This window comes from Mauremys mutica, chromosome 9 (genome assembly GCF_020497125.1).
Source record: "Mauremys mutica isolate MM-2020 ecotype Southern chromosome 9, ASM2049712v1, whole genome shotgun sequence".
In the NCBI taxonomy this organism is placed as follows: Eukaryota; Metazoa; Chordata; order Testudines; family Geoemydidae; genus Mauremys; species Mauremys mutica.
Window position 1 is genome coordinate 5,638,629 of NC_059080.1, and position 144,179 is coordinate 5,782,807.

Here is a 144,179-nt window from a genome sequence, read left to right on the forward strand (position 1 = left end):
TAAAATCTGTTTTACAAAACCGGTTTATGCAAATTCGGAATAGTCCCGTAGTGTAGACGTACCCTTAGAGACTAACAAATTTATTTGAGCATAAGCTTACTAACACAGCTGCTACTCTGAAACCTTAAAATTGACTATCTGCAGTTTGCTGTCTTAAGCTTTACTTTAAATTGCCTTTTGACTATATCTATTTTTTAAAAAGTAATAAACCAGTAAAGCCAGTAGTAGGTGTTTATGGATCCAGGACACTTTTAAAAGGCAAGCTAAGCCCATTTCTTAAACAGTAATGAGCTTTGATCTGTTATCGCTGCTGCATTGTTTTAGTTTGGCCACTGTTTTGTTAGTTTGATCTTGTAGCCAGCACACTGAGGAGACAGAAAGCTGCTCTCTGTTCTACAGTAGCTGACTTTTGATCGTGAGGCCATGATGGACTGACATATTGGGCCATTTAGAAGTGCTAGGCTTTCACACCTGTGCATGTGCAAAAATATGAACATTCGTGCCCTCGCTGTTTGCATACAGCACATACAAAAGTTCAGTTGGAGGCAAAAATAACGAATTATGCAGTTTTCTGAAAATCTAATCCAGTGAATCATGATCTATTTAACAAATTGTGGGATGGTAACTTCACAGAGTAGCTTGATGAACTCACATGAAGAAGTGACTTCAATCTTGTGTTGTACAATTTTACTCTGAAGAACACTTATTAATATAAACTGTGCCCAAAAACATTACACATAAATCAAAAAGTTACAGAGAAGGACAAAGTCATAAAATAAAGGTTTCAGAGTGGTAGCCTTGTTAGTCTGTATCAGCAAATAGAACGAGGAATCCTTGTGGCACTTTAGAGACTAACAAATTTATTTGGGCATAAGCTTTCGTGGGCTAAAACCCACTTCATCAGATGAATAAAATAAAGCAGTCAGAAGGAGAGACTGAAGAGTATAAGGCGGGGAAAAGACCCGTATCTAAGGTAAAGATTGGAGTCAAGTAGATTATGCATACTCACTGACTTTAGGAAGTGGCATCAAAACCTTTACTCCTCCAAAGCCATTTTTTTAATTGTTTTGTTTATAGGAAAATGATATCAAGTGGGCTTCCAGATGGGACTACATTTTGGAGTCTATGCCACATACCAGCATTCAGTGGTTTAGGTAAAATTTTTAATTTATGGAATGAATAAATAATCTTGCTGTGAAGCACAAAGATCTTGTCTTGCAGTTTTCAGGATATGTAACTCTTACATGTACAATGAAGTCTGTTAGTTTCCAAGCAAATGAACTTCCTTGTTTCAATATGTGAAGCAACTTTTATCAGTCTTGGATCTCTTGGGAGCAACTAAAGTATTGCATGTCACCAAAGGAATGTGCCATTAGTATCCAAAAGCAAAGTAAAAACATAGAGGTTGCTTTATCATCTTGTTCCATAGAACTTCTGGGAGGTTACTGCTTATCAGTTTTCTTACCATTACCATCTGGTTTGCTCTGATAACCTTTATTTGACAATCTATATGAATAGGTTGGCTTTTGTTTTTAATATTAGCTGCTGCTTTTAAATACAAAATATATGGTCAGTGAAGCTTTTATGCTATATATATACACTGTACATGAAATAATCTGATATTTTATATGAAACGAATTTGTTTAATGGAATTACATGGATTTTATACATATGAAATACAATGAAATCTATTTGACAGAAACAGGTGGGCTTGAGATTCTCTAGCATTCTTTGCCCTTAGGCAGAATGGCTTCACAGGAGTTTTACTATTTGTTTATTGTATGGTATTACGTTATATTGTAATTTCTTTTATATGTAGGAAAACATTAAAATTAAAACATCTGACAGAACAATTTAAACAAAAACTTGGTATTTAAACATATGCTACAGACTTCAGATGTGCACATATGTATGTATTGTATGTGTATGTATTGTAGTCTCTCTAAAAAGAGTGGATGGGCATTAATGGCTATTAGCCAGGATGGGTAAGGAATGGTGTCCCTAGCCTCTGTTTGTCAGAGGGTGGAGATGGGTGGCAGGAGAGAGATCACTTGATCATTACCTGTTAGGTTGACTCCCTCTGGGACACCTGGCATTGGCCACTGTCGGCAGACAGAATACTGGGCTGGATGGACCTTTGGTCTGACCCAGTATGGCCCTTCTTATGTTCTTATGTGATTGTCAGTTTGAATTTTCCTCTATGTACAGTAGAATGAATTCTCCCATAATTGTTCTCTTCTTGTCTGGCTTGGTGGCTATGATGATATTGAGGACTCTTTGTAAAGATATTGCAGAAGATACAACCAGATTGATTCTCCTGTGAGTAGAACTCTTATGGCTTTTAGATGAGCTTATTTTCTAGGAAGAATAATCTATTCACTACAGTTTTGAAGCCATCTAGGGATTAGTATAAGTAATGAAGCAAAAGTCTGGAGTATGTAGACATATCTGCTCTTTGAGAGTAATAAGAGGCCTTACTAAAATTTTCAGTTTCTCCAAATAAGGGAGTACTTGGTATAAATATGATTAAGAGGTTCAGTTTCCCACCTCCATTTGACAAACTTTTAATGTGGAAGGACAAACCTTAGGGGTAAGCAAAGGTGAGGTGTGGGTGCTACTCAGATATTTCAAAGAACTTAATGTTGAGTGCCTGTGCACATACTTGGATGCCTTGTGAGGGACACTAACAAGTAAATTCGTCAAGTGATGGCTACAAAGGCAAGCTGAACATTTCTATACTGCAGTAGTTAGGTTTCTGTGAATCCAATGCAATGGCAAAAATCAAAATCATTATATTGCTCTTATTGGTTAAATGTATCAACTTGAAGTGAATTTGGTACAATTTTGTAACTAGAAGACTTTTCTCCTGGAGGAGAATTTATTATGATACTGACTTTGGCAGCATCTCGTCCACGTTACACCTTAATAATCATGTTCTCTGTTACCTAACTGTGGATCTATGGTTTCTGATTCTCTGCTGACATAACATTTGCTGTAAAATTGTCTTCTGTATGCATTAAAAGAAAAATCCCACTTCTAGCATACCCCCAGCTCTTGAGAGTAATTTATTAATAACAAGGCGGACACAAAGCTCCTCACACTAGGGAGATGATAAAATGATCCAGAGGAAATGAAGAGATGTCATTGTCAGTCATGCAGTTCTGTTTCCCTTCCTTCCCACCTCTTTTCTGTGAATGTTTGATTTTGGGACCAAACACCCCAGGGAAATATTTACTGATTACAGTTAGGCTGGGTAGGGATGGGTAGGGAACCCAGCACTCTTTGACTGAATGGGGCACAGGTATTTGGGAAGTGCCATGTTTGTTGAAAACCACCAGTTTTTCAGAGTTGGCTGCTGCTTAGTTCCTCCAGACTGATATTCCCTAAAACTCAGAGACTACATTAGTTTATTTAGCAACACGATTGCAACATAATGAAGAACACTATGGTCTCATCTCAGAAATTAACAGGCAAGATATTTGGAGCAGAGGGAGACCAAATTTGCACTTATGAAGTAAAGCAAAATAAACCGCCCCATCACTCCTTACCGTTATCGTTATTGAGACTGATATTCTTTGAGATAAATATTTAAACCAACGTGAACTGCTGTATTTCAAGTGGAATTAAATGGAATGCTTTGTTTTGCTTTACATTTACATTTGTCTTATGAGGATCTTTGTTAATTACAGTGTTTGTTTCTCTGTCATTCTCAAAGGCAAGTATTTTCATGATCAATCTTGCCTTTTTTCCCCCATTAAACCATGAGGGGATTGTAAAATCAATGAGTGATTAATCAATACAATTAGTCTGTCTTTGGAGCCAAACTGAAATTTAATCAAACTTTGAAAGCATGTTTCACATCTTGCTTATATTAATTCACTGCTGAATTATGTATATTTAATAAAGATGTTGCTATTATGCAGGAAGATGCCCAAGAGGAATTTGATTGGAAGTTGGTTCATGAAGATGTATTTAGACCTCCAAGGAAGGGAATGCTGTTATTCATCTTCTTGGGTCAAGGAACACACATTTTCATTGACATTTATTACTCTATGTAAGTAGCATTAGATGTATGAAAATTACTTACTTCAGTAACATAGCTCCTTCTGAAACTGAATCTCTTAAAATAGTACAAAGCTATGATGTTTGGGGGGGTATTTTGTTTTTTATGTATTGTGTCCCATGGCTGAAGAGAGATTAGCTTGTAACAATAAGTTCGTCCTAAGATTAGCCCATGGTAGCCCTCCTACCGCATTCACTCTGATATGGTTCGTGGTATCTTGAACGGTGAGTTTTGCCAGCACTGAATGAATTTGGTAGAAGGAACAAGTTCATTAGAAAAGAGCTATTTAAAAGCATTACCAGACAATAAGCAGTGATGGGAAAGGAAGGGCTGGCAAAGTACAGTACAGTCAAGAGAGTGTTTGCTAAAACACACCATGTACCGTTTTCTGTGATAGTCGCTCTTCATGTTCCCTGGGTTTGTTTATAGCAATTAAAGGTCTTCCAAATAAGTGGCCTTATTGCTAAAAAAACTCCTAAAGATTAGAGACAATTATCTGTCACGAGGGCCCTAAAATAATTACCACTATTTATGAAGTAGTGGGGAAACAATATTGAATGGACAGAGAATGAAATAGACGACACGTGAATATTCATAAACTTTTAGTTTTATGAACTACCTAAAAATATTTAATTCTTTTCTGATTTTACACTGCCAGTGAGAAAATCCTGCCCACCCCTCCGAATTGTCTTTGCTGATTTCTTCATTATGAATCTGATCCTGTGGGTGAAGGGATCATCAGCTGCCATCCCCTTTGGTTGCTATCCTGGCAATGTGGTTTGGAATTTCTGTCCCATTAACCTTCATTGGGGCATACTTTGGTTTCAAAGAAAAGGTAGTTTTTGAGTACATTGTTTAAGGGTGTCTTATCTGCCACTCAGCAGAATACTTTTCTGTTCTAATATCTAGTATTTATCCATGCGGCGTTAGTGTGTTAGCTGTCAACATCAAAACAACAAAATTCGGCTAAGATGCATATGGCTGTCCATTCTGAAATGAACTGTTTTCCAACTTCTGATCTTTTTGTATGGTAGACAAGAATATAAACTGATTTTCAAAATATTTTTCTGGCCATTTGGAGTCTCTCTTTTAAGAACACAAACTTATTGATGTTCCTCTTGTCTATGCAGTTTGTGAGCTACAGTCCTCTGAATTGTTAACACATCTAGAAAAAAATCAGTGATTCCATCAAAAACTAAATAAAGACCTTTGCCTCCTGCATATTGAAATTTGCTAGGTCACCACTGAAATGAGTGTCTAAAAATAACTGTTTGTTGGTTTGTGCATTAGTTTGTAATCTTTAGAGATGTGGTGTAGCTCAGTGGCATGTGGCACAGTTTATGGATGAATATAATGAGAGAGTTAAACATGTCAAGTTCCTAGGAGCTGATATTAGGAAAAAATCATCTAAAATGTCTTTGATTCCTTTGACACTTTCATATCTTAACTGTCAATAACATAGTAACAAGGTATTTGTCTTTTTTTAATTGTATTAATTTCTCTCAAAGCCTATTGAACACCCAGTTCGTACAAACCAGATTCCTCGTCAGATCCTGGAGCAGTCATTTTTCATAAAGTCATTGCCGGGTATCATCATGGACGGCATCTTGCCATTTGGTTGTATTTTTATTCAGCTTTTTTTCATTCTAAACAGTATTTGGTTAGTATTGTATGTTTACTTGATAGGCAGGCTGGGCTGTCAGTTCAAGCTTGGTATAACAAACCAAAAAATTTACATGTACATGGAGAACCCCCAACTGTGGAGTCAGAAAAATTCACAAACTCCTAGGATTGATGATCTTGCTGAAGACTTTTCAGAATTCTCCAGAATCTAAGCATATAATATGTACAATTAAAATAAAAACTTCTTGCCCTTATTGAGAACTTTAAGACAATACATTTATTTTGCATTTTGTCTAGAACCAGAAAGATCAAAAGAGAAGCACTAATGTGAAAGCATTATCATAATTGGCCTTATACATTAGCTTGTCATGGTATAATGGGACTTAATGTGTTGCAGGACTCCATTAAAATTTGATAGACCCTTGACACAGTTAAAGCACTGTGGTGGTCTTGCATGGTCAGGAGGACAAAACTGTTTTCAACTGTGTTTCTGAACGAGGCCAAGACCTTGGATGTCACAGGGCTGCAACAAAATTCAGGAACATGGTTAAAATGCAGTTTGTTTTAGTCTTGCATATAAGTATTTGACCAATGTAGCTATTCATAGTGCAGACATAACCAAAATGTTAAACTTAGCATTTGATTGTCATATGAAAAATATCTAATGTGCTAGATTATTTTGGTCCAATGTACACTCCATATCCTGATATTACATCCACTCAGAAGGATGTTCTACAGGAATAAGATTGCAAGGTTTAAATGTATAGAAAGTAAAATATACTGTTGGGCATTTATTCACCTTTCACCAGTAGTCCTCAACTGGGGTCTTGATTGTGGTAAGATGAGACACGTTTGCAAAATGTAGACAGCTTCCAAACAGACACCTTTTATATTGGCCTGTCTAGTTATATAGTTAAAAATACTAAACACCATTACAGGCAGAATGAGGGAAAATTCAGGAGGGAGACATTAGGAGATTGCCAGTATTCCCTTTTTCTCAAATCCCTTAAATTGTAGTAGTTGCATCCTTCTAATTATTACATATGAGTTAATGCTTCTTCCCTCATCTCATGAACAAGATGATATTTATGCACTTGGTAGGAAAGGGTGCATTTTTGTATGGTAAAGCATTTAGATGACCCTTGGACTGGAGTAAGATTGATTTGTCTATGGGCAGGAGTCTGGGAGTGGAGGAGAGACTGTTAGAAGGTGTACCATGGTGAAATAAGACAGCTGGAGGACTAAGTGCAGCAATGTGAAGGAGGTAGATGTTAAGCTGAAGAGCAGCACAAGAGAGAGCCTGTGGAGCATTAGGGCTCAGAAGGCCCTGAGATTTGAAATCATGATAGTACCTTACTAGTGAGAACAGTCCTTGACAGAAAGGTGAGGGAAAGGAATGATTTCCCTGGCCTATGTAGTCAGGGTCTAATTGTTTTACAAAACTATGCTATAGCTTTGAGGTGCCCTTCCCCTTTAACAATGCAATTGTGTAAGCAGCATATTTACTCATGAAGGTAGAGGGATAGCAGGTACAGGCTGAACATTTATAGGAGTATGTCAACAATGCAGACAAAGCCTGTTCTGTTTTCTGATTACTTATTTCTTAGGTATGTAACACAAAAAAGAGTGAACACTAATTTGACACAGATTTCTTTTGTGTGTTTTAGGTCCCATCAAATGTACTACATGTTTGGTTTCCTGTTCTTAGTGTTTATAATTCTTCTTATTACGTGTTCTGAGGCTACAGTCTTGCTGTGCTATTTCCATCTATGTGCAGAGGTAAATGAACATATTATTTTGATGCATATATCATGACAGCACAATGCATAGCTAGCTGGGACTTGTCAGAGTGAAGTTTGCAAGGATGCCTATGCAGGGCCACCTCTGCAAAGTGCTGGACACTGTGGACACTGTGGGTGTATTGCCAGGATTCTGTATAGCGATTGTATGTACCTTTGGCCTGGTTATGTTGTTGGCCTATGTTTTGTAATATATACAAGTTAAATTTTCAAAAAAGGCAATTTTTGCCTTGTCACTGCAGCTAGCAGAGCAAGCTCTTGTTTTATGCCCCGGAATGGTCCTGTAATAGTAGAGGAGCCACAAAACAAGAAATGACACTCCAGCTGGTCTGGCAGAGGTATACTTTTTAATATTATGAACAGCTTGATTTAAGTCAACTGTTGGGCATAACATGTCAGTGCTCAGCTTTGGAGGCTTTATAAAGGGGGAGAGATGTTGTTTTCAAATTGACTGCGAATGAGATATTTTGTAGTGCTTGGATTCAGTAATTTTGTCCCTTCTGAAAAGGGGTATTTAAAAAATTTTCTAGCCATCTCCAACAAAATAATTCTTGTGGTTTAAAGAAATTAAAATCAGATTCAAAGCTAACACTTTCGCAAAAAAATTGACACTTGCAAATTCTCAACTATACGTAGTTAAAATAACAGTAAAAGAATGAAGTCCCATTTGTGAATATTCCCTGTAAATCATGAGTTGAGGTTTCAGATACACTGGCCACAGCATAAGTTAGTTATATTGCAGCTTCAGTACCAGATTTGGTTAACTTTGCTTGCCACCTAACATAGGTATGCACCTATCCCTTCCCTAACCAAGGGGTGTGTACGTTGGCAGTCTTTTGAAGATTTGGTCCTCAGCCATACTGTGTTCATTTCCATTTTTTAGTACTTTAGTTGTGCTGTGCTGTTAAACTACTACCATGTTGCCTCTTGTGGCTGCATCTCTGTGGTGAATATTGGTACCCTATATATGTAAACTTGCAAGGTGCTTTGGGATCCTTGTGAATGAGAGCTGCTACATGCCTGTAAAATTATTGTTTTAATGGATTAATAGTTACTTGCTAACACATTACTCTATGTAAATACAAGCTTAGTTTTCTTGTGAAAATGTATACTTCTGCAACTTCTTAAAATCTAAAAAACAAAACAAAAAAATTACAATTTAGTCCCCAGCACATTCTGCTGAGACTTTGTAGACTGAAGAGACATTTGCTGTAGTTCCCCAGTTTCTACAGTTACCAGAAAAACCCTAAATACCGTCTTGATCGTGGATAACAGAATTTCACGTTCATAGTTGAAACATCCTGACAGAATTGAGTTTGAGAAAGAAATAGCAACTGGAAAAGCATAATTTTAATGAAAAGGAGTTTAAGCAACAGTATGAATGTAAAAATATGCCAAGAATTAATTTAATATTTCATAGACTTGTAAATGATTATTTGCTTTGAAATAATAAAAGTGCAGTTTTAGTCTGAATTTTTTCCTGAAATGGTTTATTATTTCTTTCAGGATTATCATTGGTGGTGGAGATCGTTCTTAACGAGCAGCTTTACAGCCGTTTATCTTTTCATCTATGCGGTTCATTACTTCTTCTCTAAACTCCAAATAACGGGAACTGCTAGTACCATTTTATACTTTGGGTATACTATGATCATGGTTTTGATATTTTTCCTTTGTACAGGTAAGTGCAGCATTATCGGTGAAATTCAGAGCAATGGGTCCAGGACTTCCGGTTTACTGTTTTCTGATCATGATAGCCAGAGTCAAGTTAACTTGTTTGGAAAAAAACAGCAATTTTGATATTAAACATGGTTTGAGTCTGCTGCTACCATTATACACTCACCCAACAATATGCACACTAGGGACATAGTACAGATAACTTATTGTTCCTGATTTGAAGATCTACAATCTAATTTGCAATGATACTTTTCTAACTTAAGGTTCCTTGATTATTGCATTGTAGTGTAACAGGGACCTAAGAACATTATAGATTTACATTTTCAAAGTGCCCTTGACAGAAAAGCTTTTATATTGGAAATTCCTTAGGAAGTCACAAAATGAAAGGAATGATGATTGCTGATCATATATAATGAACGTAAATGAAAAGTAAGAAACAGAGACTAAAAATGAGAATGGCCTTTGCTAGAAGAATGAATGTGAGACTGGAAGATTTAATCCTGACACGCTGACACTAACTGTTACAAGTCGCTCAACATCTTGATGTGTGTTCACAGTGTGTAAAATGGGGCTAACATGTACCTAATTAATCCTTACAACAGATAATATTTGTAAAGGTTTTGAAAATGTAAAGTTATCTGAATGCTAAATATAACTATTACTAAATGTAAAGGTTTTAAACTGCAAATATTACACGGAGTGTATAGGGACTGGAAATTTTTATTTTCAACTTCTTTAACTTGATAATGAATGCAAGATGTCCAAATATTCACATGGTAGTGAACTGGTATTGAGTATGTGATAGAAACAGAATACCCAGAGCCATCAGATACTTGAAATGCCAGATGGTAAAGCAGATGCGATGTTGCATAACTTGCATATGCAAAGAAGAAAAGAGGGGTTAGGAATCTGTTGAACAAAACTTGCCCTACCCCTCCCCCCCAAAAAAAAGTTTGGGGAGGAGTTGCACATCTTGGGAGTTCTGAACCTAGTGAAATGAGGCAAATGGGGACTGCCACACGTTGTTAGACAGTGTGGGGACACTTCCAGCACTGTGCTGTTGAAATGCAGGCAGAACTGCGGTCTACTAGAATGTACTTTTCTCATATCTTCTGATGTAATTAAACTTGGAGAATAATGTGAGGAACAGAATTTTTTCCAGAACTAGATGTTAGCTTTCTGGTAGAGTATGAAGAATGTGTGAATTTTATTGATCACATCATCAGCTCTTTTCCCCAGCCCCACAGAAAAGGCCAGGGGTTGTGAGGTCCAGGTTCAGCAGAAAGGTCTTTAGTACTGCAGTGAGTCAGCAAGCACTTGGCTAATCCAAGAAACCTCCTTCTCCACTGATGTTCAATGGGTGCATGCTATGGAGACTTCTAGGTGGTTATTCACTTCAGGCTTCCTCATTTGTTCAAGAGAAGGATCTAAATCTGGCCTCTTGTGACTGTGGCTGTAACTTTCAGCACTTAGAAAGGCAGGATGGCTCAGTGATTAGGGTGCAAGTCTGGGCTTTCAGAGATCTGGCTTCTATTCCGTGCTGTGCCACAGACTTCCTTTGTAACCTTGGACAATTTACTAAGGGCCGATCTACTCTAAAGCTGTAAGTTGACCTAAGTTATGCTACTTCAGTTATGTATGTTTCATAGCTGAAGTCGATGTAACTTAGGTCGACTTACAGAAGTTTCTACACTGCGCTGTGTTGACAGGAGACAATCTCCCACTGATTTTGCAGGTCTTCACCAGACCCACTATATCGACACTGCTGCATCGATCGCAGCCATGCCGAGTTTATCCATAAGTGTAGACAAGCCTGAAGTCTCTGTGCCTCAGTTCTCCCTCTGTAAAATGGAGAGAATGCTTTTCTACCTCACAAGTGTGTGTGTGTGTGTGAGGATAAACACATTAAAGATCATGAGGTGTTCAGGTACTGCAGTGATGGCGTCTTATAATAACACAGCATGCATATATAAATCTACAGAGAAGAGTTGGCAACTCATTTGGCATGCGTCACCATTTCGAGACACACACAATTATTTTTTTTAAAAAGCCACAATTTTCAAACATCTGGGGAGATTCTTGGGAGCAAGTGATAGGCTAATAAAAGTCCTTTCTCAGATTCCCCCATCTCTTCTTGGCAGATCCTCATTTACATTCAGTTAATAAGTAAAAAAATTAAATAAAAATAAATATTTTGGCCGCTTAGGGTTGCTTACAGCACCAGTCTCTTCTCTGCTGCTGCTCTGTCCCCACTTCTCTAGTGTCATTATGTTTGCTGAGATTAGTTCATTTGAGCTCGTTATTTGTTGCTTGTCATATGCTAATTGTGGAGAGAAGTGGATTTGGAGCCTGGCTACTTACTAGTGTGACTTCAGTGCTGTTGGAGAGAAGCAATTTTTGCTTGCTCAGTTTGGATTTGCTGCCATCCTTGAATCTATGATTAAGACCTCAGTAATGTACCTTTATTCTGAGGAAACCTGAAGAAAAGTGGTGAAAAGGCAAATGGTGATGAATGGAGAATGAGATGCCAGGTAAGAGTTGCCACAATTTTAACAAGATGAACATTCAGGGGGATAAAACTTCATACACCGTAGACTTCCAAATAGAGAGCCATATTTTGAAATGTGGCCTCTGAAATTACTCATGCAAACCAGGCATCTCCTATAGAATTACCCTAACATTCATAAGCAAGTGGCTCCAAGAGTAATTTTGGGGCTTGACCTGAAAATTTGGCCCAGAAAGTTTCATACTGAAGAGGAAAATATCTTTTTTTGAACCTGTTTTGTTTGCAGAAAATTGCATCTTGTTCATGCTCAGGCTCACATCTTTATAATAATCTTTCATTATCTTGGTGCTGCAAGATGTAGAGTTCACACAGTCCTACCTTACATGTGGTATTTCACTTTGAATCCCAAAGCACAAGTGGTAGAATTATAAAGAAAATGCCTTGTGTATATAGAGGGTTATTTTAAACTGTGACTACTGATGTTAATTTGTAGTATCCTATTACTGACGAGCTACAAGACACTGACAGATAACTCATTGCTACCTCTAAAAGACATCTACCTGCTTATTGAAAACAAATATTTATATTCACTTAACATAGATCTAGAATTATAGAAATGTAGGAGTGGAAGGGAGCTTGATAAATCATTTAGTCCAGTCTTTTGCACTGAGGCAGGGCTAGGTATATATGACCAAATCACACACAACTGTCTCTAGGCAGTTTTTCTTCTGTATTTTCCTGGGCACTGTAAAAGCTGGTGGTTTTTTTCTTACTATTTAAGACCTGCAGCTGAGAGGGGAAGAGAGCCTGATCTTTTTTATGTCTGAAACTGGTTGAATGACCATCTGAGGTAACAAAACAGCACTGTGCATGCATTTCTGAGCAAAGTGAGCCAAATACCCTGTGTAAATTATGTTTAATGATGTTAGCTACCATGTATTTGCTATATTTCTTCTTTCTCATTATTTACACCCTACTGAAGTCTGTCTCTTCTTCCCTTTTCATTGGTGGGTGAGGGGGGAAGGCTGTGGATTGTATCTGCAATTTGGAGTCTCTTAAAATTGCAAATGAGAAGGATTTAATTCTTCCGATTTTAAATTATTAGAAAGCAAACATGAAATGTGGCATGTTGCCAGTTAAACCCCTGCTTAAATCCTGGCAAAACAGAGAAGCTCCAGATGTCTGTTGTAATTTACAAAAAAGAAATCTATAGTTAAAACCGTTTTAATTATTTTTAAACTAAAGCAATATGTTAATGTGTGTCTAGGTTAGCTGCTACTCTGCCAATTTCAAGTTAGAAGACATAAATTGGTAGAATTAAAAATATTCTTTTCACCTATAAAATGATTATTTAAATTGCCATTGCAGCTGCTGAAATGGTACTAAGAACTTCAGATGTGTTGATCCTGGAGTCCGTGATGGGGAGACCTAAAAAACTACAATAATGTGTAATTCTGTTGTTTTCACGTGTTAACTTTTATAAACCACATTAATAGTAGCACTACTTTCTATAACCATTTCATGAAGAAATCACTGTGGAATCATATTATTTTAGGAAGTGACTGTTTTCTAAATTCTGTACATGGTAATTTCCCATCAATTAGCAATTCAGAGTTGAGTCGTTGATAACATTCAAAACAGAATGTTAGTTTATCCTTTCTAATTAGTTTAACAATCTGTGCTTTGGGTGGATAGTAAACTACTATACCGAGACAATCCAACCAAGGTTAGAGGAGTTTTGTTTGGTTTATCATGACTTTTCCTTAGTAACACCCACTTTGTAAATTAAACTGTAATAAGGGCCCAATCCTGCTAACACTTCTGAATGTGAGTAAAGTTACTGACATGAGTTAACGAATTGCTCACGTGAGTACATATCCTCACGTGCATAACTATTTGCAGGAGTGGGACCTTGACCTATTCCAGTTATGTTAGCAATAGGTATCTTGTTTTACTATATTTGAAAATGTTTTTACATCACAGTAGCTGAAATCCAATATAAAAGTCATCATTAACAGTTCATATATCATATGGCAACATGGTGTGATATTTTGGTCTCCACAAAAGAGATCATAGTGAATAGCCAAGTAGGAGCTGAATGCTGAGGATAAACAAATACTTGGGAATATTTAAAATAATGACTGTTACCAGTATATAATCAAGCTGGCCAAATCTAACAATTATCATGTACATCAAAACAGACACTATTTTAACTGGTGATAGTTATGATTACATGGATTTTATACTTGGGGACAAAAAATAGTTGAGTTTAGTCAAAACATGTTGCTTTATAGTGACCTCTATTTTTGAACATCACTTTCACTTGTGAGTTAATGCCATGTTCAAAATTGAGTTTTGATCTTCCAGGTAGATTGTGTTTAGAATCTGACATTCTGAAGCATCCACCACTGGGCAGTGATTGAAACCAGTATGATACAAAGAGCTTTTAAGATACATAAGAAGTATCAGCCAAGTGCAGAGTGCTCTTCTATTTGCTTTCTTACATTCTGTTCGTGCTCTGAATGTTTTTTCTTCATTAAACAATAAAGCTAGAAATGCCGAGGTAGAATAGGACAGTCTGCTTTGAAGTGTTTTGGAATTATTTGGTGCAGTAATTCTGTTTTTAATATTGAAGTAAAATTAAAGAAATAGTTTACTAATAACTTGATGTTACCCAGTTAAATGTTAGCTCATGATATTCTTTCCAAATACACCGAAAGAAAACTGTTGCTAAGTGCTATTACGTATTACTGCCTAAAGTATTCAGAAGCCGAGGACAAAAAATCAAGCAAGCTGAATTGTCAGCTCTTTCTGGTATATTGGTCATATTTTGCCTCTTGGGGTAGGGATGTTACTTGAGACTATCAGTTTCATGAATTCTAAATAACTATCATAAAAAAACAAGCTTACATTTACACTTCTGTAGAATCAGAGAGAAGATACATAATGGTTTGCAGTGAGCTGATGCTTTCATTTCTATGGATGAGCTCTAAGGGCTTATTAGGGAAAGTTAGAATCTTAAAGTAATTGTGAAGGACATCCCTTTGAAGATAGCTCTACCAAAAAAAAGTAATTTCTTAAATGCATGTCCACCTAAATCCATATTCATATATCTTTGTAAGTTTGCAGGCAGCTTGGGATCACTTAAACTAAAATAAAAAACATAAAAAGCTGCAGTGGTAATGCTTGATTCTAGAACAAATCAAGGCCTTACAAGGATGTCAGGGGAGTGTATGTAGGGATTTGGATTTTTCACAATATTATGGGGCAAAGAGAAGTGTCTATCAAAGCTGAATTCCTATCCCTATTGTGGAATAACAGTAGAGTGCTAACAGAAAATTTTTCATAGAGTAAGTTATATTTCCAATCTGAATCAGTGATGTTTACTAATTAACATCCACAGTGAGTAGAATCCACAATGAGAAGAGTTTGTGGGTTTTCCTGTTCTGTGTTCCATCTGATATTTCACTTGAGACTGAAAGCCTTCTTGCAGTCTGATAACTAAATAGCCAGTCATATGAATGTGTAACTTGAATCAGTAGACACTGTACAGATTCTTTCAGAAAATTCTGATTTGCTTTTGACCATGCTTTGTGAAAGAAACTGAAGTAGCTTTGAATGGTAACAGATTAGACCACTTATAAACAAATAACCTTGTTGGTTTTTTTGGTAAACATAGATGTGTTTTTGAATTGGGCAACATGTTATAAGTATACATGCCTGGTATCAATTTTAGTAATAGTGTCCTCTCTGCAGGAAAGGGTGTCCTGTTTAACAAGCTGGTTCAGATATTTACTGGAATGATATTTTAAATAAAGCAACAAAGGATAGCAATCTAGGCAAGATTTCAGGTGAGAGAAACTATCAGCTGTGTGCTTGTATTTCAAGACTGGCTTTCATGAGAGAGGTGCTCAGAGGAAAGAGAATCTGAAAATGCCAGTGCTGACTTGTCTAACTGGCATCAGTGTCTCACCAGTGTGCCACGCTAGCTGATAACATTTCAAACAATGGCAGTCGGGCACCTAACTCCTTTGGGAGCCTCTGAAAATCCCAACCTTCTTGTCCATCATATTGAAGTAAATGATATAGCTAAAGCTGCAGCCTTTAAAATAACTGTTTCCTTCACTTGTATTCACCTCAGCCAGGTGTTACTTGGTTTGTATTTTAATCTTAACTGGTTGGTCAGTGCCAATATCATAGAATTGCTTACGTGGGACACCATCCTAATCTAACATTTTATACCCATTTATCACTTCTGTATGTTACTACACCAGGTGCTGGACAGGGAAGAATTGGGCCCACTCTGCTCAGTCAGTCATTCATACACCGCAAATTAGTGCAGTGGCCTTCACAATACAGGGCTCTGGGGTGGGGGTGCAGGCTCTGGACTGGGGCCAGGGATGAGGGGCTTGGGGTGCAGGAAAGGGCCCCAGGTTTGGGGGGGCTCAGGGCTGGGGCAGGGGATTGGGGCACAGCGTTGGGGTGCGGGCTTACCTCTGGCGGCTCCCACTCAGCGACGCAGTTGCGGTGCTAAGGCAGGCTTCCTGCCTGCCCTGGTATCGCAGACCGCGTTTCGCCCTGGAAATGGCCAGCAGCAGGTCTGGCTCCTAGGTGGAGGCACGCAAGGAGCTCCACGCAGCTCTCGTCTGCAGGCACCGCTCCCCCCGGTTCCCGGCCAATTGGAGTGCAGAGATGGTGCTCGGGGCAGGGCAGCATGTGGAGCCCCATAGCCCCCTCACGTATGAGCCATATCTACTGCTGGCCGCTTCTGGGGCATAGCACGGTGTTGGAACAGGTAGGGACTAGTCTGCCTTAGCTGGGCAGCACCGCCGACAGGACTTTTAATGCCCCGGTTGGTGGTGCTGTCCAGAGTCGCCACGACCCAGTCCCTTCCATTTCACGACCCAGTTCTGGGTCGTGAATGACGGTTTGAAAACCACTGCACTAGACCACATGGCATTGCAGTAGTGTATGACCTAAAGACAGTGTATAATTTTAGCTGGACATGGCCTTTGCATATGTATACATTGTACGTGTAGTATACAGTTGAGGAAATTAACTACTAGTTGATTTAGACTCAGAGTATCCATGTGGCTGCTAATGACAGATTTATGTAATTTTATAACTGTTCAGTTTTTTAGGGGCACATCATGCAAGCAATCCTAAAAAATCTTTTAGCTTTGAAATTGATAATTAGTCCAGGGTAAATGTGCATTGTTAAAAGTTAAAAAGTGCACTTTTATTTCTACATAGGTAACTGGAGGATAATGGGATATTTTGCCCTGCTGGATTTGCCTGCTACTAGACTTGCTCCAGAAGCATGTATGGAAGGTAAACTAACTATTTTAACAATATTCTTGTTTTAGGGACGATTGGATTTTTTCCCTGCTTCTGGTTTGTTAGTAAGATTTACAGTGTTGTGAAAGTGGACTGAAGAATTTCAAAGTGTCTTTGGATCTTATCTCCCTTGCTGTGATATATTTTTACCATGTATTGAGAAACCTATTGCTCAGTTATTTTAAAAGGTAAAAGCTGAACCGCAGCCTGTATGGCACAAAATACAGGCTATATGGATGGAAATAGCAGCATGGGAAAATGTTTACACCAGTCATACTGTTCCTGAAAATGTTCATCCATTCTAATCACTTTTTAAAAATACTGTATCCCAGAGAAACTAATTAATGATGCAATGAAACCACTTTTTAAAATAGTGTATTATATAATTTCCAGCTGAGATTTCTTGTGATTTTTGTTATTTTCTTTTTACTCTTACCAATTGTACCATCAAAGCATAGGTCCGTCCAGTAAATACTATGTAAATATGTGAAACTTTTTTTTAACTTAAAACTGACTGTACCTAGTATTGTGCACCTTCTTTACAGCTTGTTTATCATCTTACAAAGGAACATGCATTTAGGGTAGTGTAGAATTTTGTTAAGGATATCAACACTGTTTTTCTTTATAAATAAAAAAAGGGCAAAACTCTGGCTGACTTGTCCAGTTTCTTGTCAAGTATGTCTTAAGCATAAGTTTAATTTATTTACTTTGTCAAATGGGCTGCCAAAGAGATGATTCCCTTAGTTATGGGCTGTACTGCTAGTTATGGAGTGTTCCAATGTAGGGAACAATTGCAAGTGGAGCCTAACTGCTGCTTTGGATTATAGGATGAGAGGCATTCCCTCTCCTAACCAGATCCACTCCGGTGCTTTAAAGGGGATTACCAACACCTCCGATTGTATCTGGAAGTGAACAGGAAATCATTGCAGAGACGGCTCGGTTGTTATGTTCATGCTGGTCACACTTGAAGAACAAGAGGATGTTGAGTGAAATTAAAGGAAATCTTTTTTTCAGTATGATCAAACTGGAACTCGTTGCCAGAGGAAGCTGTTGAAGCCAAGAATTTAACAAGACTCAAAATGTCATAATCAGAGTTTAAGGCCAGAAGGGATCACCAGATCATCCAGTGTGACCTCCCCTACAATGTGATTGGATTTTTACATGGTTATGCATGTGAACGCTATACAGAGGGAGCTGTTTAAAAGATTGTCTGTGCTGCTGTGTGTGAAAGAGCAGATGATGTTGTTTATACAAATCTTTTTAAAGCTGGGATTTGCAGCATTGTCATCTGAGCCCTTTTTCTCTAGAAATTTAACTCCACTTACTATGCTTTTTTCTTTTGTTGTTCTTTGCGCATATCGCATACCAGCGTCTCTGTGATCAGAGATATCCTGCCTCTGTACTAATGGGGGGCCCAATCCTGTAGTTATACAGGTCAAAAGCCTAATGGGGAGAAATTGTCTTGAGTAAATTGTACTCCATTTTGCTTATTTTGTTAGCCTTGAATTAGTAAGAAGAAATTGTTTTGGTTTTATTCTTTGCTTTACATGTTATTGATTGTTTTTAGAAGGATAGAAGTGTTATGGCTGCAATTCTTGCTTTTGAAATTATTTACTGCTTTGTGTGTGAGTGAAGAATGTATTGCATGCTAACAGAGACCAGTACTGATGGGCCAGCAGAGAAATCGAGAGGAATCACCCAGATGGCAGATTGACGACCCTAAAGGAAAGGCATACGCCCCAAGGACAAGATAAAGAGTGGAGCCAGAGGAACAAGATAAGAAACAGCTGCGGATACTCCCCCAGTAACAACCTGATTGGGAGCAACTTTGACTAACAGCTCTGGTGTGCCATAGACTTGTATGGGAACTTATTATTATAAAAGAAGGGTGTATTGACATGGTACTTTGGGTTCGTTCTGCATCAACATCGGAGTTTCGAACGCATTTGACAGAGGCCAGCTCCCTTCCCTCGTGTGCAGTTTCAGCTGGCCACTGGAACTGACTGAGCAACACTAAGGACTGGTAACTATAAAATCCAGCTGAAGAACCTTGTGGGATGTGTGTGTGTGAATGGAAGCATATGCTGATTTTAATGCTTAAATTGTACTCTTAATAAACGTGGCGTATTGCCTTATCCCCTTTAAAAAGATTCCATGTGTAACAGTTATTGCATAGACAAAATACCTTTTGAAGCTGGCAGGTGTTTGATATGAGAAAGGACTGACTGCAGTATTAAGCCGAAGGATGGAAAGGAGGAATTCAGGGGATACTGCACTGTACAGAAGCTCTGGAGACAGAGGTAGAAGGTCTCATAGCTTCCAAATCTTCACTTCTTAGGCCGGCTGTTAACTCCTGGGAATGGGGTTGCGCACACTGTGCTCTCCTGAGGGACTGATGAGGCCACTCTTCTGCGTTCTGCAACCAGCCTAAGCTCCTTTGACAATCAGGCCAAATCTGCCTTTCCCCACTTCAACAGGCAGTTGTGGCAACTTTTGCTGTGTGCCAGGAAGCAACTGAGAAGAGCAGAGCCTTGTTTATCCAAACTCCTCTTATGTGAACCTCCTGTTTGAAACTGGGTTACGATGCCTGACATATATTGTCTGTCCCCCATTTATCTGGATAAATTCCATGACCCCTGTTCTGCTCAGGCAAATGGGGTTTAGTATACACCAGAAACAGGCAAGGAAGGTTCAGACGTACTCGGCAATGGGGTTGAAACAGGCAAGGGAGGGTCAGATGTACTCGGCAATGGGGTTGAAACAGGCAAGGGAGGGCCAGATGTACTCGGCGATGGGGTTGAAGGGGTTCAGTGTTGGTTCAGCCTCCTCTTACAGAGAGGACTAGTACAGAGATATATCTCCAATTCCATGGAATATTTTGGAGTTGCCTGAGCTCCTGTGTCTTTGACACCTGGGGAGTCATTCCTGTAACCCATCCTTCTAGGGCCTGATCCTAAACCCACTGCAATGGAGAGAGAGACTCCCATTGGCTTTGATTCTGATCCTTACTGTGTTTTTATCCCAAATAAGAAAAATTCTTCTCGCTAACAACAATACTATTTCCGTTAACTTGGCCTGGTCCCTACTGAGACCCAGCTCAGAAATGTAACAACCAACTGCACCAGAAGCGCCAAGGCTAGAGCCCAACTGCACTATATATCACTTACAAGATGGGGGTGGGGGGTGGGGACAGACTGCATCGTGGATTACAGTGACACTGACCAAGACTTAGGAGGGTCAGTTGAATATAAGCTCCCAGTGCGATGCTAGCCAAGATGACTACTGCCATTCTTGGATGCACAAGGAGGTGAATATCCAGCAGGCATAGAGAGGCGGCATTCTGCATATGATATCTGTGAGACCATTACTGGATACTGTCCAGGTCTGGTGTCCACATTTGAAAAAGGATGTTGAAAAATTGGAAGGGGTTCAGAAGAGGGCTACAAGAATGATTCAAGTTCTGAAAAACCTGCTTTACAGTAAGAGACTTAAGAAGCTCAATGTCTTTAGTTTATCCAAGAGAAGGCAGACAAAGTATTCTGTGTATTCTGTGCCCAACCTGCTCATAGGGGGCACTCCACATAAGCCAGGAAGCAGTTTGAGTCAGTCACCAAGGGTTTCTTTGAGGCTTAGGGGAAACAGGGTTCAAATTCCTGCTCTGCCACAGGCTTCCTCTGTGTCCTTGGGCAAGTCTGTGCCTTGGTTTCCCATCTATAAAATGGGACTAATAAGACTTCCCTTCCCCCTAGGGTGTATGAGGATAAATACATTGACAACTGGGAGGTGCTCAGATCCTACAGTCCTGGGGCCTATATAAGTACCTAGGCTAGATGGATGGACATCATACATAATATCAATCCTCAACAAACCTGGTGGCCAGCAGCAAGAGGCTCATTACTTTTAACTCTCTTCCTGTCCTGCAATTATTAACCGTGTATATAGTGCAAGAGAAATTACTTGCTGTGTGCTTTTCCAAGCATCTTCGTTTGCTAAAACGGGTGCAGCCTTCTTGAACATGGAAACGCTTTGTGCAGTTTATCTCTCTCTTTTTTTAAGAGGTCTTAGCAGGGGAGGGGAGAAAAAGGTCTTCAACAGCACTGGATTTCAAATCAAATCAAAATTCATGACTTCCAAATACAGCAGTCAAACTGTCAGCTGTCCTTAGGTGGTGGAGTGAGGGTTTCCTAGGATTGCACACTATAGTGCAAGTGAATCTGACATCATGTAATCCCTGTACACCCAGGGGCGGCTCTAGCTTTTTTGCCACCCCAAGCACGGCAGTCAGGCAGCCTTTGGCGTCTTGCCAGTGGGAGGTCCGCTGGTCCCGCGGCTTCGGCGTACCCGCCGCTGAATTGATGCTGAATCCTTGGGACCGGCAGACCTCCCGCAGGCACGCCGCCGAAGGCTGCCTGACTGCCGCCCTCACAGCAATCAGCAGGGCGCCCCCCGCGGCTTGCCACCCCAGGCACGCACTTGGAGTGCTGGTGCCTGGAGCCGCTGCTGTGTACACCACTGATCAGAGCTAAGGACACTGCTGAGGTATTTTTCATACATTTAAGATCTTTGTAGAATCTCTTAGAAACCTGTAATTGAAATAATTAAAAGTTGGCAGTAAGAGTCCATTTACATCATAGACATAGTAGCCATTGCCGTAGAGTCTAGTGCCATCTGCTGGATTCCCTCGGTCTCCCTCTTGTCTCACAAACACTGTGGTTTGTCTTCTATCAAAACACTTAATCTCTTCATTAGTAACTCATACTATATTCTGCACTATCACTGTATTGTGACATATATGGGCACTGTAGATCTTTAGCAACAGGAAGATTGGCAGTGTATAGCAGTGATGCCACGATGTTAGTAACCTGGCTTGTGGATTACGATCAGATTACTGGTGGATTCTCTGTAATTTGAAGACTTTAAATCATAATTTGAGGACTTCAGGAACTCAGCCAGAGGTTACGGGTTCAGGAGTGGGTGGGTGAGGTTCTATGGCCTGCAATGTGCAGAGGTCAGACTAGATGGTCATGATAGTCTCATCTGGCCTTAAAGTATATAAGATTAGTTTATATCTGATCACCTGAATTTAAGAAGGTAGGGACCTGAATGCATCCAACCTGAATGTCAATACATGGTTTGATTCCAGTTCCTACAGTAAAGTGGATTTTTACAAAGGGAGAGAGAATAGAATAGTTCTACAGAGTGTTGCACAACCTGCAGTGCAAATGAGACAACTGCTCTCTATAGCACAGCATATGCATTAACATATTAGCAGGCAGGATAACTTCCAGCACTCCACATCATTAAGAACTTAAAATGATCATTTTCGAATATTGTATATAATTCTCTTTATTTGCTGATTAGAAATGTCCAGTTTAGAAAATAGCAAGCTGGTAGTTATCTAATTAGAACCTGCTTCAGAATCTTGCCACGGGGCTTGTAGAGCTGGCCTTTTTATTTTCCTCTACTTTGTGCTCTGAATGACTCTGAAGTTCCCTCTGCTTTTTCCCTTCATGAGTTGTGCTTCGGTGGGCTAAACGAGAAACTGCTAGCATCAGGGGTGGCTCTATGTATTTTGACAGGTTTCAGAGTAGCAGCCGTGTTAGTCTGTATCCGCAAAAAAAACAGGAGTACTTGTGGCACCTTAAAGACTAACAAATTTATTGTAGCATGAGCTTTCGTGAGCTAAAGCTCACTTCTTCGGATGCATAGAATGGAACACACAGACAGGAGATATTTATACATGCAGAGAACATGAAAAGGTGGAAGTATGCATACCAACAGGCAGAGTCTAATCAATTGAGATGAGCTATCATTAGCAGGAGGAAAAAAAACTTTTTGAAGTGATAATTAAGATGGCCCATAGAAGGTGTGAGGAGAACTTAACATAGGGAAATAGATTCAATTGGTGTAATGACCCAACCATTCCCAGTCTTTATTTAGACCACAGTTAATGGTATCTAGTTTGCATATTAATTCAAGTTCAGCAGTCTCTCTTTGGAGTCTGTTTTTGAAGTTTTTTTGTTGCAAAATTGCCACCTTCAAGTCTGTCACTGAGTGGTTAGGAAGGTTGAAGTGTTCTCCCACTGGTTTTTGAATGTTATGATTCCTGATGTCAGATTTGTGTCCATTTATTCTTTTGCGTAGAGACTGTCCGGTTTGGCCAATGTACATGGCAGAGGGGCATTGCTGGCACATGATGGCATATATCACGTTGGTAGATGTGCAGGTGTACGAGCCCCTGATGGTCTGTCTGATGTGATTAGGTCCTGTGATGGTGTCACTTGAATGGATATGTGGACAGAGCTGGCATCGGGCTTTATTGCAAGGATAGGTTCCTGGGTTAGTGTTTATGTTGTATGGTGTGCGGTTGCTGGTGAGTATTTGCTTCAGGTTGGGAGGCTGTCTATAAGCAAGGACTGGCCTGTCTCCCAAGATCTGTGAGAGTGAGGGATCATCTTTAAGGATAGGTTGTAAATCTTTGATGATGCGCTGGAGAGGTTTTAGTTGGGGGCTGTAGGTGATGGCTAGTGGTGTTCTGTTATTTTCTTTTTTAGGCCTGTCCTGTAGTATATATATATATATATGCCATCATGTGCCAGCAATGCCCCTCTGCCATGTACATGTACATGCCTCCGTCTTCTAGTTCCTTTCCAAGAAAACATGCCATTTTGCTGGCCTTCATGCTGGCACTGCTGATTGTGTTGGGATCCTCTAGTTTTTCTCTTGTGTTTTCCACATGCTTGGTCCTCAGAAGAGCTCAAGTGAAAATGAAAACAGCATTAATCTAGACACACCAAACAAAAGCTTGACCAGAACCTTTCAGTGTCTGCTCAAAGGTAGATACTGAATTGGAATGTCTGGAAAGAGAGTGTGACATTTCCCCAGATGCAACCTGGACTGTGGAACCACTGTGCCCCCTTTAAACTCTCCTGCCCAGGCTGTCTCTTACACTGCTATGCCAGTGAACAGCAAACTCCTGTTCAGCATGCAGAGACACACCCAGCAAAGTTACATGAAGGCTCTCACAACCACTCATGAACTGCATACAAGAGACCTCAATAAATTCCCCCAGCCCCAGCCTTGCACCCCAGAAATGTGCATCTTGCACTGCTCAAGACCTTCTTGATCAATGCAAGATCATTAATTAGTTTGCTACTCTATCAAAGAGTATTGCACATGCACCAGCCTCCGTAATCTGAGCAGATCCCCCAAGCACTTTAGATAAACTCACTAGTCAACTGTCTGAAATGGACCACTCTCATTACCACTTCAAAAGTTATCTTACCACCCTTGGTATCCTACTGTTAAGTGAATTGTCCGTTAGACTGACCTCACACTTAGTAAGGCAACTCCCATCCTTTCATGTATTTATACTTGCTCCTGTATTTTCCACTTCATGCATCTGATGAAGTGGGTTCTAGCCCATGAAAGCTTATGCCCAAATAAATTTGTTAGTCTCTAAGGTGTCACAAGGACTCCTTGTTGTTTTTGCTGATACAGACTAACACGGCTACCACTCTGAAACCTGTCACTGGTTAATAGGGATTCTGCACTGTAAAACAATTCAGGCACTTTAACCTTTTAGCTTATTGGAAAGCCAGGAGTTAAGGAATGATGGTTTTGGTGCTGGAAAGGGGTAAATAAGGTGCCCTATTAACCCAGCTTCACTCTTACCAAGGGCTTAGTGATGGAAGAGTCAGGGGCAGAATGGGATTAAGGCATTTTGGGGACCTATGAACAGCACAGTGTGGGGCACTCTGGGGTTTAGTCCTCATGGTGTGATCACACCTGTTTGGTGTGGCGATGGCAGAAGGCCCTCCCCCCTGCCCAGAGAGGCAGAGGAAGGAGCATGGTGCCTATTCCTCCCCAGGAGTAGCAGCAAGAGTTTCTCAGTTTGGGAGAGAAGGGAGGTGTTGGTGGGACTCCCCATCCAGATGGGGGCCGTTTGCCCTTTTTGGAGCTAGTATTCCAGGCTATCTGGAGACCCAGGCAGTTTTCACTGTGACAGTCATACTCAGGTCAGGTTTCAAACTTTTTTTGGTGAGAACTGGAAACTTACTTTTGTTGATGAAAACTGAGATTCTGACATTATCACATGACTCCAGAAACTGGGTGGGGCCCGGCCCAGAGCACAGACCAGTAGAGCTTATTCATACCCAGCAAGGGGCTCTGACACCCAAGACTGTGCTGTTGTACATACTCGTGGAATGGGAAAAGTTATCATGGCTCCATCACTGAGGCCCTGATCCTGCAACTTGAGCTGCATGGGGAAACCCTCCCATATAGCACTTCAACGGGGCTCTGTATGGGTGTACGGTGGGGGGTCCATCTAGATGGAACAGATTTCAGGATAGGGGGGCTTAAAAATCTTAGGAAAGGGAGGCTTGGATATATCAGAGCTATGATTTCTTGCCTCATTTTTGCCACATGACCAGTCCCAATTCAGAATGTGCCATTCCAAAGTAGGATGACCAGATGTCCCAATTTTATAGGGACAGTCCCGATTTTTGGGTCTTTTTCTTATATAGGCTCCTATTACCCCCCACCCCGTCCTGACTTTTCACACTTGCTGTTTGGTCACCCTATTCCAAAGTGATCTGGATGTTTTCACCCACATTGAGACAGTGCACATGTGCCAGTGTTTGCATGCGCACACAGATAGACACAGAAGCATCTACAAAATTTATCCAAGTTGGCCCAAAGTTATATTAAACATATGCTTGTTTCCCTGGAACTGATGAACTCAAGCACTGGACTACTAATCAATGTTTTTTATTTCTTTTTGAAAGATTTTCTCAGCTTTAACTGTGAGAGAGAGCGCTCTTTTGTCTAACGTGGATTATTTTCAATAATTAAGAAGGATAACAATAAACTTACTAGCAGAGTTCTTTCCTTATAGCATAAATATTATTTGTTTTAAGGTTTTCCCCATTGTAAAAATATTTTAAAGGTTCTCATTAGAAATATAACACCAATCATTCTTTGAAAAGTAGGAGAAACAGGCTTTTAGCCTACTGGAAAATTCTAAAATATTTTAAGTATAAATTATTTACCTTAAAGTTCACTCTGTGAATTTTTCTTGCCACGGTAGCTAACTACTTATCAGGTTATCACAGCAATGTGCAGGACAATGTACCCATCCCTTTCAGCAGTTTGACCGATGAGCCTTCCTAACTGGAATATGTTGTCTGTAACTTCACAATTGCAATACTGTTTCTGTGTTTGGGACTTTGAATCACTTTTTTTTTTAAGCTAATGGTCTGTTTTTATGGAAACCTTTCAGAGATAAGGAGCTGATTTTGAAAATCATCCTCCATAAGGTCTCTTGCTCATATTTTATGGCGTCTGCAATTTATAGAGGTAATCTTGTATCCCTCTGATACTTATGACATGTAGGAATAATTTCCAATGATGGTTAATCTCAGTTCTATATCTTTTCAAAATATTAAAATATCTTTATACCAGAGCTTGTAAAAAGGTAACTCTTACAGCTGATCTTCAGCTCCAATTGCTCCTGCAGGGGAAGTCATAATGATGAATTTGTGACATAATTTCTATGGCAACGTTCTGTGATTTCATAAATTCAGGATGATGATTATAGTACAGATTCAAGGTGAAGCTGAATTATGATGGAAAAAAGTCCCTATTCAAATGCAAATGTTTCAGTAATAGTAGATGGGATATCAGAAATTACTGGCAATTTATTATATTTGTGATTAAGCTTCTCATTCAGTTTTCTCCAGTGTGAAAGTAACTCTTTACACGAGGAGAAGCAAAGAAATGGCAGAAAAGAGAGCTTAAAACAAAATAAAACAAAACAACCCTCTTTTGAGTCATGAGAATAAAATTGGTTTAGTAATAATAATACATTAATTGACTAATATAATTAATAACAATGCTCTGTACTTCTACAGCTTCTCCATCCACGAATATTTATTGCATCACAGACCCTAATTCATGAAGCTGCATAACAGCTCTCTGAGGTAAATCATATTGTTAGCCTCATTTTACATTTGGGGAAGGTGTGGAAATAAGGTATAGAGGTTAAGTGATTTGCTCCAAGTCACACAGTGTTAGTGCTGTACAGTGAGGGGACACAGGGTGGTGGTGAGGGGATCATGCTGTATGGTTGCAGGGACACAAGGGCAGAGCTGAGGAGATGGTGCTGTGAGGACAGTTATGAGGAGATGGTGCTTTAAGGCCATGGGGATGCGAGGGCAGAGCTGAGGAGATGGTGCTGTAGGACTGTGGGGATGTGAGGGCAGAGCTGAGAGGATGGTGCTGTAGGACTGTGGGGATGCGAGGGCAGAGCTCAGGGGATGGTGCTGTACGACTGTGGGGATGTGAGGGCAGAGGTGAGGAGATGGTGCTGTAGCACTGTGGGGATGCGAGGGCAGAGCTGAGGGGATAGTGCTGTAGGACTGTGGGGATGCGAGGGCAGAGCTGAGGGGATGGTGCTGTAGGACTGTGGGGATGCGAGGGCAGAGGTGAGGAGATGGTGCTGTAGGACTGTGGGGGTGCGAGGGCAGAGGTGAGGGGATGGTGCTGTAACACTGTGGGGATGTGAGGGCAGAGGTGAGGGGATGGTGCTGTAGCACTGTGGGGGTGTGAGGGCAGAGGTGAGGAGATGGTGCTGTGGGGGTGCGAGGGCAGAGGTGAGGGGATGGTGCTGTAGCACTGTGGGGATGCGAGGGCGGAGGTGAGGGAATGGTGCTGTAGCACTGTGGGGGTGTGAGGGCAGAGGTGAGGGGATGGTGCTGTAGGACTGTGGGGATGCGAGGCTAGAGGTGAGAGAGGATGGTGCTGTAGCACCAGGGGCGGCTCTACGAATTTGGCTGCCCCAAGCAGGTCGGCATGCCGCAGGGGGCGCGCTGCCGGTCCCGCGGCTCCGGGGGACCTGTTGCAGAGGCGCCTGCGGAGGGTGCGCTGGGAGGGCGGGAGGCGGCTCCGGCAGACCTTCCGCAGTCATGCCTGGGGAAGGTCCACCCGAGCCGCGGGACCAGCGAACCTTCCGCAGTCATGCCTGCGGGAGGTCTGCTGGTCCGCGGCTCCGGTGGACCTCCCGCAGGCATGACTGCGGAAGGTCCGCCGGAGCCGCCTGCCGCCCTGCCGGCAAAATGCCGCCCCAAGCGCGCGCTTGGCGCGCTGGGGTCTGGAGCCGGCCCTGTGTAGCACTGTGGGGATGTGAGGGCAGAGGTGAGGGGATGGTGCTGTAGGGCTGTGGGGGTGCGAGGGCAGAGGTGAGGGGATGCTGCTGTAGCACTGTGGGGATGTGAGGGCAGAGGTGAGGGGATGGTGCTGTAGGACTGTGGGGATGCGAGGGCAGAGATGAGGGAATGGTGCTGTAGGACTGTGGGGATGCGAGGCCAGAGGTGAGGGGATGGTGCTGTAGCACTGTGGGGATGCGAGGGCAGAGGTGAGGGGATGGTGCTGTAGCACTGTAGGGATGTGAGGGGATGGTGCTGTAGTACTGTGAGGATGCGAGGGCAGAGGTGAGGGGATGGTGCTGTAGCACTGTGGGGATGCGAGGGCAGAGGTGAGGGGATGGTGCTGTAGCACTGTGGGGATGCGAGGGCAGAGGTGAGGGGATGGTGCTGTAGCACTGTGGGGATGCGAGGGCAGAGGTGAGGGGATGGTGCTGTAGCACTGTGGGGATGCGAGGGCAGAGGTGAGGGGATGGTGCTGTAGGACTGTGGGGATGCGAGGGCAGAGGTGAGGGGATGGTGCTGTAGCACTGTGGGGATGCGAGGGCAGAGGTGAGGGGATGGTGCTGTAGCACTGTGGGGATGCGAGGGCAGAGGTGAGGGGATGGTGCTGTAGGACTGTGGGGATGCGAGGGCAGAGGTGAGGGGATGGTGCTGTAGCACTGTGGGGATGCGAGGGCAGAGGTGAGGGGATGGTGCTGTAGGACTGTGGGAATGCGAGGGCAGAGGTGAGGGGATGGTGCTGTAGGGCTGTGGGGGTGCGAGGGCAGAGGTGAGGGGATGGTGCTGTAGCACTGTGGGGGTGCGAGGGCAGAGCTGAGGGGATGGTGCTGTAGCACTGTGGGGATGTGAGGGCAGAGGTGAGGGGATGGTGCTGTAGGACTGTGGGGATGCGAGGGCAGAGGTGAGGGAATGGTGCTGTAGCACTGTGGGGATGTGAGGGGATGGTGCTGTAGCTCTGTGAGGATGCGAGGGCAGAGGTGAGGGGATGGTGCTGTAGCACTGTGGGGATGCGAGGGGAGAGGTGAGGGGATGGTGCTGTAGCACTGTGGGGATGCGAGGGCAGAGGTGAGGGGATGGTGCTGTAGCACTGTGGGGGTGCGAGGGCAGAGGTGAGGGGATGGTGCTGTAGGACTGTGGGGATGCGAGGGCAGAGGTGAGGGGATGGTGCTGTAGCACTGTGGGGATGCGAGGGCAGAGGTGAGGGGATGGTGCTGTAGGACTGTGGGGATGCGAGGGCAGAGGTGAGGGGATGGTGCTGTAGCACTGTGGGGATGCGAGGGCAGAGGTGAGGGGATGGTGCTGTAGCACTGTGGGGATGCGAGGGCAGAGGTGAGGGGATGGTGCTGTAGGACTGTGGGGATGCGAGGGCAGAGGTGAGGGGATGGTGCTGTAGGGCTGTGGGGGTGCGAGGGCAGAGGTGAGGGGATGGTGCTGTAGCGCTGTGGGGATGCGAGGGCAGAGGTGAGTGGATGGTGCTGTAGCGCTGTGGGGGTGCGAGGGCAGAGGTGAGGGGATGGTGCTGTAGCGCTGTGGGGGTGCGAGGGCAGAGGTGAGGGGATGGTGCTGTAGCACTGTGGGGGTGCGAGGGCAGAGGTGAGGGGATGGTGCTGTAGCACTGTGGGGATGCGAGGGCAGAGGTGAGGGGATGGTGCTGTAGCACTGTGGGGATGCGAGGGCAGAGGTGAGGGGATGGTGCTGTAGCACTGTGGGGGTGCGAGGGCAGAGGTGAGGAGATGGTGCTGTAGGACTGTGGGGGTGTGAGGGCAGAGGTGAGGGGATGGTGCTGTAGCACTGTGGGGGTGCGAGGGCAGAGGTGAGGGGATGGTGCTGTAGCACTGTGGGGGTGCGAGGGCAGAGGTGAGGAGATGGTGCTGTAGCACTGTGGGGATGCGAGGGCAGAGGTGAGAGAGGATGGTGCCCTGGGGATGCCAGGACTGTGTTGAGGCCATTCTTTGGGCTGGATGGTGGAAGGTCAGCGTGGGGGACACAGACAGAGCCTGCTGCCACTGCCTTTGGAATCCAGGCCCTAGATTGGAGGAAGGTGTCAGGCAAGCACCTGAGGAGGCGTTTGGCGTCATAACGTGGGGGCGGGGCCATAGTTCCGTCTTCTCACCTCAGGCACAAGGTCAGGTTGCCCTGCCCGCACTCAAGATGGCGCTCGGGGCCTCATCATCTGGTGCCGAGGCGCGCAGGCGCCGGGTAGCGCGATTATGACGCCGCCGCGCCAGGCACTGAGCACGGCCCCTGCACTAGAGCCGCCTGCAGCTCCGTCGGGTCCCGGCTCGGGATTTCCTCCCTTCCCAGCAGGCGGGACGATGAGGCTGCTGGCTGCCGGGATCCTGCTGCTGGGCTGCTCGGCTCCCCTCTGCGCCGCCTTCTACCTGCCCGGCTTGGCCCCCGTCAGCTTCTGCGAGCCCGACGACGAGACCGTGGGCTGCCAGGTGAGAGCGGCCCGCGGCTCCCTGGCTGGGCCGGGGCCTGGCCTCGGCGCTCCCGGGGGCGGGCATCGCTTGTCGGGCGGCGCTGGGGAGCCCTGGGTGGGTGGGGGCTCCTGGTTTGATGCACCCTGCGAGGGGCTGGGGGAAGGGAGCGTGTAGGGCGGCCCTTGGCTGGGTGCGGAGTAGGACCCATAGGGGTATGGGCGGGGGGTTGTACGGGGAGCCTAGTTGGGTACGGAGCACGGTCCTGTGTGGATGGGATGGGAGGATTTGTAGGGGGCCTCCTAGTAACTATAGAGTAGGGCCCTGTGCCTGGGGTATGTGTGGGTGGGAGGGTTGTAGGGGATGCCCCGCTGGGTATGGAGCAGGGCCCATATGGGTGTGTGTATGGGGAGGTGATGACCCTTTCTCAGTGGTCAAATTTAGGGATCCTTGGGGCACTCCCTTCATGGGGCAGCAAGTGGCTCTGGTGGGAGCCTCTTTCACATCCAGTTCTCTCTTTCCTGCGGTGGGGTTTAGGACAGGGATACATCCCATGGCTTTTAGCATCTCTGGAGTGGATGAGATGTTGAACCTGCCTGTTAACCCTGGCCAGGTACTAGGTGAGAGCAAGCTGCTTCTCAGAGGAACAGTGGATCTGTCAAACCATGAGGGCTAAATTAGTTGTTATGTAGGAAAAAGATCTTGAAGTTAGTGTGGATAGTTCTCTGAAAACATCTAATCATTGTGCAGCAGCAGTCAAAAAACAGATAAGAATGTTAGGAACCAGTAGGGAAGGGCTAGCTAATAAGACAGAAAATATTATAAGGACACTTTATAAATCCATTATATGCCCACACTTTCAACACTGCATGTTCTGGTTACCCCATCTAAAAAAAAAAAGATGTATTAAAATTGGAAAAGGTACAGAGAAAGGCAACAAAAAAGATTGAGCATGTAACAGCTTCCATATGAGGAGAGATTGGAAAGACTGGGACTGTTCATCTTAGATGACTAAGAGGGAATATGATAAAAGTCTATACAATCATGAATTATGTAGAGAAAGTGAATAAGGAAGTGTTATTTACCACTTCACGGAACAGAACCACCAAGGGTCACCCACTGAAATGTATAGGCAGCAGGTTTAAAACAAAAGAAAGGAAGTACTTGTTTACACAACAAACAGTCAACCCGAGGAACTCATTGCCAAGGTATGTTGTGAAGGCCAAAAGTATAACTGGGTTCAAAATGAATTAGATAAGTTCATGGCTATTATCCCAGATGATCAGGGATGCACACCATGCTCTAAGCCTCAAACTGCCAGAAGCTGGGACTTGGCCACCGAGGATGGATCACTTGATAATTGTCCTGTTCTGTTCACTCCCTTTTAAGGCTCTGGCATTGGCCACTGTGGAAGACAGGATAGTGGCTAGATGGACCATTGGTCTGACTCACTATCGCTGTTCTTATGTTCTTAGTGTATGTTTCTGGGAACATTTTAAAACCAGGTGTTATCCACACATTTGTGTGCATGATAAACTTTTTTTTTTAATGTTTCTAACCATTTGTTAGGTGCCCAGAAATCCTCTTGCTTCAAACTTGGCAAACTATGGAAACTTGGCAGAGGGGCAAGACTTGCATTATGATGTTGTGTCTTATTGCCATTGAGCCCTTCAAACAGTATGCTGGTTTCTGCTGTCATCAGAGACCATTGGTGCTGAAAAATTATCAGTTTCTTTTGTGATGTGGTGCCATAAAAATGTGAGAACTTCCTGCTCAGTTCTGCAAAGTGGGCAGTCTATCTGTGTAGGTGTGTATCTACTAGGAAACCTGATACCTGTCTTTCAGTCAGTGGTGTGGCTGTGCTAGCACCCTGTTAAGTGCTAATGTAGTTAGAGCTAGAGAGCTTTTAACTAATGTTTAAAAACCTGAGTTTTGGCTGCACTGGTGTTTACACAAGTGACTAGTGCTAGCTACTATTGTGCTACTGCTGGAAAACAGGTGCAAAGATTTTTAGTCTAGTCAAGGTCTTTAATCTGAGTCTTCCTAGCACTGCACAGCAGAATGTAAAGGATAAAAAATGAGCCTTTCTAAACATGGAATGGGTTTAACTAGTTTAAGATGCTTCTCACATGGGTGAAAGCCCTCTTGCCTTTTCTTGTATTACAGTTTATGTTACTTTTATACTTTTTCATTCTTTTAGTCAAAAATTGAGCTCTTTGTGAATAGACTGGACTCAGTAGAATCAGTTCTACCTTATGAATATGATGCGTAAGTACACTATAGTACAATTCTAGAGTGTTTGAAAGCATGTTTTCTATCCTCACCTTTATTTTTTATATAAACTAAAGTAATAAGATTTGTAACTTGATAAATATGTATACAATTTGAAAAAACTTTCAGACACTTGCTAGCTGGAGGAGTAAGCCTACTACTCAGCTATGAAAGATGACAATTGGTGGAGTTATCGGGGTTCACTAGCTATGTCCTGCTAAGTAATTCAACCCCTACACTATTGGGAAAGAGGGGAAATTGCAGGGTTTTCTATTGGGGTTTTGTCCCTGGGTCCTGCTTTGGAGTTCTATGTAGACATCTATTAGATAAAGTGGGGGTGAATTTCAAATGTATCAGCTATCTGCTGTAAGACTACAGCTTTCTGTCTCTTTTCTCCCAGTGCCTCCTGGTTGCTGTGAAGAGGAAGGAGGTCTTCATTACTCTGTTACGCCCCCAACCTCTGCTTTTTCGTTTTTTGGGGGGGGGGGGGGATTTTTTTGGTCTTTTTCTGTGAAGAATGTTACTGCCTGCCTTTGCTATTGCTTGTAGCTTTGCCAAGTAGAAGTGTGAAATTTGTGTGATTCTTAAATTTTACTGCTGAACACACTGGGGAATAACAAGTGATATTCTCGTAAACTTTACTCTGCTCTTCCTTGGAAAAGCAATAAATAGCTGCAGAGATGCTGGAGGCTGGCTCAGTAAAACAACACTACTGCCTGGTCTACGCTGGTGGTGGGGGCGGGTGGATCTAAGATACGTCGACTTCAGCTACGCTATTCCCGTACCTGAAGTTGTGTATCTTATTTCGACTTACCTCCCGTCCTCACGATGCGGGATCGACAGCCGCGGCTCCCCCGTCGACTCCGCTACTGCCACTCGCCCTGGTGGAGTTCCGGAGTCGACGGGAGAGCATTTGGGGATCGATACATCGCGTCTAGATGAGACGCAATAGATCGATCGCTACCCGCCGATCCGGCGGGTAGTCTGGCCGTACTCTACACAAGTATTGCATTAAATTCTGCAGAAATTGGTGGCTTAGGCCCACACATTGGTTAGGGAAAGCTTCTTATTAACTAGTTTCAAGTGTGTTTTTTTAATAATGTAGATGTAACCACAGAGATCATGAATAGTTATATTTCCCTGCCTTTAACTGTTTCAAGTAAAGGGGGATTTCTGGACAGGTGAATGGATCTTTTTTGCATACTGGTATAAAAGCCATCAGATTTGTCCCTCAGAATATACACTTTCCATGTTAATTATTTTCCATCTTTAAGGGATTTTTTTTTTTAAATCTTCATTTGGCATTATGTCATGCCAATAGCGCTTTGTATGATTTTCTTACTTCTTTTAACCTGGAACTTATATTACTTCAATTGCTGTCTGAAAACGGCACTTTGACTACAATCTTACAGTATATATTTTAAACAATATTGCTGGAACTATGGAGTGCGTTGGTGACTGATTAAAAAAGTTACTTTTGTGCAGTGAATTGTACCTCATCTGTCTGCATTTGAAGTCAGATTTTCAATGGTATATTAAGCATTGTTGGTTTAAAAAAAACCTCATGAAAACTCCTGTATCAAAGATATCGCTTAAAAAATTGATTTATTTTGTAACTGTAAATTTCAGCCTAAAATGTATTAACATTAAAGACTCTATATTTTTTTTTCCAGTTTTGACTTCTGTCAAGATGAGAAAGAAAAAAGGCCTTCAGAAAATCTTGGACAAATCCTGTTTGGAGAAAGAATAGCATCATCACCATATAAGGTTATTCAAGCCATCCAAAGTGATTGTGGTTACACTTGGTAGTTGCAGTCTTAACCCACTTTAAAAAAAACAAACTCTCCTTCCATAATATTCAGATCATAGAAAGCAAGGAGATAATAACTATGGATTTTGTACTGTCACTATAAAGCAGTATCTTGGTCATTGTTAACTTAGTGCATGGGAATTGAGAATTCCATCCTAACCTGCTAACACTTTTTCCAAGAGTATTTAATTGTATATTTTACAGAGATTATTCAAGTACGCATATGTGCAAAATTTTGGGCAACATACAGTGGAAGTTAGTTTGGTCCTCAGTATAGTTACCTTTGCACACACAATTTGGTAGAGCTATTGGTGTGATGTGGCAATATAAAAATGGCCCACAAGCCATTCAGAATACCGGTACTTGTGAGCAATAACTTTCACTCACTTTTAGGGCTTGTATATCCTAAGATTTTTAATTGTGTTGTAACGTGTTAACTAACAACTATAAATTCTAACCACACTGTAAAACCAGATTAGAAATATAAATGTGTGAAAACACTTCCTTAATGGAAAAGTGCGCTTCAGCAGGAAATGTCCACTGTGCTGCTGCAATTTGCCAGCATTGCATCATAGTTTGTCATGCTCTATAGCAGCTGAAATTAAAACATAGTATACAAAAGGGGCATTGTTGGTAACATGGGTAATTTCATGATACATTGTGCTAAGTAAAGCTAATGTGATTGCTCTCTTTACTGATGCAATACTTCATCAATTTGCAAGCGGATTATTTTTAAAAACCTTATGGTTGACATTTCAAATAGTTGTTTACTTGGATTATTCTAATTGTAGAGATTTATGTGCTTTTAGGAATGTACAGATGAATATTTTGCAGAAGTTGTACATAAGCGTTGGTTCTCAAACTGAGTTGAAACTGCTGATATGAAACCAACTTCAGCTTCAAGAATTCTTTTTAGTGGGATAGGATAAGATCTAGATGAAAAATAAACTTTGCTTGAAAAATAATGGCTTTTTAAAAAGGTACTCTGGGAACAAAATTTTAAAATGTCTCTTTTTGTGTGTTTTGGTAACAGTTTACGTTTAACAGACCAGAAACATGCAAGATAGCTTGTACAAAATCATATGACCCAGAAAAAAGTGATGACAAAAATAAACTGGCTTTCTTGAAGAAAGGAATGCAATTGAATTATCAACATCACTGGTGAGTTCAGACATCCTGTTTTGAACTATGAACAGAGAAATGAAAATTAACATAATGTAATGAGTTGTTCTGAAAGGTGACACTTTTATCTTTCTTCTATCCAGTAATTGTCCTGTAATATATTATTCTTTGAGCAGGGCCGCCCAGAGGGGGGGGCAAAGGGGGCAATTTGCCCCGGGCTCCGCAGGGGCCCCCAAGAGAACAGCGGAGGCTCCCGCCTCCGCCCCTCTCCTGGAGCCTCAGCGCATCAAGCGCCGAGTCTCCGCCGGGGCCCCTGAGCCCCGCCCCGCTCAGAGCCGCGTGGTGAGGGGGCGGGGCTGGGAGCTCCGGGCTGAGCTCAGCTCCCTCCGCTCGGCGTGGAGCTCCCAGCCCCGCCCCCTCACCACGCGGCTCTGAGCGGGACGGGGCTCAGGCCCCACCGGCCACACGCTGCGGCTGTTCCGGCGAGGCGCTGAGACTCCGGGTGAGGAGGGAGCCAGGGGTAAGAGGCTGGGGCTGGGGCGGGGGGGAAGCGGGACCCGCCGCCGAAGCGCAGCCCGGTCTTCGGCGGCGGGGGGCCCCTTCCGCTCCGGGACCCGCCGCTGAAGTGCCCTGAAGACCCGCGGCGGGGACCCTCCCCGCCGAATTACCGCCGAAGACCGTGCTGCACTTCAGCGGCGGGTCCCGCTTCAGCGGTAATTCGGCGGCAGGGGGCTCCCGCCGCGGGTCTTCGGGGCACTTCGGCGGCGGGTCCCGGAACGGAAGGGCCCCCCGCCGCCGAAGACCCCGGGCCCCCGGAATCCTCTGGGCGGCCCTGTCTTTGAGACCAAACCAAAACCTTGTTGCTTTTATTTGCATATGAAATGTAACTTAAAAATAACGGAATAATTAGATAACATTTCTTACTAAGGAGTTGCCTGTTTAAAATTTCTTTGTCTAGGATTATTGATAATATGCCTGTAACATGGTGTTACCAAGTGGAAGATGAACACAAATACTGTAATCCGGGATTTCCAATAGGATGTTTTATTACTACAGATGGCAGAGTTAAAGATGCTTGCATTATTGATGTAAGTGGTGAGAGCTTATTTCTTTAATATGGCCAGATATGGGGCTAGCTACAAAGCTGTGGTGTTGGGGTCATGTCCTCGTTAGTCTTTGTCATGTTTTTTTGTTTTTAATAACTGTGTGCTTACAGAGTGTACAACAGGCTTGATATACAAAACACAAATATAGTTAAATAAGCTCTACAGTATGTGCATTTTCAAAGGTAAGCACACCTATATGTAATCAAACGTTCCTCCATTTATATACATTATGTGGTTGTGCTGCAGTTTGTAGTAAACACTATAGTTAAGTATCAGGGGGTAGCCGTGTTAGTCTGTATCTACAAAAACAACAAGGAGTCCGGTGGCACCTTAAAGACTAACTGATTTATTTGGGCATAAGGTTTTGTGGGTTTTTAGAAGTGAGGTTTTTTACCCACGAAAGCTTATGCCCAAATAAATCAGTTAGTCTTTAAGGTGCCACCGGACTCGTTGTTGTTGTTACTATAGTTAAAAGTGCAAAATAGCTTCATACATCACTTCCTGGTATAGCCTGGGTTTAAACGTTCTGAAATACATTTTGGGACGAAACTTCATGTTTAGGCTCTGGCTGAGGGGAATTTTTAATAGTTTGGGCAAAATCTGTTGTCATTTATCACTATTGCAGCTCCAGGAGCAATAGCAGTAGTGGAAGCTATAGAATAGAGAGGATTCAGTATGTGTTTTTTAAAAAGTAGCTGCATTGTTATTACCAGTGGCTAACGATGGTTACAAAATTAGGTGTTCCGATATGCACTGCTGCTTCCATCATTGCTATTGCCAGTGGAAATGCACCAATAGTGATTGATGGTCAGAAAGCTTGCTAGTGTAAATTTAACATCACCTCTGGATTGGTCATCTGCGGGAATTGAATAATAGATCTAAAATATTTTGGTAATTTAAACTACAATACAATGGATGGAGAATGGGAGTGGGGAGCACTGGAGGAAATCACCAACCCCCCTTTGTCTAATAGTAATGTAGCTAATATTGACCCTTTACTTCTAGTTATTAGTCAACAAATATAAGCAGCCATATGCTCAGTGTTACATCATAGGCAACTGAAGAGCAAGTGAGGGCTGGGGATTGAAACTCACAATTTATACTGGCTACTGACCATCTCCAGAAATGTCAGTAGTAAACAGTTCATGGAGCACATTTTTTTCAGTCCAAAAATTTAGACCAGTTCTAATCACTATAAAGCATTTAGTGACTAAGCATTTATAAGGCCATACTGTCCTTTATAATAAGGCTCCCTTACATTACTCTAGCAGAGTAAAGGGGCCTAACATTTTTACAACTGTTTTATACTCCTGGGGGTATTCACTAAGAACAAATAACTAAGCAGGCAGGCTACTACATTTTTGCTCTGTCTGAGGGAACAGAGCCTCCCCTCCACGTCGAGCGTGCCACAATAGCGAACAAGAGTGTCTCTGTCTGTCTCTGTCTCTCTCTCTCACATGCACGACTACCTGCCCCCACCCCCATGGTGATTTATGTCTTTATTGGCTGCGCTGGGTGCCCAAACCAACGTGCCTGCACTGCTGGGGACGGGGGGCATGACCGTTTTTGTGGCTTCCCTGTCAGAAGTCATTTTTCTGCAGGGAAGCAAAATCTGCAGGGGCCATGAATTCCGCACAAGCGCAGTGATGCAGAATTCCCCCAGGAGTAATAGACTATTCAGCTGAAGAACCACATGAGTTAGGTTAGAGATGGTACTCACATGTCTATGCTCTAGCCCAGTGATCCCCAAACTTTTGAGGGTCACGGCCCCTGCCCTCTCTGCATCCCACCGTGGCTGAGAGCAGGGCTGTGGCTTGTGGGTGGAAGATGATGTGGACAGGGGTAAAGGGGCTGAGGCTAGGGTCACAGCTAGGGGTAGGTCTGGGGCCAGCTGCGGGGCTAGGGACGGAGCCGTGGCCAGGGGCTGAACCGGCGGGTGAGAGTGGAGTTGCAACCTGGCTATGGTGATGGCCGACAGCCAGGCCTGGGGCTATGTGCGGAGCTGCACCAAGGCTGGAGATGGGACAGGAGTAGGGCCGGGAGCCAGGGACTGGAGCAGAGCTGGGGGTGAGGGAAGGGGCTGGGTGGTGGTCCCTCCCCACCCTGTGTGAGGGCTGGCCTGGGCCCCACCATGCACCCACCTCCCCCCAGGTTCCTCTGTGCCCTCTGGGAATCTCTGCTCTAGCAACTAGAGGGGGGACAAAGAGCTACAGTTAGTGTGGGTTACATGGAGATAATAAAGAGTGGAGTAGACTTTTAAATCTGGACTGGAGTGTGATGACCTTGCAAGGCTGATGTAGACTGCTTTAAACCTTGTGGAATACAAAGTTTATTCATTACCTTTATTTTCTTTGGTTTTTGTAGATTTGTTACCTTTCTAATGTCTATTTTGAGAATATATAGAAAATACTCCTCATTCCTCCACTCCTTCTGTGTCTCCCCCCCACTCGCCCCCAGTATTCTTTTATTTTGGAGTACTTGGATCTTTGACCACAGTGTTTTTCAAACCTCTAATATTTTGCAGTCTCAGTTTCACAAGTGGGACACTTTCTATCTCTTCAACCATGTTGACATTACAATCATGTACCATAGCGGGAAAGATGAAAGCTGGCCTGGAGCAAGACTGGTAATGGCAAGACTGGATCCAAAAAGGTAATTACTAGTACATGCCATTTTAATGTGCTTCAGTGTCTTCAACCATGCGTAGGGAAGCTAGAAATTACAGTTGAAATAAACCAATTTCAGTCTTTCTGAAGAAATGTCTGTGATCTGTTGACTATTGTAAATCTTTGAATACGTTGATGCATCTTCCTTACTTTACTTTTTAAAAGTAAAAATGAATGGTGTGGAGAAAATGAATAGAACACAAGAACCAGGGGTCATCCAATTAAATTAATAGTCAACGGGCTTAAAACAAAAGGACGTACTTCTTCATACAACACAGTCACCCTGTGGAACTCATTGCCATAGGATGTTGTGAAGGCTAAAACTATAACTGGGTCCAGAAAAGAAATTAGATAAGTTCCTGGAGGATAAGTCCATCATTGGCTATTATCCAAGATGGTCATGGGTGCAACCCTATGCCTTGGGTGTCCCTAGGCCTCTGACTGCCAGATGCTGGGACTGGATGATTTCCCTATTCTGTTCATTTCCTTTGGAGCCTCTGGCATTGGCCGTTATTGGAAGACAGGATAGTGGGCTAGATGGACCATTGGTCTGATCCTTTATGGCCATTCTTATGTTTAGTGGTAATAAAACTGACTCATTAGAACATTCAAAGAGCACTATTAAATGAAGGCAATTTCTCTGGCGTACTTCTTCAGCTTTCTCTTCACATCAGATTTGGCTACAGGGCTGTGGCAAGAATATTGAATAATAGGGAGATGTGTTTTCCTATTATCCTTATAATCAGAAATGGCTGAACCATGTTTGCTCTAACTTTCTAAAGCAGGGTGGGCAAACTACGGTCTGCGGGCCACATCTGGCCCGTTAGACCTTTTGATCCGTCCCTCAGCTCCCCTCCTCATACCCTCTGAACCCCTTGATCCCAACCCAGAGCCCCCTCTTGTACCCCAAACCCCTCATCCACAGCCCCACCCCAGCGCCTGCACCCACAACTGGAGCCCCCCCCATCCTCTGAACTCCTCGGTCCCAGTCCCACCTCAGAGCCTGCACCCCCGCCTGGACCCCCCTCCCACACTCTGAACTTCTCATTTCTGGCCTCACCCACTCCCGCATCCGTACCCCCAATTTCGTGAACATTCATGGCCCGCCATATAATTTCCATACCCTGATGTGGCCTTCAGACCAATTAGTTTGCCCACCCTGTTCTAAACCCTCAAACCAAACCCTTCACATGTTCAGAGGTGAAGTCCATTTTGATGGTGGGAACAGGAAGGCCTGTTCTCAATAAAGAAATTATAAAACTGGTGGGAAAAGATTAAAAAAAAAGTTAGATGGCCAAATGTTTCACATATTAGTCTTAATTACTATTAAATAACTGTGAAGTTCTCTACCCAATCCAGCTGGTATGAATCTTATTTAAAATTTCTGTCTTACTAGCTACAAACATACAGATAAAAACAATTTAAATTGTGGAGGTCCCCCTATGGAGATTCCTGGTAAATTCACGAACAAACTGGATTTGATCTACACTTACTCTGTGAAATTTGAAGTAAGTATATTAATGTTTTGGAACAAATCTCCTAAATTGTTTGGATCCAGGTTCTTTCTGGTAGTTATGTATTTATTCAGTATAAATGTTTCCCCTGTTTTAATACAGTTTTATGAATATTAAAGTGTCTGAGGAACAACTTGGGAATGTAAGCAGTTCTGTAGCTAAGAAATATTAAACATCCAGCCCCAAAGTTCAGAATGCAGTAGGAGAGCACTGTGAAAAATTACTTCCAGAAGCAAATTTCTCTGTTTGCAAGTAAAAAGATGGCTTTAACTACCAACTCTGAGTTTGAAAGCCACTCAGGGCTTTTCTTTGATCATGTGTCATCAATATTGAAAATATTACAGGTTAAATTATGTCTTCAGTTACAACAGAGCAATCCACCTGTCCTCAAATTTTAATCTGCAACTGGAACTTTAACTGTCTTTCTGATGGTTAAGAAGGAAATGGAATCCAGGTCACTCTTCTGGAGCTTCATTGGCTCTTCAGTGTTAATAGGAGTAAAATTAAGTAAAACTTAGATTTGGCATTAAAGTTGGCAAATTCAGCTCTAAACACAGGGAACAGAGCTATTGGTTCATGTAACTCTTCTACATAGTCACTGTTCATAGTGGATTGCTAACTTAAGCAACCCTCATATTGGAGAAAGTTTATATATAAATATATTTTCTTGGAGACATTTTTGATTTTATAATTTACCTGCTTTAATGAATCAGTTTATAGTGAGCATATTTTCTTAGTTCTTGTCCACTGAGTTGCTGTCCATCTGATTTGAAAGTGCCTTTGTTATAATATTACCCAGACACTTGCAAGCACTAAATTAACTACTTGATAAGTGGCTTTGAAAACAGAGTCCTTATTTCACCTAATACATCACAGGCAGTAAGTAGCAAATTGTACTTGTGAATGTGCTTTTACCCTAATCTGAAAAGTAAACTCTTATGGGTGTGAGGATAGTTCAGTTTCCCTGTTGCTTCAAAAATTGGTACCTTAGGGTTCAGCCTACCCTAAGAAGTGGCAATTATGGTTTGTTTTTGTGATGTAAGACACCTGTCTACTAGGAATTGGACTGAGAGCACTAGTTCATTTTGCAAAGGCAGCCATACAGCTGTCATATGATAGTAGCTTTCATTATCCACCCATCTGAAGTTGACTCGAACCTATGACCTTGAGGTAATAAAATATAGAGCCTTGGATTTTTCCCTTGAGCTATCCTTAGACTTGCTGATTTTACTACATGGATGAGCCTCCTGTCTATTAACATGTTTAAATCTTGAGGATAAATTGCAAATTGTAATTGTAATGTCAATGTTCAGTAATTTGCAAAATGCGTTATGCATTTGGGACATCGGTTCTTTCAGCAAGAGTCGATAATTCCTGCTAGTTCAGATATTTCCAGCAGATGTCACTATTTACATCTTAAATATCAGGTACACTTAAAATTGGCTATCTGCAGTTTGCTGTCATTAAGCTTTACTTTAGATATAGACAGAATGTATTTTTCTAAGGAAAAAAGGCTGCTATTTATTTAAAATTTAAATTAATAAACCAGTCAAGTCAATAGTGACTGTTATGGATCCAGGACACTTACTTTTCAAAAGTAAACTAAGCCCATTTCTTAAATAGTAATGGCTTCATGATTTGTTATGCACCTGCATTGTTTTAGGTTGGCCACTGTTTTGTCAGTCTGATCTTGCAGCCTGCACACTGAGGAGACAGAAGTCTGCACTCTGTTCTACAGCAGTTGACTTTTGGTAATGACGCCATGATAGACTGACATCTTAACCCATTTTGAAGGGTTGGGCTTTCAGACCTGTGCAAAAATACACATTTGTGCACTTGCTGTTTGCATACAGCACATACAAAAGTTCAGTTGGATGCTAAAATAGTAAATTGCGCACAGTTTTCTGAAAATATGATCCAGCGAATCATGACCTATTTACTAAATTGTGAGATGGTAACTTCACGGAGTAGTTTGATGAACTCACATGAAGAGGTGAGTTCAATCTTATGTTGTATAATTTTACTCTGAAGAACACTGATCAATATAAACTGTGCCCAAAAACATTGCACATAATTCAAAAATTACAGGCAGTGAATAGTATAAAATAAGTTACAGAGAAGGACAAAGTCATAAAATAAAGCAGTCAGAAGAAGAGATTGAAGAGTATAAGGCGGGGAAAAGACCTGTATCTAAGGTGAAGACTGGAGTCAAGTAGATTATGCATACTCACTAATTTTAGGAAGTGGCATCAAAACCTTTACTCCTCCAAAGCCATTTTTTTGTTTAATCGTTTTGTTTCAACTTGTTTATAGGAAAATGATATAAAGTGGGCTTCCAGATGGGACTACATCTTGGAGTCTATGCCACATACCAACATTCAGTGGTTTAGGTAAAAATTTTAATTTATGGAGTGACTAAATCTTGCAGTGAAGCACAAAGATCTTGTCCTGCAGTTTTCAGGATATGTAACTCTTACATGTAAAATGAAGTCTGTTAGTTTCCAAGCAAATGAACTTCCTTGTTTCAATATATGAAGTAACTTTTATCAGTCTTGGATCTCTTGAGAGCAGCTAAAGTATTGTATGTCACCAAAGCAATGTGCCATTAGTATCCAAAAGTAAAGTAAAAACATGGAGGTTACTTTATCATCCTGTTCTGCAGAGCTTTGGGAAGGTGACTGCCCATCAGTTTTCTTACCATTACTATCTGGCTTACTCTGATGTACAGATCTTTATTTGGTAAAGTTTTGTTTTTAATATTAGCTGCTGCTGTTAAATACAAAAAATACAATCAGTGAGCTTTTTTGGTACATTCTTTAGCATAAAAAAAACTGTTTCTGAATTAATGTATAATTTGTACAATAAAGAGGAAAATGCTGTGCTGTACATAAATGCTAAAAAAGCAATATATATTATATATGAAATAATTCATCTGATAGTTAATATGTAACTAATTTGTTTAATGGAATTACATAGATTTGATTATTTCATATATATAAAATCCATTTGGTAAAAACCAGTTGGCTTGAGATTATCTAGAATTCTCTGCTCTTCGGCAGAATGGCTTTGCAGAGGTTTTCCTATTTGTTATATAGAAGTATGGCATATTATTATAATTTATTTTTTCTGTGGAGGAAAACAGTACAATTAAAATACCTGACATAATGACTTACCCAAAAACTTGATATCCAAAAATGTGCTTCAGACTTTAGATGTGCACATATTATGGCTATTGTAGTGCATATGCTGAAGTCTGAAAAAGCGGATAGAAACATTGAATTTTTCTTTATCTACAGCATAATGAATTCCCTCGTAATTGTTCTCTTCTTATCTGGCATGGTGGCTATGATCATACTGAGGACTCTTCATAAAGATATTGCAAGATACAACCAAATTGACTCTTCTGTGAGTAGAACTCTTACGGTTTTTAGATGATCTCATTTTCTATGAAGAAAAATAATCTATTAACTACAGTTTTGAATGCAGTCTGGGGGTCAGTATAAGTAATACGTAGACATATCAGCTCTTTGGGAGTAATAAATAGCCTTACTAAAATTTCAGATTGTCTAAAGAAGGGAGTATTTGGTGTAGATATGGTTAAGAGGCTCGATTTTTTTTACCTCGATTTGACAAACTTTTAATGTGGAAGGACAAACTTTAGGGGTAAGCAAAGGTGAGGTGTGGGTGCTACTCAGATATTTCAGAGAACTTAATGTTGAGTGCCTGTGCACATACTTGGATGCCTAGTGAGGGACACTAACAAGTAAATCTCTAATGCATCAAGTGATGGCTACAAAGGCAAGCTGAGAATTTCTGTACTGCTATATGTAGGTTTCTGAGAGTCCATTGTAATGGTAAAAACCAAAATCATTCTGCTTCTCTTACTGGTTAAATTTATCAACCTGAAGTGAATTTGGTACAACTTTGTTCCTTTTTAAAAAATGCAAATGTGCTCTCTGAAGTCCTATCATAATCTTAATGAAATATTTTATTAACAGGTTTATTTGATTTGTGCACTTGATGGGGAAAGGACTACTTCTACATTTTAAATCCTAAAGCATGAGGTTCATGGACATAAAACATCGTTTAGAGAGTTGTTTTCTAGTAATCGTCAGTTGTAGATGTACACCTCTTCATTTTAAGGCCTAAACATTGCATATTTCAAACCTACTTGTTTTACAGGTTTGAAATACCAAGCTTGCAGTAGGACATTGAATTTTTATCAATAGTGGTCTAACTGCAATTTCATCTAGATGGTGGGACCAGGTTCAGCTCTGGCATAAGCAGATGGAACTCCCATTTTAGTGGAGTTGTATTGAAAACAACAGTTGAACTTTCTCATAGGCAGTGTGGCTCTAAGTCCAATGCAGTATTTCTTTTAGGGTACATCTACACTGCAATAAAAAAACCTGTGATAGCAAGTCTGAGCTTGGGTCAATTGACTTGGGCTTGTGGGGCTCAAAATATCAGTGCAGACACTTTGGCTTGGGCTGGAGCCTGGGCTCTTTAAAACCACCCCTTTGCTTCTTAGTAGGCTTACTAAAAATCCAACTCCATTGAGTGAGGAGTGCTCTGGTTCACATAAGACAAATCAGGGGCTCAGGTTGCCCAGCTTGATTTGATTTTTTCAGACATACAGCACAGATAATGAATCAACTTTCAGAGCAAAGTTGGTGATGGTACCAGAATCTGCTGTTTTCCAAGGAAAGTATTTTTGCTGACTAATTTCTCATGGGAAATCTAACTCATGTACTTTCACTGGTTAAACCTTTCCAAATGTGCCAATAGAAAGTGTTTGCCTCGTCCCCTGTTGGATTGGAATAGAAGGCATGCATTTAGGAAGTCCATCCTGGAAAAAGGGATATTTATTTATTCAGTTGAACTAAATTAAAAATAAGCATTTGTTTCCGGCAACAACCTTTAAACCAATGCTTTGTTTACTTACTGGTTTATGAAAAAAGGCTTAGTAAGGATAACAGAAACTTCTTGCTTTTGGAAATGAGAACCAGATTTATGTGGACTCCCATAGCAAAGTGCACTGTACTTTTGGGAAAAGAGCAACTAGAAGACTTCTGTCCTGGAGAAGAATGTATTATTATACTGAGTTTGGAAGCGTTTCATCCATGTTGTACCTTTATAATCATGTTCCCTGTTCCCTGACTCTGGATCTATGGTTTCTGTTTCCCTGCCAACATAACACTTGCTGTAAAACTGTTTTCTAAACACATTTTAAAAAAGAAAAATCCCACTTCTAGCATACCCTCAGCTCTTGAGAGTAATTTATCAACAAGGTGAACACAAAGCTCCTCACACTGGGAAGATGATAAAACGTTTCAGGGGAAATGAAGAGATGTCTTTGTCACTAACTAAGCTGCTGTGTGTTGTCATGCAGTTCTGTTTCCCTTCCTTCCCACCTCTTTTCTGTGAATGTTTGTTTGACTTTTGGTACGAAACACCCCAGGGAAATATTTACTGATTACATTTAGGCTGGATGACGTGTAAGGAACCCAGCATTCTTTGTCTGAATGAGGCACAGGTATTTTAGCATGGGCCAAATTTGTTGGAAACCACCAGTTTTTCAGAGTTGGCTGCTGCTTAGTTCCTCCAGATTGATAGTTTATTTAGCAACATGACAGCAACATGGTGAAGAACACTATGGTCTCAACTCAAGAATTAACAGGCAAGATATTTGGAGCAGAGAGAGCCCAAATTTGCACTTACGAAGTAAAGCAAAAAACCTGTCATTCCTTACTGTTATAGTTACTGAGACTGAGATACTTTGAGACAAGCGAAAGAGATAAGTTTTTTTTAAATCAACGTGAACTGCTGTATTCCAAGTTAAATTAAATGGAATGTTTTGTTTTGCTTTATGTTCACATTGACCTTCTGAGGATCTTTGCTAATTACATTGTTTCTCTGCCACTCTCAAAGGCAAGTAGTTTCATCATAAATCTTGCCTATTTCTTTCAGTAAACCATGAGGGGACAGTAAAATCAGTGAGTGATGAATCAATGCAATTAGTCTGTCTTTGGAACCAAACTGAAAGTTAATCAAACTTTGAAAGCATGTTTCACATCTTGCATGTATTCACTGCTGAATTATGTATATTTAATAAAGATGTTTCTATTATGCAGGAAGATGCTCAAGAGGAATTTGGTTGGAAGTTGGTTCATGGAGATGTATTTAGACCTCCAAGGAAGGGAATGCTGTTATCTGTCTTCTTGGGTCAAGGAACGCAAATTTTCATTATGACATTTATTACTCTATGTAAGTATCATTAGGTTTATTAAAATTACGTCCTTACACTCTGTTAGTGTAATTGTAAGAAACAAGAAATGATTTCTGGCATCGCTGTCTATCCTTTTTACTGGTAGCAAAGTCCTTTATTTAAGAAAAGAAAAATACACTTGCTTATAGTAACGACCCAGATCACTGTAATAACACTATTGCAAATAGTGTTTTGAGCATTTTCGCAGCATCTCTCTATTAGGGCTAATTCACATGCTCTAGATCTATAGAAGTGACGTAGCCCCAGTCCAAATCCCCTTTTAAGAGTTGTTAAAAATATACTAGAAGTCCACACTTACTCCTCATGGTCCAATAATACCTGGACCCAGTAAGGTAAGTTCAAACACGTTTAATCAAAGCTCTAACACTTTCCGGAACACATTTTTTTCTGATAAATTTGATGCAACAGCCTTTCCGAAATAAGAACTTGAGTATGTGCCAGTAAAATGGCACTGAGACAGTGCTCATGTAACTTGAGCTTGGTACAAACACCTAGATACAACCATAACATTGTAATCTCCTACAAATTAGTATATTTCATTGTTTCATATAAATCTTTTACAACTCCCTTTGTTACTGCACAGTAAAATACTGGAACATACTGAGGTTTATATGTTTTTATAGCACTTTGTATTAAATCATTTGTTCTAAATTGTATGTACCAGCAAAACATTATCTTCCATATATCTTGATGCCAAGCAAAAAAAAAATTCTTTGATTAAATGTTTCAGACCAGAGAACTGGTCTACAGTAAATACAGATAGAAGTCCAGATAAAATGGTAGCAAATTCAGACTGACCTTCAGTACTCACTGTTATCAATAAACATCTTATGCAGGAAAAAAGGGTAGCCTGTTTTCCTTTTTAGCATAGGTCGTTAAGCAGAAGAGTTAGTATACACTTGTCCTTGATCCTCCTCTAAAATATATTCTTGCCATATTTAACAGCATACTGTAAGATGTTGGCTTTCCCTTCTGGCTTGTTTTTAAGCTTTAATTTTAATAAAGATTCCTGTGTGGTGCTGAGCATGAACAAGGAACCATCAGTTCTGTAGCTTTTGACTCCCATAGAGCATAGACTTGCCAGTGGCCTGAAGGCTGATTATGTAGCTGTTCTGCCAAGACCATTATCAATAAACAACAAGGAAAACTTCATAAAGTCTAGACGATGGTGACGATTTTTCTGCCTTGTTGATTGTTCATTAAAAGTAGAAATGAATATCTTATGGGGAGAGGAATAACTTTTGTATTCAAGTTTTTAAATTTAAAAAAAAAATCACATCAACAAAATCCCAATAGTCTTTGACTAGCCCGAGTTAGGGTACCCATGTACAGGTTGGCGAAACAAATCAATAATGTAAGGTGTATGATTATAATTCTGGGTTTCTAACATTCTGTTGGCCTTCTTCTGTTTTTAGAGTTTAAAAAGTTGGTCAATTATTTTTAACAGTGAAAATAGCAACTTTGTCTTTCCACTTCATCAGTTCTTTTTTTTGTTAGAAGATCAGAATATGAAAATGTTCACCCCAACTCACTTCATTCCTAGCTGACTAACATTTCACACCGAGCATTACTTTTCTGAGTTCTAGTTCAGCATCCTTTTCTCTCTTCCTAATGTGTTTAAATGTAAGTATAATAACTTACCTTTTTATGTCTTCATAAATTGGTCCTTCCAAATCCATGACAGCTCTTGGAGTCTATTTCCAAATACAAAAATTTCACATACCACCAGTTGCAGGAGTCTGTAACTGAATAACTGCCGTTCAACTTGGGGGTTGCCCTTGCAGTTTGTTCAAGAACTCCAACTCCCCCTCCCCCTTTTTTTTCCTTTTTAAATACGGGGACCTTATTTTCCAGATGGTCCACCTTGTTCCTGAGGAGCTGTGATAGCCTTTGTCTGGAGTTTAAAGTTTCTAAATCAGTTACTTGAAGATCCAGTCCTGTTATCTTCATGCTTCTTATAACTACCTTTTTAAAACTTAAATCACTGCCTTTTACTACTCTGGGCCTATTTTTCTGGGCAACTCTTGTGGCATGTATTAAACTATTATGGTTGCCTATGCAGTAAATGTACTCTTACAGAAGCATCATTCTTTAAGCTTTTGAAAGCTGATTTCCAAGCTGAAATCTCATGGTATAGTTGTTGGAGAAGCAGAGACTTCAACCATATGCCTCTCTTGAAGCCTTTTAGCCACAAGAATCTTTGCCTTTTGAGAATGAGGTGAAAATGTCCACGCATTTGGTTCAGAGTTATGCCCAGACTGGTGTGCAGTTATGACTAGTTGGTATGTGTGTGTATGTTAACATACACACATACTGTCTCAGTGAACTGGATAAACCTGTGGGCTATGGTGTACGTTCTACAATTTGCTAATAAAATGTGTTGACAAATGGCTTATTCTTTCTTTTCACATCTTTAGTTCTAGCTTGCCTTGGCTTTCTTTCTCCTGCCAACCGAGGAGCTTTGATGACCTGTGCAGTTGTACTGTGGGTCTTGCTGGGTACTCCTGCTGGTTATGTATCTGCTAGAATGTATAAAAGTAAGTACCATTGCTTATTTCGTATGATACAGCATGTTAAATTCAGAATTGCCAGGCATTATATGTAATTCTAGTTGGAGCTGATGTCTCAGATATCAGATCTGCTCCTTGCTGTCATACTGCAAAATATTTATAAAAGGTGTTACGTTTGAAACTATAGTAATGATTTTTACGTATTCCTCAGCATTTCGAGGCGAAAAGTGGAAGACAAATGTTTTGCTGACAGCTCTGTTGTGCCCTGGGTTAGTACTTTTTGTTCCTTACTCTTTTGAAACTGTTCTTTTCTGTATTCTTGTATATAACTCAATTACCACAAATAAAGAAAAATACTGATTTCTTAGCACAGAACTCTTTTTCAAGGGCTGTGCCATTGCCTTTATTGCTTCCCTACTTGATTTTCCTTTCTACACAGAACATCTTAGAGTGGGAAGAAAAGCTTGTAAATCACAGCCTGCATTTGGAGAATTTGTGAATTGCATAATGTTCTAGAGCATGGCTTCTCAACCTAGGGGTCACGACCACCCTCCCTTTCTTCATAAGTAGTCCCAACACTATGGAGGTGGGGCCTGAAACATGGGTTTTTGTTGTTGTAAGATGAGGTCGTGGCATGGAAAAACTTGTGAACCATTGACTTAGTTGTATTGTTGCTGATTTAGTTAATCCCGATGCAATACAACTGCTCTTATGTTACAGCATTGAGTATTTTCTAGATAATCATGTTAACATAGTAGGGACTATATTTCATTGTGAATGCATGGCTTATTATGGTGGCTTTTTGGAAAGGCTATTCTGTCTAGGGCACCTTTGTAAATCAGGGCTAGATCCTATCCCCATTGAAGTCAGTCACACACTATTCATACTTAATATACGGAAAGTAGGGTTAGATCTGAGATTGTACCACATTAGTAAGGAACTAAATTTACAAATACTTTATCTTGTTCTTTGTATCTTGAATATATTGGAATGTTCTTCTGGTGAAACTATTTAATAGGGACATTAATGTTCTATACAAAATTATTTTTATGACTAAAATAGCAGCTATGTTCTACTGCAGTGAATAATCTTGCTAAAGACGGGACAAGAGAATAGTTCATGAAGAACAATATGATGCTCTGCATGTATAGCTTTTAAAATTGGGTTTCGGAACATTTCATTTGGAAACTAGGGTTTCGGCTATGTTTTTATGTCTATGTACCTAAAAATATCATCATTTAAAATTAATGTTGTATAGACAATTGTACTGGAAACCTTAGAGGTAATTTGAAGTGGTCCTTTAAGACAGAAGGTTGCCTATTAGAGGTAGTCCTTGGCACAGCTTTCTGGGTGGGTGGGTGTGTGGTAGAGTGGAAAATAAATGTATATAGGAGATTATTAGTGAATAGCTAAATTAATTTTTCTGATGTGTTCAATAAATATCTTGAATTTGGCTTCAGATTTTTATTCTAGATAACCTATTTCAGAATGGAGTTTAACAAGATCTGTTTTCAGTAGAAGTCTCTATCTTTGAATGAAGACAGATGAAAAATAGAATTAATAAAACATGGCTTGGTTTGAATAAACTAGAATTGGATCGAATGAAACCTGATGTATTGGGTAACAACTGAATCTGTAGTATTTCTGTGTGGAAATCTTATTCCTAAACAAAATGTGCTTCAGTCTCCCTGCTGTCATTTAGATATCTTCACAGTGCAGAGGGTATTTATCTGTAGAAAAAACATCATGCTGATAATTTAAACTCCAGAATATATTCAGTTTCATAGAGGAAGCAGAATGATTGGGATTGGTAAAACAAGAACAGATGTCTTGATTATGCTGTGCTTGTTCAGTGAAACTGCATAATGTCATAAACAGCCCAAGGCAGTTATATACTCAGTAGACTGAGTTTATATACAGAGTATTTTTCCTTTATCTTTGGAAGGGAAGAAGCAGAGATTGGATTACTGACATGGACAAGATCTAAAATATACCATGCAGGGTTTGCTTTAACTGCATTTGATTGCACGTTTATAGGATGCTACTCACAGAAGTATTTGGGAACCATTTGTGCAATGGCTTTCCCACTGCTTTTGTTTTGCATGATGTTGTTCAATACAGTGGAATGTGTAGCTTCCTCTGAGACTAGTGTAAATTCTGTTTCAAGAATTCTTCCATATGAGTCCCAGTGAATGGTTCGTTTGGCAATGCCCTTTCCTGGGACTGATGCTTCTCCTGTACCCTGGATGGTGAGAATCGATGCAGGTTCCCAGATGAGGTTCTCTGTCAATGTATTTTATTGCTTTATTACTCGATGAGACGTGTTTGAAATCTTAATCACTCCTCTCAAATAATTTAAACTGGATTTCAGTTTCATTTGTTGAAAGGATTTTCAGAAAGCAGGTGGAGAGGGTGCAGGAGAGCATGACGTAAATCTTGTTAATTTCCAAAATCGAAGTCTTTAAAACTTTTTTTTTTTTTTTTTTTGAATGAAGGAAAGGTTTCGAGGAATAAAATGGGGTGAGGAAGTTGTTTGCTTTGTGACATAATTCTACACTAAAAGTGCAAGAAGACTGTCAAGGGGGGAAGGATAGCTCAGTGGTTTGAGCATTGGCCTGCTAAACCCAGGGCTGTGAGTTCAATCCTTGAGGAGGCCACTTAGGGATCTGGGGCAAAAATTGGTCCTGCTAGTGAAGGCAGGGGGCTGGACTCAATGACCTTTCAAGGTCCCTTCCAGTTCTAGGAGATTGGTATATCTCCAATTATAAATAAATAAATAAATAAAGAGGACTTCTTCAGGCTTAGAAAACCAGCCTTTAGGGGTTAGCAAACTCTGAATAGTCTTTGTTTTTATAGATTTTGAAAAAATGAAGGTATCGTGCTGATTAAATCAAAGAAATAACACACTCTTGCTTCAGTAGCTTAGCTCCTTTTGAAACTGCGAATCTCTTAAAATAGTATAAAGATGTAATGTTGTTGAACTAGCACACTTTTTTTTTTTGTTCACTTTTTGTGTATTGTGTCCCACTGCTGAAGAGAGATTTGGCTGTAACAATAAGCTTTTTCTAAGATTAGCCTGTGGTAGCCCTGATGTAGTTCGTGGTATCTTGAACAGTGGGTTTTGCCAGCAATGACTGAATTTGGCAGAAGGAATAACAGGCTCATTAGAAAAGAGCTATTTAAAAGCATTACCAGACAATTAGCAGTGATGGGAAAGGAAGGGCTGGCAAAATACAATACAGTCAAGAGAGTATTTGCTAAAACACACCATGTACCGTTTTTTGTGATAGTCTCTTCATGTTCCCTTGGTTTATTTATAGCCAATTAAAGGTCTTCGAAATAAGTGGCCTTGTTGCTAAAAGACCCTAAAGATTAAAAACAACTAGCTGTTAAAAGTGATAATTACCACTTTTTATGTATTAGCGGTGAAACAATATAGCATGACTAGAGAATGAAATAGATTACAAGTGAATATTCATAATCCTTTAGTTTTATGAACCGCCTTAAAATATTTAATTCTCTTCTGATTTTATGCTGCTAATGAGAATTGTGGCTTTTTTTTTTTCAGAATTGTCTTTGCTGATTTCTTCATTATGAATCTGATCCTGTGGGTGAAGGGATCATCAGCTGCCATCCCCTTTGGTACACTGGTTGCTATCCTGGCAATGTGGTTTGGAATTTCCGTCCCATTAACCTTCATTGGTGCATATTTTGGATTCAAAGAAAAGGTAGTTTTTGAGTACATTGTTTAAGGGTGTCTTATCTGCCACTCAGCAGAATACCACTACTGTTCTAACATTAAGTGTTTATCCATGCGGTGTTAGTGTGTTAGCTGTCAACATCAAAACAACAAAATTTGGCTAAGATGCATATGGCTGTCCATTCCGAAATGAACTGTTTTCCAACTTCTGATCTTTTTGTATGGTGGACAAGAATACAAACTGATTTTCAAAATATTTTTCTGGCCATTCAGGATCTCTCTTCTAAGAACACATCTTTATTGACATTCCTCTTGTCTACACAGTATGTGTGCTATAGTCCTCTGAATTGTTAACACATCTAGAAGAAAATCAGTAATTCCATCAAAAACTAAAGACCTCTCCCTTCTACATGTTGAAATTTACTAGGTCACCACTGAAGTGGAATTTCCAAAAAAATCACTGTTTGTTGGTTTGTGTATTAGTTTGTAATCTTCAGAGATGTGGCTTATGGCTAAGGCTGCAAGTTTGTCACGGAAGTCACAGATTCTGTGACTTTCTGTGACTTCTGCAGTGGCCAGCAACAGCAGTTTGGGTGTGTGGAAGGGGGCTCAGGGCTAGGGGTTGAGGGTGGGGGGCTCCCCGGCTCCCACTGGCATGACTCTGCAGCTACTAGGCGGTGGAGGCGCCAGGGGGCTCTGCATGCTGCCAGTGCCTGCATGTCCTGCCCCCCGCAGCTGCCATTGGCTGCGGTTCCCAGTTAATGGGAGCTGCGCAGCCAGCGCTTATGGTGGGAGCAGCGCGCGGAGACCCCTGAACTCTCCACCACTTAGGAGCTGCAGGGACACGGAGTCAGGTAGGGAGCTCCTGCCAACCCCCGCTCCCAGCGGCAGTCCCGTGCCGCTGTTGCCCTCCCCCAGCACCAGCAAGCATGGCCTGGCTCTCCTCCCCTAGCACCAGTGGGGTCCTGGGCCACCTCCTGCAGTGCCCCCGGACCACCCCACCCCGTGCACTTGCAGCCCCCCGCCCAAGTTTTAGTTAGGGGTTTATAGGAAAAGTCATGGACAGCTCACTGGCCATGAATTTTTGTTTACTGCCTGTGACCTGTCCAGAACTTTTACTAAAAATATCTGAGAGTAGAACGTAGCCTTACTTATGGCACAGTTTATGGATAAATATAATGGGAGAGTTAAGCATGTCAAGTTCCAACGAGCTGATATTAGGAAAAAATCATCTTAAGTGTCTTTTAATGCTATGCATCCGAAGAAGTGAGCTGCAGCTCACGAAAGCTCATGCTAAAATAAATTTGTTAGTCTTTAAGGTGCCACAAGTACTCCTGTTCTTTTTGTAGATACAGACTAACACGGCTGCTACTCTGAAACCTTTAATTCTTTTAACACTTTCCTATCTTACCTTGTTACTATGTTATTTCCAGTTTTGTCTTTTTTTTAATTTGTATTAATTTCTCTCAAAGCCTATTGAACACCCAGTTCGTACAAACCAGATTCCTCGTCAGATCCCGGAGCAGTCGTTTTTCACAAAGCCGTTGCCTGGTATCATCATGGGCGGCATCTTGCCATTTGGTTGTATTTTTATTCAGCTTTTTTTCATTCTAAATAGTATTTGGTGAGTATTGTATCTTTGCTTGATAGGTAGGCTGGGCTGTCAGCTCAAAAATGCAGGGCCGCTCGGGGGGGGGGGGGGGGGCGGCAAGTGGGGCAATTTGCCCCAGGCCCTGGGCCCCGCAGGGGCCTTATGAGCCACTCTGGGTTTTCGGTGGCGGGCCCTTCACTCACACCCGGTCTTCGTCGGCGGGTCCTTCAGTGCAGCGGAAGACACGGAGCAAGTTAAGGACCCGCCGCTGAAGTGCTGCCGAAGCCTCGGAGCACCGCCCGGTGAGTACAAACGCCGCTAGTGGCGGGGTGGGGGGAAAAAAAAGCCACGATCGGCGGCACTTAGGCTGCTCTACCTCTGCGGCTTCGTTCTTCGGCAGCGGGTCCTTCCCTCCGAGAGGGACCCTCCGCTGAATTGTCGCCGAAGACCCGGCCCTGCCCCAGGCCCCCTGAATCCTCTGGGCGGCCCTGCAAAAATGAAAATGTAAAGTAAGCATGGAGAACCCAAACCAATGGATTCAGAAAAATCAGGAGGGAGACATGAAGGAATTTGCCAGTATTCTTTTTGTGAAACATCTTTAAATTATAGTAATTGCATCCTTCTAATTATTACATAGATTTAATGCTTCTTCCCACATCTCATAAAAAAGATACTTATGCACTTGGTAGGAAAGGGTGCATTTTTGTATGGTCAAGTGTTTAGATGACCCTTTAACTGGAGTAAGAATGATTTGTCTAGGGATAGGAGTCTGGGAGTGGAGGAGCAACTGTTAGAAGGTGTAACATGGTGAAATTGGACAGCTGGAGGACTAATTGCAGCAATGTGAAGGAGGCAGATGTTAAGCTGAAGAGCAGCACAAGAGAGAGGCCCTGAGAATTGAAATCATGATAGTACCTTACTAGTGAGAACAGTCCTTGACAGAAAGGTGAGGGGAAAAGAATGATTTCCCTGGCCTATGTAATCAGGGTCTAATTGTTTTTTACAAAACTATGCTATAGCTTTGAGGTGCCCTTCCCCTGACTTTAACAATGAAACTGTGTAAGCAGTATATTTACTCATGAAGGTAGAGGGATAGCAGGTACAGGCTGAAGATTTGTAGGATGATGTCAACAGTGCAGACAAAGCCTGTTCTGTTTTCTGATTACTTATTTCTTAGGTATGTAACACAAAAAAGAGTGAACACTAATTTGACAGATTTCTTTTGTGTGTTTTAGGTCCCATCAAATGTACTACATGTTTGGTTTCCTGTTCTTAGTGTTTATAATTCTTCTTATTACGTGTTCTGAGGCTACAGTCTTGCTGTGCTATTTCCATCTATGTGCAGAGGTAAATGAACATATTATTTTGATGCATATATCATGACAGCACAATGCATAGCTAGCTGGGACGTGTCAGAGTGAAGTTTGTAAGGATGCCTATGGAGGGCCACCTCTGCAAAATGCTGGACACTGTGGACTATGTGGGTATATTGTCAGGATTCTGTATAGCGATTGTATGTACCTTTGGCCTGGTTATGTTGTTGGCCTATGTTTTGTAATATATACAAGTTAAATTTTCAAAAAAGGCAATTTTTGCCTTGTCACTGCAGCTAGCAGTGCAAGCTCTCGTTTTATGCCCCGGAATGGTCCTGTAGTAGTAGAGGAGCCACAAAATAAGAAATGACACTCCAGCTGGTCTGGCAGAGGTATACTTTTTAATGTTATGAACAGCTTGATTTAAGTCAACTGTTGGGCGTGACATATCAGTGCTCAGCTTTGGAGGCTTTATGACGCTAATATCCAGCATGGCATGACAAAGTCATCAGTATAAAGGGGGAGAGATGTTGCTTTCAAACTGACCTCTAATGAGGTATTTTACACTGTGTGGTTTTAGTAATTTTGTCCTTACTGAAAAGGGCTACCTAAATATTTTCTAGCCATCTCCAACAAAATGATTCTTGTGGTATAAAGAAAGTGAAATCAGATTCAAAGCTAACACTTTTGCAAAAAGTTTGACACATTCTCAACTATGTGTATTTAAAATAACAGTGCAAGAATGAAGTCCCATTTGTGATTGTTCCTTGTAAATCATGAGTTAAGGTTTCCAATATGCTGTGGCCAGTGTAACTTATAATTGCTCTGCAGTTTCAGTACCAAATTTGCTTAACTTCGCATGCCATCCAACATAGTGTATACACTTATCCCTTCTTGAGGGTACACTCATCAAGGGGTGTGAATGTTGGCAATTTTTGCAGACTTTTGAAGAGTTGGTCCTTAACCACAGTGTTCATTTCCAGTCTCGAATGCTATAGTTGTGCTGTGCAGTTAAACTACTATTGTGTTGCCCCTTGTGGATGCGTTTCTGTGGTGGCTACTTGTACCATATATATGTAAACTTGCAAGGTGCTTTGGGATCCTGGAGGGTGAGAGCTGCTACACATCAGTGAAATTGTTTAAATGAATTAATAGTTACTTGTTAACACATTACCCTGTGTAAATATATAATTCTGCAACTTTTTTTAAAATCTACAAAACAAAACAAAAATTAGTTAAGTCCCCAGCATGTTCTCCTGAGACTTTGTAGACTGAACAGACATTTGCTGTAGTTCCCCTGGATAACAGAATTTCATGTTCATAGTTGAAACATCCTGACATAATTGACTTTGAGAAAGAAATAGCAATTGGAAAAGCATAATTTTAATGAAAAGGAGTTTAAGCAACAGTATGAGTATAGAAATATGCCAAGAATTAATTTAATATTTCATAAAATTGTAAATAGTGCTTTGCTTTGAAATAAAAGTGCAGTTTTAGTTTTGTACTTGGATTTTTTCCTGAGATGGCTTATTATTTCTTTCAGGATTATCATTGGTGGTGGAGATCGTTCTTAACGAGCAGCTTTACAGCCGTTTATCTTTTCATCTATGCGGTTCATTACTTCTTCTCTAAACTCCAAATAACGGGAACAGCTAGTACCATTTTATACTTTGGGTATACTATGATCATGGTTTTGATATTTTTCCTTTTTACAGGTAAGTGCAGCATTATCGGTGAAATTCAGTGCAATGGTTTCAGGACTTCTGGGTTGCTGTTTTCTGATCATTATAGCCAGAGTCAAGTTAACACTTGTTTGGCAGAAACCAGCAATTTTTATATTAAATATGGTTTGTCTGCTGCTACCATTATTCACTCACCCAACAATATGCACACTAGGGACATAACAGTATAGATAATGTATTGTTCCTGACCTGAAGATCTATAATCTAATTTGCAGTGATTCTTTTCTAACTTGTTAAGTTTCCTTGATTATTGCATTGTAGTGTAACAGGGATCTAAAAACATTATAGATTTACATTTTCAAAATGCCCTTGATAGAAAAGCTTTTATATTGGAAATTCCTTAGGAAGTCACAACATGAAAGGAATTTTTTTTTTATATATATATATATATATATATATATATAACGTAAATGAAAGGTAAGAAACAGAGACTAAAAATGAGAATGGCCTTTGCTAGAAGGATGAATGTGGGACTGGAAGATTTAATCCTGACATGCTGACACTAACTGTTGCAAGTCGCTCAACATCTTGATGTGTGTTCACAGTGTGTAAAATGGGGCTAACATGTACCTAATTAATCCTTACAACGGATAATATTTGTAGAGGTTTTGAAAATGTAAAGTTATCTGAATGCTAAATATAACTATTACTAAATGTAAAGGTTTTAAACTGCAAATATTACACGCAGTGTATAAGGACTGGACATTTTTATTTTCAACTTCTTTAACTTGATAATGAATGCAAGATGTCCAAATATTCACATGGTAGTGAACTGGTATTGAGTATGTGATAGAAACCGAATACCTAGAGCCGTCAGATACTTGAAATGCCAGATGGTAAAGCAGATGCGATGTTGCATAACTTGCATTTGCAAAGAAGAAAAGAGGGGTTAGGAATCTGTTGAACAAAACTTGCCCAACCCCCCTCTCCCTTCTCCCCTGCCCCCCCCCCCCAAAAAGTTTGGGGAGGAGTTGCACATCTTGGGAGTTCTGAATCTATTAAAATGAGGCAAATGGGGTACTGAAGCACATTGTTAGACAGTGTGGGGACACTTCCAGTGTTGTGCTGTTGAGATGCAGGCAGGACCTCACCTACTGCGGTCTACTACAGTGGTTCTCAAACATTTGTACTGGTGACTGCTTTCACATAGCAAGCCTCTGAGTGTGATTCCCCTCTTATAAATTAAAAACACGGTGTTAAATATATAAAAACATTATAAATGCTGGAGGCAAAGCAGGGTTTGGGATGGAGGCTGACAGCTCGTGACCCTCCCCCATGTAGCCTGGTGAGCCCCTGAGGGGTCCTGACCCCCAGTTTGAGAATCCCTGGTCTATTAGAATGTACTTTTCTCATATCTTCTGATGTAATTAAACTTGGAGCATAATGTGACTAGACGTTAGTTTTCTCATAGAGGATGAAGAATGTGTGAATTTTATTGATTGCATCATCAGCTTTTTTCCTCAGCCCCAGAAAAGGCCAGGGGTTGTGAGGTCCAGGTTCAGCAGAAAGGTCTTTAGTGCTGCAGTGAGTCAGCAAGCACTTGGCTAATCCAAGAAATCACCTCCTGCACTGATGTTCGATGGGTGCATGCTATGGAGACTTCTAGGTGGTTATTCGCATCTGGCTTCCCCCATTTGTTCAAGAGAAGGGTCTAAATCTGGCCTCTTGTGACTGTGGCTGTAACTTTTAGAACTTAGAAAGGCAGGATGGCTCAGTGGTTGGGGTACAAGTCTGGGATTTCAGAGACATGGGTTCTATTCCCTGCTGTGCTACAGACTTCCTTTGTAACCTTGGACAATTTACTAAGGGCTGGTCTACGCTAAGTTGACCTAAATCTTGGGAGCAAAGTGATAGGACTTTCTTAGATCCCCATCTCTTCTTGGAAGATCCTCATTTCTATGATTTTTTTTTTTAATTGTTCTGAATGTAATCATAGAATCTCAGGGTTGGAAGGGACCTCAGGAGGTCATCTAGTCCAACCCCCTGCTCAAAGCAGGACCAAACCCACCTAAATCATCCCAGCCAAATCATCCCAGCCAATATTTTGGATGCACTCAGGGTTGCTTACACCACCAACCTAAGTTGCTTCTCTGTTGCTGCCCTGCACCACGTTCTCTGCCGTCACTAGACTTGCTGAGATTAAGTTCATCGGAGTCCGTTCCAATTTGTTGCTTGCCATACACTAGTTGTGGAGAGAAGTGGATTTGGTGCCTGGCTACTTAGTGGGATAACTTCAAATCCTGTTGGAGAGAAGGAACTTTTGCTTGCTAAATTTGGATCTGCTGCCGCACTTCGATCTATGATTAAGACCTCTGTAATTTTATTCTGTGGAAACCTGAAGAAAAGTGGTAAAAAGGCAAATGTCTATGAATGAAGAATGAGATGCCAGGTAGAATTTGCCACCATTTTAAAAAGAGGAGTATTTAGGGTAATAAAACTTCACACACCATAGACTTCCAAACAGAGAGCCATACTTTGAAATGTGGCCTCTGAAATTACTCATGCGAACTGGGCATCTGCTACAGAATTTTCCTAATATTCATAAGCAAGTGGTGTCAAGTGTAATTTTGGGGCCTGACCTGAAAATTTGGCCCAGAAAGCTTCATACCAAAGAGGAAAGGCTCTTGTGCAAACAAACAGGTTCAAAAACAAGGTGCAATGCTCTTCATGCTCAGGCTCACATCTTTCTAATAATCTTTCATTATCATGGTGCTGCAAGATGTAGAGTTCACACAGTCCGACCTTACATGTGGCATTTCACTTTGAATCCCAAAGCACAAATGGTAGAATTATAGAGAAAATGCCTTGTGTATATAGAGGGTTATTTTGAACTGTGACTACTGATGTTAATTTGTAGTATCCTGTTACTGACGAGCTACAAGACACTGACAGATAACTCATTGCTAGCTCTAAAAGACATCTTCCTGCTTATTGAAAACCACTGCAAATATTTATATTCACTTAACTTAGATCTAGAATTATAGAAATGTAGGAGTGGAAGGGAGCTTGATAGATCATTTAGTCCAGTCTTTTGCACTGAGGCAGGGCTAGGTATATATGGCCACATCGCACACAACTGTCTCTAGGCAGTTTTTCTCCTGTATTTTCCTGGGCACTGTAAAAGTTGGTGGGGTTTTTTTCTTACTATTTAAGCCCTGCAACTGGTTGAATGACCATCTGAGGTAACAAAACAGCACTGTGCATGCTAGAATTAGCAAGGAGTATTAGTGCATGTGTTTCTGAGCAAAGGGAGCAAATATCCTGTGTAAGTTATGTTTTAATGAAGTTAGCTGCCATGTATTTGCTATGGTTTTTTTCCTTCTCATTATTTACACCCTGCTGAAGTCGGTCTCTCCTCCTGTTTTCATGGTGGGAGAGGAGGGGAAGGCTGTGGATTGTATCTTTTTTGTGGTATTGAGTCTCTTAAAAGTGAAAACTGAGAAGGATTTAATTCTTCCAATTTTAAATTATTAGAAAGCAAACATGGAATGTGGCATGTTGCCAGTTAAACCCTGCTTAAATCCTGGCAAAACAGAGAAGCTCCAGATGTCTGCTGTAATTTACAAAAAAAGAAATCTATAGTTAAAAATGTTTTAATTATTTTTAAACTAAAGCAATATGTTAATGTGTCTGGGTTTTAGCATAGGTTAGCTGCTACTCTGCCAATTTCAATTTCAACTTACAAGATGTAAATTGGTAGAATTAAAAATATCCTTTTCACATATAAAATGATAATTGAAATTGTCATGGCAGCAGCTGAAATGGTATTAAGAGCTTCAGATGTGTTGATCCTGGAGTCCTTAATGGGAAGGCCAATGAGGCTTGAAAAACTACAATAATGTCTAATTCTGTTATTTTCATGTGTTAACTTTTATAGAACCACATTAATAGTAGTATTGCTTTCTATAACCATTTCATGACAAAAGTCACTATGGAATCACATTACTTTAGGTAGTGACTGTTTTTCCAAATTCTATACTTTGTAAGTTAAAAATGGCTTGTATATTTAAATTTGTGAGCAATTTTGAGTTTGAGTTCTTGATAAACTAAAAATCTGTTTTTTGAGTTTTATCCTCTCTAATAATTTAACAATCTGTACTTTGGGTGGATAGTAAACTACTGTACCTAGACAATCACACCAAGGTTAGAGGAGTTTTGTTTGGTTTATCATGACTTTTCCTCAGTATCACTCACTTATTTAAGTTTAATTTACAAAGGGCCCAATCCTGTCACTACTTCTGAATGTGAGTAGATGTATTCATGTGCATAACTATTCCAGTTACGTTAGCAGTAGGGTTTTTTCTGTATTTTTAAAACATTTCTCCATCACAGTCCTTGAAATCCAGTATAAAAGTCATCATTAACAGCTCATGCATGGCAACACGGTTGCGGCCTCCACAAAAGAGACTATAGTGAATAGCCAAGTAGGAGCTGAATGCTGAAGCTGAGCAAATACTTGTGAATATTTAAAACAATGACTGTCACCAATATAATCAAGCTGGCCAAAGCTTACAATTATTGTATACATCCAAACAGATGCTATTTTAACGTACAAATTGTAGTAAAATAAATAAATATGTAGTAAGTATATTTGAATGGTGATAGTTATGATTACATGGATTTTATGCTTGGGGACAAAAAATGGTTGAGTTTAGTCAAAGCATGTTGCTTTATAGTGACCTCTATTTTTGAACATCACTTTCACTTGTGAGTTAATGCCATGTTCAAAATTGAGTTTTGATCTTCTGGGTAGATTGTGTTTAGAATCTGAGATTCTGAAGCATCCACCACTGTGCAGTGATTGAAACCAGTATGATACAAAGAGCTTTTAAGGTACATAAGAAGTATCAGCCAAGTGCAGAGTGCTCTTCTATTTGCTTTCTTACATTCTGTTCGTGCTCTGAATGTTTTTTTCTTCATTAAACAATAAAGCTAGAAGAGCTGAGCAGAACAGGGCAGTCTGCTTTGAAGTGTTTTGGCATTACTTGGTGCAGTAATTGTGTTTTTAATATTGAAGTGAAATTTAAAAAGAAATAGTTTACTAATAAATCTGTTAGCCAGTTAAAAGAATACCATTAGCTAACATTCTGTATACACAGAAAGAAAACTGTTGCTAAGTGCTATTATGCATTACTGAGTAGAGAATTCAACAATATAGAAAGCTGAGGACAAAAGATAAAAAGAGCTGAATTGTCAGCTGTTTTCAGATGTATTGGTCATATTTTGCCTCTTGGGGTAGGAAAGTTACTTCAGACAGTAACATCTTGACTATCAGTTTCATGAATTTTAAATAACTTACATAAAAAAAAACAAGCTTACATTTACACTTCTGGAGAAACAGAGAGAAGGTACATAATGGTTTGCAGTGAGCTGATACTTTCATTTCTATGGATGAGCTCTAAGGGCTTATCTACGAAAGTTAGAATCTTAAAGTAATTGTGAAAGACATCCCTTTGAAGATAGCTCTACCAAAAAAAAGAAAAAAAAAAAGTAATTCCTTAAATGCATGCCTGCCCTAATCCATATTCATATTTTTGTAAATTTGCAGGCTGATTGGGATTACTTAAACTAAAATAAAAAGTAATAAAAAGGTGCACTCATAACACTTGATTCTAGAACAAATCAAGGCCTTTTAGGGATATCAGAGGAGTTTATGTTGTGGTTGAGATCTTTCACAATAGTATGGGGCAAAGAGAAGTGTATATCAAAGCTCTTTACCCCTATTAAAAAAGTAGATTGTGGAATAAAAGTGTAGTGCTAACGAATTCTTCAGGAACAAAGTGTTACCTTTCTGTCTGAATCAGTAATTTTTACTGTTAACATCCACAGTGAGTAGAACTTGCTTACAGTGAAAAGAGTTTGTGGGTTTTCCTGTTCTGTGTTCCATCTGATATTTCACTTGAGATTGAAAGCCTTCTTGCACTTTGATAACTTAATAGCCAGTCACATGAATTTGTAACTTGAATCAGTAGACACTGTACAGATTCTTTCAGAAAATTCTGATTTGCTTTTGACCATGCTTTGTGAAAGAAACTGAAGTAGCTTTGAATGGTAACAGATTAGACCACTTATAAACAAATAACCTTGTTGTTTTTTGATAAACATAGATGTGTGTTTTAATTGGGCATCATGTTGTAAACTTACTAAAATTGATACCAGGCATGTATACTAAATTAGAAATCTAATAGAGTGTCCCCTCTGCAGGAAAGGGTGTCCTGTTTAACAAGCTGGTTCAGATATTTACTGGAATGATATTTTAAATCAACAAAGGATAGCAATTTTTCAGTTGAGAGAAACTCCTATAAGCTGTGTGCTCGTATTTCAAGACTGGCTTTCATGAGAGAGGTGCTCAGAGGAAAGAGAATCTGAAAATGCCAGTGCTGACTTGTCTGACCGGCATCAGTGTCTCACCAGTGTGCCACGCTAGCTGATAACATTTAGAACAATGGCAGTTGGGCACCTAACTCCTTTGGGAGCGTCTGAAAATCCCAACCTTCTTGTCCATCATATTGAAGTAAATGATATAGCTAAAGCTGCAGCCTTTAAAATAGCCTTTAAAATAACTGTTTCCTTCACTTGTATTCACCTCAGCCAGGTGTTACTTGGTTTGTATTTTAATCTTAACTGGTTGGTCAGTGCCAATATCATAGAATTGCTTACGTGGGACACCATCCTAATCTAACATTTTATACCCATTTATCACTTCTGTATGTTACTACACCAGGTGCTGGACAGGGAAGAATTGGACCCACTCTGCTCAGTCAGTCATTCATACACCGCAACTTAGTGCAGTGGCCTTCACAATACAGAGTTGAAGTGAAATACGTTAGTTTTATTTAAAAAGTTTGCAAAGGCAATAGAAAATAAATGACTTTACAAACAGAATAGAAAAGTCAAGTGACAGCCTTTCAGATAGCAATAAAGTTGTGCACCAGGTTGGGGAAGAAATGCTCCCTTCCCCGGAAGTGGTCTTGTTGTTGGAACCTGGAAGAAGTGGGCAGCTTTTATGAGAGTATTTTAAGTGAGTTGTAGGAACTCTGCAAACATAAGGGTTACTCGTGAACAATAATTTAATCCAACTGTCAAGTAATGTTGGCTTTGTGTAATATTAAATTAACTGTGTAATATCAATCTGCTGAACTCAGCCACGGGAGCTGTTAGTCTGTAAGATAAATGTTTAACCTACAGGTTAAAAAAACTCTTGGGAATATTTAGAAGATTGCTTCACTGAAGTTTTCAACTGATTTGCTATAATTCACTCATCATATAAATTTGTAATTAAGGATGCTTAAAGGTAAATTTTTGAAATTTATATGGACCATGGTAGTTCCTCTCAAACTATTTTGATCTTTGAGTTTGAAGTAGACTTTATAGCTATCAACTAGGGGCTATTTATGATTCAAATAATGGTATCCATAGACTTAAATCCCCTTTGAAGTCTCTTGTCAATACAACCATCCACGTTCTAAATCCTTAAGAAATTTTTGTTTGGATGGAGGAATTACAGTGCATGCTGGGGTTTATAATGGAAACGGTGACCGAACTCTAACTACAGATGTGCCATTATAATATTGCTAGGGGAGATTTTGTGTACTGGTGATGAAAGTAATTATATAGGCTACTGGACAAAATCCAAATTAGGAGTCTAGCAGTTTTCTAAGAGCTACATCTGTGTGCCTCTTGCAGTTCAGGGTGACAGGTGGTATTTGACATTTGCCTCCACATTTTATGCATTTACTAGTACACATCTTACATTTAGCTGCTAATATCTACTATCTAAATTGGCAAAATCTCCAAAAAAAGGAATATTTTCTCTTTGATTTGTTGAGCAGATTTTGGGGAGGGAAGTTGGCAAGTGCTTCTATTGATGTACTTGAGAAACCTGATCATAAATTAAATAATTCTTGTTCACTGGGAATGGCTTTGGTAATTTTGTATTTTGAATGAAGTCATCCTTTGAGGGGAAAGTGGTGCATAGGGGGGGAGGTCCAGAGTAACTAGGATCAGTGTTTATATAGAGTATATTTCTCTAGTAAGCTTGTACATACTTGCAATTGTGTGTTCATAGAACAGTGCAATGGGAAAATCTTATTCTTGTGCTAAAACTTTAGTGCTGTAAAATATTGAATTTCTGTTGCAGGAAAGTGGATTGATTTTTAATATACCTAATCTGTTAAACATGCAAGAAAAACATAGCACTTCAGTAAGTAGCTGCTTTAAGAGACAGACTCAAAGCAGGCTATGTTATAAACATAAGAAGGCGGGATACAGAGAAACAAACACTAAAAGGAAGAAGCTATGAGCTAGGGAAGGAGAGGTTGTAACAATGCAGATACGGGAGTATTGGACACAATGGGAAGGAGTGAGAGAATCAACTGTAAACTAGAAAGACTTAGTGATGTCAAGCCCACAGAGGAATTAAATTTCTTTTGTGGTTGGTGTATGATTTCCTATCAAGCATGGTAAATCTGCCGTGCCCCACTGTTTAAGAGTATGATAAGTGGAGATTTGGAGGAAAAGGGTAATCTACAGCACCTAATAGTAGGCTGTCAAAAAGCCCTTTACTAGAAATATATGTGGCAAAATGAACTCTCACAAGAACTAGCAAGTATATAATAGGAAGCAACTGAAGAAAGGCTCCTCATTTATCACTTGTGAAAGTCTGGTCAGCAAGTGGTTTAGGTGGATAGAAATACAGAAAAGCTAATTCAATAAATATGTGAAAGGTAAAATAGTCTAATAAAGAACCTGAGACTCCCTTTCCGTGGTTGTGCCTGTGATGGTGAATAAATAAGGTTATAGTGCTGATATTGAACATGATCTGTTTTTTCCATAATTATGTTTATAAAAAGCCTCAGAGGAAGTGGACTGGGTATGTCTCCTAAGGGTGCAGTGAATCTTTATAAGGACTGTTGCAGTAAAACACAGCACATCACCATCTTTTTTTTAAAACTTGTTCAGCTAACACTGATTTTTCCTACCATGGGGAGGGAATTAATTGTGGCATCTGTGCTTCAGTTAACCAATGTGCAAAGCTATTTCCTGAAGGGGTTTTGAGGTTCAATATTGAATCTCCTTGAATGCAAGATTGTTAGAAGGGCAACATATTTATTTCATAAAGTTTGCCTTTGAAATTGGTGCAGAATTTTGAGAGAAACATATTTATCCTCAACTTTTAATTGAGTTACTGAGGAGGATATTTGGGACACATTGCACATGTCCCCAGTAATTGAAAAGGAAGCATAGTCTTCCCTCCTTCTTTCCAGTCACCCCATCACAGTGATAGTGGGTGAGGCAGCCACAGCTTTGCTCTTTACACTAAAAACAGAAAATACTCTGGCCCTGGGCCAGTCTCTTCCTCTGCCCTATGTTGTTCTCCACCTTCTTGCCATGCAATGGTTACTCCTGCCTTAAGTCTTCAGTAACTTCTGCAGGATACTCAACCCTTGCAGAAGAGACCACTCTGATCATCTGGTCTGACTTCCTGAATAACACAGGCCAGAGAATTTTCCCCAAAACAATTCTTAGAGCACATTTTTTATGAAAACATTCCAACCTGATTTAAAAATTGCCAACTTGCTCACTGTAGCCCTTCATAAATTGTTCCAGTGGCTAATTACCTTCACTTAGAAATTCACACCATAGGTCCAGTCATCATTTGTGTAGCTTGACGGGGAGGTGGACAGCTCACTCGTGTGAACTCCCCTTCCACAGAAGGGTGAATTTTGAAAATTTAGTTGGACTACCATTTTCAGTGGTAGGTTGGTCCACACTCCAGTTGGAATGTTTGTTTGTACCATGGTTGTGTCTAGACGCCCCAATCAAGATCAGCCCTAGTACAATGGAGTCATATACATACACATAGTAAGGCAGTTTCTATCCATGAGAGAGAGTCTAAATAAAGGAAAAATAGAGTTGAAGTGACTTATCTGGGATCACATAATCAGTAGCAGAGCCAGGAATAGAATCCAGGTCTCTTGACTCCCAGTCAGTGGGATGTTCACTAGATCACATGGCCTTGCAGTAGTGTATGACCTAAAGAGAGAGCTGGACATGGCCTTTGCATATGTATACGTTGTTAATGTTGCATACAGTTGAGGAAATTAACTGCTAGTTGATTTTGAGTATTTATATGGCTGCTAATGACAGATTTGTGTAACCATGTTCTATTGGTTACAGGCACATCATGCAACAAAGTCCTAAAAGTCTTTATTAGCTTTGAAATTGATAATTTAGTAGCCCCAGGTTGTGCATTTTTTAAATTAAAAAGTGCACTTTTATTTCTAGATAGGTAACTGGAGGATAATGGGATATTCTGTCCTGCTTGGAATTGTCTGTTACTAGACTTGCTCCAGAAGCATATATGGAAGGTAAACTAACTATTTTAACACTCTTCTTGTTTTAGGGACGATTGGATTTTTTGCCTGCTTCTGGTTTGTTAGTAAGATTTACAGTGTTGTGAAAGTGGACTGAAGATTTTCAAAGTGTCTTTGGAACATATCTCCCTTGCTGTGATATATTTTTACCATGTATTGAGAAACCTACTGCATAATTATTTTTAAATGTAAAAGCTGAACCTCCGCCTGTATGGCAAAAAATACAGGTTTTATGGATGGAAATAGCAGCATTGGAAAACATTTACACCAGTCATATTGTTCCTGAAAATGTTAATCCATTCTAATCGTTTTTTAAAAACACCGTATACAAAGTTTGATTTAAAACAAATGAATGATGCAATGAAACCAGTTTATTTTTTTTTAAATAGTGCATTATATAGTTTTCCAGCTGAAGTTTCTTGTCATTTTTGTTACTTTTCTTTTTACTCTGACCATCAAAGCATAGGACTGTCCAGTAAATACTATGTAAAAATGTGAAACTTTTTTAACTTAAAACTGATTGTACATAGTATTGTGCACCTTCTTTACAGCTTGTTTATCATCGTACAAAGGAACATGCATTTAGTGTAATGTAGAATTTTATTAAGGATATCAACACTGTTTTTCTTCAAATAAAACTGCACAACTCTGGCTGACTTGTCCATTTTCTTGTCAAGTATGTCACCACTCTTAAGCACAAGTTTCATTCATTTACTTTTGTCAAATGAGCTGCCAAAGGGATAATTCCCAAAGGCACAAACCCTTAGTTCTGGGCTGTACTGCTAGTTACAGAGTGTTCGAATGTAGGGAACAATAGCAAGTGGAGCCTAACTGCTGCTTTGGATTATAGAATGAGAGGCATTCCCTCTCCTAACCAGATCCACTGCAGGGCTTTATAGGGGATTACCACCTCCTCTGATTGTATCTGGAAGTGAACAGGAAATCATTGCAGAGACAAGCTCTGTTACGTTCATGCTGGTCACACTTGAAGAACAAGGGGATGTTCAGTGAAATTAAAGGAAATCTTTTTTTCACACAATGTATGATCAAACTGGAACTCGTTGCCAGAGGAAGCTGTTGAGGCCAAGAATTTAACAAGATTCAAAATGTCATAATCAGTTTAAGGCCAGAAGGGATCACCAGAACATCCAGAGTGACCTCCCATATGGTGTGATTGGATTTTTACATGGTTATCAAGAATATCCAGCGTTGTTACCGTTAACAACACATTTTGGAAGGGGTATTAAACATTGTGATTCAAGGCTTAAGCAGACATCTAACTATTAGTGATCAGGATGAGACTGATGTATGAGGCAGACCATCCCTCATGTGCCTACTGCAGCGTCTCGTGCTCTGAAACATCTGGGAGGCAGGATACTTAACTAGATGAACATTGGATTTGATTCGTATGGCAATTCCTATGTTCCACTACTTCCATTTTATCTAGGTCGGAATCACAGCCAGCTTGCTTTCATACAGATACCCCATTGCTTGTCGGCCATTAGGAGTGTAATGGGACTATGATCTTCTCTTTTCTCCCCCCCGCCCCCCGCGCAAAAAAAAAAAGTAGCGCTAAGGATCACAGGCATGCTGATGACATTGCAGTCCAAGACATCTTTTCCCCTTGTGGATTCATGTGTCAATAGTGAACAAGGGTGACTGATGGATCTCACATGTGAAGGTGTTCGGAGTTCTATCAGGCATGCCAAGCAGTTGTCCATGGTTAGGTTGAAACCTCTCAAAGAAACAAGCCCATTGAAGGCCCATTCTCTTCATTCCTGCCAGATTCCATAGGTGAATGACCAACAATGTCTTGTGGCCAATGGTACTGAAAGACCTAATGAAATCAGGTATGATTAAGTCTGATGGAATCCTTAAAAGGGTTACTCTGGACTTTAATACTTTTTATAACTGTATTCTAATATTTAATAAACTAGTTTTCTATTTATAAACTTAATGGTATCATGGTCTTGTCTGAGGAGTTTCCTTAAAAGAAAATAACTCTACAACTTCTAAAAGTTTTTCATTTTTAAAAAGTTTGAGAACGGCATGAATTAAACTATTTCCTGAGACTTGCGGAGAAGCTGGCAAATGTGTGTGGGTGCAAATATTAGTTTTAAAATAAAATCAACCATTGGTCAAGCAGAGCAGAGTTGTGTCTGAGTATGTTAGGCAGCATGAGCATGGGATAGTAAATTCAGTACAGAAAGCCCGTCTTCCAGCCAGGTAAGGATAAGCTGGGGGTGCATACAACTTTGTCAGGAGCTCCTCTTTGGCTGATACTCTGCCCTGTAGTGATCCTGTTCCTGCAGAAGTCCAAAGGTCTTCAGTTTTAGCTCAGATGATTCTCTCTTCCGGCAGAGTTTATAATTTTTACAGGTCCAGAGAGGACCATGGGTGTAACATTCTCACAGAGTTTATAAGCAGCTCTGGCTCCATAATACCATTGTACAGTTCCCACCAAATTTGTTTTTCAAAACGATGCTGGAATGGCCCCTAATCAGAAACTTGCAGAATATGGAGACAAGTAGAATAAATTACTTTATTGCCATATTTTGGGGGAAAGGGAGAATTAAACAACTTTGTAATTTTTTTTTCTCCATGACAATCCACCCATTCTCTATACCCAGTTAAGACTCATAATGGGAACACTACAAATAAGCAGTACACTACTCTAAGTACTTGATCAAGGGAAACTTGCTATAAAAATACTGTTGCTTTGCTAGGCAGTTAACACATCTTTTTGTGCACTTCATGTGTGATCTTGCTTGCGATGTGGCCTCTTAAGAGACAAGGGGTCTGATTTTTTTTAGTGTTGTTGAGCACTTGGAGCTCCCAATGCCTCCAACTAGGGATCTGAAATCAGGCCCTGTGTACATCCAGAAACACTAGCCAGTGGTGTTCAATGTATTCATCCTCATGTTGAAACTGATGCCATTCAACAAAAGACACTTCCTATTATAAATGTCATACTTCCTGAGTTTCACTGAACTATAAAAATCAGGAAATGTCAGCTGAAATCGCTTCTGCATCTTATGGAATGTGGGGTTAAAACTGGCATAATGTCCCAGCAGGATTTGGTTGCCAGATTAATAACATAATTTCTGTAAGCAGGCATTGTCTAAAATAAAGTTTTAGTTTAAGATACTGGTTTTGCTTAACCACCAGAAATTCTAAAAATAGGAAGTGGGGTGAGCAAGGTCTCTGCAAAACTCACAAGTGACACAGGGCCCAGGTTCTAAAGTTTTAAAATAGGTTAGTCTATCTCTTTTATAAAAAGCTTCACAAGGACTTTTAGCATGTACATAGCAGCCAGATTCATTGGAATTTTTATTAACTAATTAAACAGTCTGATAAATGTGATTAAATGAATATGGCTCCAAAGGACAGTTTCAATTCCGCTTTGAAATGTCCAAGGTAGAAATATGTTGTTTTGCCTCCCAATCTGTGGACATTTTGCAGACAGTCTTGTATTAGGACAGTGAGATTACAATAAACTGAAACATGAGATGGAGCCGTCTCCTCCCTCAATGGGGAGGAAAGGATCTGGAATCAAGATGGGAATTAATACAGTTAACATTTTTTACTAAATACTAGTATACTAAAAATTAGTATTAGTCTAACACCTAACAACCACCCCCCCCCCCCCGCTTTTAATGGACAACTTGAGTATGACTCTGATCGCAAGCTATTCTCATCTTTTAGAAGGTCGTCTTCATTTAAAAACAGGGCAATCAAGATCTGATATTTCTAAGGTTTTTTGTTGTTTTTTTTAAATGTAACAGCTCTTTGGAAAGAATTTGGTGGCAGCTTTTGTGCTCAAGAGTGCAAATACTTTTTTTGGCTTTACTTCATCTCTTAAAAAAAGACACGTAAGTATTTGGGTTAATTTAGACTTGATGCAAAGTGGTCAGCTCAGCCCAGAAAAGGCTTAAATTCTATTTTTAGAGTCAGCAAGTACAGAATGGGCCGTGGTAGCATAGCATAAGTGGTTTCATCTCCATTCTTTTTACTGGATGATGCTGAATGTGTGGGTCTGATCCCATCTCCTAGCAGATGCTCTTGTGTATGTAGCCGTAAATGTAGGGGTAGAGGTAGCACAGGCAGAGGAACGGGAGAAGCACCACTGAGCTAAGCCACCAGCCCTGGCCACATGTGCAGAAAGCTGGAGGGTGTCATGCATAGCAGGTGCAACGCCATGATCATGAAGATCACCCTAGTGGCTTTGCAGTAGTGAGGGCTGGGTTGCAGGTGGCTGGTCCCAGGGTTCAAACACTGGGTCATCAGCACATTCCCAGAGCACCATCCCATAGCAGACCAGCATGATGGCCACTGGCCTGAAGAAGGAGGGGGAGATGCTGAGACCCACATAGGAGGCAGTGGAGGTCCACTCCATGGTGCACAGGGAGTTGTGCCAGTTGAAGGTGGCTGATGCTAAGCAGCCAGGTTAGCAGGATGAGGGCACTGCTCCCGCTGGGGATCATCCTGGCTGTGTAGGAGAGTGGGTGGATGATGGCCAGATACTAGTGTTGCCTATTTTGGTTGGACGTATTCCTAGAGGTTTCATCACATAACATCTTTAATTAAAGATTAATCTTTTAATTCTTGGAGACACCAGGACAATCCCCCAGGGCTGACAACCCTACCAGGTACTGATCCACTGACACTATGGCAATGGTTTTGGCCCCAGGGAAGGAGAAGAGGTCAGGAGGGCCAGCAGGACTGTGCACAGGTGGAGGGGCCAGAGCTCAGGCAGTGAGCTGGCCACCTGCCCAGGGTATCACCAGCGCACTCTGCAGTAGGTTGGCTGCCAGCAGGTTGAGGATGAAGCAGTTGGTCACCTGGAGCAGCTGGGGCTTGCACCAGAAAACCAGCAGAATGCTGCATTGCCAAGTAGGGAGAGGCAGAGCAGGGCGAGCCTGGCCAGGTGGAGCAGTGTGCCTGGGCCAGGCAGGGGCTTGGTGCCATTACTGGGCACACTGGGACCAGGAGACAGATACTGCGCGGCCTAATGGAGGCAGGCTTGGGTGCCAGGAGCTGGCTACATCCTACAGATCCAGTTTGTTAGCATTTGCAATTGAGGCTTATCTGGGTCTACTCCCCACTCCCCTCCTCCCAAGGCAGCCAACAGCACCACGGTCACCCTTGCTGCCTGTCTCCCCCACAGGCAGCGCTGCAGGTAGAGGCCTGTATGGGGAATGTGGAGATGAGTTTGCCTAACTGAGCTGCATTCAGCAGTGCCTGGGCGGCGCTCCTGTGCTCTACAGTGCCCCTGTGCTGGGACAGTGACACTGGTGTGAGGGGGCTGTTGGCCCCTTACCAAAAGGCAGTGGGGTGTTTTTTGGTTGGCCCTCTCCCAATACCTGGAGAAAGGGGAAGGGTTGCAGAGGAGTCAGGGTCCTGAGCCTGACCGTCCCTGGGGCCAGAGGGGAGCCAGCCAGACTGACAGGGCAGGCAGGCCAATGAGGGAGGCAGGAGCCCTGTGAGCCTGTCCTCTGTGGGAGCTGGGGCTGCCAGGGCAGAGCGGTGCTGAGGCCGTGCAGGGGCCGGAGCAGCGGCTGGGAGCTGGGGCTAGTGAAGGTGCGCCAGGGCCCGGCTTCAGTGCGAGCCGCCGGCCCAGCGCCGGGATAGCAGGCGCCGGCCGTGCCACACAAGTACCACCGGGGGGGCAGCGCAGGGAGATGTCGCCAGACGAGGGCCTGGAAGGCCAGACTCAGGGCAGGGGCGACCCTGACGGAGGGAGGGGGCGGCGATGCTGAGGAGAAGGTCTGAGGGCACGTGGCCACCGCCAGAGCAGTGTCTGAGCCCTGGTATCACGGCAGCCCAGCCAGGGGTCCTGGGCCACGTAAGGGACAGGCTGTGAATTCTGGCGGGATCCCTGTGCCCATCGGGCGGGTTCCTGGATCCTTGAACTTTTACGGCTTTTCCCTTATGTGTTCACAGTTGCTGTTTAATAAATTGTACGTGGTTTAAACTCAACGTAGCAATCACTGAGTTAGGGAAGGGGCTGGTGTGGAGAGAGTACCCCGGAGTGGGGATGCTCTAGCCCTGTCCTGAGTGACTCATGATGAGACTGGGGGTTAAGCCCTCCCAGGGATCCTGGGCCCAGCTTTGTTGGGGCTACAAGGAGTCTGCTGCATGGGAGAGTGGAAGAAGAGTCCTTGAGGTCAGGCGGGCATCCGGCTAAAAAGGGCTGGGCAAGAACTCTGATCTTTTTGTTGTCTGATTCAACTGGGATAGTATAGAAACCAGTAGAATACCCCACAAAAGTGGGACCATCCCCAAGTTTACACTGGCTTTACCTTGGATCTAGTGCTGGTTCTTGGCTTGCAAGGATTTCCAGGCTCACAATAACATGCACTCCGCAATACAAAGAGGGCACTAGTTGCTAGTGCTGGATTAAAAATGATACAGCAGCATTTGCACAGGAGCGCTTTCCTTCTGAGGCCAGTGGCCTTACATGATAGGTGCAGCTTTAGTGAGAAAAAAACAGGCTTTGCTGATCAAATAGTTTTTCACTTATGTTGAAATTTGATTGGCTGAAGGAGGTGAAATCTGAGCAAAGGAGGAATTTTTTGGAGCCCGTTTATGAAAGCAGGAAAAGGCAGCTTTCCACAATATCACGCTTTGAGTGCAAGGTGTTTGCACAGATCTCGTTAGAATGGTTTCTGCAACAATGAACAGCAAAGAGCAAGGATTAAATGGGGTCAGAGAAGAGAGATTTCTAATTCCCGATACAGTACTTGATCCAAAAGAAGGGCTCTCAAGAACGATCAGTCATTTCCCATTGGCTGCCCGCTCTCGTCTATCAACATATCAAAGAAGACGACCACAGTAGAATTTAGTTTCAGAAAGGAGAACAACACAAAAATGAGGAAGCTAGTTAAATGGAAATTAAAAGGAACAGTCACAAGAGTGAAATGCCTCCAAGCGGCATGGAAACATTTTTGAAAAACACCATACTAGAGGCTCAAATTAAGTGTATACACCAAATTAACAAAAATTGTAAGAGGACTAAAATAGTACCTCCATGGCTGAACAACAGAGTAAAAGAGGCCATTAGAGGCAAAACGATATCCTTTAAAAGTTGGAAGTTGAACCCTATTGAGGAAAATAGAAAGGAGCATAAACTCTGGCAAGTCAAGTGTAAAAGTATAATTAGGTTGACCAAAGAAGAATGTCAAGAGCAACTAGCAAAAGACTCAAAAAGCAACAGCAATTTTTTTGTAAGTATTTGGCAGGCTTCCTGCTTCTGAAGTAATCAGTGAGGCCACTGGACAGGAGAAGTTAAATGAATTCTTTGCATCGGTCTTTACTGCAGAAGATGTGATGGAGAGTCTAAGGCACTGTTCCTGATTGAGGTGTCAGTAGAGGAGGTTTTGAAACAAATTGATAAATTAAACAGTAAAAAGTCTCCAGGACTAGATGCTATTCACCCAAGAGTTCTGAAGGAACTTCAAATATGAAATTGCAGAACTACTAATTGTGTTATGTAACCTATTGCTAAAATCAGCTTCTGTACTGGATGACTGGAGAATAGCTAATGTGATGGCAATTTTTTAAAAAGGCTCCAGAGTTGATCCTGATGAGCCTAACTTCAGTATCAGGCAAATTGATTGAAACTATAGTAAAGAACAAAATTGTCAGATGCATAGATGAACATAAGTTGTTGGGGAAGAATCAACATGGCTATTGTAAAGGGAAATCATGCCTCACCTATCTATTAGAATTCTTTGAGGAGGTCAACAAGCATGTGGACAAGGGTGACCCTATGGATACAGTATATTTGGACTTTCAGAAAGCCTTTGACAAGGTCCCTCATCAAAGTAAGCTGTCATGAGATAGGAGAAAAGGTCCTCTCATGGATCAGTAACCAGTTAAAAGACAGGAAACAAAGGCTAGGAATAAATGGTCAGTTTTCAGAATGGAGAGAGCTAAATAGCATTGTCCCTAGGGATCTGTACTGGGACTAGCGCTGTTCAACATATTCATAAATGATCTGGATAAAGGGGTAAACAGCAAGGTGGCAAAGTTTGCACATGATACAAAGTTAAGTCCAAAGCAGACTGTGAAGAGTTATGAAGGGATCTCACAAAACTAGGTAACTGGACAACAAAATGGAAAATGAAATTCAATGTAAGTAATGTATATTGGAAGACATAATCCCAACTATACATTCAACATGATGGGATCTAGATTAGCTGTTATCACTCAAGAAAAAGCTCTTGGAGTCATTGTGGATAGTTTTCTGAAAACATCTATTCAATGTACCAGTCAAAAAAGCTAATGATGTTAGGAACCATTAGGAAAGGGATAAATAATAAAGCAGTAAATATCATAATGCCACTATATAATCTATGATACACCCACATCTTGAATACTGTGTGCAGGTCAGGTCGTCCCATCTCAAAAAAGGTATATTAGAAATGGAAAAGGTACAAAGAAGGGCAACAAAAATGATTAAGGGTATGGAACAGCTTCCATGAGAGGAGAGATTAAAAAGACTGGGACTGTTCAGTTGAGAACAGAGACAACTAAGGGGGTGGGGATATGATAGAAGTCTATAAAATCATGAATGGTGTAGAGAAAGTGAATAAGGAAGTTTTATTTATTCCTTCACATAACACAAGAAGTAGGGGGTCACCAAATGAAATTAATAAGCAGCAGGTTTAAAACAAACAAAAGGGAGTACTTCACACAACACACAATGTGTGGAACTCATTGCCAGGGGTTATTGTGAAGGCCAAAAGCATAACTGGGCTAAAAAAGAATTAAATAAGTTCATGGAGGACAGGTCCATCCATGGCTATTATCCAAGATGGTCAGGGGTGTCCATGCTGTGGGTGTACCTAAGCCTCTGACTGCTAGATGCTGGGACTCAATGACTGGATGCTTCAGCTGATTATTGCCCTGTTCGGTTCATTCTCTTTGAAGTATCTGGCACTGGCCACTATCAGAAGACAGTATACTGGGTTAGATGGACCATTGGTGTGACCTAGTGTGGCTGTTGTTATGTTCTAATAGCCAATAAAGGGTATTAATAGATTAATGAAGCTTTTATGTCCTATGTAGCTCATTCCATCAACTAATACAGAATTGTTCCTCACATTATTAATTGATTTTATTATAATTAGCTTTTTTTTACAGTACATTAAAAGGGCTCTAGATTGGAGCTTCATTATGGTGGGTACCATAAATACACATAATAAGAAACAGTCCCTGCTCCAAAGAGATTACAATCAAAGTAGATAAGGCAGGCAAAGTATTCTATGTATCCTGTGCTCAACCTGCTCGTAGGGGTATCAGTTCATGACATTTCAATGGGCAGTGCGTTTATCCCAGCAATGCCCATCTCTTTTCTGGGCCCCCATGAGGTAGGGAAGCATTATCGTCCCCATTGTACAGATGGGAAATTGAGGCACAGAGAGGCTAAGTGACCTGCCCGAATCTCACAGGAAGTCTGTGGTGGAGCAGGGAACTGTATGCTGATCTCCCGCAGTCCATGCTGATGCCCCAACCACCAGGCCATCCTTCCTCCCAAAGGAAGTATTATCCCCATTGTACAAATGGGGAACTGAGGCACAGAGAGCTGTAAATGCCTTGCCCAAGGTCACACAGAAAGGCTGCAGCGGAGCTGTATATTGCATCTAAATTGTCTAAATGCCAGACCAATGCCTGAATTACAAAACCATCCCTGCTCATTATACTTACTAGTGTTTTTCCAGCCCCTAGTATTGTTGGCTCAGGTATTCAAGCCACCAGAATTGACAAGAGAAAAAAATCTGCCTTGAAATTCTATTAACAGCCTGACTTAAACCCCAACCACCAAAATATGTAGCCTAAGCCTGCCCAGTCCATCCATAGCCCACCCTGCTTGGACTCGGCACTGCTGCTGCTAGGAGATACAGAGGCTCCTAGGTTCTCCAGGGTGCAGTAGGCAAGCTGCATAATTTTGTTAGATGGTGGGTGGGGTTTTTAAAACATAATTATTTTTAATAACTATTTTCAATTCATTCCTCATCCAGCAATAAGGCAAAAGGTAACAAACAGGAGCACACTGCACAAACGAGGTTCAGACATACTCGGCAATGGGGTTCAATGTCAGTTGAGCCTCCTCTTACAGAGCGGACTAGTGCAGAGACACATCTCCCATTCCATGGAATATTTTGGAGTTGCCTCAGCTCCTGTGTCTTTGATCCCCGGGGAGTCATTCCTTTAACCCATCCTATTAGGGCCTGATTCAATACCCATTGAAATGAAGAGAGAGACCCAGTGATTTTGGTGAGCTTTGAATCTGATCCTTTCTGCATCTTTATCCCAACTAAGACAATTTCTTCTAGCTAACAGCAATAGTATTTCCATTAACTTACTGACACCCAGCTCAGAAATGTGACTACTAGCTGCAACATCAGCACCAAGGCTAGAGCCCAACTGCACTATATAGCACTTACAAGATGGGGGACTGTATCCTGGAATACAGTGACACTGACAAAGACTTAGAAGGGTCATGGTGGATATCCAATAGAATACAAGCTCCCAGTGTGATGCTAGCCGACTCCATCCATGCTTGGATGCATGAGGAGGTGACTATCCAGTAGGCATAGGGAGGTGGCATTCTGCATATGACATCTGTGAGACCATTACTGGATACTGTCCAGTTCTGGTGTCCACATTTGAAAAGGATGTTGAAAAATTGGAAGGGGTTCAGAAGAGGGCTACAAGAATGATTCAAGGTCTGAAAAACCTGCTTTACAGTAAAAGACTTGAGAAGCTCAATTTATTTAGTTTATTCAAGGGAAGGTTAAGAGGTGACTTGAACCTGGTCTAAGAGTACCTAAATGAAGATGAGATTTCTCACAGTAGATATTCTATAAGCTAACAGGAAAGGGCATAGCAAGTTCCAGTGCTTGGAAACTGAAGTTAGACAAATTCAGACTAGCAATAAGATACACATTTATAACAGTGAAGGTAATCAACTATTGGATAACTTACCTTGGGACATGGTGGCTTCTCCTTCACATATCTCCATTAATTCAATATTGGATATCTTTGACTTCAATGGCCTTCAGATCAGGCCTTTGTTTTGTTGAGACAGTACGAACCTGTACCTGAAAACTCAGTTCTGAGCCCTACTATTTTACTATCCAGAGTTCACGGTATGGTATTTATCTTTCTAATCTAGATGCTTACTCTATGCACTCTCATTAGCTTTGTTCATACCAAGTGGGAAGCCCTTAGACCTTCCATGAAGTTATTAGCCCCAGGGTTTTCTAGATAATATTAGCATCTGCAGAGTTTACCTAAGGTAATTTATATTCTATTTTCAAGTGAAGGAACAACTCTTAGATGTTTGACATCATAAAATACTATAAACACAGAGATTTATTACAGTAGCAAAGAGAACAGCCCCCTGGGTTGCTTTGTTTACCATAAAAAGTCAGATTAATCAGATGTGAACATGTGTCTTCTATATTTCTTTGGTTTAGTTTCCCTCCTGGACTGTTTGTTGCAGGAATCATAATTTACTGAAAAACTTTATAGCTATAGCAAAATGCTTTGGACTATATGGTACAGGGATTATATTTTTACATCTAAGGCATATTTATCTCCCTCTTTAGCTACCAGTAATGGAAAAGAAACACACAATCAAAACTCTCACTGTAACTGTTCCCAAGGTAAAAACTACAGTGAAATTATAGAAAATTACAGTAATGTAACAAGCCTGGTAGTTTACTGGTTTAGTTGGTCAAAAATGTTAGTGTCACTGGCACATAAAAATGCTCTTACAAGAGGATAAAAGGTTACCAGGTTGGCTTTGATGCAGAGAAAGAATTAGAGAAAATTTACTTTTAAAAGAATTTACTAGAAAAGAAATGCAACCATAAGACTGAGGTGCCATGCAGTTTGCTCAGCTAAAACTGAAATACAGTAGGGGCAATTGTAAGCAACAAACTTAGCCTCTACTGAGAAGAATGTTTCATATATTACAGCAACCTTTCTGGCCAGTAATTAAGGAAAAGCAGTGACAGGCTCTGAAAGAGAATCCGTTTCATAGGGGTTACCATCCTGGAATAGACTAAGGACTGATCTATACTAAAAAGTTAGGATGATCCAGCTAACTCATTCAGGGATGTGAAAAATCCACACCCCTGAGTGACATAGTTATTTGACCTAACCCCTGGTGTAGACAGCATTAGGTCGATGAAGAATTCTTCTGTCAACTTAGCTACCATCTCTTGTAGAAGTGGATTATCTATGCCAATGGGAGCACCCCTCCCATTGGTGTAGACAGTGTCTACACTGAAGCACTGCAGCGGTGCAGCTGCAGTTGTAGCATTTCAAGTAGACAAGCCCTAAGATCCATTTAGTTCTTTAACTCTGACTGTGGTCTATGATGTATGCTTATGTATAGGCTTTCTTATGGTGCTCATCGCTGTAGTGTCTGAGCACTCATATTTGTTAATAGGTTTGTCTTTACAGCTGCCCTGTGAGTAGGGCAGTGCTTTTATCCCTAATTTACAGATGGGGAACTGAGGCCCAGAGATATTAAGTGATTTTCCCAGGGTCACCCAGAATGTCAGTGGCAGCAATAGAACTCAGTTTCTCTAAGTGCTAGTCCAGGGCCTTGATAACAAGCCCACCTTCTCCCTCAACAATAGGAGGAATTTAGAAACACCTAAAATTCACCTGATTTTCCAGCACTATGTCAGAGAGAGAAATTTCCTTGGCCTCATGGTTCATCTTTTGTCTTTAACCACAAGGCTTGATAGCCCTGGAAAAGATTCCTCTAGCTATTATAACTGCTGAGGCTCTTCTTATTTGTAAACATGTCTAATCCTTTTCAGAATCTCACTTAAGAGTCTCAGTACAAAATGGTGGAAGTGAATTCCACTGCTTAGTTATATCTATCCCCAATTGTGAGGTTGGCAGACCAGGGGCAGCTCATGCCAAGGCCTCAGGCTGGCCTGGAAAGCAGTCTGGCTGACCTGTGTGCTTGTATTGTTAAGGTAAATATTAGAGTTGTAAGGCTGTGTTTGGTGTCTAGACCTTAGGAATAGTGTAGGATGCTGCATGTATTGATCTCAATTATAACCACTAGCCCATGGCATTAAGTTGTATTGAGTGTTTGCATTGTAAACCTCTGCAATTGTGTAACTTACCAAACAATAAAAGAAGCATTAATTAAGGTGAAGCGCTTGTCCTGCACACAAGCTAGCCCACTGAAGGCCAATGAGGCATTGTGTAGCATCAAAGGACAGAGACCTTGTTGACTCACTCCTGAGTGTTCCTCACTCCCTCCCGGAAGGGGAGACTGTGCATGAACTCATCTTAGGACCTTGGCTTGTGGGTGAAGGGGATAAAAATCCCTGACAAGGAGAAACTGGGTTCTTTATGCTGTCTGAGCTCTGTGGGACAAAGATTGCTAAACATAGGCACAGGATTCCCATGTTGCTTGGCATGGGTCAGCCCTAAAGGACATATAGAGCTGCTTATTATAGAAGCTTCTATTACCTTTTTAAATTTAAGACTGGAACTCATTTGTGTGTACATGTTTCCTAATTTAACCATATCAATAACTTTTATGTCTTTTCTTAGTTAGTTAGTTTATTACAGGATTAGCTAGAGGCGTTGTCTTTGGTTTGAGATCTGAGTACAACTGATCTGGGGTAAGTGACTGGTCCTTTGGGACTGGAAGTAACCTGAATATTGTTGTGATTTTGAGAATAAAGAGACCATCTATCACATAGTCCATCTTGCTATAGCCGGGGGGAGGGATAGCTCAGTGGTTTGAGCATTGGCCTGCTTAAACCCAGGGTTGTGAGTTCAATCCTTGAGGAAGCTACTTAGGGATCTGGGGCAAAAAAACTTGGTCCTGCTAGTGAAGGCAGGGGGCTGGACTCAATGACCTTTCAAGGTCCCTTCCAGTTCTAGGAGATTGGTATATCTCCAATTATTACCTTTATTGCCTGGGTGGCAAGATAGACCAGAATGCTCAAGGGGACTGTCTGTGACTCCGTGGTAAGACTATTATAGTGGTGTAGAATGTGATAAACTCAGGACAGACAGCTGCAAGGGAGGGGTAGGAATCAGAGGGTTAAAAGGCCCTCCTCCCTATCCATTAGGAGGCAATTACTGGTCAATCAGGTTCAGCTGAGAAAGGGGTACCAAGGTAGCAATTAGAATCAGCTGAGGGGGAGCTGCCTGAGGTTAATTAGGATCAGCTGATTCCAACTTATGGCTGCCTGAGACCTTTTTAAACCCTTCCTTGGGAGGAAGGAGAGGGGAGAGAGAAGGAGCCCTGCTGCCAGGAGCAGCAAGCTAGTGAGCCTTACCAGGAGGAGAGGCAGTACTCTCCCACAAGGGAGAAAAATACTGTAAACAGGACTGGTAGAGATATGGGGAGCAGACTTCCCCTGTGTCCCAAGGGGAACCACATTACCCAAGTCTGTCTCACCAGGGCTAAAAGCAGCAGAGGCTGGGGAGACTGAGAAGGTGCCTTGCCACAAGAAGTTCACATAAAACCAGTCTGAGGTTTCTGCTCTGCTTTTCAACAGTCTGCCCTGAGGTTGGCACTGATGGACATGAGCCACTCCAGAAAGCATGACACCAATATCAATCCATTTTAGTCTCTGATTCTGCCAACACACACACACACTCAGTGGGACTATTTTTGTGTGTAAAATTACTCATGTGCTTTCAGGAAGGGGGCCTTCCTTTGCTAGAGGAGGCTTGCTAGGTTGGAGGGCAGCAAGACTACATGGTGAGAATGGGGATAACGTAGCTGAAAAGTTTTAAAGGGCTATCCCCAAGGAAGACCCTTACTACAAAAATAAGGCCCTAATCTTGCATGTGGATACAACTGGGAGAACTCTTGGATTTTCACATTTACCTGAATGGGGCTCTTGAAGTGAGTATATGCCCATGTTGATCAGATGGAAGGATCAGGGGCTCTATCTGAAAAGATTTGGAGCTTGCCCTGTTTTTCCAGAGCCTAATGCTACTCTCCACCATCGTACAGTAAATGCTGTTTGATTGTTGTTCTGATTGCTGCACCAGCATTAAAGCAAAATGGAAGTTGTTGTATGTTGTCAGGTCTCTCTCTTCAGGAAGGTTAGGAGGGTGCTGGAAAGGCATACCCAAGGGTCAGGCTCTATAATGAGATGGTAGAAATGGCCATGTGTTCTCAGGCTATGTTGTCTAACCCAGACTCCTCTTTCCTCCTTTGGGCTGTTTCCCTAAATGATCCATGGAAATCTGCATCAGCATGAAAGTTTTAAGATGAGATGTTTAGAGTTTCTTAAAACCAAGTGTTTGAAGTTTTAACTAATCTGCTGGCAATCAGCCTAATGGTCAGGAAAAGCTAACTGCATCCTGGAAAGGGAGGGTTTCCCCAGGATCTGACAAACTAAGGTAGTTCTTGCAGGAAAAGCAGGTGAGGCAGTCAGGAAAGTTGAATGTAAAAGAACATCTCAGTGATAAGATCATAAAGGGCTGGGGAATTTTGATTTTAATGTTAGCCCAAGGAAGCAGAAGCCCATTGGGGTTAAAATTAAGCATGATTAGAGAAAGCAGATATAGTATCATCTGCACTGGGGATTTGGCCCATTTTCAGGCCAATTGGTGCCACTCCACGTGCACAGAGACATCTATAGAGTTTATCCTTCATTGGGCAGTTAGCAACTTTACCTGTTTGCACTAGGGGCCTGTACTTGCACAACTTGATCATTGGCTGTAACTGGGGCAGATTGCCACTAGAGAGAAGGCCTAGATCCTGGAAATGGACATTGGCAGAGTAGAGAAGGGGCTGGTAGCTGCTGAAGGGGTAACCCCCAAAAAGCCCATTTGTCTCTCAGATCCAGAGCCTTGACCACTGGACAGGTGGGAGGTCTCAGGAAGCTGAGGCTAGAAGTGGCATGTGACTGGACCCTGGTTTGTAGTTTGGGATGTGCAGTTTTGCCCTTGATAGTGATGGACTAGGATTGGTGCCAGATGTAAAGAGAAGGGCTTTGCTAACAGTGTGCATCTGCTGCTGTCTGAGCGGCTCTGTTTTGAATTCCTGTGCTGGCTGGGCTTCTCTGCTATCAAGGCTGTGAAAGATTTGGCTGGTGTACAAACCCAAAAGGAACATTTCCTTGGGAGAAAGGAGGCTTAGGAGCAAAGAGATCAGCAAACCGGAGTTAATTGTGTTATCTGAGGGTGGCTAATAAGTATAATTAGTGTAATAAATGTGCCTACGACTCCCCCTGTGTTTTAGGAGGTACCAGGTGCAATGACAGAAGGGGCTGCGTGGATAGCACGTATTGTAATTCTGGGTCACCAGACGGAATCATTGATGTAGCCCTGCTTTACTCTTTGCAGGTCCTAAGGGGCTGCCTCTTGGCAGGAAGGAGGATGGACGCTCGCAGTATCTGACGGTGAGTAATGGAATTGTACTACACCCTGAATGGATGGGGAGTTGTGTGAGGTTGCTTCATGGCCATGACTGAACAAATACTTCCCCAGTCTCTGCCCATGTTGAGTTCCTTGATTTCTCAAAAGGAGGAGGGTGGGAAGGGAAGGGAAGGAATATGTTTCCCTTAAATCCTCTCACACAAGCGTATAGGGGCTCACCTGGTCCAGGAGCCAGTGTCTGCCTGGTCAGGGTGCTGAGCCCCTCCCTAGGCAAAGGTCAAAGAGCTGCTGTGTAGTTCTCGCTTGTGAGATTGTGTGTGGGTGTCCACCGAGACAAACACCCAGAACAGTGGGGTCCTGCTCCTGACTGCGGGACCGCTTGGGTGCTCCTGAAATAGCAATTATTTTTTGTGTTACAGTAGCACCGGGGTCAGCAACCTTTCAGAAGTGGGGTGCTTGAGTCTTCATTTATTCACTCTAATTTAATGTTTCGCGTGCCAGTCATACATTTTAATGTTTTTAGAAGGTCTCTTTCTATAAGTCTATAATATATAACTACATTATTGTTGTATGTAAAGTAAATAAGTAAATTTTTAAAATGTTTAAGAAGCTTCATTTAAAATTAAATTAAAATGCAGAGCCCCCCGGACTGGTGGCCAGGCCCCGGGCAGTGAGAGTGCCACTGAAAATCAGCTCACGTGCCGCCTTCGGCATGCGTGCCATAGGTTGCCTACCCCTGCAGTAGCACATAGGGACCCCGATGGAAATCAGGATCTTGTGGTAGGTGCTGCACATACACACAGCAAGAGGCAGTCCCTGTCCCAAAGCGATTACAGTGTGAATGGACAGGACAGTCAGAGTGGTAGTGCTCTTACCCCAGTTTTACAGATGAGGAACTGAGACTGAGGGAGACTAAGGTTCCCTAGGGAGTCTGTGGCTGAGTTACATTCAAAAGGTCCAAGTCTCTAACTGGAGCCTTGCCCCCAAGACCACTCTTTCTCTTTATATGAAGGATACCATCTGCCCCAGTCCTGCAAGCACTTGCTCATGTCAGTGCTCCCACTGACTCTGAAGGAACTACTCAGAGCTGGGTCAGCAACACATGTGCCTAGGCGTTTGCTGGCTAAGGGCGAATGAGACTGCCCGAATGCTCCCCTGGCCTGTCCTTTGCCCCAAATTATTATTATTTGTATTATCACAGTGCCTGGGACTCCCTCGCCATAGACCAGGACCCCGCTGTGCTAGGAGCTGTACAGACACAGAACAGAAAGACTGTCATTACTTCCAGTCAGCTGTTGATGTCAGGAGCTAATGCTGTGTTTTCCTGCATTATCTTGTCTTCTTTGTAACTGCTGCACTGAAGGACTCTTTCCCCTTCCACCCAAATCCTTAGCTGTGATTTCCACTAGTAAATAAGCACTAGCTCTTCACTTGCCAGGCTCTCACATTGCCTGTGGCAAGGACTTCAGAAAGGACAAAATGGCCCACGGTCATGAGAAACTTGGTTTAATCCAAGTCTCGTCCTCCTTTCAGTGGAGAAATCAGGCGGTAACTTTGGGTGGTGCTAATTTCTGATGCTCCAAGCATAACCAGTGGCAGCTCTCTGCAGATATACTCAGAATGCTGCCGTGTTACATTTATTACAGAAGTCACCATTTCTCTCTTTACAGTGCACTTCTGGAGGAATACAACAGATTCTCACACACATTAAAATGACACAGATTAAACCAAACTCCATACAGCCCAACAAAAACCTGAGCACCAGTCCATGCTGTGACACTAGAATTGGGGTAGAATCCTGGCCCCAGGGAAGTCAGTGGGGGTTCTGCCATTGCTTGCAGAGAAGTCAAGGTTTCACCTTTGGACTCCACAGGCCTGGAAGCACAATTGAGGAATATACTTTAAATCCTTCAAGAGAAAATTGTTTTAACCATATTAGGGAGCCACCTCATTCCTCCTCCATCCTCAACAGTGCACTGGGGATCTTTGACAATAACTCTCAGAGAGGAAGGATGTTCCAGGGTCAGAGTTTTCTTGAGGTTTAGGGAAACCTGGGTTCAAGTCTCTGCTCTGCCACAGGCTTCCTCTGTGGCCTTGGGCAAGTCTGTGCCTCAGTTTTCCATTTATAAAATGAGAGTAATAGCACTTCCCTACCTCCTAGGGTGTGTGAGGATAAATACATTGGAGCATAGGCACCGACTCCATGGGTGCTCCGGGGCTGGAGCACCCACGGGGGAAAAAAATGGTGCTCTGCACCCACCGGCAGCTCCTTGCCCCACCCTCTGCCCCAGGTCACCTCCGCCTCTGCCTCCTCCCCTGAGAGTGCCGCGTCCCCGCTTCTTCTCCCAGTGCTTGCTGCCGTGAAACAGCTGTTTTGAAGCGTAACACGCTGTAGGAGGGACGGGGAGGAGCGGGACTGCGGCACGCTCAGCGGAAGAGGCAGGGCTGGGGAGGGGATTTGGGGAAGGGATCCAATAGGGGTGGGGAGGGGGTAGAGTTGGGGCAGGGACTTGAGGAAGGGGTTGGAATGGGGGTGGGGCAGGAGGGGGTGGGGCAAGGGTGGAGTCAGGGCGGGGGTGGGAGGTCAAGCACCCACTGGTGCCAGGAGAAGTTGGTGCCTATGCATTGGAGATTGGGAGGTGCTTAGATACTATAGTACTGGGGGCTATATAAGTACCTAGGATAGATGGATGAACATCATACATATTATTAATCTTCAACAAAACTGGTGGCCACAGGAGGCTTTAACTCGCCACCTCCCTGTTCTGCAATTATTAACAGTGTATATAGTGCAAGAGAAATTACTTTTGCTGCGTGTCTCACAGTAGCTTCGTTCAGTAAAATGCGTGCAGCCTTCTTGAACATGGAAAAGCTGTGTGCAGTTTGTCTCATATTTTGTTTAGAGATCTAATTGGGGGAGAGGGGAAGTGGGCCTTCAATATCATGGGCTTTCAAATCAAAACAAAACCCGTGACTTCCAGAAACGAACTGTAGGCTGTCCTTAGGTGAGGGCATTGCCTTCATTTGCTATAGTACAAGTGAATATGGCATCATTTTGTATCCCCTATACACCACAGATCAGAGCCAAAGGACACTGCTGAGGTATTTTTCATAAATGTAAGAAGATCTTTGTAGAATTCCTTAGAAACCTGAAATTAAAAGTTGTCAGTAAGGATGTATTTATGTCATAAACACAGTAGCTGTTGCCACAGAGTCTACTGCCACCTGCTGGATTCCCTCACTCTGCCTCTGCTGTCTCACAAACACTGTGGTTTGTCTTTTGAATCTCTTCAATGGTAGCCCATGTTGTGGTCTGCACTGTTAGTGTGTTGTGAACAAGGACACCACAGATGTTTAGCAACATGAAGATTGCAGTATATAGCAGTAATGCCACAATATTAGTAGCTTGCTTTCGGGAATATGATTGGATTAGTTTATATCTGATGCCCTGAATTTGCTTAAGAAGGCAGAGATCTGAACGCATCCAGTACATAGTTTAATTCCAGCTCCTACAATAAACTGGATTTTTAAAAAGGGGAAGAGAACACAATAGTTCTACAGAGTGTCGCACAACCTGCAGTGCAAATGAGACAAGTACTCTTTATAGCACATGCCCTTAATGATAGCATCTTCATTAACATATTAGCAGGCAGGATAACTTCCAGCACTCCACATCATTAAGAACTTTAAATGATCATTTCTGCATAGTGTATATAATTCTCTTTACTCGCTGATTAGAAATGTCCAGGCTTCAGAAATGCTAACGCCATGTAGAAATAGCAAGCTGGTAGTTATCTAATTAGAACCTACTTCAGAATCTTGCCATGGGGCTTGTAGAGCTGGCCTTTTTATTTTCCTCTACTTTGTGCTCTGAATGACTCTGAAGTTCCCTCTGCTCTTTCCCTTAATGAGTTGTGCTGCGGTGGGCTAAATGTGAAACTGCTAGCATAGACTTCTCATCTGAAAGCATCTAATTGCTAAAGTAAGAAGAGAAAACCTTTTACAATGTTTTTTATTAATTATTTAATTATTGTTTGTTACTTGTGTCCTCCTGCTTCATACAGCTGTAACATAACAGACCTACAAGTGCTAAATAACTACAGCTACTGGGACCTAATTGCTATCAAATCTTTCCTGTTTGCCAGACTGCCCTCTTAGAAATATGAAACCAAGTTTCTCCCTTTTGTGGATTTCCATTTGGCAAAGCCTTAGTGTTTGTTAATAGAGCACAAGTGTACATAGTCAGCAGAAGCCTGAGAGAACAAAATGAGGCTTTATAGATGTCCTATGAAATGAGCTGTTTTTACAACAGGTTTTCTTTCTGGGTTGCAGGCTGATTTGCAGTCCTCACTCAGGACGAACTCCCAAAAGTTAGTGGGGCATCTTTTGCGTTGGCTTCAGACCCATGGATTTTTGTTTTTAAATGGATATTAGATATGCTAAAATAGATATTCTGAATCCAAGTCACTATGAATGAGAGCGGATGAGTGTAACCATGTCATGGTACATTAAATTTGGGCCCTACAATTTTAATACATTTATCAAACTTTCCTTAAAATGCCTATAAACTTTGTCCATTTAAAAATGTATACTATATCAATACTGCAAATATCAAGCAAACAATGTATGCTAGGAAATATCAAAGACTTAATTATGCTACCAGACTGTTTTAGATCTTAAACTCAGATTGTGAAAGAATCTGTTACTGCTTATATGATCCCTAGGAAACAAAATACAGCTGACGAGTACTGGCTGTGCTGCAGCCTATTTACTTTCTTAATTACAAAAGAAAAAAAAGGCAGGGTAGAAAACTTGTGGGAGCAGGGGGAGAAATTGCATGTCCAGCTTGAGAGTTAGACCTAAGAGCTGGGATCTGCTCATGACTCCACAGGTGCAGGGAGAGGGAAAGGAGGATACAGAATACAAACGGTGGGGCCTGATTCACTGTTGCCCTGTACCTTGTACCGCTGCATACACCAGTGTAACACGGCTGTAAAATGCCACCACTTCAGAATGGCAGTGTGTCAGGCTCACTTTGCCTTGGTGCAAAGGACTATGCAAGGTGCAGGGCAGTGGTGAACTGAGCCTGTGGATTGTGAGCCCCAGTACGTGCAATGCAGGGTAAAGATGGTTTCCTAGCATAGCACAGTAAGAGTTGCAAGCATTACGCTGGGGGAGATGCAAATCCATTACAAAGGGCATAGTTGAAAGGAAAAGAGGGCCTTGCTTCCCAGTGCAGCAGCCGGCATGGAATTTGGAGGGAGGCGCACAGATTGCAGGAGGAAGGAAAGGTTTGGAGGAGGTACTCTAGAAAGCCAGTCTGTAGGCACATGATTTGAATGCTAGCCTGGCTGCAGCTGGAGCACCTCAGTAAATAGTTCTCTTTATAAAGAGCCAGGTTAGATTTATGAGCACACAGTCATCTTATGTTATCACCCAGCATGCAGTACCCGAGACACCCGACCCAGGACCCCACTAGGGGCATATGAAGCCATGCCTAACAATCTAAGATGCCAGCAAAATAGCATACAAGTTGCTCCTGAGACAAACTAAAGTAACAATTGTCCTGTTCACATCCAGCTGCTTTCATGTGTCAGCCTGCTCTGAGCTGGCAGGATTTGTGTTGCAATGACCACGTAGCTAGGGATGTGCTGGTTGCACAGACACTTGGGCATGTTGCCAAGATGTGGCACCTGTGTGTGTGATGTGGGCATTCCTTCTACCTTATCAGTAAATGTAGAAACAGTAGCAGGTTTTAATCAACTAAGATCTCATTAATTAATGAAAGACATTCTCCCTTATATCTGAGCTGTAGATCTCGCAGCTTATGGTTGGGGAAAGAGGGGGAAAGAATAAACCCATTTAATAATCAGCAAAAATGGATTTGAATACTATGCAATACTTCAGCCAAAAAAATAGCCAAGCCATGTTTCTGGTCATTAATTATAATTCACTAATCTAAATCCCATGTCCAAGGAAAGACAGGCGATAGGCAAAGAGCTATATATCTTGAACATGTTATGTAATGACAGTTGTTCTTGTATCTTGCAGATCTATGAAACTATAGTAACTTTGTTTTATGTACTATACCTTTGCATGTCTAAAGAACTCTGCCTGTGAGCAGAGATTGTTGCCATTTTGGACTTGGAATTGCTGCACCGTGTACACAAGAGAACATCACACTGAGCTCTGCTTTGTTTCCCCTCACTCTTGCCTCAATCTACAGATAATTTAAACACAAAGTACTGAAGTGCCAATAGTGTGCTTCTCTTCATAGCAATTTGCTAGAATTTAATTACAGATTAAACTTGCCATCCCGTGTGTTTCTGTGAAGAAGTGACACTTCATTAGAGGCGATCAATGAAAATAATGTTTGAAGCCTGACAAAAAGTTTCCTTGAATCAGAATGTCATTGTCACTTTTGCATCATTAATCCTTTACAAAGGTATGTGCAGGAAGGGCTTGTTAATACTGTGCTATCCAAATGCTATGTAGGAAAATTACCATTAGCAGTATTTAAATAGGACAGGCATCTCCTTTATCCAGATCTCTGGAGGAGGAGGGCCCTGCGGGATTTGGGAGAGGCTGACGCTAGGTCAGGGGGCCTCTCCCAAAGCTTGAAAGGGTCTCTGAGAAGCAGGGGAGGATGTGCCTACACCGGCTGTACTACAGGGATGGAGCAGAAGGACATGTTTTATCCCCCATAGAAGACATTCTGAAGGAGGCAGCCAGGTAGCCCATCACTCTGTAAGTGTGGACCAGAAACCCCCTGTCCTTCCACTGAGCCAGGTGGAAGGTACAGGTGGCTGGATTTCTCTGAAGGCACCAAAGGTAACAAATTTGGTGAGGAAGTGGAGCTTACTGTGGGGGGAATGGAGAGAGGTCCCCTTCAAAGTTTGTTTTGTGGGGTTTGGGCCACTCAACTGATGACCTGGCTTTTACAGGCCATTCTAAAGGAGTAATCTCCTCTGTAGTCTCCAAAGGGTTCATCATTTTAAATCTTCATTGTGCTCAGCCCTCACTAGAATAAGGGGGCCATGTTGTCAAAACTAAGAGGAACAAAAACATATTTGTTTTGAAACTACTTTTTAAGAGCGGGATTGTAGAACAATTTTGTAAAGCACTGGCACTTGTTAAGGAGATGAAATGCTGAGCGTTAAGTCAGAGGTTTAAATACTCTAGTCAGAATCTTCCACTATGCACAGAGGAATACACTGTGTGAAGCTAAGAAATTTAAAATAAAATTGTTGGAGGGTTTCTGTTGTACCACTAAGCCTAGCTGACTTGGTATTGGAAAAATGGAGGCTTGTACCGATAGGAGACTCTTCGAAAAAGCTCCCCCTACCTTCAATGCCATAGCACACATGTATTCTAGAAATGTGCAGAGGGGGTTACAAAACAGTTGAGTAGGGCTACAGGGAGGTGGGCGGTGAAGGGGAATGGGGGTGGAGTGTGTGTTTCCTTTCTTAGTGTATCTACATCAAGTTTAAAGCATTAAGTGCTTAAAAGTCCAAAGACACAAGATTCTACTTTTCTGAACTATCTAAATGCTGAATTGCTCTGTAAGCAGCACTTGAAGTTCTACGTCTGCTCCTTTGTTATCCTAGAAATTCAAGCCTCTCTGCTGAACAAGTTTTTTTTAAAGTGATTTAATATCCAGCTATCAATTCTCCATTTTTAGACGCCATACCATCTTTCTTTGAGCTGGTACCACGCCCTTTTGCAGTATCTTATAATTCACCATACTGAACCTGTGAATAAAGGAAATGGTGGAATTAGCTAGAACATCTGTATACAGCAGAAAACTGCCTTATGACTTCAGAGATATGAAATAAATAGAATCTAGTTGTTTATCGCAGTAAAAAATCATTCCACTTTTATCTTGTGACTTGACAAACATTGGACCTTACGTGCATAATTTAGATGTGGATCCAGACTCTGAGCCTACCAAAACAAAACTTAGATCCATGTTCAAAAATCCAGATTCAACACACACCTTATTTGGGTCAGGATCTGGGGTTCTGATTTGGAATTGGGCTTGTGTCTGTAAAAATGAAACCTTTTCAACGATCATTGGTACAACTAACATAACTTCTTCTCCCGGTTCTCTTCATTATTTGCCTAGCTAAAAAACATTAGCCTTAGGCAATTAAATAAGGATTTTTGTCATTTGCTTTCTTTGCACCCTCTTCAAAAACCAAACAGAAGCCAGAGTTTTCATGTAGCAACGGGCATTGTGCACAGTATGGCCATTCTTATAATCTTAACTTAATATTTGTCTATAAAAATATCTGAAGTACAGTAATAATGTTAAATGGCAACATCTCTCTGCAGTTCAACTTGGGTTTTGACTTCTTAAATGAAGCTGGTGATGGTGGCAGTAAGCCTCCATTTTCTAGTTCCTTTTTTTATGGTGGTTCTAGCACCATATGCCATTTTGCTGGCCTTCATTCTGGCATTGTTGGTTGTGTTGGGGACCTTCTAGTTTTTCTCTAGTGCTTTCCATATGCTTAGTCTTCAGAAGGACTCAAGTGAAAACAGAATTAATCAATATACACCAAACAAAGAGTCTTCATATAGATCAACTGGAAGTTATTTTTCCCAGTAATTGTGGTCTCTAGTTCTCCTAGTGTTCCCAGTGTTTAGGGGCTCTTTCAAACCCTTGAAATCGAATGGACTATTCTGATGTTCCTAAATCAACAGTGATTAGCTTCTAAAATATGTAGCCCCCCAAACTCAAGTGAGACATGCCCTAGGATTGAGTTCAGAGCCAAATAAGTCAAACCACTTGTGAGAAGTGTTAACTAGCTCCTATGTATCAATTACTGCCTGGCTTGGTCCCTGTGTCATTGTGCACCCAATACGACACCATACTGTGGCCCCAAATGCACTCACCCTGTTCATTTCAGGGCCCTCACTTCAGGAAGTTGCAGAAGCATGAGGCTGTGTCTTCACTGAAGTGTTAACTCAAGTGACTTGCACTGGAATTACTTGTCTCGGGTTAACCCAGCTCATTGTGCAATAATACTTAAGGTGTTGTGTTCGCACAAGTGCTGCAGTCACTCGTGTGTGGCACTAAGCCATCTGGGGACACATCATATGGCTCTTTGTGCTGCAGTAAGGTGAGCTGCTCTATGAATTCCTTCCTAGTGAACTGTGAATTCTTCCCAGTGAGTTGTGGGAAGTGAATTTCTGGACACACAGTGGGGAATAGTGGGAAAGCTTGCATTAAGTAGCAGCACTCGCATGGTGCTAGCCAGCAGCCACACTGCACAGGGATTGTGAATTTTGGGAACTGGCCACTTCTGCCAGCTGCAGAGCCCATCTAACTTCGTATCCCTGTGAAGTGCTCCCAGCAGTTGGGGAAATGCTTAGCAACTGTTTAGAATCAAACGATAAGAGACATTTAGCAGAGTGGTAAAGAAACACTTTAGGGAAGCATTTATCAAGCAATAACACAGCCACTCAGACAAAACGTAAGTGGTTGGTTGAGAGAGACACTAAGGACAGACTGGGTCAAGATAACTTTAGAGGAAATACTTGTGTGCATCAGCTGCTGGTATTCTTTACTACCATGTTGTTCGACCTGCCCTGACCAGGTTTAGATGCCACAGTGCTTAAAAATGGAGCTGGTCAAAAAAATTTTGACTAAACTATTTTCTGTCAAAAAACCTGCTGTTACATTGAAACAGCTGTTTTATGGAAATGTATCTGTTTTGATGAAAATTGTGTTGGAAAGGTTCCTCAGGTGGGGCAGGAGGAGAGAGAGTGAGCTCCCAGAATAGCCAATAGCCTGGGGGCGAGAGCACTCACTGGGGATGTGGGACACCCAGCTTCAAATCCATGATCTCCATCTCCCTATGTCATGCCCTAAGCACTGGGCTATAAGGGCAGTCACTCTCTCTCCTGTTGACAGTTAAAGTTCCTCCATACCAAAGCCTCACCGGGCTGACACGGTTAAGGAAGGCTCATCAGTTTTGCAGCAAGGGAGTGATGTGGCCAGCTTGCTTCTGACAGCCCTAACCCCATAGATCAGGTACCTGTTAGGCAGCTGGGTGAATTCGAGGTGGCCATTCGTTGTGATATTGAGCGAGACTTGACCCAGGGCCTCCAGGGTCCTAGCCAAGTGCCTAAAATCACTCAGCTGTTGCACCTCAATTGGAGCTGTTCCACTTCATATAAATCATTAAATAGTCATTGGGACAGACAGAGACTGACTCTGTAGCCCAGTGGTTAGGCTGGGCATGGGACATGAGGGACTAGGCTCAGGCAGAGCAGGAACTTGAACCTAGATCTCCCTGCTGAATGCCCTCATCACTGCGCTATTGGCTATTCTGGGGTCTCCCCCACCCAGTGAAAAATGTCAGAGTCTCATTTTTGTTTCAATGGGGAGCAAACTTCAAAAGCTCAAATTCTTTTTCTGTGTGAAATCAAATGGTTTTCTGGGCAGCTCTAGTTAAAAGTCTTGGTGTGCAGTTTGCAGTAGGGCCACCTTTTTACTAGCATTTGGAATTACAATTGCTGCAGGTTTTAACGCAAATGCTAGTGAGCTAGCTGACATTTAGGCCCTCATTCTCCAGTCTGAACACAGGCACTGGACGTTTTGCTGGTCAGAAATGTTGGTGCAGGTTCTTTAGTATAAATTTTTGAAAACCCACAGAAACAAAGGGATGTCCTATTAAAAACAATACCTCCTGAGATCTCCTGAGTGGGGTAATGTGTTAATAGGGATTCTGCACTGTAAAACAATTCAGGCACTTTAATCTTTTAGCTTATTGGAAAGCCAGGAGTTAAGGAATGATGGTGTTTGTGCTGGAAAGGGGTAAATAAGGTGCCCTATTAACCCAGCTTCACTCTTACCAAGGGTTTAGTGATGGAAGAGTCAGGGGCAGAATGGGATTAAGGCATTTTGGGGACTTATGAACAGCACAGTGTGGGGCACTCTGGGGTTTAGTCCTCATGGTGTGATCACACCTCTTTGGTGTGGCGATGACAGAAGGCCCTCCCCCCTGCCCAGAGAGGCAGAGGAAGGAGCATGGTGCCTATTCCTCCCCAGGAGTAGCAGCAAGAGTTTCTCAGTTTGGGAGAGAAGGGAGGTGTTGGTGGGACTCCGCATCCAGATGGGGGCCGTTTGCCCCTTTTGGAGCTAGTGTTCCAAGCTATCTGGAGACCCAGGCAGTTGTCACTGTGACAGTCATGGTCAGGTCAGGTTTTCAAGCTTTTCTTTGTGAGAACTGGAAACTTACTTTTGTTGATGAAAACTGAGATTCTGACATTATCACATGACTCCAGGAACTGGGTCCCAGAGCACAGACCAGTAGAGCCTATTCTTTACTCATACTCGGCAAGGGGCTCTGACACTCAAGACTGTGCTGTTGTACATACTCTTGGAATGGGAAAAGTTGCTATGGCTCCTTCACTGAGGCCCTGATCCTGCAACTTGAGCTGCATGGGGAAACCCTCCCATATAGCACTTCAACAGGGCTCTGCATGGGTGTAGGGTGGGGGTCCATCTAGATGGAACAGATTTCAGGTTGGGGGGGCTTAAAAGTCTTAGGGAAGGGAGACTTGTATATATCACAGCTATGATTTTTCTTGCCTCATATTTGCCACACCAGTCCCAATTCAGAATGTGCCATTCCAAAGTGATCTGGATGTTCACACACACACACACACACACACACACACTCATCAGCAACGTTTATACACATTGCCCTAAGTTATATTAAACATCTGCATGTGTCCCTGGAACTGATGAGCTGACGCACTGGGCTACTAGCTAATGTTTTTAATGTCTCGTTGAATGGTTCTCAGTTCTAGCTATGAGGGCTTGAGGGAGCTCTTAATCCAACGTGGATTATTTTCAATAATTAAGAAGGATAAGAAGACACTTACTAGCAGAGTGCATTGCTTATAACACATATAGTCTTTGTTTTAAGGTTTTCCCCCAGTATAGAAGTACTTTAGTGGTTCTGATTAGAAAATGTAACACCTCTCTCTCTGGGAAAGTAGGAGAAATAAGGTCTTAACCTAGTGGAAAATTCTAAAATATTTTAAGTATAAATTATTTACCTTAAAGTTCACCCTGAAATTTTTCTTGCCACAGTAGCTAGCTACTTATCAGGTTATCACAGCAATGTGCAGGACAATGTACCCATCCCTTTCAGCAGTTTGACCGATGAGCCTTCCTAACTGGAATATGTTATCTGTAACTTCACAATTGCAATACTGTTTCTGTGTTTGGGACTTTGAATCACTTTTTTTTTAAGCTAATGGTCTGTTTTTATGGAAACCTTTCAGAGATTAGAGTTGATTTAAAAAATCATCCTCCATAAAGTCTCTTGATCATATTTTATGGTGTCTGCAATTTATAGAGGTAATCTTGTATCCCTCTGATACTTATGACATGTAGGAATAACTCCCTATGATGGTTAATCTCAATTCTATACCTTTTAAAAAATATTAAAATATCTTTAAACCAGAGCTTGTAAAAAGGTAACTCTTACAGCCGATCTTCAGCTTCAATTGCTCCTGCAGGGGAAGTCATAATGATGAATTTGTGACATAATTTCTACGGCAACATGCTGTGATTTCATAAATGCAGGATGATGATTATAGTGCAGGATCAAGGTGAAGCTGGATTGTGATGGAAAAAAGCCCCTATTCAAATGCAAATTTTTCCATAATAGCAGAGGGGATAGTAGAAATTACTGGCAATTTATTTTATTTGCGATTAAGCTTCTCATTTGGTTTTCTCCAGTGTGAAAGTAACTCTTTTTACTAAAGGAGAAGCAAAGGAATGGCAGAAAAGAGAGTTTAAACCAAAACAACCCTCTCTTGTGTCATGAGAATAAAATAAAAATTAATTGATTAGAATAATTAATAATGCTCTGTTCCTCTACAGCTCCTGCCATCTTAAAGGGCATCACAAACCTTAATTGATTAAGCCACAGAACAGCCTCTGAGTTAAATCACATTATTAGCCTCATTTTACAGAAGGGAAGTGGTGGAAATAAGACATGGGGTTAAGTGATTTGCTCAAGGTCATACAGTGAGTTAGTGTCAAAAATCCGGGTTAGATTTCCATTTGAAAGACCCATCAACTAACCGGTTGAGTTTTGGCTAATCGAATGTCAAACTGGCTGTTAGATTGTGATTTGAATAAAGTACACTACTCAAAATGAGCACAAATACCTGTAGTCATTTGTAATCTAGAAATCAATCAATCCTATATTGTCCATCACTAGGAATCAAAATAGGAAAGAATAAAGCTAGTACTGTTGTCTGGTGGCCTTTCAATTTTGAATAGCCAGTGGCTCATTGGCTTCTAGTTAGCCATTCACTCTGGAATTGGGAGAAGCAAACTTCTTTTTTGTTCCAAATAGCCTGGCATTTAATCTGTTTATCTGAAGATTAAACTAATTGCTTCTGTAAAACACCATTCCCATACCATCTAGCATACATCTGTTAACTCTGGGAGGGATAAATGTGAACCAGTTGGCAGATGGTCTTTTGGATTTGAGTGGCCAACAGCCAAGTAGCTGCCAGTTGGGTGCTTGCAGAAATATAGTAAAGAAGTCATGCTACATGCATATTCCATTTGGTTACTTTACTTTGTCTTAATGAAGATGGTGTCCAATGCAATAAAATACCATTACACACACCCCAAATGGACTTGGTTGATAAAATGTTTCTCCAAATCAGATCTGTCAGGGGTGGGGCTAGGGAGGGGCTTTTATTTGTGTATAATATGCATGCAAAACATTTCCCATATTATTAAATAATTATTTAAGAATGTGTCTAATTATTGCTCATCATTTCTATGTAGAAGAAATTCCTTTGATGAAACTATCTTTCAAAAGCGAATTTACCTTCATTTCCACTAATCTGAAAGATTCATATTTATTGCATGAGACATATCATAGAGACAATTGATAAATACGATTAAAAAAGCCAGTTACACATCTTGCAACCTATAAGCCATGCTATTTTAAAACTATACAGTATTTTCACAAGAACCTGCTCCATGAAATTCATGGTCTTACTCATCTAGTAGGAATTGTCACATCAAGACTATCAGAATCTATATACAATCAAAGCCCATTATTTGGAATAGAAAATATCTTCCTGGGGAGTAGAATACTGCTCAAAATGTAAAAGAGGAAATGGAATAGAATGTACATGTTGTACTAGGCTATTGTGGAGGGCAACCAGGAGACTTCTTGTTTGCTACAGGTCATTTTATATCCCAAATGGACATCTTGAAAAGGGCTCACAGTGTTGACAGGTGTGATGCCAGTCTAGTGCAGGGATCATATTTTACAGGGGCAATTAATTTTATTCCTGGGATGGGACAGCTCCCACTGAAGGTGATCTGCGGTGAGAGCTAGTTCCTTTCCCCATTTCAATGTAACCAGCAGCCAGTTGTCCAATAGCCATTCATTTCCAACAGGCCAACTGGCAATTTGTTTACATGTGTCTCTCTCCAGTCTGCAGATGGGAGCTGGACAGGGTGGAAAATGATATTAATTTATTTCCAAGGTAAGAATTTAAATAGAATGTATTGTACTAACAAAGTCTATTCTGGTGTGAACTAGCCACTGACTATTGGACAATAGGCACTAAAATCTAAAGCAGCATGTTGGGGAGAAAATAGTGGCAAGCATTTTTGGTTGGGACAGAGGAAAGTGTTTAAATGTGGAAATATTAGGGCTAGTTGTTGCAAGACAAATGTTTAATAGTCCAGTGCAAACAATGACCGTTAGTGAATGGCTAATATTTCGTAGGCAGTGGTGCCATCATGTCCCTTCCTCAACTGATGTTTGCATACTCAAACGCCATGAGGTCTTAAGATCAGTCAATAGAAAAATCTAGTTAGTAAGAATTGGTATTGAAAGTGACCAGTGATTTTGGTTTTAATTATATAACCAATGTTATCGATAGCCCTTCTTAATTAGGGCCTGACCCAAACCCACTGTAGTCAATGGAATGATATTCATTGAATTCAATGGGTTTTGGATTGGGCCCTTCATGGAAACTTTTACAAATCAGTTAATCCAGAGATTTCTTGTTTGTACCTATGGAATGGGAAATAAAAATCCCTGAGCTAGTAAAAAGCCTGATAACCAATAGGTAATACTAGTGTGCTGAATCACATAGGAAAATATATGCTCAAAGATAACATGGCTAAAATGAAGCTTTAATCCTATTTGAAGAGTCCTATGAAAGTGAAATTAAAACTTATTCATTTATGCCTTTGAACCTATTTTTCCTCATTTGATGAACCACAATGGTATTGGTGCCAACCTTTGGCAGGGTTTTGTTGTAGCCTGTATTAATCATGGTGTCTAAGGGAAAATTATTGCCAATGTTTATTTCCCTTTTCTGCACAAATATCTGATTCTGAAAGTTTGTGCCTTGTTTTAGTTTTGACATGAAAATGGAAGACTAAGTTAAACTTCTGGGGTTATCCAGCACAGTTACTGAAATGTATTGTGATCATACTGGAATGTATTTAGATGCAAATTAATTTTTCAGTCTAAAAGGTGCACAGAGTTACACTCACGGTACATTTATGCCATGCTTCTTATCCAGAATGATCCCAACGTTCTTTCCACACTTTGCCAACAGATTTACCGAGAAAAATCTCTAACTCTCTTGCTGTCCAGCAAAGTGCAACTATGTAAGAGGAGTGTGCACTTTCTCCAGCTGATATTATATTCTGTGTGCTGAAATTCAACTTGCAATTATCCAACTTGGAATGTTGCCAGGAAACCATGATTACCACCCCTGCTCTTGCAATTATGATCTTTAATGACTAAAAGATGATTAAGGTCTCTTTCTCATCTGAAAAACTGCACCTGCAGCAAGCCCTTCAGCACAGGGGTTGGTGCAGTGCTGACTCAGAAGAGTGCAGCTTGCTGAATTGCCAACACTGTAATAGAGCAGGTTAATGGCAGCGGTGTATTGGGCTGACTCTAAAACAGACGCTAGTGTGGGGCTCTATTGGCAAGCAGGCCTACAGAAACAGACAGTCCTGAAGGGGGTGGAGAGGAAAGGAGTGCAGGGAACAGAGCAGGGTGAATAAAGGCTTCTTTGACTCAAATAAGGACACCTTTAAATTACTTACCGTTTTTCTTTTCCACTTCCTGCAGTGCTTGGGTTTTCCTTGGTGGTCTCCCATCCAATCCACTGCTGTAGCCTGACCTGGCTCAGCATGTGAGCTGTATATACATACTGCTCAAGTGATTACTACCCTTCAGGACTAATGCACCACTTCTTTCATCATCCAATGCAGCTCAATGCTGCCTTCCTTAAATTCAGAGCAAGTCCATCTAACTAGCAGTAAATTACCACTAAAATCAAAAAGCCCATTCTGTAGTGTTCTGATTAAACAGTTCTGATAGAAGCCAGCAGCGATTATCCTAAATTGACTGGTTATCAATTAACCAAGCCAACCACTATAGTTAATATTCTGGCCAAATAAATGTTTGGGATATGGAAGAAGAAAATACTAATGTGGGGTTGAGATGCAATAAATGTCATAATTGAGCTATCAGAGAGGTAGCCATGTTAGTCTGGTTCTGTAAAAGCAGCAAAGAATCCTATGGCACCTTATAGACTAACAGACGTTTTGCAGCATGAGCTTTCGTGGGTGAATACCCACTTCGTCGGATGCAAGAGTGGAAATTTCCAGGGGCAGGTAAATATAAGCAAGCAAGAAGCAAGCTAGAGATAACGAGGTTAGATCAATCAGGGAGGATGAGGCCCTGTTCTAGCAGCTGAGGTGTGAAAACCAAGGGAGGAGAAACTGGTTCTGTAGTTGGCAAGCCATTCACAGTCTTTGAGCTATTTCACAAGAGGAGTTTACAGTCTTCCTAGTTTTGGACTGTAGGCACTATCACAGTATAAATATGAAATAAACATAATATGGCTAAAACATGGTTCTGTCTCACACTGTAAATGGCACCAGTTGTGTTGCTTGAACCATGCTACAACCCATGGAAAAGAGGGGCTGAGGGCAGGGAGCAGGCTCTGGTACCAGCCGCCATCTTGTCCTCCTCATCGCCGGATGAGGCAGTGGCTGGCTCAGTAACCGCACGATGCCACAAAGACCCTGTGGCAGACCAAGTCCTCATTGCCGCCTACCTCCAAGAGGTACGAGTCGAGATACTTTATCCCCTCAAAGGGGTATTTTCAGGACTCCATGCTGTCCTTTCTGTCTGGGGTGTTTTTATAGGGATCTGCATAAGGACTCTGCTTGAATATCTGATTAATGTAAAGTGAAAGAGACACACTCACTTAAAAATAAAGTATAGCAAAATGTACTGTGAATGCTGTGCATCGTAATGCTGTGCTGCTGCTTAGATGTTCAAGGGAAGGGCTCTGAGACTAACCTGGAAGAAACACATCAGGTATATCGCCAAGTTAAGATGTGTGTATGTGTGACATCAATCAATACAGCAGACACTCAGACCTACACATTCTCAGGAAGGGAGTTTGTGTATTTTTCTCAGAATGTCTTTTTAAGAAGAAATGTGGGAGGTGTGTGTGTGGGGGGGAGAAGCCCCAGATTATTTTTTAAAGGTGAATCAAAGAGTTAAAGGCAAACCAGGATGTTAAGAAGGTGTACGTATGGAAGAAGCTCTTTTATTGAAATTACTGGCACATAAATCCAGAAAAGCCTTGTGGGTTGGGTCTAAGAAGCTTATCAAAATCAGCACCTAATCACAATGATCCTTCCGTGTCCAAGCTTTTGGGAAGCTGACCTTCAGAAACCTGATTCTTGAAACAAACACTAGGCTCTCTTAGGATACATGGCAGTTTAAGTAGCATTATAACGCGAAGGGTGGAGGGCTGGGTCTAGGCCCTTCCCTTTGCACAGAAATATGACAAACTATGCAAGAATAACGTGTTATCATAAAACATCATGCCTCAGACCAATCAGGATGCTAAAAATTATCAATGATGTTTATAGATTTTGTATAAAGGGTCTCTGATCATAAGCAATAATAACATACCAGTTGTGACTCCTTTAAAAAAACAAACCAAGCCAAACAAACCAAAAGGTGGGTTAGTACACTAGACTTTCACCTTGTGACCACAAGTTTTGTGGGTTTATTATAGTCTCTGTCATCAAACCACCACACAATCTGATGTGATTACTTGTAGTTTGCAGTGTTGTTGTAGCCGTGTTGGTCCCAGGATATTAAAGATACAAGCTGGGTGGGGTAATATTTTTTATTATATTTAGAATTACCAGTGCATAGTTTCTGAAGGTGCTCTCCAGCTATGTAAATACACATGAAACTTTTCTGTGTGTCTAAGTCATTAAAGTGTAAGTAAATGTGGGATTTTAAATGATGATTCCCCCACCTCTTAGATGTGCTATGATGTCTAGCTTTTGCTGTATTTATATGGAATGTATTTAGCAATCAGATGGGAGATGAAGCGGGCTCAGAGTTAGCCTAGGGGACGCTCTGATTTACATGCATATATTTCAGAGACCTTTCTCCTTTTTGAAAGAGGAAAATGCATGTGCAGCAGAAACTGGTCTGGGCAAGTTATACCCCCTTTAAAGCAATTCCAGTTCAGTTTCTGTCATGTGAATTGCATTTTGCCTAACCTGAACATAGTCCAAGATGCGCTGCATAGTAGAATATGGCTTCATGACCTCATTCAAATGAGAGACCAGTATTACAAAGCGCTGTCCCTTAAATGTGTGCTAAAAGCCGGCTGATGGGGGAGTAAATGCCAAGAAACTAGGCACCCAATCAAGTGGCCTTAGCTATGCTCATACTGTATTTAGACAATAGTCTGCATTACATACTTGAAGACTGATCTTGTGAAAATGAACCCTGCTGGTGCTGACCCACAGAGGCTTTGCATGTTGGGAAAACCGCCAAATTGCCCTGGAAAATGGTGAATCTCCAGCTGGGGGAATTAATGAAAATTTTCTTTTTTGCCAAAAAGCAATTTTTTTATTCAAAAAGCTGGAGGGTTTTTTTTTGTTTTTTTGTTTGTTTTTTATTTTGGCTTGGATAAAAAATGTAAACACTCACCAAAATAGTTAGTGCATGGAAGTATTTGCAAAACAAGAGTAGGTCCAGCTATGCAATGCTGGGAGGATAGACTTTGTTTCTTTTTTTGAAACCTTTTAAAATGGTTTTGTAGTTCAGTATGTGAGTTCTAATTTGTATCTTATTCTTTGCTAGATTTTACAGTGTGACATCCACTCCCTCTAAAGAGGTTTTCTTTTGGTTTTTATACAAGCAGTATAATAAAGCTCCTGTGTGGTATATCACAATAAGCTATATACCAATGCTGTATGTTTTTCTCGTGTACATAGTTTCCTCGCAGCCAATGTAGGTGCTACTTGCATGAGTAAAGACTGCAGCATTAGAATCCTACATCACTTTATTACATGACACCTAAAGATTTTATATAATGTTGAATGAAATATTTTCTGTCACATGTTCTAGGTAATTGTTTTTCTTTTTAATTAAGAAGGCTCTTTCTTACTATCATACAAGATGCTTGATTTCTGAAGTCCTCAGATATCTGCATTTTCCCAGTCTTTCTATTTCTCTGCACCGATGATGGGTTAACTTGTCTGCTAGTTATACAAGGCAAATATTGATTTCTTTGTTTAAACAAATTCTATTGAATTGTATGTGTATATATATAACGAACCATGCATTGTTTAAAAAATATCAAGTTTAGTAAGGGTATTTTAATTTTTCTCTTTCCCAGCAGAGGTCTCTCTCTTGTTTCTGAGTAGAAATCTGATCAAAGCTTTTTCCAAAATGCATGTAATAATTTTCTTAGAGAGACAAGGTGGGTGAGGTAATACCTTTTATTGGACGAACTTCTGTTGGTGAAAGAGAAAACTTTCAAGACACACAGAGCTCTTCTTCAGGTGTGGGGTTTTATTTTCTTAAACAGGTACCTGCATTAAGTTCCTTCACAATATCACTTAGTAGCAGAATTGGATTTTAGCAAAGGGAAGGATGGTTTGCTGTTAAATGTGGTAACTGGTACATAAAAGAAAACTTTAATGTTGTTGGGCCTTGTTTTTCTGTCTATTTTAAATCAGGCTTCCACAATAAAATTAATGGCAGGATATGGCACATAGACATATTAGAAAATGTGGATTGTTTGCCTTTTCAAATCTGACTTTATACACCGCATTAATATTTAGATTTAGATTTACCTTGTGATTAATAGAGAGACAATTCAGGCTTTTTGTGGCTAAGAATCTTATGAAGGAAGAAAATGAGCTGAGGATTTTCTGTCGTAAGAGAGAATCCCTGTCCCAAAGAGTTTACAATCTAAATATGCAAGAAGTGGGCTGGGAAACAGAGGCTCAGACATGGGAAGAGACTAGCCCTTGGTCACACTGCAGATCAGTGGCAGAGCTGGACAAATCAGTGGAAAATATATATTTCAAGAAATGTTGCTAGGCGCTGGAATGGGGCAGCATATGTCAAGACCTTACAGAACAGACTGTGTAAGGGCCTTGCTGAGAGAGAGATGTTGGACACAGGCATTTAACTATGGTGAGAGTGAATGAATGGCTAAACTGTAAAATGCAGAGCAGGTCAGCAGCTGGGTTTCCCAAAAGTTATGACTTTTCTTTTTCCCCTAACATGAAAAATGTTTACATAGGACTGGCTAGAGAGGAAGGTTGAGTTATGGTTATAGGGCATCAGACTGGGACTCTGGAGACCTGAGTTCAATTTTCTTCTTTGCCAGGCTCCAGGCTGGGCTACTCTTAAAACATAGGTCAACATATAACTATTGCACTCAGGGGTGTGAAAAATACGCACCCCTGAGCGCCGTAGCTTGACTGGCCAAAACTCCCCTGTAGATGTAGGTAGGTTGATGGAAGAATGCTTCTGACAACCTAGCTACCATCCCTCGGGAGGTAGAAAAGCCCCTTCCATGCTACAGGGTTATGCTGGTGTAGCTACAGCATTGTAGCTATGCCACTCTGGTCCCTGTAGTTTAGACATGGCCTTCTTTTCTGACTGTAAGCAAGTCATTTAATTTCCCTATGTCTCCATTTCACCATCTGAAGAATGTTGATGATAGTTCATTTGCCTTATCTATTTAGGTGGCAAGCGCTTTGGGTCAGGGATTGTCTCTTATTGTGTGTGTATGTACAGGACCTACCACAATGAAATCCTGTGTTTGGTGGGGCTCTCTAGGTGCTAAAGGACTTCAGTTAGTGAATACTTTAAAATAGTTATTTCTTCTTAAGCACCCGGAAAAATGCAGATCAATGCTTATTAAGTAAATCATCTTTTGCAGCATCTGTCTCTCCCCCACTGCAGACTACATGTGAAACTAACAGCAATTGTTCTCACCAATGTATATATTTAAAAGTTTGGAATTAAGTGCAACTGGTACATTTCCTGATCAATGGTTGAACCAGAAGCATCTCACTTCCTTCACATGGAAAAAAATGATGAAAAGATACAATAAATGATGAAAAGATACTAAATCACCTTCTCTCAAACAGAAAAGCGATTGAATTTAACGTATCAGAGTTATTGAGCCTAAATTTATGCTCTTGAAGCTTATTGAGCTTGTTAGAAGCACTCTCCTACTTCAGAACAACAATCTGGATTGTATGGCAAAACAGTTCAGACCAAGGAATATGTGATAATGGTTTTTTATAAATGTGATAATTAGATTAAAGGGGTTTTTTTTGGAGTTAGACTTGAAGATACTAATTAAATTCACATTGACAAGTCAACACATTGCTCATATGGATTAAAGCCGTTCTTTTGTTTAGATAGCATTAATTAAATTCACATATTTTGCTAATCCAGAATGGTTACATTTAAAACACAGAAGACAAAAATCGGAGTTTTGAAATGTGCTTCGCTGAATGTGTCTAATTTAGGCTACTTTTTTCCTTTTGGAAAAGCTAATCATTTAGAATTTTAAAGAAATTTTGGGGCTAATCGTTTGTGAAAATTTTATACCCTCTTGACAAAATGTGTCAAAATGATGCATGCTTTTATTTAAATGCTGAGTGCTTAACTGCAGGTTTAAATTATGCTCAGTGATGAGGTAATAAAGTATTTCAGTAAATATGTCTCAGAGGAGAACTTGCTAAGGAAAAAACACATACATTCCCAGTAGCCAGTCTGTTCAGGTCACTGTTTGAAAACTATAGGTCACATATCAAAGAATTATGACCTGCTGTTGGCAATATTTTTCGAGGTTAGGACTTCATAAATATGTCAAGGACTCTATGCAATGTTGCCCCAAAATGGACAGTGAGAAAAAGCTGCTGGATATTAGTTTTAAAAAATGAAACTGATATTTGTATTCTTGCAATAGAATCTTTCCATCATTTTAAATCTTAAAACAGTGCATTCATTGATGATTGTGTTACACAGAAATTTGAGAGTGATGTCAAATTCAGGACCTGTTGAAACAACCCAGTCTCAAATACAGAGTTTACTTTCAGAAATGCCAGAGCCAACCTTCGGTGGGATACTGTGGTGAGGAGTCTGCTGGGGTGAAAACGTGAGGCGGCTGCTCCATCACCCTACTGTGGCTTTACCAAGAGAAGTCAATCTTCAACACCAGTGTGTGGGGGAGGGGGTGGAGCAAGGTGGGGTGAAAGGGCAGGGTTCACAGTCAGTGCAGGATGGAGATATGTGCACATCTAATACAGAAGAATACTGTGCACTCAAATCACCTTTTATCTGTGCCTCTCTAATGTGGGCAAAGCAGAATGTGAGGCAGAGAAGTGAGGAGGATAATTTTAAAACATTTTTTGCTACCCCTCGTACAATAACCTCCATGATGGGTGCATGATTCTGTTTCTTCTCCCATCCTTCCTTTCTCCCACCCTGCCCTGTGATATCACTGCCTATTGTTTCTGTTGTCATGTAAGGCCCCATCCCCACTCAAAGTACAACCTACTGCAGCTGGTTTGCCACCCCCTCACCTGACCTGACTTACAATGGACGTGAAAGGTTTTATTAGGACGTGATTGGGTAGGGTGGTGGCCCTGCCACAGCTTTTTTCACAACCCATTGACCATGTGTGCAATGAGTTTAAGCAGCATGTATGGATGCATGGCTGTACCAGTGCATTCTGGGAAATTGAGGGCAGCGATGGAGTGCTCAGAAGCAGCAGCATGTGGGGCACTGTACTGTGGGGACGCCCTACTGCACAAGTTGCTGGGGACGATGGTGCAGCTACAGAGGCATGATTAGTGACTGCCATAACACAGTAATACTGTTACGCATTGGTTTCAGGAATATATACATGTAGCAGATTATTGGCAAGGGTGAAATGAGATCAGCAGCTGAGGTTACTGAGCATTAAGTGCTTGTGTGTGTGGTGGTCACACAGCATTCTGAGAGCCAGAGCTGCTAACAACTACTTACAAAGTTGGTTAAAAGCTGTCATTAACTAAATGAATAGAAACACGCCCAATCTTCTACTGGAGTGGCTGCCGGCACAGGCACCCCTCCCACCCTCCACTTCAGAGCCAATGTATCTGGTGACGCATACGCAATAGTCTACAAATTGTCTTCAGCACATGGTGTGATTTAAAAATCCAGCCTACTGTATTCTGGGGCACAAATGCTCCCCTGTGCCAAAACAACAGAGAGCGACAGCTATTCAGGATGTTAATGGTAGCTGCTAGGAAGCATGAGGCATGGAATGGTGGTACCAAAGTGCATTACTGATGTGGCCAGAATGACAACCAGAAGCAATATAAGCTAGCCCACATCTGGCAACCGCAGGTGTGGGCTTTGGCCAGCAGATCCTCCTAATATGTAAAAGGACACAAAGCAATGGACACAAAGTGCTAGGCCCAGACTGAAATACCAACATATGATGAATCTAGCTTTCTAGGGAACGTTATATAGCCGCACCAAACACCTGATGTGCCACCTCACAAACGGTGGTACCGCACCAAGCTTTGAATGTAGGCAGGTTCAGCTGTGTGACTGGCTGCTACTTATTCACAAATTGATTTATTGCCCCAAGTAAATGTTTTTCCCATGGGTGAACTTGTGGCAAAGAATTTAGGTCCAGGAGAACTCAGCAAGTCAGAGGTGGGAACAGAGTCCAGGAATCTTCCCTCTTACGTCCTGTTCTGACTAGCCCACAGTCTGCTGATGAATCCTAAGTAAGTTGTGTTGGTGGGACAGAAGCTGTCATCCTATCCTGGTCTAACCTGTGCTGTGTACTCAGCTACCTTAGGAACTACACTCTTAGGCCAAGTGCAGACCAAGCGCAACAGTGATGTTGACCACATGGCATAGAAGCTGAACTCCACTGAAGGAACCTGTTGGTTTAAAAGGTGTATGATCTTAGGGCTAAATATTCCCCCCTGTTCGGGGTTACGGTGAGGAGACCAGGAAGCACAGAAGGAGGGCAGCAGAGGCTACACTGAGCGCTTGTGCTTCACAACAGAGGTATCACAGCGTGGGAGTGGTTGCTGGTGAGAGCCATTGGGGACGGGGTGTAGGGGAAATGGCGGCCCAGTGGCCTAACCATTAGATGTCACTACCCGTAAGCCCAGCCCCTGTCACACGTCCCCAGAACCTTTTTGCAGGGCACTGCAGGAGTATTAATTCTCTGTTACCAAATGTGCACTGGGATGGGACAGCATGGGCTGCTAATCACATTCCTCAGAAAACTTTTAAACCATGCAAAAAAATGTTTTTTCAAACATGAGAGTAAAATCATTCAGAGAAGCGGGCAAAATAAATGCTTTAAAATCAATCCCCTTGCTCAATCAGACTCTCCTGAAAGCTTTGACCAGTTCTCCTCTTTTCCTTCTCACATTTAAGAAAGTCAGAGCCAGTTAATCGTAGCATCTTGTTGTCAGCTAGAGAAGAGATCTGAGGGTGGAATTACAGCCAATTCATGAAGATGCCAGCCTACATGTGTGTATTTGTGTGTGCATAAATAAGGTGATCTTAAGATTAAGAGTACTTATTGTAAAGTAAGGGTAAAAATCCTCCCCAGAGTGTAGTAGTTTCTGCAGGGCCTTGGAAGAATGAGGCCAGATTTTTGGTACTAGTGTTCGTTAGGTGGAGTTCAGGGGCAGTCCTATGCAAGGAGTGTATTTAAAACACTGTGACACGGAGTGTTTTGTCCAAAGGGAAAGTGCAAATGGGAGAGACTGGCCCACTGGGGGGAGCAGTTCACTGTAAGTCCTGCCTGGCAAACCAGCAGCGGTGCTCTGGAACGTGGAAGGGGTGAGGAAAACTGATATGGTAAGAGGAGGAGAGGAGCCAGTGAGGGTGGGGGAGATGACTGGGCCCTTCACCACCCACAGGACTTTATGGCTTAAATACTGAATAGTCACTGCACATGGCCAGCTTGCAGGTGGAGTATATAAAAACTGATTTCATGCCTGAGATAGTCTTGCATCTGACACCACTTGAATCTTTGATTTTTTCCTCCCACAGTCACTGATATGTGCTGTCGGACTTCATGATGTTTTAATTTCCTTAGTTTACGTGCTTTTCATTTTTAAATAAATAATCATCATGTGGCTGGGGAGAGAAAGGAGCCTGGCAGAAGGTTACTTCTGTCCTCTCTGTCTTTCTCAAGGTCTGCTGGAAGGGGACTCCTATTCCCTCTGAAAGGCCACAGGCAGGCATCAGTCTCCTGCAGGAGGTTCACAGAAGTGGGGCACCACCCAGTACATACCTAAAACGACAAATGAACTGATCACTTTCCCCATCCCCACAGAAGTTAAAAGGATCTTTGTGGGACCCCTGCATGAGTCTTAAATGTTTGTGGACCACTATCTTTCACCTAAGCTTTATAGGAGGAAGGGCAACCTTTTGGTTAAGGCACTGGACTGGGACTCAGGATGCTCCCAATGGCACTCAGAGCTTGTTTGCACAAGGAAGCTAGTAATGTAAACTAAGATGTTCTAGTTATTGTGCACTAACTTTCTGTGTAGACACTCTTACTACCCACTACTCCTTCGTATACTGCATTTTTAGTGCACAGGAAGAATGTCAACATGGGGAGTCAGTGTGGAATAGCTAGCATGCTTTAAATTCACACCCTTGCTTACTATGCATTAACTTCCCGGTGTAGACAAGCCCTGAGATATCACAGTGATGGGGGCCATATAAATATCTATGTAATATGTTTATTTGTAGAGTATTTGATAGCAGCCTTCAACTACCTGAAGGGGGGTTCCAAAGAGGATGGAGCTCGGCTGTTCTCAATGGTGGCAGATGACAGAACAAGGAACAATGGTCTCAAATTGCAGTGGAGGAGGTCTAGGTTGGATATTAGGAAAAACTATTTCACTAGGAGGGTGGTGAAGCACTGGAATGGGTTGCCTAGGGAGGTGGTGGAATCTCCATTCTTAGAGGTTTTTAAGGCCCAGCTTGACAAAGCCCTGGCTGGGATGATTAGTTGGGGTTGGTCCTCCTGAGGTCTCCTCCAACTCTAATCTTCTATGATTATTCAACCACTAAATGTCTCTGTGTGCTGTATAGAGTTCCAGACAATAGGTAGTCTCTGGATAAACAAAGGGGACAAAGCTGGAACTCAAGTTGTGTGGAAGCCTGTTTGTAGTTTTAAAAAGACAGATATCCATACATCATGACAACCTAGATAGATGGGAGGAGGCATAGCCTTCCTACCACCTATGGGAGCAGCAGGGATACTAGACTTTCTTTCTTTCATTCATTCTTTCTTTCTCCCCACCCTCCTCCTCCTCCAGCCCCCCCACCAAATATGTCTCCGAGGCTTGCAAGGGGGGGGAGGTTTCGTAGGCCTCCTGAGACTTGTGTGGAGAGCCATTGTGAACTGAACCTGCAAAATTGTAGATAAAAATGCACCTTACTGGAAGAAATGATGTTCAAATGGGTTCTTATTTAAATCCAAGCCCTTCTCCTTACCTGCCTTGCTTATCTGTCGGCTCATGGAAAACATTTCAGCTGCCAAAACACCTTTTTTATAAAAAAAAAAAAAAAAAAAAGTACAAAAATTCTCGAATGAAAACATGAAAGGTTCTAGCTGCCCTTCTTTCTCAGCCCACATCCTACAGCAGTTATTGTTTTATTCCCAGACCCTACAGAGTTCTACACTCTTAAAGGTGGAGGTGAAGTTTCCAGTGTGACCCTGGAACTCAGAAGTACATCTCCAATCAGTGTTAGACACATTCTGTACCATCCTGGTTGAAAAAGGCAAGCAATGTCTTTCAGCTTTAAGAACAAAATCTAGGAATAAATGTGTATTGCACAGTCTCTAAAGCATTAGGTGTAAATGTCCTGTAATAATACTGAATCTTCACCATTTAGTCATTAGTGAATATTCTATTTTCTGTCAGTAAACACAATTTAAGCCCTTAGCAGTTAAGCTTCTTAGGATTCATAGCTGATGAGGGAGCAATTAGGACAGGATTTTAATGAATACACACAAACTCAGGTGTTCCTGCCAGGAAGAAAGGCTAAGCTGAAGCTGTTTTTTTTTGTTTTAATTTGGAATATTGTTCAGAGAGATAAATGAGGGTAAAACACAATTAAACAGGAGCCCTTAACTTTTGGACTAATTATATTAATCTTTTCCCCCCATTATCTCTGTTTATCATCTGACTGTCAAACACAGACTATAGCTCAAATTTTGCCCTTTGTTACCTCTGCAAATGCACTGAAGCTAGTGGGGCTGCAGGTGTATAACTTAGGGCAAAATTCTGCCCTTAGTGTCTCTAGGTATTTCATGCATGTACTTAGTAAATTCACTGATCAGCTGTAATAGCTAGAAACCACACACAGCAAACCTGGCTGATTTATTAGCTCTGACATCCAGCAGGTACCCCTTGGACAGTGTATTTGTTGCAAGTTAGAAAGTAAACTAGCTTTAGCTTTTGCGGGTTTAATCTCCAGTGGAATTAGAAAAGAAAACACATATGCAAGTATCAACTTTCCAGGTGACTATCATAGCTCTTCAGTGCTCCATATTGGCTATTTGGCACGCTAATTCTATTCTATTTAGGTTCATGTACAACACCCATCATCATGTCATCTGAGTCTATCTCCGTTGCCTATTGTGACCTGTTTCTGTGGGAGTATTTTTGGCATTGATATGGCAGAAACCCATCACTCAGTTCATACAGAGAGGAGAGTATTGAAAAAAAAATATTATACAAGTTATAAATCTGCTATTTAGTATAAGAACATAAGAATGGCCATACTAGGTCAGACCAAAGGTCCATCCAGCCCAGTATCCTGTCTACCGACAGTGACCAATGCCAGGTGTCCCAGAGGGAGTGAACCTAACAGGTAATGATCAAGTGATCTCTCTTCTGCCATCCATCTCCATCCTCTGACAAACATAGGCTAGGGACACCATTCCTTACCCATCCTGGCTAACAGCCATTAATGGACTTAACCTCCATGAATTGAATGACTATTGAAACAACCCAGCACTCATGCTGAGGTTAGGAAAATGAGAACAAGGATGCAAGGCTAGCTCTGAACATAGATATCTGCCAAAGTGCTACCCAGGTGCAATGCCAACATGCCATCTTGTGAGCTGGGACTGTGATGGGGAGAGGGGAATGGAATGAGGAAGGAGCTGGTGACCATTCTATGTCCATAAAATATTAAAGTCAGTGTTCATCATACACACTAGTTCTGAATGTACTAGAGATGATTAAGCAGGTGGGTGCATCAGTACCTATGACAGTGCATAGGTGTTGCCACAACAAAGGAATTGTACTGGTGTCAAGAAAAAATAGATTTGGGTCATGCTGTAGCAATGGATGGGGTTGAGGCAGGACTAGTTTAAGACTCTATCTAAGCACCTCTGAGGCCTTTCTCTCTGTGGTGTCTGAAGCCCTTGGAGTCACAGAAATGGACCTATTCCTTCTCTAGTTCTATGTATCTTTTAATTTGTTTAATGAACATCTGACTTGAAATTTTTAGGCAGGTGATCTGCTGAAGCAATTAGAGGATTTTTCTGTGCTCTCTGCAGGCGGAGACAAGAGCCATGGCAGAAGCGGCCTGGGCCTTTCTGGAGAGACTAGCCCTTCTGCCAGAGTTCTTCAGTATTACTGCTTGCAGGCTGTGCTGCTTTGCTTTTCATGGCCTCTTACTTTCTTCACCCAGCGTTCAGTATTTCCAAGCAGTACACAAGTATCTTTCCTCTCCATCCTCCTCCCTTTTTTTGGCACTGTTGTATTTGCATGTAGCCTGCTAATTATCTCAGGTTAACAATCTCTTTCACTTCCAGGTAATGACATGCTGTTTCTCTCCAGCCTCAGCTGAGCTGTAGCTCTATTACAATAATTTGTAATATTTCCTTTGTTAGAGAAACATTTTTGTCTGTGTTCTCCTGTAAGATTTGATAATTAGAGTAAGGGATTCAATAATTACTACAGCAAAGGGCTTGTGGGTCTATCTCAGTAGGAGCTATGCTTTCTGTTGGGTTGGATGCAAGCCCATGTGGGTGTGTTTTGATGAAAACAAAGAAGTATTTTCTTCAGCTTCATAAGGCAAAAGCCTCCACCAAAGGGGTGGTGGTGGTGCGGAAGAGAAGTGCTATGTAATTGGTGGGAAGGCAGCAATTTTGATGAGCAGCATTTCATTCCTGCAGTGTTTATAAAACCCATTGAGATTCTGTGTGGATGAAGAGTGCTATATAAATGCAAATTTCATTCATTTCTCTCATTCCATCAGTTCAGGCACAGGTGAATTGCAGTTCATGTACTTGTGAGTAATACGGACACTTAGGGGATGAATGTGTAGTGCAGTGCATATAATTGGTGCACGGTGTGTGTGATGAAAATGTTAGCCCTCAAGACTCTGTGCCTCCTGATCTGATCCAGGAAATGTCTTCCTTTCCCTGCAGTTCATCTGTGCCTTGGTTAGGTCTGGGGACTGCATGGCATTCAACACAGCAGAGGTGTTGGCACACCCCTATCTGGGGGAGGGTTTGTTGAGTTCTGTGCTAGAATGCAGATTTCTGACTATAGAGGGGAACTTCACACTGCCTTTGCCAGGAAAGAAATGGAATGTCTAACTGCATGGGGCATAAAATGGTTTGAGGGATTAAGATAAGGGGGGGAGTGTTAGAGATGGGAGGGAAATTATTTTCCCATTCTGCAATAGCTTTTGAGACTTAATTTTTTTTTCTCCTGAATGGTGATGAAAAGTCAAGCTTGGACACTTTCACGAATTTATCATCTGCAATTTTTTTAGATCAGGTCAATCAAAACATTTTTGTTTTGATTTCAGCCTTTTTTAAAAAAAAATCACTTTTTAAACACAAATTAACTCTAATTTCAAAATAAAATTGTTTTGATCGGGGATGTTTTGACAACTTTGTGACTTTTTTCAAAATGTTTTTGTATCAGGGGATTTATTGATGCTGACTCTTTCCTGCAAACAGTTTTGGTATAAATTGGCATTTTCTGGGGGGTAGGAGGGAGAAGGAAACATTTAGTTGGAAAATTCCTGACCAGTTCTAAGGCATGTTGCCCAAACATACATGTATATGCTGCTGCCGCTACTGCTATTACATATGTTGGGCCAGATTCTGTTACCCTTATTCACATAATGAATAGTATCATAGCTTCAAAACAATCTTTGATGGGGGTCTATCAGGCTTTCTTTTGCCCCTGCCTGAGGCATTGCACCCTGATCCTCCCTGCTCAAGGAAAATCCATTCAGAGTGACTGAAATGAGATGATCCTCCAGAGGCCTAGAAGGGCCAGGAGGAAATACTGACCAATTAAGAACCAGCAGGCCAGTGAAGAAGGCTTATCAGATGTTGTTCAGGGGCAGAGGTAGGTTAGATTGGGATGGGTGAGGAGCAGTGACTCAGGGCTAGTTCAGAGCCTTGCTCTAAGCGCTTGCCTTTGAAGGGGAGGAGGCAGCCAAATCCTGAGTTGCTATTTTGTTACTTGATTGTTTAGAGACTGACATCATGCTCATGGTGAAGCCTGCTCTGCCCCAAGGAGAGGGTCAAACCTTACAGATGAAGGTGGGGAGTATCTGTAGTACCACACATGGTCCTGAAGGGGGCCCTACAGAGCGTGCATGGCTCCCACCCAATTCCATTGAAATCAGCAAGGCTACTTGTGGAGTAAGGGGGTTACCCAACCTGAGTAAAGCTATCAGACTCTTCCCACCGCCTGTAAAAGCTGTTGCCTCCACAAACCCTGCTATTGATGTGGCTGCACTTCCTTGGACAGTGAGTTATGGAGAGTTCTCCTGATTTCTGTATGCATAGGTGAGCAACAAATGCTGGTTTCAAGGTGCCACAGTCTGTCTCGTAATGGGGGTATTATCTTCCCACTCAAGGTTGGGGGGATTGTTTTATATAACAGGGGTATACAGCATGTCATGTCATGTGAAAGCTAACGTGATGCTACCTTACAGAGTGTTGTCTAGTGGTTAAAGCACATGGCCCGCATCAGTGATTTGTTCTCAGTTTTTCTACTGATTTTTCTGTGTGATCTTGGGTAAGTCACATCTCTCTGTGCCTCAGTTTACCTACCTGTAAAAAGGAGATGATGACTCCTAATTTACAAGGAGTCATGAGGTTTAATTAAGATGTACTAAAGTGCTTTTGAGCACCTTAGATTGTGGGCCTATGGAAGTGACAGATATTATTAGTAATAATACACTGACAACTGAAGACCTAAAAAGAAGTCTTTAAGTCCTTGACCAACTGAAGTAAACTGGCGCTTTTGTTCAATAATACTTAGCACTTACAGTGTTTTTCATCTTCAAATCATTTTACAAACATTAACTAAGTATCCTTACATCCATGAATCTGTCTGCCAATTTCTCCTCACACTCTACAGCTTCTGTCTCTCTTTCTACCTTCCTGCATCCTTATCCTTTTGATACTCCATTAGTTCCTTCTGGAACTCTTATCTGCTGATTCATTTTATCTACCTGCAATCCCGTCTACCCATCTCAGGCTCTTGGTCTCTTTGCTCGCAATAGGTTGGTCTATGCCCCAGACTCCTGGGGCTGTGTGTTTGCCTTCTGGAGGTGGAGGGACCTTGAAAGGAGAAAGCAGGGTGGCTGGAACAATTTGTATAGTGGGGGTGCTGAAAGCTATTGAACCAAATTGTAAACCCTGAATATGATGGACCACTTCAAGCTGGTGGTGCGGCAGCATCCTCAGCACCCCTAGTTCCAGCACCTATGGGAGAATGAGAGCCCATTTATGTCTTACCATGATTTAAAATGTTACATTTCATGAAAGGGTCTGCTTTAATTCAAGGTCAAAAGATGATAGCTTTTATCAATGGGCTGTAATTTATTCACACAGAAACCATTGTCCACTTCAGATGTTCTTTGAAGAAGCACTGAAAACCCTTACACATCATGGTAAGACACACATACAAAATTCAGTTGAAATTATTTCTATTCCTTCATTTTCCTGGGTGGTGGTGGGTGTTTGGAATCCTTTCAGGCAGGGTAAGCTCTGGAGAACATTGATATTCTGCAGGTCCCCAAGTGGAAGCATGATATTCTGTTCCAGGCCAGTGTAGACAGCCATCTGTGTATGCTAACGAGAGATTTAGGCATGTAGTGACCAACCAGCACATTTCAGAATGGAGAGGGCTCATGAGTTACAAATGCAGCCCTAATAAGTAATCAGACTGGAAATAAGGCATAGATTTTTAATGGGGAGCATAACTAACCACTGGAACAAATTTACCAGGAATCCTGGTGGATTCTCCATCACTGCCAACTTTTAAATCAAGATTGGATGTTTTTCTAAAAGCTCTGGTGAAGTTCTATAGCCTGTGTTTTACACGGGGTCAAACTAGATGATCACAGTGGTCTGTTCTGGCCTTGGAATCTGAATCCCTTGGTCAATGGTTGGCATTTGATCTGCACCAGCTATGCCGGAAGGATTGGTGCAATGCTGTCACTCCTCCGATAGGTGAAGTTGTTATCCTCTTCCTAAGGTGACCATTTTTGTGGCAACATCTAGGGCATCATCTGCCTACGTTAGAACTGCTCTGCCTGCAGCTACAGACCAAATGAATTAAGCCCTGCCTTTTGTTTCCCCCTTTTCTATGGTTCAGGCAACCATAGAGAAGATGCGAGTGAACGACTGAAGGGCCACCAAATGCCCAGCCCATACCTCCCTCAACCCCACCCCGTGAGGAGCCAGAGCTGGGATTTTGTCATTACTAAAGTTGGCTGTTGACTTATGTGGTGCAGCTGAAAGAAACTGGGCCTGCCAGAAGAAGGAGAACCTGTCTGGGGATCAGGGGATAGAGAGAGAGGCTGAAGAGAGGGAAAGATGGAGTTGCAAAGGAAAGGAAGAATAGAGAAGAAGAGATGGATAAACTCCAGCTAAATAACCTGGACCAAGATAGTGCTCTTGGTTACACTGGTGCAAATCTAGAGTAACTCAATCAAAAACCCACTGCTGTGGATTCACACCAATGCTCCTGGGCTCGATCCAAAGCCCACTGAAGTCAACTGACAGCTTACATTGGGTTTTGGGTTAGGCCTGTTGAGAGCCATAGTTGCCCATGAAACTTTCTGGGATTTACCCCAACCAAACATTTCAAGATACTGCCACTGCCTGTTGGAGGTAATTGTTGGCCTCTATTGCTGGAATTCTGAAGACTTCAAAATAACACCTAGGTTGATGAAATTGAGAATGAATATTTTTAACTTTCATTTTAAATTCAGAGGATTGCACAAGGTCCCTATGAAAGAATAGGTGCTGAAAGAATACCATATCCTTCTTTCGATTCATGTGTAGCCATGGAGAGCAGTACAACTATTTGTTGCATACGATTTGTCTTAAATTAATTTCCATCATATGTATCTCAATTTTTATATGAAACTGCCCTTTATCTGAAATTCGCTGCACTTCAAACTAGCTCTCCCACCTCACAAAGGGGAGGTAAATCTAAGTGAATTAAATACAATGTCTACCAAGGTCACAGGGGTTGTCCCTCAGCCCACGCCGCTTGCAGCAGCTCCCATTGGCCTGGAGCAGCGATCCACGGCCAGTCGGAGCTGTGATCGGATCAGGCCACCAGGGGCTTTCCCTACACAAGCGGCGACCCCAGTTTGAGAAACCCTGAACTAGATCATCTCTTTTTGAAAGACAGCTAGTCTTAATTTTAAAGAGTCCATGTGATGGAGGATCCCCCACATCCATTGAGCTATTATTCTACTGGCTAGTAATTACCTTCCCAGTTTGATGGGGGAAAAATCACCATATATCTAGTTTGAATATGTCAAACCTCAACTTGCCATTAGATTTTGTTATGCCTCTAATGCCCCAGTCAGCTGAGACAATCAATGGGCTTTACTGTATGTTCTGAAAGTCAGCAAATCCGTAACTCCTTTCAGACCAAGGTGGATAGCAGGCATGTAACTCGCTGAAAACTACATGCCACCAGCTTTTTCCTTTTCTCATGCCCTTCATTTAAACCAGGGAGCTGTCAGTGTGTGCATCCCAAACCTCAAAGGGTTTTTATGTCAAGATCATCACCTTAAAGTTCTCCTGGAAATCAGATAGGAGCTGGTGTAGATCAGAGCACTGTTAAAACTTGCTCCTGCGTAACGTGCTGTTTTAAAGGAGGTAGCTGCATTCCAATTGCAGTTTCTGCGGGGTCTTAAGGCACAGCCTGTGGTAGGGGCCGGGCATTGCAACAATCTGGTGCTGGGGTGAGAAAGGCACAGGTAACTGGAAAGCCACATTGGCAGCTGCTGCTGCTACCTGCATATCTAGGAGCAGTTGAAGGTGTAGTGTCCTCTGCCTGTTCTGGCACTATTCCAAGTTAAGTGGTGTCATGGCAATAAAATTCAAGTGCAGGTGCATTTGAAATTACAACTCCAGTATCCACAGTAGAGTGAGCAATTTTATTTGTCTCTATGTACGTTGGGCTAAATCTCGTTCCCATTGAAGTCAAAGGGATTTTTGCCAGTGACTTCAATAGCAGCGGAATTGGGCCCTATGGTGCTTATGAGTAACAGCACTGTAGGTAGGATTCTGCTCTGTAAACACACTAATACATGCATTGTTCAAATACCCTCCCCCTGCAAATCAAATAAATTACTGTGCTTGGTAAAATCCTGCAAGCATCCCTGGGCCAGCAAGAGAAACTGGACTGGATTTCTCAATTTGTTGCAAGATTCCTGGTATTTGTGTGCAGTAGAAACACAGACTATCATGGCATCCTTTGCCCCTGGAGGGCAGTTTACTGAATGTTTAATGGTTGGTAAACTGACAGTTTTTTTCCACAGTGTGAGTCTGATGTGATTTGAAATTCACAAAATTGTTGATTACAAATCAGGGCCAGGGAAAGGTCAACTAGAGTCCCAGATGGCTCAAAATCTTCCTCTCTGCTCCAGTGCTTTGAAATAGGCATGAAGCAAAAGTCAATTGTCTATTTTAATCAAATCCCACCTGAATATGTGGTGTGCTATGCAGAGTTCTAGGAGATGATGGGAAAGCCTCACAATGGAAATGCTTCAGGGCCCAACATACCACTACATAAGAAAAAACCACCGATCACTACAATAGAATGAAGCAACATGGTGGTAAATAAGGAATGGGTTTGTCAAGGATAAGTTTATTCATAGCCGTAGCCATCTACTCTATTACTGTACGCTGCACTATAACCAGCCATAAATTCAGGATGACATCCATTCATTGGGTGCAGGTCAGTGGAACGCCATCCATCCCATACTGTACTAGCCTGCAGGAGAGTGGAGGGAGTAGCTGTACAGGGGCCCGCCACACTCTTGTGCGCTCAGAACTGGGATCTGGGCAGGTTTCAAATATTCTGGTGTGGAGGGTATGTGGGTAGGCAGAGGCCACCAACTCCAGGGACCACCACACCGGGAGGCACAGAGAGGCTGTAGAAAGTATTCCAGACTAGGGCCTGGAAAGGCACCTGAGGAGGGACTATGGAGCTGGCTTTACATGTGGGTTGGTCAGGAAGGGGGGGGGGGTCTTGGATTCTGTCCTCTCCCCTATCTGTCCTCCCCTCCCTCCAAGTTCCCTGCACAAAATCTCTTTCTGTTCTGGGGTTGTAAATTTCACTTGCTATTCATTAATGATACAACTACACTCCTGCCAGCCTGTTTGTGGAAGGCAGGCGAAGCGTTAACCCCTCAGAAGGCTGTGTTACTCTTCATTATTCTGTAAAAAGCGACAGAGTCCTGTGGCACCTTATAGACTAACAGATGTATTGGAGCATAAGCTTTCATGGGTGAATACCCACTTCGTCGGAGGAGTGGGTATTCACCCACGAAAGCTCATGCTCCAATACGTCTGTTAGTCTATAAGGTGCCACAGGACTCTTTGTCGCTTTTTACAGATCCAGACTAACACACCTACCCCTCTGATACTTCATTATTCTGCTGTCCCTCACAACACCACAGATTCTATCACTCTTCCTACTGCATTTGCCATACATGGGAATTGGGTGCTAGGGAAATGATATACAGGGCCTTGAGGAGATATGTGCAGTGAGTTGTGGTGGCATCTATTTATCTGTCACCAGAGCAGCCTTTTGGAGATGCAGGATGTGACCCAAATAGGCTGAAACCCAAGACTCCTCAGCCCTCCATTGAAATGAGAATCCTGTTCATTGCCATGTAGTTTAATTTAAAAAGAAAAATCAATGCACTTGCTCTGAGTCTAGTCCCTATGGATTTGAGCTGCTGAAAATTTAGCTCACGGCTGCAAATCAGATCTGAGATTCATAGACTACTTACTTGTTTTAGTGTGGTGATCCAGGGGTGGAAAGAGAGAGGTCCCAGCAATTCACCTCTTTGTCCCATCTGCAGCTCTTCATGGTGTGGCAGTGCAGGAGAAAAAGGGGCACACTGTATTTCTACTGAGTTCTTCAAACCCCCGGTCTGTCTTCCCATCTTGGCTTTTTATAAATAGCTCTCACACCTAGAATCATAAATCTGGCTCACTGAACCTCAAGGGAATTGGTTTCCTATTTATCTGTAAAAATGCCTCTAAAATGATCAAACTCATTATTACCCTTTTTAAAAAAAAAAAAAAAAGCTTTGTTCGCTGCTATGTCTGGCCTGTAAAATACCAGCTAGCCCCAGAAAGGAAGTAGGACACTAAGTCCATTTGGTTTTGCCTGCAATAGCATTATACCATGTGCGCAGGAGTGCTGACATGCACACTTACTGAAAACTGAGCTCCTCGGTCCTCTGTACAACTGTGCTGTCTCTGGGGCCAAATTCTCTAGTGGTTTAAATGGGTGCAGTTCCACTGATGTCCATGGTGTTTCATCCCTTTACTCCAGCAGAGAATTTGGTCCAGGATGCCGACTTATATGCAGTCTTTTTTTTCTGTGTCTATACAGCACCTAGCACAATGGGGTCCTGATCCATGACTGGGGCTCCAAGGTGCTATGATAATACAAATATTCCCGAAGTGTTTTCAGGTATGCTTATCTATGTATAAACTGCCATACCTGTCCTGTAGACCTCTCATTATCACTTACCTGTGTGTGGCCTTCTTTAACGAATTAAAAAAAATTCTCAAAGTTGGTTGAGTTCTTCTTAAATTAGCTTCACTTGCGGGCAGCTTATTTCTCCTATGACTTCTGTGCCTTACTGAAGGTTTCCTGATGGATGCAGAAGCTGCTATATCTTAACTGAATAGCTCTGTATATGTGGCCATAAGAATTGGTCTACAGAGGAATGACAATATATTTTAGTTACCTATTATGGGGTGATATAACGCCCATTTCTGTGACTTTTGTGGGCTTGCTTGAATTTCCACTAGTCAGGGCTTTCTCCTCTCTTTTTCATACATATGTGAGAAAATAACTAGTACTATCAACAATTGTTAACTTTTTTAATAAAAAAAGCTAGTAGCTAAAATAACTTTCTTATGGTTTAGGTATTCAGTAGTGCAGTGCAAAATACAATTTTGCCTTTAGATGCTTGCCAATGATGATTCTATATTTTCTTCCAGATCATTGATAAAAGTGTTAAATAACAGAGGGCTAAGAACAATCCCTGTGAGACCGCACTGGAAACATGCCCACTCAATGACATTTCCCCATTTATAATTACATTTTGAGACCTATCATTTAGCCAGTTTTTAATCCATTTAATGTGTGCCATGTTAATAAAAATGTTGTGCAGTACCAAGTCCATTTGTCCTAATTCAACAGAGTTCAACTGAAACTTCATGAGCAAGTTGGAGAGTGATGTCTACCCTGCAAAGCTGTGAAACAGAAAGTCAGTTTATAAGGATTATGGTATGATTCGGCAAAATAGCTTTAGTACATGCTCAAATACCACTGATGTCAGTGGGAACTTGGACATTTATCTCAAGTTATGTGCTTAAGTGCTTTGGAGAATAGGGATGGACATAAATAGGTTCTGTACTTAAGTGCTTTGCTGAATCAGGCCTGTATCCTCCGAATGAACTGTCACTGGCTGAAAATACCTTGAGGGCATAACACTTACACATCTACAAAAAGCTAGCAACAGCCTTCAAAGAATTATTGATTTCTTGTTTTCCAAGTTAAAAATTCACACTGTTGGTCTGTTTAGTGGGACAAGGGAGCTATTCAGAGCCATCTCTCTCTCTAATGTTTATAGCTAGGCTTAGAAGGATTAGATTATTGGTAAATGTCAATTTCACTATTCACAAAAACTGACCCAAAAAACCATTCAGTCCATGATAGAAATTTACAGTCAGGTAAAGTAAGAAACATGCTGCTTGGAAACTTACCAGAGTTTGATTTAACGATATTTACTTTGGATATTTTGACATGTGATATTGACAATTTGTGTCCTAATAGTTATAAAGCTTAACTTCAAGAATCTCAATGGCTAGGGTTATTAAATAATTGTCCTTCACCCCACCACCACCACTAATTCCCACAACCGTGAAAGTGTAAATAAAAAACCCTACAAAAATAAACATCAGTTATCAAACAATAAAAGTCAAATTCTGCCAAGCCTACTTATAGCAAAAAATGTCTTGCAGTACTGTTTGCCTTAGTTCCTACACTACTTGTTATGGCAAAAGTTACCCCTACACCCGTGCTTAATTAGTGCCAGGGCTTGCCAGAGCTGCCCCCTAGTTACCTCTAGGCTTGGCGGTTCATAGCCCTGGCATCAGTTGTGAATGTAAAACTATTGCTTGAGCCCCGGCACCTCTTTCATTACAAATTAAGCATTGCCCTACATGCAAAGCTAAAATCATTATTACTGTGGTAGCCAGAAAAACTAAACTGCATTCAGGTTGGGAGAGGGAAGTAGAGAGCTATAAAGGGGGCAAACATGAAACCTGACCTGAAGAACCCTTCCTGTGGTTAGTTGTGAAACGATGAATAACGTGAATGAGGGTTTGCAGGATCAGTTCCCGATGTTTCTAACATTATTGGTTCATACTGTAGCCTGAGTATCACACAGGGTCCAACCCTGTACCCATTGACTTCAATGGGAGTAGGAGCAGGCTGTAGTGTGTACTGAATCATTCAGAACAGTGGTGTCTAACTCCTTCTGTAGAGAGGGGAAAATACCAGTTTCATTGTCTTGGGGCCAGGGTAGAAATTTAGTAGTAGATACTCCCCTTGCTTCATAGGGTGCTCCCTCAGATGTCAAGAGAGGTGTGCTCAGAGATGCTGAGGAGAATATGGCCTTTATGTAATAACAAACTTTTACTGGCTAATCCTGCACCCACTGAAGTCAACAGCAAAGCTTCTATTGATGCACTGGTGCGGGATCGAGCTCTTAGGTTTGCACAGTGCTTAGCACTATGAAGGCCTGGCCCTGGCTGGAGTCTCTCAGGGCTGTTGTAATATAAATGGCTGCAGGGCTGGCTCCAGGCACCAGCACAGGAAGGAGGTGCTTGGGGTGGCCAATGGAAAGGGGTGGCACGTTTGGGTCTTCGGTGGCAATTTGGGGGCGGGTCCCTCAGTCCCTCTCTTCCTCTTTGAGCTGCCGCCAAAGTGGCGCCGAAGAGGAAGGGAGGGCGCGCCGAAGAGGAAGGGAGGGCGCACCGAAGTGGCGCCGAAGAGGAAGGGAGGGCGCGCCGAAGAGGAAGGGAGGGCGCGCCGAAGTGCCGCCGAAGAGGAAGGGAGGGCGCGCCGAAGAGGAAGGGAGGGCGCGCCGAAGTGGCGCCGAAGAGGAAGGGAGGGCGCGCCGAAGTGGCGCCGAAGAGGAAGGGAGGGCGCGCCGAAGTGGCGCCGAAGAGGAAGGGAGGGCGCGCCGAAGTGGCGCCGAAGAGGAAGGGAGGGCGCGCCGAAGAGGAAGGGAGGGCGCGCCGAAGAGGAAGGGAGGGCGCGCCGAAGAGGAAGGGAGGGCGCGCCGAAGAGGAAGGGAGGGCGCGCCGAAGTGCCGCCGGAGAGGAAGGGAGGGCGCGCCGAAGTGCCGCCGGAGAGGAAGGGAGGGCGCGCCGAAGTGCCGCCGGAGAGGAAGGGAGGGCGCGCCGAAGTGCCGCCGGAGAGGAAGGGAGGGCGCGCCGAAGTGCCGCCGGAGAGGAAGGGAGGGCGCGCCGAAGTGCCGCCGGAGAGGAAGGGAGGGCGCGCCGAAGTGCCGCCTTTATCTTTTTTTTTTTTTTTTTTTGCTTCACTGCTTGGGGCAGCAAAAAAGCTGGAGCCGGCCCTGAATGGTTGTCATCATTATTTATTAAGTAAATTATCGCATTCAGTGTAACTTCATGGGAAAACATGCTCATGCTTAAGGCCGCTGCTGTGTTCCTAACCTTTATTTCTTTTCCTTCCCCATCCTACTTTCTGTGTGTCTCTTTTCCCTGTCTCTATGTCCCTTCTACTTTATTCTTTCTGCATTACCTGCCCTGCAAGAAATCCTTATGCCCAACCCCATCCCAGCACTAAAACAAGACATGAACTACTTGAAATATCACCATTAACAATCATTAGACCTTGGAGTTAACACCCCAATTACATGAATGTGGCCAGGGAAGTTTGAACCTCTCAGAATCGTTGTCTCAGGCTTTCCGCATTCTCTCAGGCAGGCTGCACTGAATCAGCTGCTCTTGGGTCACATCGGAATGGTTTTTGCATCCATGAGGACTGAGCTTGATATATTTTGGAGGGGATGGTATGATGAGGTTACCTACAATGGCATATGGACCATCTGTGGCTAGCAAATATCTCCAATGGCTGGAGATGCAAGACTAGATGGGAAGGGTTGTGAGTTACTACAGAAAATTCTTTCCCAAGTGTCTGGCTGCTGGGTCTTGCCAGCATGCTCAGGATCTAACTGGTGGCCGTATTTGGGGATGGGAAGGAATTTTCTATTGGATCAGATTGGCAGAGACCCTGGGTTCGCCTTCCTCTGCAGCATGGGGATGGAGTCACTTGCCGGTTTGAATTGGAGTAAATGGTGGATTCTCTTTAACTTGAAGTCTTTAAATCAAGATTTGAGGACTTCAGTAACTCAGCCAAAGGTTAGGGGTCCATTTCAGGAGAGAGTGGGTAAGGTTCTGTGGCCTGTGATGTGCAGGAAGTCAGACTAGATGATCTTGATGATCCTTTCTGGTTTTAAAGTCTCTGAGTCTATAATAGTGAGTCTTAATTATTCTCCACCTTGAATTCTGCTTCTCAGTCAGTTGGCAGCTATTAATTTTGCCAGCTATTAATAGACGGTTAACTATTAATTTTGTGTTAGAAACTGTATTCAAATATAACCCCCAAAGAGTCCCTCTGATAGCGTGAGAGAGAGCTGCAGTACTGATAGCTGAGCCTGAGGCTTTCCTTGGGGTACAGAAGCACAGGAAACAGAAAGAGCAGCTTTATCTTGTACAGATGCGTTAGCAAAGTACTAGCAACAGAGAACTGTCACTCAGCAGACTTGTTCTCTCATTTAGTATCATCCTGAGCTAACAGCACCCGTCTTAGTGGTCACTGCAAGTTACATGTATGGAAAGGCGGGGGATTGATGTGTGTCACTTCAGATTTACTTGCACAAGTCAGGACTGACCTCATAATTCAACAGGGAACCAAAGGCATGAGTGGGCCGGAACCACCCTTAAACACAAGCAATGTAAATGGCCACTTGAGGTCTGGGTCCCATACAGGCTCTGAAACGTCCCTGCTTAGCAGGTGAGGCTACAGCTGAAGGCAGTTTATGGCTTGATTCTTTCCCTGCCACTTCTGAGCTACAGCTAGGAGAACCCAGGGGTGGGCTTTGGAAAAGTAGGGAATGAGTGAAGATCATGCTCTCTAGGACTGTGGCCACTGCACAGACTGAAGTTAGTCAAAAACCCTTTGTTGTTGTTTGGGGTATTTTTTAATGGGATATTTCAAAGTGAAACAAAATTTCCTTTCATTTTGATCAAAATTGAAAACTTTCCAATGGGAGTAGATTGGAATTGAAATCTCCGGTTCAGTTTTCAAAAACTGGAACAAACTGAAAAATGCAATTTGTAACTAGACAACAATTTTCAGTTTTGTTTTGGGGAAAAAACCTGTAGGGAAAAAAATTTACTGAAAGCAACATTTTCTCACCAAAATGTTTGTTCTTTACCAAACTCTAATTTTTGACCAAAACATGTTCTGGTCAAAAAACTTCAACTGATTCCATATATAGAGGGTAACATTTCTAGACTTGCAACAAATGTAATGTGTAGTGTAAGAAGAGGCAGTGTGGACCATTTTAAAATGCCTGTTCTGTGACCTATGTGTTGTACTTGGTTAAAGAAAACAAGGATCTTCTAGCCTACCAGTGCAATAGCACAGATTAGTGACTTTCACTGAAACTGCAACAAAAGTACTTGCTTGAAAATGAACTCATAGCCTCATAGACTTTAAGGTCAGAAGGAACCATTATGATCATCTAGTCTGACCTCCTGCACAATGTAGGCCACAGAATCTCACCCACCCACTCCTGTATCAAACCCGTGTCTGAGCCATTGAAGTCCTCAAATCGTGGTTTAAAGACGTCAAGGTCCAGCAAGTGACCCGTGCCCCACGCTGCAGAGGAAGATGAAACCCCCCCAGGGACTTCTGCCAATCTGCCCTGGAGGAAAAATCCTTTCCGACCCCAAATATGGCGATCAGCTAAACCCTGAGCATGTGGGCAAGACTCACCAGCCAGAGGAGGTTGTGATAGTCAAAGCAGGAAATGGTTAGGGTATACACAAGTGTCTTGGGCAATGCCTACACAGTGCACATGACAGCGGCACAGCTGTGCAGCTACAGACATGCTGCTGCAAAGCACGCAGTGTCACTATTTCCCGCCGACAAAATAAAACCAGCCCCAAAGAGGGGTGGTAGCTTTGTGGGCGGTGAGCGTCTCCCACTGACAAAGCACAGTCCACACCAGCGCCTTTCATCAGTAAACCCTTTGTCGGTCAGGGGTGTGGTTTTTTTTCACACCCCTGGCTGACAAAAGTCCCACTGAGGAAAGTGCAGTGCAGACATAGCCCTAGTTGTGAGGAGGTCCAATCCTGAGCTCCACTGACTCGTGCTTCCAGGATTGGGGCCTTGCACATGAACAGTTTTCAGAACTAATGAAAAGCTAAATAGATTTACATAAAACATTTAATATTTCTTACATTAACTTGCAGAAAACATGAGAAATTATCTGATAACGGTAGTCCCTTTTGCCACAGGCATAAAATCTTTAGAAATGATTTGCTATACATACATAACTGCTCTGCTGCTCACATGAAATGCAAGGGAGCACAAAATGGATCTTCACCTCTGTGTGCCTGTTACCCCTCCCCATTATTTGAGCATCTGGACCATAAGCTCTTCAGAGCAGGTACTGTCTCTTACAATGTGTAAACACTGTACCTAGCATAATAGGGTCCTCATCTCAAGTGTGGCTTCTGGGCACCACCCTACTACAAAGTTTTGTTTGTTTGTTTGTTTTTTAATTAAATACCTACATAGTGAAATACTTTAGAGAGACCACTGCAAAGATTCTAATGGGAGAAAAACATAATTAATGCTACTTTTATTACTGTTGAATGTTCCTGTAAAGTGATTTTTTTTCTGTATTCTAGACCTCTGTTTAACACAGTGCTCACCAGTTCTTAGGAGCAATTTTAAACCATTCATGCAGTGATCGTTTACACGTCCAGCAGATGTAGTTCTGTGTGTACAGAGCCTAGCACAGTGGAGTCCCTGGTCCATGACTGGGGCTCATAGATGACACTGCAATACAAATAATGATGCAGTTACACCCTGCCATGTAGCATAACATAAAAATATGGCTACGTGCATGAGAATTAATGCACACAATTAATTGAGGCCCCAGGCTTAGCTAATTTCTCATGGCCTTAACTGAAAAAATAAAATCTTTAATATGAGTGTCATTGGATTAAACAAGGTGGGAAATGTACATTCAGTCATGATGTAGTCTTGGCTAACTAGTGCCGTAGCTAAATGCTGATAGGCCTGATGGGGAAAAGTCAAGCTATTATTATTATTACAAATGTTGTAATGTTGCAGCAAAACAGAACACATTCTGATGATAAATTTTATCTAGTTTTATCACTCTTCACAAGTCTGATGAACCTGTGATAATTTTTAATGAATTCCCTTCACTTTTGATTCAGCTGGGCAATGTGGAACCTTAGCAGGGGAGGTAGAGAAACAAGTTTGGTCCTTGCATTCAATCCACATCACAGTTTGGACACAACTAACTCAAACTCAGACTTAAACTTCATGGTAACAAACTCCTGCCTCAAATGAGCAGGCTAAATAAATGCCACTTCTGGTCTATGGGTTTATTCTGCAACAGTCTCTCCAGCAATCTATGGGGTTCTTCATTCCTACTGAGTCATTACTGACTTGTGTCATTTTCAGTAGCAATGTTTTAAGTTTCTTCTTTCCACAGTAGCATATCAGAGAGAGCACCCCACTTGCTTCTGGCTTTATCTCTTGGCTTTCAACATCCTGGTCTGTCCATGTGTTTTCAAACTGTCCCCAGACCTGAAGGAACCTATGGTCAGCTTCTCCTCCTACATGACTTTGTGGCACAAAGGGTATCTTCTACTAGACTAAATGGCCAGCCATGTTGCTAATACAAACTTAAAATTATTGACCTGACTATTGATGCATGCCATAAGAAGCACACAAGATCAACTGTATTTTAGTACTGAGAGTGGTTAGTGGGCTGCTTGCAATGAGCACACCCCAACCGCATAGAGAAGAGAGGGGAAATGCTTATCTGTGGAAGCCAACTGTATTATCTACTGCTTCTGTCACTAAGAAGAGGGGAAACCATGCCTAATGCAGCTGTTGTGCTTGCTGCTATTTCTACCCATGCCTCCACTTTTCAGAGACTAACCCAAGCCTGTATGGGGAATGCTTTGGTGTGTCCCAGTAACACTGGAAGGATGAGATTGGTCAGGAATAGACTTTGTGGGATTCTGGAGGTGTTATTCCTGTGGGGTAGACCATTTCCCTTGGAAAGCCAAGGTATGCCAGGAAATGGCGTGAGAATGGATGAGTGGGTAGCATACACGGATCACTAATGGAGCTGTTGAAATTCTGCAAGCGTCAGAGATGTCACAGTGACAGCCCATTTTACTCTGCAGGAAGAGCATTCTGCATCCTGTGGCCAAGCTCCTTGGCTTCTTTGGCAAACTGGAAATTCAGTGGCAGCTTTAAGTCAGTTGTCAGACTGAGTGATCCGTTTTCAGATGTAATTCAATAAAACTCCCTCTCAGTACACAATACTCATATGTTCCATAGGCTGCCCCAATCTATTTTCAATGTGCTGCAGATTTGGACAATGCCAATTCAGAACAATGCCTAAACTGCTGCACTGGGGGAAGCTGGGACTTTAGCAGCTGAGTAGGGAGCAGATGGGGTTTTGGCACCTACTTGGGAAGGTGAGGGAGGCCGTTTGGCAGCCAGGAAGCAGTTGAGGCCTTTGGCCTGAGGTAGAGAGGGGGTTAGGTGAGTGTAACAGCATTGCTCAGGGATGTGGATTTTTCACACCCCCTGAGTGACATGGTTGTACTGACCTAATCCCTTAGTGTGGACCAGGCTTCAGGTTCTGCAGCGCAATTCTGTGTAAAGAGGTGAGTTCTGCAATAAATTTCCCAACTGTGGAAAACAGAAGGGTTTTCGTTTGTCTTGCTCACCGAGATACATTACTTAACATGATAATGATGCTAAAAAGTAAAGATGAGCCATACACCTAAGTTAACATTCTTGACCTCCCAACATTGAATATCAACTGATGGACAGCCAGAATAAACTGCATATAGTTGCTTTTTAATGGAGCAACAGTGGCCATTTGGGCTAATCGTAGAAGAGTATTGTCTTTCCAAAATTATGTCTACTACTCTAGTCATTTTTATGATATAGGGTTAACAGAATTAATCTGACATCATCTCTACTCTGAGTTTGAGTCTCTGCTAAAGAGAGAGAGCCAAAGTAAATGCAGCTTGTATCTCTGATATTCCTTTATATAAAGCGACTTTTACTCATGTTAACATGAAAAACGGCAATCTAGCAATTTTACACTGGATTTCTGGCCCTAGTTGATCTGAACCAATAACACAATTTCAGAACAGCATTCAGAGTAAATTGAATATGATAATCAGTTCCTCAACTGGAGAACACCCATTCCTGCACTAGACAGCAGAAGGCGGATGGGAGGAGGGTTTTCTTGGTTGACTTAAGGTTAAGCCTGTGATTGTGCCAATTTATGTTTCTCTTGTAGTGATGATATGTTCCCTTCTGCAATCTTATTTCACTGTTGCATCAGTGTGTGTCATGAATGAACATTAATTCAAATCAAACACGTAGTGAGGCTTTTGGGAATATCCCAGGATTAATGAAGTGAAGAACAATACAGAGCACACATTTACTGGCTAGTATGTTCTGGAATAAACTCTCTTGTAGACTTCAGCACAAATAAAAAATGACTAATGTCTCATTTTGTTCTTGACCTTTGTGTGTCTTCTTTTAAAAAATTGCAGAAGATTCATGTTCTGTTTAAGTCTTATTTGTATTACATTTGCATATGGAGTGCCCCATTGTCTTAGGCACTGTATGTACACATAGTGTGAGACAGGCCCTGCCCAGAATTGCTTGCAATTCTAAATAAATAAAGGTTGGGCAGAGAAACAGAGGGACGATGTGACTTGCCTGAGGCCATATAGCAGGTCAGTAACTGAGCTGGGAATAGAATGCGGGTTGCTTGAGTCCAGGTCCAGTGTCTTAGCCCCTGGACCACACTCCCTTTCCTGGAAGTTCTATTCCTGGCTCTGCTATGGACACAGTGTATTATGGGATTTGTTCTCTCTGCCAATGTGCCAGGTCTCCTTGCTCCCACTCTAGTGCCCAATCCACTAGACTATGTTGCATCCCAAGTTAATCAGTAGTGCATGTTACTAGCTGGGCATGTAAGAGTCTTCCTGAACACAGGTTAGGGGTGAACAAGATGAAAGCCTGTCAGTGTTTCATTAAAATAATGGACTAGAATCTGTAGAGATGATGTCTCCATGTGAGGGGAGATCCTTAAATACTGGGAAAGCAGGACGCATGTAATTTGTATTGGGTTAATTTTTTTATTTTACAAGCAGATGACTAAATCTGTAAACACAAGTTACATTTTTCTTCTAAGTATATCTGACTAGACTAGGCAAATACCTTGATTTTCCTGGCACAGTTCTGAAATCACTGCAGTGTGTGACCCACGTTGCAGGGCTCAGTCTAGCTCAGTTCAAAATTATCACTGGATGGGCTGTGATTCATAAGCGTTAACATGGGTTTGTTTTCATTTATGCCACTGGCCACTTTGCTGGCCACTGACAGACCAGACAACTATGTGATTATTTGCCTGATAATGTCTAGGAACCTCAGTGGTGGAAGATGTTTGAAATGGGTGAGATGGAGAAGTACGAGAATCCAAGGATGGTGTATTGGTCAAAGGCCCTCTTTTGCCGTTTCCACTTCTGTAAGGGTAAAAATAGACAAAACCTTGGCTCACTAGGCAATGGATACCTATACAACAGTTGACCCCAATGATCAGGATATCAGAACTTGAGGAGCTCCTAATGCAGACTTAATATCTTCTGTAATGCTGTGCTTCAGCTTCAAACCTGAATGCCTTCTCTTTAACCCTTTTCCCTTTCCTGGCTGTAGTGTAGGTCACGGAAGAGAGATCTTGTTTTCTCTGTATTGCACCTTTGAAAAGTTACATAAGAACATAAGAACGGCCATACTGGGTCAGACCAAAGGTCCATCTAGCCCAGTATCTGTCTACCGACAGTGGCCAATGCCAAGTGCCCCAGAGGGAGTGAACCTAACAGGTAATGATCAAGTGATCTCTCTCCTGCCATCCATCTCCACCCTCTGACAAACAGAGGCTAGGGACACCATTCCTTACCCATCCTGGCTAATAGCCATTAATGGACTTAACCTCCATGAATTTATCCAGTTCTCTTTTAAACGCTGTTATAGTCCTAGCCTTCACAACCTCCTCAGGTAAGGAGTTGACTGTGATCTGAGTGAGGAAGAACTTCCTTTTATTTGTTTTAAACCTGCTGCCTATTAATTTCATTTGGTGACTCCGAGTTCTTGTATTATGGGAATAAGTAAATAACTTTTCCTTATCTACTTTCTCCACAATAGAACAAGTTGGGTCTCCCTGCCAACTGCCGAGGTAATATGACAGAGTGAGAGTAACCTAGGGCTAGAGATATGAAGCTGCATAAAAGACATTGTAAATAAAGTACACTGTGGTGTGAGCTTCTGTCAGAATGCATGAGGACTGCTTGCTAAGAGAAATCCAGGGTGAGGGAGCATACCCTATGAGAGGTAGCAATGAGACAGCTGCCATTTTGTGTTTCAGTTCAGATGCAGAATGTTACAGAATGAATTTCTCTTCTGGATATTCAACTTGTTCAGCTCTTTGCTTGTTGTTTTTACTAAACTGAAATAAGCCACCTAGACTGAAAAATGCTTCTCTTCCTCTTTCTGTGTGAGGAAACATATCACTGGCAAACACATTTGTTATGATCATAGAAGTAGAAGTCCTACTGAGCTGTCAAAATCTTAACAACCGGTTCCCTATAAAAAGTTCTGATTTAAGGGGATGTGCCACAGTATGTATTTTTTGTACCAATAGGGTGACCATATGTCCGTATTTTCCCTGGAGGAATTTTTAAAATTTAAATTAAAAAATTTCTCCCGGATGGCGATTTACGAACCAAAAAACCTGACATGGCCGGGAAAATACGGATGTATGTTAACCCCACCTGAAGTTCTTTTTTAAAAAGATGGGCCTGAACTAGAAATGAGCTCCGTTTCACATGTGTGGGTCCCTGCCAATCCCTGGGGGTGTGCTAGGGTGACCAGATGTCCCGATTTTATAGGGACAGTCCTGATTTTTGGGTCTTTTTCTTATATAGGCTCCTATTACCCCCCACCCCCGTCCGAATTTTTCACACTTGCTGTCTGGTCACCCAAGGGTGTGCACATGTGTGGGTCCCAGCTGCTCCCTGCCCTCCTCATTGAAGCAGGTGAAGCTGGTACTCAATGGCTGTGAGCAGGGTGGCAGGTACTCATGGGGAGAGCAGCTCAGAGCAGCCCAAGCAGCAGGACTCAGCCCAGGCCCAGCAGAGCAGCTGGGGACCCATCAGGTGGCAGGGGAGCCCCAGAGCCAGGAGTCGGGGGAGCAGCCGCAGCAACAAGGCCTGTGCCCAGGCCAGGTGGTGGCCCACATGGCTCCCGCAGCGCCCCCGGCGGCCGGAGGAGGAATTACATCACTTCCCAGCTGGAGCCCATCAAAGCTGCAGTGCCCCTGGCAGGGAAGTGGGTTAACAACCGGTTCTAAAACTGCTTCAAAATTTAACAACTGGTTCACGCGAACCAGTGCGAACCGGCTGCAGCTCACCACTGCCTATTACTCATGTCTATGTTTTCCCATATCACACTTATTGTATCCCAAAGGACTCTGAATCTTGTTTAGGGCAAGATCTTATTCCACCTTTATTTTTCTCCCAAGAAGAGTTCAGTGTTTTACAGTAACTGGCAGTGTTCAAAGTCTTCCTGTTTCAGAGCTGCCATTTCTTGTGGACTGGCATTGGACTTCCTCTCCTCTAAAGATCTCTATTGACCCCTAGGTTGAAGGGTGGCTGTGTTTTTTTTTTTCCTGGATAGCAAAAGTATCAGCAGTTGAGAGAATTACCAAGGGCAGATTTTTCTTTTTGAGCAACTTTTGTAGAACAAAGTCTAATTCTATCAATAAACATAGTAAGACTGCTTACAAAGGATTGCACTACAACCCAATACAGTTGCAAGAAGACATTTTCCTGTGCATGGGTTTTGAACCGTCCACATGAGTAAATATCCGTGGATGAATCCAGAGATACTGCTAGTGTGAAATCCATTACAGGTTTTGGATTTATTTTGAGGATATATGACAAACACCATGTAGATTTCTTTGAACGTTCACATGGTATAGTAGAAAGCAATGTTTGGCCCTTTAGGAACTAGTTTTCAGGAACTAGTGCTCCTGGTGGATCAGTACTCTGAAATTATTTGAATTTTGCAAAAACCCTTTTGATTCTTTCCTGGTTCATTCCATGGGAGAACTTAGATACTTTGTGAAATGGTGTCCCAATTCACTTGTGCTTTTTCTGGTAACAGCTGTCACTGAAGCTATGCTGACCTTAAAATATGATTCAGTCAAACTAGTTTGTTTGACTTGCTGAATGATCAGACATGATGGAATGTTTGCATCCAGAAGATCTAAAATTCCCCCTAACACCCAGTGCCACATTGGCAGTTCTGACCTCCAGGGCCATTCTGTTTGAAACAATTACGGTTTTTAATTTTTGAATGCATTTTTTTTAAAAAGCAGCCAAGTACAAAGATTAACCCATAGGTTTTGCCCTCCTGAAGAATGTGTGTGAATTCATTGCAACATCCTGCCTTTTAACTGGGGAGAGGAAATTCAGATCCTCTCAGACATTGTGCCCTGTATATTTGAGAGCAAATAATGGACCGATAACACAAAAGTTCATCATGTGGTGTTAGGGCCTCTCCTTCTGGGTGTTTGAAATTACTGAAGTGTCTTAGGTTATGATCTACTTTACTTCTGCGCCTTGTTTCTCTGACCAGATTGGGCTAAAAGTAAAAAGTAAAACAGGAGGTGAAAACCCTCACTTCTGTTTGTTAATCTTTCTTCTTCTATCTTTCTTTTTTCTTCTTCTTTTTATTAGCAAGGCTCTTTTTTTCTCTCTTTTGCCTCAATAGAAAGAAAAAAAGTTTTGTCAGCACTCCTGTTTCTTTTGTTGTTTTCTTTTTCTCAGAAGTCTTTTCTGCTTTTATCCTAATCCCAGTCATGCATGAGAGAACAGTTGTGCTCTGTTGTTTGTCTGTTCTGCTAGTTTTGAATCAGTAGGGCTCCTGCTTTGTTCTCTTTATTTTCTGAACACAGAAAGGTAAAAGAGTAGGAATAGTGATTGAAACTCTTAGGAGAAATTTAGATTTAATTCATTTTTGCCATGTTGGTAATAATTAAGAGACTATGACAAATTAAAAAAAAAACCCCGAAAACAAAACAAAAAACTCCTCTGAGATCAGATTTTCCTTATCTGGAACATTTTTTAACGTGTAGCCCTTGAGACATTGCGTTTTTACTCACATCATCCAATTTATTCACTCTGTGGAACCAGCTAACAATTTAACATATGCCCAATTTTTTGCCCACCACTCAGAATTGTTCCTTTGTAGCAACTGTTTTAGGATTCAAACACCTATATTTGAAAAGCTGTATTAAGCTCTTTTACCGGATGTGATGTCAGCATGATTTTCAAGCCAGAACTGGGTTTTAAGCCATACATTTATGGCCTTTAAACCCATCCACATTCTGGAGAGCTATTTGTTTGAGGCATGCATTGCAGAACCATTGGCAATTTAAAAAAAATATTTGTAATTATTTCTGTAATATTTTGACGGAGTTGATGATAAATAGTCTAAATCATTTAACAAATTAAACTAAGACTAAGCACAAATCCATCTGTTTCTGTTTCATCCTTGCAAAACAAACCTTTTATGATTTTGGTATCCAACATGTGCTTGTTCTCTGTTGCCATGGAAATGCTATAGGCCTGAAATTTTTCACAGGCTCTTACTATGAAGTTTTTGAAAACTGTTTTGATTAATTTTTCCTCCACTTCAACTTCTCTCTCACTTAAACTGTTTTCTCTTTTGTTTCACACTTGATTTATGGCAGGTCGCTGTCATTTAAATAGATGTGCGTTTTGAAATTCCTTCTTTCTGTTCTAATGCAAAGAAAAAATAACCCATGCAAGTCATGCTCAAAGACTTGGTTATTGTTGCTTGCTGGATTTCTGCTCTCTGTGGTTGTCGGGCCTAATTCAAAGTAATTCAGGCTACTCAGTGGGGGCAGTGCATAGCTCCACAGGAAATTATGATAGCAAAAGTCTTCCTGTAGAGTTCTGCACTTGGCACTACAAAGTGCCTCAGGCTGCAGTTACCTGAATAGGGTTGAATTAGACCAGACAACCGCATCATCCCACTTCTTAATCTATTAGAGCGATATACAAGTGGCAATTGTTGATTGCAAAAATGGGATTAAGAGGCTCTTCAAGTGAATTGATTTTCTTGTGAGAACAAAAAGAGGAAAGAGAAGCCTAGTTTGAATCACACAGCTAGAAAGTTTCGTGAATGGGTTCCACTCCAAATGTTAGAATTAAAGCAATCAGCGTTTCCCCATGGGGTATGCAGGTGAGAGGAACAAACTGCTGGAAAATAGAAAATTGTGTCTAAAACTTAAAAAAAAGTTTGTGGCATTCTTGCCACAAGACTTTCCAAAGCATGGAACTTTTTTTTTCTCCTGACAGCAGCAACAAATCCTTGTTTTAACTGTGGCACAGGAATTTGTTGCTGTTCATCAGTCTCTATTTATTACTCTTTAATCTTTCTTTTCACTGGCATATTTTAATTTTTTGTTTTAACTCAGGTGAGTTAAAGGGAGAAAAGGAACTATTTTAGTTTCCTTGACACTTTCTTCTAAAATCTTATTTTACATTTGAACTTTTTTTATGTACCATGACCAACGAAATCTTTGCTCTCCAGTATGAGGCATCCAAGGTTTGGTATATCTGCTGCCCTAGAGAAGAGCCTTTTAGGTTATTTTGAATTGTATCTTCAGAATGTGATAGTAACTCTGCCTTAGCTAATATTTCTGCCATCTCCTGAAGGTCTGTTTAAAAAGAAAAATATTATTTTCCCCCTGTGCAACCAAGTTTTATTAGGGTGAATAATACAAATCTCTTGTCACTCTTAAAACTGACAATTGGAAAAGTAATTTGGCTGTAATTGGTTTAATGTACAGGCCTTTGCAAAATGAACACCCCGTATTTGTTTTCAGATGACCCTCAATGAAATTGGAAATAATTCTCCCTTGACTAAAACGCCATTGAAAGACAATGTACATGATGTACGTTCACTTGCCTATGATAATTTCTAAAATGATATTTAGCTCCACTTGGAAGTTAGCTGGTTTGTATGGCCTATCATGCATCACAAATGTATCTGGAATGATCACCTATCTCACAGCTTTAGCTGTCAGAAGTTCCAAGAGTGTGGAGAATAGAAATGACACACTGATGCCAGCTGGGGAAAAGGAACTGACCAGAGCAGATGGAGGGAAGCCTTGTCTTACCTCTGGCTTTAGGACATGTCACATACCAACTAGTAGTAAATTTCCAATTCTTGGACACTGAAATTAGTGGTTTAAACATTTGCCACATTTAAATAGCCTCTTGTGTGATTGTGATTACAGCACTGAATGTGAAGATGAAATCTTCCCATTCCTGAGACAACTCCGAAGAAAACTCTGGGAGATCACATAGGTGAGAAGTGTGTAGCATGAACTCACGGGTTAGGAGTTGGAGTTAGGGAAGGAGATGATAGGTGATGCCACCTTTGTTTACAGCCATAGAAAGGAGACTGTCTCTTCCATCTTCAAAGATCTTTTTGGGGAAGGAAGAAAGAGGTACAATTTAGCCATTCAGTGCTCCCTATGCACACTGAGGTGCCTGTTCTTCTAAAGTGCTCTTCAGCACCACTGGCTAGTGTTTTTTAATTTGTCATTTTGCTTCCTAAGCCTGGATCTTTATCAGCAAACAGCTCTGTAAGAAATGTATTGGAGCAGAAACATCTGATGGAGTCATTACCGGTTTGCTGCTCTGATGGCAAGCAGGGAAGGATGTAGCTGATCAGATCTTGACCTGTGGGTGGCACTGTATTCAATAGGAACGTTGTAAGAGGGGCTTGAGGCGAAAGGGCAGAAGCAAACTCAGAACAAAAGGAAAGCGTCTTGGCATTAGTTGGTAATATTTTATTTAAGAAGTTGACTACATTAATTGATTGCAAAATCTTCACATTAGCAGATGAGGATACATAGTTAAAAAGAAATGGTGGCGTTTTGGCAAGGAGAGATCTTTTCTGCAGCAAAAAGAACCAGTGAAATTATTCTTGTAAGAGCTCAAAGTTTGAATGACATAGTAAGACAAAATATGTATCTCATAAGGAAAAAATTACCTACAGTTTTGTTATTTACGTGAAAATGTGATCACAATCAGCTATGGTAATATCCTTCCTGCGGTATTCAAGGCTGTTTCTTCTGCTTCTGTTGTTGCTTCAGTTGTAATAGCCTTCCTTGGTTTCATTCCAAAGATGTAATTTTATTGGGGGCACTGCTTCTTCAGGTGAATTTTTCCAAAATCTTTGTCAGGCAGTGAAAGAGGTGTTGGCCTGCAGTTCTGAATCCTACATGGGATACATTGGAGGATAATTGTCTGTTTGTAATAATGTTGCTTTCTCTAATTACTGTACATTAATTGTTCCATATTTAATTACCTAAAATTGCATAAGACTTGAGTAGTGTCTTTGCACATGCTATCAACTATGTCATAATAAATTAATTTACTTTTCAGGATTCACCGTAGCTGATTGTTGGGCTTCTGTTCCTGCTTGACTGTTCTGACTCTGAACAGGTTTATTCAGCTGTTGTCTGCTAAGCTCTACAGAAAAGAACAATGGCTTCTGATCTGCCTTTTATGGTTTATTGGAAACTGGTGGTCCGCACTACAGCTTTGGTCAGTGATTAACCAGAGTGAAAACAAACTACACAAGGCTAAGTTGATGTTGGAGGAGGAATGAGCCCACTTCATTAAGGCTTTAAGAGGAAACCTTTTCTTCTTCAATGCTTGTTCAAAACTTTTCAGGTCTCTATTTAATCACGTAATTCTCTCTAAGTAGCAAGAGAAGCTTGCTGCACAGCAAGAGGTCTTTTGCCACATGACAACTTAGAAAGATAAATTATATATAAATATCTTCATGGTTTTGTGCAGAGGAAACCAACTTTAGTTTTACCGTGTGAAACTAATTCACTTCTTTCTTTAAGGGGAAGAGCTAGGTACTTCCTCATGTCAAAATGTACAAGGAAAAGCCTTTAATGCCATTATCTCTTTTGGCATATATATGTAAGATGAGCATTTCATATTTGGCTAGAACTAGACCAAGGCTTTAGAAGAGGAAAAAATAAAGAGGCAGCAATAACCACAACACTTTAAAAGGACAGTGGTGCAGATGTAGACTGAGCTGAAACCAAAGTGCTTACTATGAGGTATCTGATTCTGGCTTCAGGAGAAATCAAATCCTCCAGTGCCACTTCAAGGCTTTTTGTGGGCTGAAACTGTAAACAGCCATAAGCCTGGGAAGTTGTGTGTTACAAATATTATAGCAGGTATGAGATGGATTGATGGGGGGGCACCATCAGTCTGCATTCCTACATGTACATGGTGCATATCCTCCTCAGCTGCCCCGGAGCTCCATTCTGGCATTGTGCGGAGAAGTCATACAAAGTGAATTATGTTGCAGTGGACCACATGCTTTCTGTACATTTATTGTTTTAATACGGCAGTTCATTATAATTTGGGGAGCATAAGACTGAAACTCAAAGCAGAGTGATGATAAATCAGCTAGTTTGCATACCCAGATCATCTAGCAATAGGCAAGCACCTGGCTATGACTGCAGCCCCCCTACATTAGCGGCACTTAATAACTCAAATAGCCCACTCTAACAAATTGTTGCTGAACGGTACAGAAGTAAGAACAAATGGCGAGTTGCTGTACAGACATATTTTAAAAGTCTTTGAACTGTTTTTTTTTTAAACTTTGCCGTCCTTAGCAGGCATTTAACAGCTTATGGTTAAGGCTCTGATTCTGCGAATACTTGGAAATGAGAGTAACTTTACAGATGCGAATAAAGTTCATAACTGAAACCCAACGTCCCCCTCCATCTTTGTTGATGTTTTGTCAGATAGGTCTCAACAAATCTGGCTGTCTGCTGGGCTTCAAACCATGGATGCTCCAGGGCTTCCCCAAAGTGAGAGGTGCAGTGTGCACTGGAGGGCACTTCTGATGTGGGGAAAGCGTACAATGTGAAAGAGCTGAAGACAGTAGGCCGCCCAACAGGGCAATTATCTGCCTCACCGAGTCTCTTGTCTTGGACCCAGTGACTTCCATTCTCTTTCTCTCCATGCTGCTCTCTTCTCCTCATAACTCAGTACAGACTAGACAATACCCAGGTCTCCTACCAACAGAGTGTCAAACACCTATTCTGACCAGGGAAAATTCCACACCCACCATAAAACAGGCAATCATCCAGCCACTACTAAATAATCCACTGCTTTTCATAGAGTAGTAGCATTTAAGGCCAGAAGGGACCATTAGATCATCTAGTCCGACATCCCATAGAGCTCTGGCAGGGCTGGCTGGAAAACAAGAATTTCATTTTGGCAAGAATGTCAAGGTTTTGAAATATGTTTTCATGCCTCATCAGAATGAAAATGTGACCCTTCAGAATGTTCCATGTTTGAGAGCATGCCTCTCTAGCTGGGCGGTTGGGGGCTGGCCTGGGATTCGGTTGACTTAGGTTCTGGGCCCTTTTCTGTCTGATTCAGAGCAGAGACTTGACCCTGGGTGTTCAACATGACTGCCCCAACCATCAGGCTGTTCTGTGGTGGAGCTCTCTCTCGCTCTCTTCCCACCCTCCAGAATTTTCCATCCTGGACCTAAGAAACCTTCCTATCAAAACTGATACATTTCTGTGAAAATTTCAGTTTCAATAAATTGGCATTTTGTGACGGGGAAACAAATATTTTCTCAAAGTTCCAGACCAGCTCTAATCACAGACCCTTAAATGTCACCCGTGTAACCCTTTGTTATGCCTAGTAACTTGTGGTGGACTGGAGCATCTACCAGAAAGGCATCCGGTCTTGATCTGATAATATGACGAGAAGCAGAATTGACCACTTCTATTGGTAATTTGTTCCAATGGTTAATCACCCTCGCTGTTAAAAATGTGTGCCTAACCTCTAATTTGAATGTGTCTGGCTTCAGTGTCCAGCCATTGGTTCTTGTTCTGCCTTTCTCTGCTTGATTAAAGAACCTATAGTACTCAGTATTTTCTCCCCATTAAGTGAAAAGCATATATGCCATGATCAAGTCACTTCTCATGCTTCTTTTTGATAAACTAAACAGACTGACCTCTCTGAGTCTCACTGTATGACATTTTCTCCAGCCTGAATGACTTTTGTGGCTCTCTTCTGTATCCTCTCTGATTATTTTTTTTAACATCCTTTTAAAAAATGTGGACTCCAGAACTGTAGCAATATTGCTGTAATGGTCTCACCAATGCTGTATACAAAGGTCAAATCACCTCCCTGCTCCTTTTTCCTACTCCCCTGTTCATACATCCAAGGGTCACACTAGCCCCTTTTTTTGCCACAGTATTGCACTGGGAGCTCATGTTGAGTTGCTTGTCCACTATGGCTACTAAATCCTTTTCAGAGCCCACTGCTTTCCAGGGTACAGTCCCCCATTCTGCAATTATGGCCTACATGCCTTGTTCCTAGAGGTAGAATGCTACATTTTCACTGCATTAAAATGCATGACCAAGCAATTCAGATTGCCCTGTCCTCATCTTATTTAACAGTCCTCCAATTTTTGTGTCATCTACAAACTGTATCGGCCGGGACTTCCAGATCGTTGATGAAAACGTTGAATAGTGTCGGGCATAGTACCAATACTTGTGGAACCCCACTAGAAATATCCAGTGGCCCAAGGACCTCTTGATGCCAACTGGCGAAGAGCATAGGGGTGCATAAGAGTTACAGGCATCCTCTTGGTCTCATGTCTACATACTAGTTCGTCAAAGAGTGTCACAAAGAGGGGACTGGACTAGATGACCTGTCGAGGTCCCTTCCAGTCCTACGATTCTATGATTCTGTGTGTATGTGACAGGGATATAAACGCCTAATGTGAAATGAAGCCCCTGCTTCATGTTCTCCAGCAAGTACAAGCAATACTTAGCAGGGCCGCCCGGGGGGGAGGGAGGGGAGTGGGGCAATTTGCTCCAGACCCCCAGGGGCCCCCACGAGAGTTTTTCAGGGCCCCTGGAACAGGGTCCTTCACTCACTCCGGGGGCCCCGGAAAACTCTCGCGGGGCCCGGGCTCCCGGAGCTTGTTCCGCTCTGGGTCTTCGGCGGCAATTCAGCAGCGGGGGCCCCCCTGGGCTGCCGCTGAAGACCCCAGAATCCTCTGAGTCCTCTGAGCGGCCCTGATACTTAGGTTCATCTGTTCAGCTCCCTTGTTAAGAACACAGATACTCTGCTTGATTGTGGTTTCTACTCTATACACCCAGACCTCATTTAAAAATGACCGCTTGTTACCAAAACAATAATAAAAAGTCATAGTGTGTATGTTAGGCATGAGTGAATTGTTAATTAAAAATCTGAGGAGATTGGAACTGAAGACATGAACCCAAATAATGGCATTTAATATTGGGTTTAAATTTAAGAATGGTGCACTGTAAAGGACTTGCAGAGGTCTCCAGTGAGGCCTCTCCTAGCTGTCTCATAGGAGGAATGGTGTTTTTAACCCATCCATCCCAGGGCTGTAAAAGGAGACACAACATTTATTCCCCACTCATGATTGTTAAGTGAAGATCACCTCTGCTGGTGGGTAGCTATAGATGTTTTAAAAAGGTCACTTGTTCCAATGTGCCTGGGCTCCTGTGCATCACCTTCCTTGTTTTTCCTTGCAAAATCTATGAAAACTTGTATTTTGTAGAAAACTGAAAAGAGAAGAAAATTGTAGAAGCA

General features: G+C 41.9%; 1 protein-coding gene and 1 pseudogene across 1 annotated transcript; both read left to right on the forward strand.

The window, feature by feature from the left end:
- Nucleotides 1-854: 854 nt before the first annotated feature.
- Nucleotides 855-17,099, forward strand: LOC123377754 (annotated as a pseudogene).
- A 13,258-nt stretch (nucleotides 17,100-30,357) lies between these two features.
- On the forward strand, nucleotides 30,358-69,290 carry LOC123377551 (transmembrane 9 superfamily member 2-like). The gene is made up of 17 exons (XM_045030597.1): nucleotides 30,358-30,650; nucleotides 32,830-32,897; nucleotides 34,574-34,667; nucleotides 35,744-35,871; nucleotides 36,791-36,920; nucleotides 39,463-39,590; nucleotides 41,001-41,112; nucleotides 43,432-43,508; nucleotides 44,415-44,523; nucleotides 47,253-47,385; nucleotides 49,825-49,944; nucleotides 50,129-50,186; nucleotides 53,486-53,645; nucleotides 55,090-55,241; nucleotides 56,444-56,555; nucleotides 58,065-58,236; nucleotides 68,669-69,290. The coding sequence occupies exons 1-17, from the start codon at nucleotides 30,420-30,422 to the stop codon at nucleotides 68,734-68,736; spliced, it is 2,052 nt and encodes a 683-aa protein (XP_044886532.1). The 5' UTR covers nucleotides 30,358-30,419; the 3' UTR covers nucleotides 68,737-69,290.
- Nucleotides 69,291-144,179: the final 74,889 nt, after the last annotated feature.

What these genes read in the sequence shown, in the direction of transcription:
- LOC123377551 (XM_045030597.1), top strand. Translation starts at nt 30,420, where the DNA reads ATGACGCCGCCGCGCCAGGCACTGAGCACGGCCCCTGCACTAGAGCCG. An exon ending in TAGCATCATCACCATATAAG is followed by an intron (nt 34,668 to 35,743) that starts GTTATTCAAGCC and finishes TTTTGGTAACAG; the next exon opens with TTTACGTTTAACAGACCAGA. An exon ending in GATATTTTTCCTTTTTACAG is followed by an intron (nt 58,237 to 68,668) that starts GTAAGTGCAGCA and finishes TTCTTGTTTTAG; the next exon opens with GGACGATTGGATTTTTTGCC.